We start from the raw sequence: 144,179 nt of genomic DNA, 5'->3' as shown, positions 1-144,179 counted from the left end.
CTGATAGAAGAGAGAAAGAAGAAGAAGATTCTAGAAGTCACCAGAGAGATCACTGAGCTGCTGACAGGAGAGGTGAGCGGTGCCGGGAATTCTGGGACATTCTCCAGTAACAGACAAGGGATGTGTCTGGATGGTGACTGTATCATTGTGTGTGTCAGGTTCCTATAAGGTGTCAGGGTGTCACTGTCTATTTCTCCATGGAGGAGTGGGAGTATTTAGAAGGACACAAGGATCTCTACAAGGACATCATGATGGACAATCAGCCGCCCCTCACATCACCGGGTAAGAGGAGACTTTATTGTAAAGGAGAGAGCAGTACGGAGGATCCACCTAGATCCCCCATCATCTGATAAACACATAGAAACAATGGATTCAGTCAGTGTGTGTGTTTCCTACAGATGGATCCAGTCATGGGAACCCACCAGAGAGATGTCTCCATCCTCTGTATTCCCGGGATTCCACACAGGAAGGTCACACCATCCCTCACCATCATCAGGTAGATTGACAGCTATTTGTGGCTGTGATTTATACACAAGTATTACAATAAATGTTTTTATTTTTTATTCAGAATGGAAACTTTAGAGATTATAATATCGTTGTCAAGGAGGAATTTAAAGAAGAGGATAGGGAGTATGCAGTGATGGTGGGGTTTTCAGAAGGACACAAGGATATGATGGAGCCACCTAATACCATGATCCCACCAGAGAGATGTCCCCATCCTCTGTATTCCCAGGATTCCACACAGGAAGATCACACCATCCCTCACTGTTTCAAGGTTGGTGGGATGGAGCATGTGGAACATGGATACATGGAGATGATGTGGAGTTTTTTTTAATGTGATGTCACAATATTAAAGCTTATATTTTACAGATGATATTTTCTCTCACTCTCTTGGTTTAGGGTGAAGATCTGATAGATATAAAAGTTGAGGTTAAATCAGAAGAAGAAGAGGCGTATGTGAGGGATAATCAGCAGTCTATGGAGGAGGATGGAATAACGGGGACATTTATAGAGGAGGACACTCCTACAGAGATCAGCACAGGTGGGTCATGAACACTAAATCCATTCCTCCACCCATACTGCTCACTGATTGGTCCAGGGTAGGGTGGGGACTATAACCCAATGATGGTGGTCTTCAGGATCAGTCCAGTCTTCATCTTGGTTGTTCTCCCCCTATCCTCACTCTCTGACCTCTGGTGGGGCTCAGCCCTGCTGTTCTTCATGACCAAAACATGGACTAAATAAGGAAGTGCAGTACTTCTTGTGTTGGGAAGATGGTGATGAGTGATAGAGGGGGTGGGAACCCTCGTCCTATAATCCCATCATCACTGTCCCTCCTATAAAAGACAGTTCTGGTTGTTTCCTCACTCTCTGACTAAGGTCCATGAATAAAGAAATGACCTGGTAGGAGATCAGAGGAGCCATTTCCTAGTTCCCTTGAGGGTGGAATTGTAAGCTCCTCAGAGACCAAGCTGCCTGATGTGGGCAGAGTCCTGGTTTGGGGGAACCAATCAGCTCCTGTTTAGTAATCCTCTTTGTCTTTGTATTTTAGTCCATGGCCGGGAGATGAGGAAAACCTCCGAGGATTGTCTCACTTTGTCTCCAGACTGGAAAGTAGAAGATGAGGACATCACACAGTATAGTCCAGGAGAAAACCCGGCTCCCTCCAATCTCTATCCGGCACCACACAGTGTAGATGGACCATCAGATTCCTCGTATCCTGAGGAACCTCAGACTGTGCGGGACCGGGCCGGCCTTCCAACAGGGAAGAGGTTCTCCTGTACTGAGTGCAGGAAGGGTTTCCATTCTAAATCCAATCTTAATGAACATAAAAGAACTCACACAGGTGCCAAGCCATATTCCTGTCCTGAGTGTGGGAATTGTTTTTCAAAGACATCCAATCTCTACCGACATCAGAGGTCTCACACAGGTGAGAAGCCATATTCCTGTTCTGAATGCGGGAAATGTTTTGTAAATAGATCACGTCTTTTCACGCATCTAAGGTCTCACACAGGGGAGAAGCCGTTTTCTTGTTCTGAGTGCAAGAAATGTTTTTCAGAGAAGGCACATCTTTATGATCATCTAAGACAGCACACGGGTGAGAAACCACATTCCTGTCCTGAGTGCGGGAAATGTTTTTCAAGAAAATCCACTCTTTCCATTCATCAGAGATCTCACACGGGGGAAAAGCCGTATTCCTGTCCTGAGTGTGGAAAATGTTTTGGAAATAAATCACATCTTGGTAAACATCAAAGTTCTCACATGGGGGAGAAGCCATTTTCCTGTCCCGAGTGTGGGAAATGTTTTTCAGATAAGTCGTCTCTTTACCGACACCAGAAATGGCACACGGGTGAGAAGCCATATTCCTGTTCTGAGTGCGGGAAGTTTTTTGCACAAAAATCAGATCTTGTCACACATCAGAGATCTCACACAGGGGAGAAACCGTATTCCTGTCCTGAGTGCTGGAAATGTTTTTCAGGGAAGTCTAATCTGTACAGACATCAGAGATCTCACACAGGGCGTGAAGCTACTTTCCTGTCCTGAGGGCGGGAAATGCTTTTCACAAAAGTCCAGTCTTTACAGACATCAGAGATTTCACACGGTGGAGAAGCCACTTTCCTGTCCTGAGTGAGGGAAATGTTCCTCACTGAAGTCCTGTCTTACTCTACATCAGAGATCCCACACAACCCTGGAGGTGTATTAGTGCCTTGAGTGTGGGAAATGTTTTCTAGATGAATATTGCTGAACATCCCAGCTCTCATGTGGGGAAGAAGCACACCCTGATATACACCTCAGATATACTCCATGGCTGATCTTCATCATGGAAGGAACAGTTCATAAGGAGATCAGAGGTCACCAAAGACATGAATGAAGTGTTGGACCTGGTTGGCCATTGATGGCAGGAGAAGAATAAAAATGAAGTCATCACCTTTCATTGACTGAGTACATTTTATGATGTAGGGTTTCAAAAACACTTAGAGGTCTATTTTTCTCTGCAGTCTTGTTAAAAGTTAATTTGTAATAAAAAATGTATTGACGGAAAAAATAATTGTGTCGGTGCGATGATGAAAAAAAAAATGCTTCTAGGAGTATATCATATACAGCAAGTATTCGAAGTGCATTGGTCAGAACTATATCATATATAGCTCAGTGTACAGAGTGCAGTGGGCAGGAGTATATCATATATAGCTCAGGGTACAGAGTGCAGTGGGCAGGAGTATATCATATACAGCAAGTATACAAAGTGCAGTGGTCAGAATTATATCATATAGCTCAGTGTACAGAGTTCAGTGAGCAGGAGTATATCATATACAGCAAGTATACAAAGTGCAGTGGTCAGGAGTATATCATATATAGCTCAGTGTACAGAGTGCAGTGGTCAGGAGTATATCATATATAGCTCAGTGTATAGAGTGCAGTGGTCAGAACTATATCATATATAGCTCAGGGTACAGAGTGCAGTGAGCAGGAATATATCATATACAGCAAGTATAAAAAGTGCAGTGGTCAGAACTATATCATATATAGCTCAGTGTACAGAGTTCAGTGGCCAGGAGAATATTATATATTGTGGCAGCACCCAAATATTGTAGAGTTCCCCTTAAGTTTTAACATTTCTAACAAAATCTGTTTGCAAACCAAGGTCATCAACTCGCTTCCCCCCTCCCTTATTTCCTGTGAAATAATGTGTTCCAGTCTGTAGCTGGCACCCTTATTTTCAGCTGAAGATAATGTAGCAAGGCCATGATCCTGCACTGCTTAGAAAGTCTTTTAAATGTATGGAAAGTGAAAGAGGAAATATATGCATTGTGACATAATTGCTGATATGTATACCCTGTAAGATGATAGGTCACCAGATGGTTAATAAAGCTTGTTTTCCTCAAGTTCGTGTCCGGAGTTTTACCTGCAATTCCCAAAGTTGCCATTACAATATAGCTCAGTGTACAGTGGTCAGAACTATATCATATATAGCTCAGTGTACAGAGTTCAGAAGTCAGGAGTTTATTATATATAGCTCAGTGTAAAGAGTGCAGTGGTCAGAAATATACCATATATATCTCCGTGTACAGAATTCAGTGGTCAGGAATATATTCTATATAGCTTAGTGTACAGAGTGCAGTGGTCAGGAGTATATCATATATAGCTCAGTGTACAGAGTTCAGTGGTCATACACCCAGGCATATAAAGTACAGTGTTCAAGAGGATGTCATATACAGTCCTGGGTATAGAGTGCAGTGGTCAGGAGCATGTCATATACAGTCCTGTGTATAGAGTGCAGTTGTCAGGAGCATGTCATATACAGCCCTGTGTATAGAGTGCAGTGCTCAGGACCATGTCATATACAGCCCTGTGTATAGAGTGCAGTGGTCAGGAGTATGTCATATACAGCCCTGTGTATAGAGTGCAGTGGTCAGGAGCATGTCATATACAGTCCTGTGTATAGAGTGCAGTGGTCAGGAGCATGTCATATAGAGCCCTGTGTATAGAGTGCAGTGGTCAGGAGCATGTCATATACAGTCCTGTGTATAGAGTGCAGTTGTCAGGAACATGTCATATACAGCCCTGTGTATAGAGTGCAGTGCTCAGGACCATGTCATATACAGCCCTGTGTATAGAGTGCAGTGGTCAGGTAAAGTAGAGTATTAGAACCATGACAGTCATAGTCACTAGCTATAGAGTAATAATAAGAACCCACAAGGAGAACTGTTCCATCGGCTCTTTCAGAACACAGAACAGGCTTTCTCCGGGTCTTCTACTGATATTTATTAGTGAGAAAAGTCTCTCCTGCACCGTTCTCTCCTTGACATATCGTAGAATGAAGCCGTATTGTTCTTTCAGTGTCATCCTCCCGTGTTCTGTCCATTTCCACACTGACACCAAGAGCTCCTCCACCATCCTGGAGTATTTGTTGTCTCGCCATGTTTCCAATGATGGAGATCCAGAGACTGACCGGAGTCTTCTTCTCGATGTCACCAGACCACCTCTTCCTCTACTATTGGGGTGCTGGGCCTTTCCATGACTACTCCGGGCCCCAACCTCTTCTATAGCATTGTGAAGATTTCTATCATATTTACTAAGAAGAGAAGGAAGCTGAAGAAAATGTCCATAATAGAGATGAGAGTTCCACATAGTATGAGCAGCATCACCATTCACTCTGTGACCAAGACCTAGTCTGGCAATGCACAAAATGATACCAATGAGTCTCTGACCAATCTCACGGTTTGGATGCACAATAGTCCTCTTACACCCGCCGGCATCCGATCCGATCCTGTACTTCAAAAACGGATTAATGGGGATCCGTTCCCCATCTGTCCAGCGGTTCAGATGACAATCGGGTGAAAACGGACAGCCGGTCTGTTTCCATCCAACCGTGCCATTGAAATCAGTGGGCTGTGTCTGTGCCCGTTCTCTGCAGCAGTGGAGCGGACACAGACCTGTCACCTGACTGCTCAGCGGAGAGATCCCCTGCTGAGCAGGTGGATCACATTGATGGATCCACCCCATCTGAAAGGGGCTTAAAACTCCTTGTTGTCAGGTCTGTTTATTTTATTATTTATTTATTTCAGATACTTATGTATCACCGTCAATTTACGCAGCGCTTTACATATATATTGTACATTCACATCAGTCCTTGACCCTCAAGGGGCGTACAATCTAAGGTCCCTAACTCCCATTTATACATACACATACTAGGGACAATTTAGACAGGATCCAATTAACCGACCAGCATGTCTGTGGAGAGTGGGAGGAAACCGGAGTACCCGGAGGAAACCCACGCAGGCACAGGGAGAACATGCAAACTCCAGGCAGGAGGTGCTGTGGTTGGGATTCAAACCAACAACCCGAGTACTGCCAGGCGGAAGTGCTAACCATTTAGCCACTGTGCTGCCCATGTATTGTTTCTGTTATCAATGGGCTAGCGTCATCCAGTGGCCAAATGTCATTAATGCCTTTTGTTTAATTATTATGGGAGGGTCAGAGAGTCCAGAGATTTCTGGGAAAGGTCATCCTCCATCTTAATTTCTTTTGAGCCAACAAGAATGACATGTCCTGTACCTAGGGTTGCCACCTCATCCCTTTAAACCTGAACACATAATAATTACACAGGTTCTGTGGCTGATTAAGGTGGTCATTAAACTCACCTAGAGCCTTACCTGCAGCAAATCAGCCTCAGAACCTGTGTCAGTAATATGTGTTTGGGTTTAAGGGGATGAGGTGGCACCCCTACCTGTACCTCTCCCTCTTGTGGAAGAATCGCTGGTAGAAACTCTACTAACCTATTCCTCCAAGCAGCCAACAATTACCTGCAGAAACCTTCACAACTTGAACCCTTCTCCTTTCCACTCTGCAAATGACTGCCTCTATGACAGACTCTCTCCCCTGTCCTGCCCTGACCTGGCCACAGCTGTCTACAACAGTTCACTTTCATCCACACTAGACTCACTTGCTCCTCTAAGAATACAAAGTATCAGGCCACGACAATTACATCCGTGGCAGACTGACAACACCAGAAATCTTAAACGACATAGTCGTGCGCTGGAGCTAATGTGGTGTAAAACCAAATCTCAACAAGCGTTCACCCGATATAAATCTGCTTTCTTAACATACAATTCCTCCCTCCATGCTGCCAAACAAGCCTACTTTGTCACTCTCATCAATAGCTTGTCATCCAGTCCTCGTCTCTTCTCTACTTTTAACTCTCTACTTTCTCCACCTCCACCCAGTACCTCACTCACTGCTCACGAGATTGCTAATCATTTCAAAAACAAGATTGACACAATTCGTAGGGGCATCTCCACTGCACAGACATCCATCCCACTTAGCATACCTTATACTAAATCTCCCTCAACACTTTCCTCTTTTGAGCTCGCTACTACCGAAGAGGTCACTAAGGTTTTCTCAGAAGCCCGTCTCACTACCTGCCCCCTGGATCCTTTCCCTTCACAACTACTACGGTCACCCTCTTCTTCCATCCTATGCTCCCTCACTCACATCTTCAATCTTTCCCTCTCTACTGGTGCCTTCCCCTCCCCTATAAAGCATGCGCACATCACTCCCATACTTAAAAAGCCCTCCCTGGACCCCACCAACCTGAACAACTTAAGACCCATCTCCCTGCTGCCATTTACCTCTAAACTCTTAGAACGCTTAGTCTACAATCACCTGAGCTCCCACCTCACTGACAACAACCTTCTTGGACCCTTTACAGTCTGGCTTTTGCTCACTACACTCCACTGAAACCACCCTACTAAAACTCACTAATGATCTACTAACTGCTAAAACCAATGGCCACTACTCCGTACTCATCCCAACCAATGACCACTACTCCGTACTCATCCCAGCCAATGGTCGCTACTCCGTACTCATCCCAACCAATGGCCACTACTCCGTACACATCCCAACCAATGGCCACTACTCCGTACTCATCCCAACCAATGGCCACTACTCCGTACTCATCCCAAACAATGGCCACTACTCCATACTCTTACTACTTGACATCTATGCGGCTTGACCATCCCCTTCTCCTCCTCAAAGAACTCCACTCTCTTGGCCTCCAAGACTCTGCTCTCTCCTGGTTCTCCTCCTACCTATCGCAGCGCTCCTTCAGCGTTACCTATAACTCAGTCTCCTCCTCTCCACTCCTTCTTTCTGTAGGGGTCCCTCAATGTTCTGTCCTTGGACCCCTTCTCTTCTCCATCTACACCTCCTCCCTTAGTCACTTGATAAACTCCCATGGCTTTAAGTACCATCTCTATGCTGATGACACACAAATCTATCTTTCTACCCCTCACCTCACCCCTTCAGTCTCCTCTCACATTACTAACCTACTAAGTGACATATCGGCATGGATGTCATTCCACTTCCTCAAACTCAATCTTTCCAAAACGGAGCTCATACTATTCCCTCCAGCCCATGCCCCCTCCCCTGACTTCATCAAGATCAATAATACAACCATCAGTCCCTCCCCTCATGCCAGGGTACGAGGTGTAATCCTAGACTCCCTTCTGTCCTTTCAGCTCCAAATCCAATCACTGTCCAAATCTTGTAGACTTCACCTCCACAACATCTCCAAGATACGCCCGTTCCTAACCTCGGAAACCACTAAGCAACTTATTCACTCCCTTGTTATCTCTCACCTTGACTATTGTAACTCCCTCTTCATTGGCTGACCTCATCGCAGGCTATCCCCTCTTCAGTCTATCATGAATGCTGCTGTCAGACTCATCCATCTTACTAACCGTTCTGTATCTGCCACCCCTCTCTGCCAATCCCTCCACTGGCCTCCACTCAGTGTCCTCCACCCCTCTCTGCCAATCCCTCCACTGGCCTCCATTCAGTGTCCTCCACCCCTCTCTGCCAATCCCTCCACTGGCCTCCATTCAGTGTCCTCCACGCCTCTCTGCCAATCCCTCCACTGGCCTCCACTCAGTGTCCTCCACCCCTCTGTGCCAATCCCTCCACTGGCCTCCACTCAGTGTCCTCCACCCCTCTCTGCCAATCCCTCCACTGGCCTCCACTCAGTGTCCTCCACCCCTCTCTGCCAATCCCTCCACTGGCTTCCCATTGCCCAACGAATAAAATTCAAAACATTAACAATAACATATAAAGCCATTTATAACTCTGCCCCAAATTACATCACCAATCTTGTCTCTGAATATCACCCAAACCGTACCCTTTGCTCCTCCCACGACCTCCTGCTTTCCAACTCCCTTGTCTCCTCCTCCCATGCTCATCTACAGGACTTCTCCAGAGCCTCCCCCATCCTCTCGAATTCTCTACCCCAATCTATCAGACTATCGCTTACTCTGCTCACTTTTAGGCGATCTCTGAAAACCTCTCTCTTCAGGGAAGCCTATCCTGGCTATTAATCTTCTACTCCTCCTACCAGTCCATCCCCCACAGTTATTACCTTTTGTACCACTAGCCCCTCCCTCTTAGATTGTAAGCTCCCAGGAGCAGGGCCCTCCTATCCCTCTTGTATTGAACTGTATCCTTGCTGTATTGTCTCCCTTTATTTACACTGCCCCTTGCATGTTTAATAAATCTTCAGAGTTCATCATAGTTTCAGTTTTTGACCACAGGGGTGAAGGTTACGCTGTCCGTGAGGATTCTAGATCTGGAATGCAGTAGCCGGTAATGGAACAATAAAGATCTACAGTCCATACACACACAGCACAAGGCCGGGGTCACACTACCAGATGCTTCTCGGGGCTGCAGTTCCTCTGAGCTCCACAAGGTGGGGATCTCACTTCTACCCAGACAGGAAGTCTCTATGAGAGACAGGAAGTGATGTCAGGTACAGACAGGAAGAGCCGAGGTGAGGTGGGAGGAAGAAGAGGGGAGACGTTGGTAGAAGTGGCAGCAGAGGAGGTAATAAGATGTTATTTCCTATTTACACCCAGTAACCCCCCGTCATGTCCGTCCTCTTCCTCCGTAGTCACGTCCGTCCTCTTCCTCCATAGTCACATCCGTCCTCTTCCTCCATAGTCACATCCGTCCTCTTCCTCCATAGTCACGTCCGTCCTCTTCCTCCATAACCACGTCCGTCCTCTTCCTCCGCGGTCACGTCCGTCCTCTTCCTCCGCGGTCACGTCCGTCCTCTTCCTCCGCGGTCACGTCCGTCCTCTTCCTCCGCGGTCACGTCCGTCCTCTTCCTCCGCGGTCACGTCCGTCCTCTTCCTCCGCGGTCACGTCCGTCCTCTTCCTCCGCAGTCACGTCCGTCCTCTTCCTCCATAGTCACATCCGTCCTCTTCCTCCATAGTCACATCCGTCCTCTTCCTCCATAGTCACGTCCGTCCTCTTCCTCCATAACCACGTCCGTCCTCTTCCTCCGCGGTCACGTCCGTCCTCTTCCTCCGCGGTCACGTCCGTCCTCTTCCTCCGCGGTCACGTCCGTCCTCTTCCTCCGCGGTCACGTCCGTCCTCTTCCTCCGCGGTCACGTCCGTCCTCTTCCTCCGCGGTCACGTCCGTCCTCTTCCTCCGCGGTCACGTCCGTCCTCTTCCTCCGCGGTCACGTCCGTCCTCTTCCCCCGAGGTCACGTCCGTCCTCTTCCCCCGAGGTCACGTCCGTCCTCTTCCCCCATAGTCACGTCCGTCCTCTTCCTCCATAGTCACGTCCGTCCTCTTCCTCCATAGTCACTGTGACGTCTTTTATCTCCAGCAGATGATGATACACACATATATAGTGTGGGAACCCAGATTAACCCCTTCAGGGGCACAACATTCCCCCACTTCCGGGGCCGGGACATTCTCCTCATTGTGGAGATGGGTCACCTTCTCACCTCACCAGTCTATATTAACATACAACTTTTATCAGTGTCGGGGGATGGGGGGATATTTCGGGGGATTGGAATATGTTTGTCTTTATTTTATAAGATTCAAATAGCAAGAAAGAAAGACACAGCTGATCATGTGATGAGGTAAAAGGCCAATCACAGCGGCCTTTTACCACGTGATCAGCCGTGTCCAATGACACAACAGATCACAGAGTAAATACAGTTACCGGTTATCAGCTGCACTTTACTTTTAGATCCATCATGGCAGCACCCGTTATTGGGCATCTACTTCCCTGCTGCCACCACGTCCCTCACCTTGTTGCATCACTGCCGCATCACCAGCCATCCCATTAAAGTGAATGGGACTGTCGGTGAGTCGACAGCGGGTCAGAGGGGGAGCCACTGCAGGACAGGGATGACAGTTGCTCTTTAAAAATGATGATGTGATTTAAGTCAAGTGTTTTCACTAGTGATTTCAATCAAATCCACCCTGTGCAGCACTTTACATATGGACCATTCCCATCAGTTCCTAACCCTCAAGGGGTGTACAATCTAAGGTCCCTACAGTGAGGAACAGAAGTATTTGAACCCCCTGCGATTTTGCAAGTTCTCCCACTTAGAAATCATGGAGGGGTCTGACATTCACATTGTTGGTGCATTCCCACCCTGAGAGACAGAATTAAAAAAAAAATGCAGGAAATCCCATTGTATGATTTGTAAAGAATGTATTTGTCTTGCACGGCTGAACAGAAGTATTTGAACCCCTGAGAAGATCAGTGTTAATATTTGGTACAGAAGCCTTTGTTTGCAATTACAGAGGTCAGACGTTTCCTGTAGTTCCTGACCAGGTTTGCACTGCAACAGGGATTTTGGCCGACTCCTCCACACAGATCTCCTCTAGATCTGTCAGGTTTCGGGGCTGTCGCTGAGCAACACAGAGTTTCAGCTCCCTCCAAAGATGTTCTATGTGATTTAGGTCTGGAGACTGGCTAGGCCACTCCACAACCTTGATATGCTTCTTACGGAGCCACTCCTTGGTTCTCCTGGCTGTGTGCTTCGGGTCGTTGTCATGTTGGAAGACCCAGCCACGACCCATCTTCAATGCTCTGAGGGAAGGAGGTTGTTGCTCAAAATCTCACAATAAATGGCCCCATTCATCCTCTCCTTAATACAGTGCAGTTGTCCTGTCCCCTTCGCAGAAAAGCACCCCCAAAGCATGATGTTACCACCCCCATGCTTCACAGTAGGGATGGTGTTCTTGGGATGCAATTCATCCTTCTTTTTCCTCCAAACACGACGAGTGAAGTTTAGACAAAAAAGTTCTACTTTGGTCTCATCTGACCACATGACTTTCTCCCATGCCTCCTCTGGATCATCCAGATTGTCCTTGGCAAACTTCAGACGGTCCTGGACATGTGATGACTTGAGCAGGGGAACCTTCCGTGCAATGCATGATTTGAAACCATGACGGCGTAGTGTTGTACTGACAGTGACCTTTGAAACTGTGGTCCCAGCTCTCTTCATGTCATTGACCAGCTCCTCCCTTGTAGTTCTGGGCTGATTCCTCACCTTTCTTATCATCAGTGATACCCCACGAGGTGACATCTTGCATGGAGCCCCAGTCCGAGGGAGACTGACAGTCGTCTTCAGCCTCTTCCATTTTCTAACAATTGCTCCAACAGTTGATCTATTTTCACCAAGCTGCTTGGCAATTGCCCCGTAGCCCTTTCCAGCCTTCTGGAGGTCCACAATTTTGTCTCCGGTGTCTTTTGACAGCTCATTGGTCTTGCCCATGGTAGTAGTTGGCGTCTGACGTACTGTGGGGTGGACAGGTGTCTTTAAAGAGCTCAGACAGGTGCTACTAAGTTAGATGAATGAGTGGAGTAGAGGTGGACTTTTTAAAGGCACAGTAACAGGTCTTTGAGAGCCAGAATTCTTGCTGTTTCTTCGGAGTTCTAATACTTATGTTCAGCAGTGCAAGACAAATACATTCTTTACAAATCATACAATGTGAGTTCCTGAATTTTTTTTTTAATTCTGTCTCTCAGAGTGGGAATGCACCTGCAATGTGAATGTCAGACCCCTCCATGATTTCTAAGTGGGAGAACTTGCAAAATCGCAGGGTGTTCAAATACTTCTGTTCCTCACTGTAATTCATTCATACATACACATACTAGGGCCAATTTAGACAGGAACCAATTATCCTCCCAGCATGTCTTTGGAGTGTGGGAGGAAACTGGAGTACCCGGAGGAAACCCACGCAGGCACAGGGAGAACATGCAAACTCCAGGCAGGTGGTGCCGTGGTTGGGATTCGAACCAGCAACCCAAGCACTGCCAGTGGAAAGTGCTAACAATTTTACCTCTTTTCTGCCATAATCCAAAACTGTAGTTTATTGATTTCAGGTGTTGATTGTTCCATAAGGTGGTGTAGTGAGAAAAAAAAAAATAGTTTTACTGTAGCCAAAGCTTATGGGCTATGAGGTACAGTGTTGTGAAAAAGTATTTGCCCCCTTCTTGGGGTTTTTTTTTGCATATTTGTCACACTTAAATGGTTCGGATCATCAAACAAATTTTATTATTACACAGACAACCCAAGTAAATACAAAATGCAGTTTTTAAATAATGATTTAATTTATTAAGAGGAAGAAAGCTGTGTGACCTGGCTGGTCCTATGCGAAAAACATAATAACTGGTTGCTCCACCCTTGGCGGCATCAACTGCAATCAAGGGTTTGTGAATACTGGCAATGAGTCTTTCACATTGCTGTGGAGGGATTTTGGCCCACTGTTTTAATTCGGCCACATTTGGAGGGTTTTCCAGCATGAACTGCCTTGTTTAAGGTCATGCCACAGCATCTCAATCGGATTTGGGTCCTGACTTTGACCGGGCCACTCCAAAACCTTCATTTTTCTGGTGTATTTCATTGTCCTCCTGCATAACCCAAATGCTCTTGAGCTTGAGGTCAGGAACGGATGGCCGGACATTCTCCTTCAAGATTTTCTGGTAGAGCGCAGAATTCATGGTTCCATCAATTATGGCAAGTCCTCCAGGTCCTGAAGATGCAAAGCAATCCCAGAACATCACACTTTCATGGTTCCATCAATTATGGCAAGTCATCCAGGTTCTGAAGCTGCAAAGCAACCCCAGAACATCACACTATCATGGTTCCACCAATTATGGCAAGTCCTCCAGGTCCTGAAGATGGAAAGCAATCCCAGAACATCACACTATCATGGTTCCATCAATTATGGCAAGTCCTCCTGGTCGTACATTCTCCTTCAGGATTTTATGGTAGAGCGCAGAATTCATGGTTCCATCAATTATGGCAAGTCCTCCAGGTCCTGAAGATGCAAAGGAACCCCAGAACATCACACTTTCATAGTTCCTTCAATTATGGCAAGTCCTCCAGGTTCTGAAGCTGCAAAGCAACCCCAGAACATCACACAATCATGGTTCCATCAGTTATGGCAAGTCCTCCAGGTCCTGAAGATGCAAAGCAACCCCAGAACATCACACTTTCATGGTTCCATCAGTTATGGCAAGTCATCCAGGTCCTGAAGATGCAAAGCAACCCCAGAACACCACACTTTCATGGTTCCATCAGTTATGGCAAGTCCTCCAGGTTCTGAAGCTGCAAAGCAACCCCAGAACACCACACTATCATGGTTCCATCAGTTATGGCAAGTCCTCCAGGTTCTGAAGCTGCAAAGCAACCCCAGAACACCACATTTTCATGGTTCCATCAATTATGGCAAGTCCTCCAGGTCCTGAAGCTGCAAAGCAACCCCAGAACCTCACACTATCATGGTTCCATCAATTATGGCAAGTCCTCCAGGTCCTGAAGATGCAAAGCAACCCCAGAACATCACACTATCATGGTTCCATCAATTATGGCAACTCCTCCTTGTCATACATTCTCCTTCAGGATTTTCTGGTAGAGCGCAGAATTCATGGTTCCATCAATTATGGCAAGTCCTCCAGGTCCTGAAGCTGCAAAGCAACCCCAGAACATCACACTTTCATGGTTCCATCAATTATGGCAAGTCCTCCAGGTCCTGAAGCTGCAAAGCAACCCCAGAACCTCACACTATCATGGTTCCATCAATTATGGCAAGTCCTCCAGGTCCTGAAGATGCAAAGCAACCCCAGAACATCACACTATCATGGTTCCATCAATTATGGCAAGTCCTCCTGGTCATACATTCTCCTTCAGGATTTTCTGGTGGAGCGCAGAATTCATGGTTCCATCAATTATGGCAAGTCCTCCAGGTCCTGAAGATGCAAAGCAACCCCAGAACATCACACTATCATGGTTCCATCAATTATGGCAAGTCCTCCAGGTCCTGAAGATGCAAAGCAACCCCAAAACACCACACTTTCATGGTTCCATCAATTATGGCAAGTCCTCTAGGTCCTGAAGCTGCAAAGCAACCCCAGAACATCACACTTTCATGGTTCCATCAATTATGGCAAGTCCTCCAGGTCCTGAAGCTGCAAAGCAACCCCAGCACATCATACTTTCATGGTTCCATCAATTATGGCAAGTCCTCCAGGTCCTGAAGCTGCAAAGCAACCCCAGAACATCACACTTTCATGGTTCCATCAATTATGGCAAGTCCTCCAGGTCCTTAAGCTGCAAAGCAACCCCAGAACATCACACTATCATGGTTCCATCAATTATGGAAAGTCCTCCAGGTTTTGAAGATGCAAAGCAACCCCAGAACATCACACTATCATGGTTCCATCAATTATGGCAAGTCCTCCTGGTCGTATATTCTCCTTCAGGATTTTCTGGTAGAGCGCAGAATTCATGGTTCTATCAAGTCCTCCAGGTCCTGAAGATGCAAAAAAACCCCAGACCATCACACTATCACCACCATGTGTGACTGTTGGTATGATGTTCTTTTTATGAAATGCTGTGTTAGTTTTACGCTAGATGTAATGGGATGCACGCCTTCCAAAAAGTTCAACTTTTGTCTCATCAGTCCACAAAATATTTGCTCAAAAGTCTTGTGGATAATCAAGATTTGTTTTGGAAAATGTGACACAAGCCTTTGTGTTCTTTTTGATCAGCAGTGGCTTTGGCCTTGGAACTCTTCCATGGATTCCATTTTTGACCAGTCTCTTTCTTCTTGTTGAAAACTGAACACTGACATTAACTGAAGCAAGTGAGGCCTGCAGTTCTATAGATGTTGTTCTGGGTACTTTTATGACCTCTTGGATGAATTGTCGTTGGGCTCTTGCAGTAATTTTGATAGGCCGGTCCCTCATGGGAAGGTTCACCACCATTCCAAGTTTTCTCCATATGTGGATAATGGCTCTCACCGTGGTTTGCTGGAGTCCCAAAGCCTTAGAAATGGCTTTGTAACCCTTTCCAGACTGGTACGTCAATTACTTTGTTTCTCATCTGTTCTTGAATTTCTTTAGATCATGGCATGATGTGTTGCTTTTTGAGTTCTTTTAGCATGCTTTGTTTTGTCAGCCAAGGTCTATTTAAGTAATTTCTTGATTCAACAGGACTGGCAGTAATCAGGCCTAGGGGTGGCAAGTGAAATGTATGCAAAAAAAAAATCAGGAAGGGGCAAATACTTTTTTACAACATTGTATAATGTAGCATATTGTTAATGAAGAATGAACAGATCAGCCTCTAATTGGGAGATCAGATGGTATTCCGAGTTAAGAGATGATAACCTCTCCTGAATGGGGTCTGCTTCATCCTCCTCAATCCAACATCATTTTTAAATTTTATTAGGGTGTGATCATGGTGCTTTACTGCGTGCATTAATAAATTATGATAATACAGGTCTTGTGTGAATATTTATAATATAATGAGATATCACCATACAGTTTTGAAGGAGTTGGAGATGATTGGTCACTTGTCCAGCCAGTCATCTTCCTCCTCTGTGTGCTGTCCTGTATTGGTCAGCAGATGTACCCTGCTTCTAGTTTGTACAGCCTTAACACTGTTATGTCTTGCGGCAACTGCTCTCCCCCAACTATCCCCCCATGCAGTAACTGCTCTCCCCCTATTATCTCCCCATGCAGCAACTGCTCTCCCCTTCTATCCCCCGTGCAGCAACTGCTCTCCCCCTATTATCTCCCCATGCAGCAACTGCTCTCCCCTACTATCCCCTCGTGCAGCAACTGCTCTCCCCCTTCTATCCCCGTGCAGCAACTGCCCTCCCCGTAGTATCCCCCCATGCAGCAACTGCTCTCCCCCAACTATCCCCCGTTGCAGCAACTGCTCTCCCCCTACTATCTTCCCATGCAGCAACCGCGCTCCCCTACTACCCCCCGTGCAGCACCTGCTCTCCCCCTATTATCTCCCCATACAGCAACTTCTCTCCCCTGCTCTCCCCCTTCTATCCCCGTGCAGCAAATGCCCTCCCCATAATATCCCCCCATGCAGCAACTGCTCTCCCCCTACTATCTCCCCATGCAGCAACTACTCACCATCTATCTTTCCGTGCAGCAACTGCTCGTCTCTTACTATATCCCTGTGCAGCAACTCTGCCTCTCATATTAGGTCTCTCTATCTTTGTAGTATTTTGATAGAGGTGAATGGACAGCCTAGCTTTTATTCCTACTCTGCTGATGGGGGGACGTGTGGTGCTTTTAGTGAACACTGTTTATCGCACAAGGTGATGGCGGGTTGCAAACAGATGGGACCTTTTCAACAACACGTGTATGTTGACACTCATTGATTCCAGTGATTAGCTTATTCCCTCTAGTGTTCTCCAGCATTCTTACACTGTATCTCCTGTTAATAAGGTGTACGGAATTCCTGTGCTCCTTGGCTTCATCTAGTGGCCCCCAATGTAGAATTTTTCTACTGCTCATAATTAAAGAACATTCATTTAGAAGAATGAGACAAGCGTAAATAAAACATACTGTGTTGTCCAATTTGCACAGAACAAATGAGCATGCAGATTTTCTGGATGGATAGTTATCCGAATAAAACCTTGAGTAACCAATATATGTGCCAATTCTCACTGGGGGCAGCCCGACTAATAACTGCTTATGTCCCCATTGTTAGATTGCACAATCAATACAGTCCAGATAATTATCCTCTATTCATCTACAGAGAAACCTGCATAGATCACATGATCAACGAGGATGGAGGAGGACTGGAGATACATGACTGAGAGGATATTAAACCTCACCCTGGAGATCATCTACCTTCTGACCGGAGAGGTGAGGAGGATTCTGGGAGGTCACATGACATCACTCTTATCTCTATTAATAAAACACAGACCTGACCGGAGAGGTGAGGAGGATTCTGGGAGGTCACATGACATCACTCATCTCTATTAATAAAACACAGACCTGACCGGAGAGGTGAGGAGGATTCTGGGAGGTCACATGACATCACTCATATCTCTATTAATAAAACACAGACCTGACCGGAGAGGTGAGGAGGATTCTGGGATTATAACATGATATTCCTATTGGTTCCTCAATACAGAGATTTCCTGTTCCGAAGTCAGGTGATCGTAGGACCATCACAGTGCCTCCATGTGACTCCCTAAAACCTGAGAGACACAACATGCAGAAGATTCTAGAAGTCACCAAGAAGATGATGGAGCTGCTGACAGGAGAGGTGAGCGGTGCCGGGAATTCTGGGACATTCTCCAGTAACAGACAAGGGATGTGTCTGGATGGTGACTGTATCATTGTGTGTGTCAGGTTCCTATAAGGTGTCAGGGTGTCACTGTCTATTTCTCCATGGAGGAGTGGGAGTATTTAGAAGGACACAAGGATCTCTACAAGGACGTCATGATGGACAATCAGCCGCCCCTCACATCACCGGGTAAGAGGAGACTTTATTGTAAAGGAGAGAGCAGTACGGAGGATCCACCTAGATCCCCCATCATCTGATAAACACATAGAAACAATGGATTCAGTCAGTGTGTGTGTTTCCTACAGATGGATCCAGTCATGGGAACCCACCAGAGAGATGTCCCCGTCCTCTGTATTCCCGGGATTCCACACAGGAAGGTCACACCATCCCTCACCATCATCAGGTAGGTGATTGACAATTATTGGTAGTTCTTATTTATAAACAGAATGTTTGTTACAATGAATGTTTTATTATATCTTTCAGAGCACAAGCCTCTGGGATAATATTGTTGTTAAAGAAGAGTATAAAGAGGAGGATGAGGAGTATGGAGTGATGGAGGAATTTTCAGAAATACACAAGGATATGGTGGAGCCACCTAATACCAGGAACCCACCAGAGAGATGTACCCGTCCTCTGTATTCCCGGGATTCCACACAGGAGGGTCACACCATCCCTCACTGTTACAAGGTTGGTGGGACAGATCATTGAAAACATGGACTTGTGGAGATAATGTGTGGAATTTTTATGTGATGTCACAATATTAAAGTTTATATTTTACAGATGATATTTTCTCTCATTCTCTTGGTTTAGGGTGAAGATCTGATAGATATAAAAGTTGTGGTTAAATCAGAAGAAGAAGAAGAGGCGTATGTGAGGGATGATCAGCAGTCTATGGAGGAGGATGGAATAACGGGGACATTTATAGAGGAGGACACTCCTACAGAGATCAGCACAGGTGGGTCATGAACACTAAATCCATTCCTCCACCCATACTGCTCACTGATTGGTCCAGAGTAGGGCGGGGACTGGGTGATATCAGCCTGTAATCCCCTGGTCACTTTCCTGAGCTGTGTTCCCCGTCCTGTATTCCTGGATTTCTCTCGGATAATCTCCCTTCTCTGTGCTGCAGACACAATTTATGTATCTAGACTGGATCTATGGAGATTCTGGGGTTCAGCCGGCAGCAAAATGTTGACTTTCGCCATAGACGTTACTATAACTAGGCATCTGGGCCTTGGGTTTTCATCTCCATGCCCAGGTCTAGTAAGATCCCTGACAGAGTAATTCTCCCAGTGTTACTCTGTGGTCTGCTGGCTGTGCCGGGTGGAGGGATATGTCTGTATAGTCTCAGACCCAAGTCACTGAGTGCAGTCTCAAGAGATGGGAGGCAGCGGTGTGGGACCTCTGCAACTTGTCTACAGGAAACATTTTAGGCTTCCACCAGGGGCGGACTGACAACTCATGGGTCCCCCGGGCAATAGGGGATCATGGGGCCCCTGTGTCCTTGCCCAAACTCAAAAAAGCCTATGAAAAAGGTACCAGGGGCATCTCATGGGGCCCCCTACTGACCCCGGGCCCTCGGGCAGTGCCCGAGTTTCCAAATGGTCAGTCCGCCCCTGGCTTCCACTGATTACTGAATACCAATATTATGAGTCCTGACGATTACACTGTATAGTTAATACTGCATATAATATATTCCTGACCCCCGCACTATATAGACTATCCTGTGCATTACATAGTCCTGATACTAAATAGTCCTAGCTGTTGTAACCTGGCCAGTATGCTGTACATTGCATAGTCCTAGCTTCTGCTCTCTACCTCCTATCTTCTGCTATATATAAATATAAAATGTATTTTCTTTTGTTACACCCATTTTTTACCAGCTCTAGATATCTGATGATGTGATTGGAGCACAGACTTTTACATGGGTGATAATATCCTCCAACTTTGGACCCTTAAACAGAAATTGATAATGAGGGAGGAGTCAATACCCCAATGATGGTGGTCTTCAGGATCAGTCCAGTCTTTGTCTTAGTTGTTCTCCCCCCATCCTCACTCTCTGACCTCTGGTGGGGCTCAGCCCTGCTGTTATTCCTGACTAAGGCTCCTTTCACACTGGTTCGCCTCAAAAACGCTTGAAAAATGACTAGTGTTTTTGGAGCATTTTTGATGCGTTTTTCAAGCGAAACACCATGGACATACTTTTGTAGCTCAAATTGGGCAGATTTGCACGTATTTTATCAAGTCATGCGGTATTTTAGTAGCGAAAATCATGCGTTCATGTTTCAGCTGTCAGCGGAGTTCCCCATTGACAGCTGAATGTAAAAGAATTGCCGGCAATTAAATAATAATAAAAAAATGGCATGGGGTCCCCCCCCTCCATCCATACTGTCACCCTTGGAGACAGTCTTTGACAAGTCCTTTATTAAAAGAAGGAAAATAAATGAATGTCCCTCGCAGAAGATCCAACGTCAATCACGATGCCCACGCCTGCCGCCGGACCAGAAAAAAGAAAAAAAAAAAAAAGAAGGCTCTGCTCCCGACACTGGCCCCCACCGTCTGACTGCTTTGCTGGCTTGACAGTTCTTAAATATGTAAAGGGCGGAGCCATCACGCATGTGAGCCTGCCCCTGTGTGACATCATTGACCCAGCATGCCCTGGTCGATGATGTCACATGGGGCGGGGTCACTTGAGTATTTACGAACTGTCAAGCCAATGAAGCAGGCAGACGGTTGGAGCCAGCGTTGGGAGAGGAGCCTTCTTCTTTTTTTTTTTTTCCGGTAGGCGGCGGGCATTGTGATTGACGTTGGATCTACTTCGGGGGACATTCTTTTATTTTCCTTCTTTTAATAAAGGACTTTTCAAAGACTGTCTACTGTCTTTTTTTACACTACAGGTTTTTTTGTGAATGGGTACCCCATACTCATTCACATGGGGGGCGGGAGTGTCAGGATCTGGGGGCTTCCAGATTCTGATAAGCCCCTGCCCGCAGACCCCCACAACTACTGGCCAGGGTTGTGGGGAAGAGGCCCTAGTCCCCATCAACATGGGGACAAGGTGCTTTGGGGGGAGCCCCCCTGCCTCAAAGCACCCCCTGATGTTTAGGGCATGTGGCCTGGTATGGTTCAGGAGGGGGGGGGATCGCTCGTCCCTCCCTTTTCTGACACGCCGGGCTGCATGTTCGGATAAGGGTCTGGTATAGATTTTGGGGGGACACCATGCCATTTTTTTTTTTTGGATGGGGGTTCCCCTCAAAATCCATACTAGACCCGAAGGGCTTGGTATGGATGGAGGGGGGGGACCCCACACCATTTATTTATTCATTTTTAATTGCAGGCAATTCTTTCTTTTACATTCAGCCATCAGTGGGGAACCCCTCTGACAGCTGAAACAGCCAGACCTTCCCACCTGTGCGGTGCATTTTTGGAGCGGTTTTAAGCATTTCTGGATCGTTTTTGAGGCGGTTACCATTCATTTCAATGGGATGAGGTGTTTTTGAGTCGTTTTGTTTTTTTTAACTCCCCAAACATGCCTCAAAGATGCTGCAAGCGGGAGTTTTCACACCGCATCGCAAGGTCAACACCTAATTGTTAAAACATACATAGATATACATTCACATACATAGGGAAGCAGTTTTTTGATCTTTTCACGTTTTTTTTTTTTACACAAAAATGCTTCAAAAACTCTTCAGTGTGAAAGCAGCCTAAATCATGGACTATATAGAGAAGTGATAATGAGGGAGGAGCCAATACCCCAATGATGGTGGTCTTCAGGATCAGTCCAGTCTTCATCTTGGTTGTTCTCCCCCCATCCTCACTCTCTGACCTCTGGTGGGGCTCAGCCCCGCTGTTCTTCATGACTAAATCATGGACTAAATAAGGAAGTGCAGTACTTCTTGTGTTGGGAAGATGGCGATGAGTGATAGAGGGGGTGGGGACCCTCGTCCTATAATCCCCTCATCACTGTCCCTCCTATAAAAGACAGTTCTGGTTGTTTCCTCACTCTCTGACTAAGGTCCATGAATAAAGAAATGACCTGGTAGGAGATCAGAGGAGACATTTCCTAGTTCCCTTGAGGGTGGAATTGTAAGCTCCTCAGAGACCAAGCTGCCTGATGTGGGCGGAGTCCTGGTTTGGGGGAACCAATCAGCTCCTGTCTAGTAATCCTCTTTGTCTTTGTATTTTAGTCCATGGCCGGGAGATGAGGAAAACCTCCGAGGATTGTCTCACTTTGTCTCCAGACTGGAAAGTAGAAGATGAGGACATCACACAGTATAGTCCAGGAGAAAACCCGGCTCCCTCCAGTGTCCATCCGGCACCACCCAGTGTAGATGGACCATCGGATTCCTCGTATCCTGAGGAACCTCAGACTGTGCGGGACCGGGCCGGCCTTCCAACAGGGAAGAGGTTCTCCTGTACTGAGTGCGGGAAAGGTTTCCATTCTAAATACAATCTTAATGATCATAAAAGATCTCACACGGGTGAGAAGCCGTATTCCTGTCCTGAGTGCGGAAAATTTTTTTCAAAGAGGTCCAATCTCTACAGACATCAGAGATCTCACATGGGAAAGAAGCCATATTCCTGTTCTGAGTGCGGGAAATGTTGTTTGCAGAAATCAGAAGTTGTTGGACATCAAATGTCTCACATGGGAAAGAAGCCGTATTCCTGTCTAGAGTGCGGGAAATGCTTTATACAAAAATCACAACTTGTCACACATCAGAGATCTCACACTGGAGAGAAGCCTTTTTCCTGTCCTGAGTGCGGGAAATGCTTTGTACAGAAATCACATCTTGTCACACATCAAAGATCTCATACTGGGGAAAAACCTTTTTCCTGTCCTGACTGCGGGAAAGGTTTTTCATTGAAATCCAGTCTTTGCAGACATCAGATATTGCATACGGGTAAGAAGCCATACTCCTGTCTTGAGTGTGGGAAATGTTTTTCACGGAAGTCTGGTCTTTACATGCATCAGACATTGCACACAGGTGAGAAACCACACTCCTGCCCTGAGTGCGGGAAATGTTTTTCAAAAAAGTCAAATCTCGATAGACATCAGAGATCTCACACAAGAAAGAAGCCGTGGTCTGGTCCTGATTGCGGGAAAGATTTTGTACAGAAATTACAACTTTTCACACAGAGTTCCCACACTGGGCAGAAGTCATTTTCCTGTCCCAAGTGTGGGAAATGTTTTTCAGATAAGTCCAATCTTTATCATCATCAGAAATTGCACAAAGGGGAGAAGCCGTATTCCTGAGTGTGGGAAATGTTTTTCAGAAAAGTCTAGTCTTTGCACACATTGGTGATCGCACACGGGGGAGAAGCCGTATTCCTGTTCTGAGTGCGGGAAATGGTTTTCAGAGAAGTCTAATCTTTACAGACATCACAGATCTCACACGGGAAAGAAGCCGTATTTCTGTTCTGAGTGCGGGAAATTGTTTTCTGAGAAGTCCTCTCTTCACAGACATCAGGGATTGCACACGGGAGAAGACGGATTTCTGTTCATAGTGCGGGAAATGCTTTGTAAAAAAAACTCAGAACTTATCACACATGAAAGATCTCACATGGAGAAGAACCTTTTTTTCTGTCCTGAGTGCAGAAAATGTCTTTCAGGGAATCCAGCCTTTCCAAACATCCAAGATGTCACATTGGGGAGAAGCAACTTTCCTATCCTGAGTGAGGGAAATGTTCTTCTCTGAAGTCCTGTCTTCCTGTACATCGGAGATCCCACACAACCCTGGAGGTGTATTAGTGCCTTGAGTGCGGGAAATGTCTTCTAGATGAATGTTGCTGGATATCCCAGGTCTCATGTGGGGAAGAAGCACACCCTGATATACACCTCAGATATACTCCATGGCTGATCTTCATCATGGAAGAAACAGTTCATAAGGAGATCAGAGGTCACCAAACACGTGGATGAAGTGTGGGACCGGGTTGGTCATTGATGGCAGGAGAAGAATAAAAATGGAGTCATCACCTTTCATTGGCTGAGTACATTTTGTGGTGGGAGATTTCACAAACACTTAAAAAAAAAAAATAGTTGAACAAATATGACACACTATAGCCCAGTCATAATGAATTTTGGCCATGTTTTGTCCTATAGAGCAGTGGTCTCCAAACTGTGGCCCAAGGACCGGTTGCAGCCCTTTGCTTGCTTTTTTCTGGCCCTTGGGGCACTATTTCATCCACTGATACCAACAATAAGGCATAATTCCCCCCCCCCCCACTGACACCAACTAAGAGGGCACAATTCCTTTCAATGACACCAATGATGGGGCACAATTCCTTTCAATGACACCAATGATGGGGCACAATTCCTCCCAGTGATGGGGCACAATTCCTTCCAATTGCACCAATGATGGGGCACAATTCCTTCCAATAACACCAATGATGGGGCACTATTCCTTCCAATAACACCAGTGATGGGGCACAATTCCTCCCAGTGATGGGGCTCAATTCTTCCCAATAATGGGGCACAATTCTTCCTAATGATGGGGCACAATTCTTCCCAATGATGGGGCACAATTCCTCCCAGTGATGGGGCACAATTATTCCAATGATGGGGCACAATTCCTCCCAGTGATGGGGCACAATTATTCTAATGGCACCAATGATGGGGCACAATTCCTTCCAATGGCACCAATGATGGGGCACAATTCTTCCCAGTGATGGGGCACAATTCTTCCCAATGATGAGGCACAATTCCTTCCAGTGGCACCAATGATGGGGTACAATTCCTCCCAATGATGGGGCACAATTCCTCCCAATGATGGGGCACAATTCTTCCCAATGATGGGGCACAATTCTTCCCAATGATGGGGCACAATTCCTCCCAGTGATGGGGCACAATTCTTCCTAATGATGGGGCACAATTCCTCCCAGTGATGGGGCACAATTCTTCCTAATGATGGGGCACAATTCTTCCAAATGATGGGGCACAATTCTTCCTAATGATGGGGCACAATTCCTCCCAATGATGGGGCACAATTCCTCCCAATGATGGGGCACAATTCCTCCCAATGATGGGGCACAATTCTTCCAAATGATGGGGCACAATTCCTCCCAATGATGGGGCACAATTCTTCCAAATGATGGGGCACAATTCCTCCCAATGATGGGGCACAATTCTTCCAAATGATGGGGCACAATTCCTCCCAATGATTGGGCACAATTCTTCCAAATGATGGGGCACAATTCCTCCCAATGATGGGGCACAATTCTTCCCAATGATGGGGCACAATTCCTCCCAGTGATGGGGCACAATTCCTCCCAGTGATGGGGCACAATTCTTCCTAATGATGGGGCACAATTCTTCCAAATGATGGGGCACAATTCTTCCTAATGATGGGGCACAATTCCTCCCAATGATGGGGCACAATTCTTCCTAATGATGGGGCACAATTCCTCCCAATGATGGGGCACAATTCTTCCCAATGATGGGGCACAATTCCTCCCAGTGATGGGGCACAATTCTTCCCAATGATGGGGCACAATTCCTCCCAGTGATGGGGCACAATTCCTCCCAGTGATGGGGCACAATTCTTCCTAATGATGGGGCACAATTCTTCCAAATGATCGGGCACAATTCTTCCTAATGATGGGGCACAATTCCTCCCAATGATGGGGCACAATTCTTCCTAATGATGGGGCACAATTCCTCCCAATGATGGGGCACAATTCTTCCAAATGATGGGGCACAATTCCTCCCAATGATGGGGCACAATTCTTCCAAATGATGGGGCACAATTCCTCCCAATGATGGGGCACAATTCTTCCCAATGATGGGGCACAATTCCTCCCAATGATGGGGCACAATTCTTCCCAATGATGGGGCACAATTCCTCCCAATGATGGGGCACAATTCTTCCCAATGATGGGGCACAATTCCTCCCAATGATGGGGCACAATTCTTCCCAATGATGGGGCACAATTCTTCCCAATGATGGGGCACAATTCTTCCCAATGATGGGGCACAATTCCTCCCAATGATGGGGCACAATTCTTCCAAATGATGGGGCACAATTCTTCCCAATGATGGGGTACATTTCTTCCTAATGATGGGGCACAATTCCTCCCAATGATGGGGCACAATTCTTCCCAATGATGGGGCACAATTCCTCCCAATGATGGGGCACAATTCTTCCCAATGATGAGGCACAATTCCTTCCAGTGGCACCAGTGATGGGGTACAATTCCTCCCAATGATGGGGCACAATTCCTCCCAATGATGGGGCACAATTCTTCCCAGTGATGGGGCACAATTCTTCCCAATGATGGGGCACAATTCCTCCCAGTGATGGGGCACAATTCTTCCTAATGATGGGGCACAATTCCTCCCAGTGATGGGGCACAATTCTTCCTAATGATGGGGCACAATTCTTCCCAATGATGGGGCACAATTCTTCCTAATGATGGGGCACAATTCCTCCCAATGATGGGGCACAATTCCTCCCAATGATGGGGCACAATTCTTCCAAATGATGGGGCACAATTCCTCCCAATGATGGGGCACAATTCTTCCAAATGATGGGGCACAATTCCTCCCAGTGATGGGGCACAATTATTCCAATGGCACCAATGATGGGGCACAATTCCTCCCAGTGATGGGGCACAATTATTCCAATGATGGGGCACAATTCCTTCCAATGGCATCAATAATGGGGCACAATTCCTTCCAATGGCACCAATGATGGGGCACAATTCTTCCCAGTGATGGGGCACAATTCTTCCCAATGATGAGGCACAATTCCTTCCAGTGGCACCAATGATGGGGTACAATTCCTCCCAATGATGGGGCACAATTCCTCCCAATGATGGGGCACAATTCTTCCCAGTGATGGGGCACAATTCTTCCCAATGATGGGGCACAATTCCTCCCAATGATGGGGCACAATTCTTCCTAATGATGGGGCACAATTCCTCCCAATGATGGGGCACAATTCCTCCCAATGATGGGGCACAATTCTTCCAAATGATGGGGCACAATTCCTCCCAATGATGGGGCACAATTCTTCCAAATGATGGGGCACAATTCCTCCCAGTGATGGGGCACAATTATTCCAATGGCACCAATGATGGGGCACAATTCCTCCCAGTGATGGGGCACAATTATTCCAATGGCACCAATGATGGGGCACAATTCCTTCCAATGGCACCAATAATGGGGCACATTTCCTTCCAATGGCACCAATGATGGGGCACAATTCTTCCCAATGATGAGGCACAATTCCTTCCAGTGGCACCAATGATGGGGTACAATTCCTCCCAATGATGGGGCACAATTCCTCCCAATGATGGGGCACAATTCTTCCCAGTGATGGGGCACAATTCTTCCCAGTGATGGGGCACAATTCTTCCCAATGATGGGGCACAATTCCTCCCAGTGATGGGGCACAATTCTTCCCAATGATGGGGCACAATTCCTCCCAGTGATGGGGCACAATTCCTCCCAGTGATGGGGCACAATTCTTCCTAATGATGGGGCACAATTCTTCCTAATGATGGGGCACAATTCTTCCAAATGATGGGGCACAATTCCTCCCAATGATGGGGCACAATTCTTCCAAATGATGGGGCACAATTCTTCCCAATGATGGGGCACAATTCTTCCCAATGATGGGGCACAATTCCTCCCAATGATGGGGCACAATTCTTCCCAATGATGGGGCACAATTCCTCCCAATGATGGGGCACAATTCCTCCTAATGATGGGGCATAATTCTTCCCAATGATTGGGCACAATTGCTCCCAATGATGGGGCACAATTCTTCCCAATGATGGGGCACAATTCTTCCTAATGATGGGGCACAATTCCTCCCAATGATGGGGCACAATTCTTCCAAATGATGGGGCACAATTCCTCCCAATGATGGGGCACAATTCTTCCAACTGATGGGGCACAATTCTTCCCAATGATGGGGCACAATTCTTCCTAATGATGGGGCACAATTCCTCCCAATGATGGGGCACAATTCTTCCAAATGATGGGGCACAATTCTTCCCAATGATGGGGTACATTTCTTCCTAATGATGGGGCACAATTCCTCCCAATGATGGGGCACAATTCTTCCCAATGATGGGGCACAATTCCTCCCAATGATGGGGCACAATTCTTCCCAATGATGAGGCACAATTCCTTCCAGTGGCACCAGTGATGGGGTACAATTCCTCCCAATGATGGGGCACAATTCCTCCCAATGATGGGGCACAATTCTTCCCAGTGATGGGGCACAATTCTTCCTAATGATGGGGCACAATTCCTCCCAGTGATGGGGCACAATTCTTCCTAATGATGGGGCACAATTCTTCCCAATGATGGGGCACAATTCTTCCTAATGATGGGGCACAATTCCTCCCAATGATGGGGCACAATTCCTCCCAATGATGGGGCACAATTCTTCCAAATGATGGGGCACAATTTCTCCCAATGATGGGGCACAATTCCTCCCAATGATGGGGCACAATTTTTCCAAATGATGGGGCACAATTCTTCCCAATGATGGGGCACAATTCCTCCCAATGATGGGGCACAATTCTTCCCAATGATGGGGCACAATTCTTCCCAATGATGGGGCACAATTCCTCCTAATGATGGGGCATAATTCTTCCCAATGATGGGGCACAATTCCTCCCAATGATAGGGCACAATTCTTCCCAATGATGGGGCACAATTCTTCCTAATGATGGGGCACAATTCCTCCCAATGATGGGGCACAATTCCTCCCAATGATGGGGCACAATTCTTCCAAATGATGGGGCACAATTCTTCCCAGTGATGGGGCACAATTCTTCCCAATGATGGGGCACAATTCTTCCCAATGATGGGGCACAATTCCTCCCAGTGATGGGGCACAATTCTTCCCAATGATGGGGCACAATTCTTCCTAATGATGGGGCACAATTCTTCCAAATGATGGGGCACAATTCTTCCTAATGATGGGGCACAATTCCTCCCAATGATGGGGCACAATTCTTTCTAATGATGGGGCACAATTCCTCCCAATGATGGGGCACAATTCTTCCAAATGATGGGGCACAATTCCTCCCAATGATGGGGCACAATTCTTCCAAATGATGGGGCACAATTCCTCCCAATGATGGGGCACAATTCTTCCAAATGATGGGGCACAATTCCTCCCAATGATGGGGCACAATTCTTCCCAATGATGGGGCACAATTCCTCCCAATGATGGGGCACAATTCTTCCCAATGATGGGGCACAATTCCTCCTAATGATGGGGCATAATTCTTCCCAATGATGGGGCACAATTGCTCCCAATGATGGGGCACAATTCTTCCCAATGATGGGGCACAATTCTTCCTAATGATGGGGCACAATTCCTCCCAATGATGGGGCACAATTCTTCCAAATGGTGGGGCACAATTCTTTCAAATGATGGGGCACAATTCTTCCCAATGATGGGGCACAATTCTTCCTAATGATGGGGCACAATTCCTCCCAATGATGGGGCACAATTCTTCCAAATGATGGGGCACAATTCTTCCCAATGATGGGGCACAATTCTTCCCAATGATGGGGCACAATTCCTCCCAATGATGGGGCACAATTCTTCCCAATGATGGGGCACAATTCCTCCCAGTGATGGGGCACAATTCCTCCCAGTGATGGGGCACAATTCTTCCCAATGATGGGGCACAATTCCTCCCAGTGATGGGGCACAATTCCTCCCAGTGATGGGGCACAATTCTTCCTAATGATGGGGCACAATTCTTCCAAATGATGGGGCACAATTCTTCCAAATGATGGGGCACAATTCTTCCTAATGATGGGGCACAATTCCTCCCAATGATGGGGCACAATTCTTCCCAATGATGGGGCACAATTCCTCCCAATGATGGGGCACAATTCTTCCAAATGATGGGGCACAATTCCTCCCAATGATGGAGCACAATTCTTCCCAATGATGGGGCACAATTCCTCCCAATGATGGGGCACAATTCTTCCAAATGATGGGGCACAATTCCTCCCAATGATGGGGCACAATTCTTCCAAATGATGGGGCACAATTCTTCCCAATGATGGGGCACAATTCTTCCTAATGATGGGGCACAATTCCTCCCAATGATGGGGCACAATTCTTCCAAATGATGGGGCATAATTCTTCCCAATGATGGGGCACATTTCTTCCCAATGATGGGGCACAATTCCTCCCAATGATGGGGCACAATTCTTCCCAATGATGGGGCACAATTCTTCCCAATGATGGGGCACAATTCCTCCCAATGATGGGGCACAATTCCTCCCAATGATGGGGCACAATTCCTCCCAATGATGGGGCACAATTCTTCCCAATGATGGGGCACAATTCCTCCCAGTGATGGGGCACAATTCCTCCCAGTGATGGGGCACAATTCCTCCCAGTGATGGGGCACAATTCTTCCCAATGATGGGGCACAATTCCTCCCAGTGATGGGGCACAATTCTTCCCAATGATGGGGCACAATTCCTCCCAGTGATGGGGCACAATTCTTCCCAATGATGGGGCACAATTCTTCCCAGTGATGGGGCACAATTCCTCCCAGTGATGGGGCACAATTCTTCCCAACTATGGGGCACAATTCCTCTTGATAACACCAACAATGGGGCACAGTTCCTCCCAGTGATGCAAACAATGGGTTGCAATTCTTCCCACTGACACCAAAAATGGGGCACTATCCCTCCCACTGATACCAAAGATGGGTCATTGTCTATTCTCACTGATGTCGGGACGGTTTCTACTCCCAATGGCCACAGTTCAGCCCCCCTAAAGTCTGAAGGACAGTAAACTGGCCCTTTATTTAGAAAGTTTGGAGACCCCTGCAGTAGAGCAATTTCTTATGATCATCAGTGCCATCTAGTGGGAAGAATGCAGTATTTACCTAAAATACCTCAATCAGGAAAATACCACATTATGGCCACTAGGTGGAACTGATGCTCGAATAAAATACATGTATTGGACACTTTCCAGGGATTATGCTTGATGACATTGCAAATGTCACCAGACCACTGTTTTTCCTTTTGTGGTGTTAAGTTTCTTTTACTAGTCAGGGCCCCAAACTCTTCTGTATGCTTGCAAAGATTTCTATCCTATTTGCTAAAAAGAAAAAAAAAACAGGATTTACTTTGGCCTCTCTCTGAGCAAGCTGAATTCTGACTCAATGTAGGTTTGGTCCAAAACCAGAGCTCATTTCAAGTGGTCAGGGTAGAGGTCCCTCACTTTGGGTAAAAATGGGAGAAGGATCTCCTTGTATGGAAGGGCCATGGAGGAGGACATCAAATAGTCATCAGAGGAAAAACTGCCCCCTATACAGATCATTGACACCAGTGCTGATGAGCCCAATGGCCCTGGGTTCAGTTCCAGCAGGGTTTGGCAAACTTTTGGTGAACTCCTTTAAAATCAATGGGAGCTGAATCTGTCAAATGTTCCTTTTCTGGGCTAATGGTCAAGGTTAGGGGGCATAAATAGCACAGTGGGAGTAGACTGCTCTAGTGAACTTCCGCCAGGAACTGTTTTTTTTTTTTTCAATGCTTAAAAATAAAACATTAAAAATGCCCAGTTCCTTTAACCCTTTCATCACCAGATCTGTACGTCGCTTGGACTTAACAACAGGGGGTTTTATATACAATCTGATGGCTGCAGCCACCGGGATTGTGTATAATACTGACAGGCGGACTACCACCTGAACGCTTCCACAGTCCCCGCCCACATGGAAGAAAAATATATTTTAAAAATATTCTTCCCAAATATACTGACCTATATTTGAAATACTATATTTTTGCCCGTATTATCTTTATCTATCTATCTATCATCTATCTATCTATCTATCTATCTATCTATTATCTATCTATCTATCTATCTATCTATCTATCTATCTATCTATCTATCATCTATCTATCTATCATCTATCTATCTATCTATCTATTATCTATCTATCTATCTATCTATCATCTATCTATCTGTCTATCTATCTATCTATCTATCTATCTATCTATCTATCTATCATCTATCTATTATCTATCTATCTATCTATTATCTATCTATCTATCTATCTATCTATTATCTATCTATCTATCTATCTATCTATCTATCTATCTATCTATCTTTTATCTTTATCTATCTGTCTATCTATCTATCTATTATCTATCTATCTGTCTATCTATCTATCTATCTATCTATCTATCTATCATCTATCTATCTTTTATCTTTATCTATCTGTCTATCTATCTATCTATCTATTATCTGTCTATCTATCTATCTATCTATCTATCTATCTATCTATCTATCTATCTATCATCTATCTATCTTTTATCTTTATCTATCTGTCTATGTATCTATCTATTATCCATCTATCTATCTATCTATTATCTATCTATCTATCTATCTATCTATCTATCTATCTATCTATTATCTATCTATTATCTATCTATCTATCTTTTATCTTTCTCTATCTATCTATCTATCTATCTATCTATCTATCTATCTATTATCTATCTATCTGTCTATCTATCTATTATCTATCTATCTATCTATCTATCTATCTATCCTTCCCATATCTATCTATCTATCTATCTGTCCATCCATTATCCATCCATTATCTATCTATCTATCTATCTATCTATCTTTTATCTTTATCTATCTGTCTATCTATCTATCTATTATCTATCTATCTGTCTATCTATCTATCTATCTATCTATCTATCTATCTATCTATCTATCTATCATCTATCTATCTTTTATCTTTATCTATCTGTCTATCTATCTATCTATCTATTATCTGTCTATCTATCTATCTATCTATCTATCTATCTATCTATCTATCATCTATCTATCTTTTATCTTTATCTATCTGTCTATGTATCTATCTATTATCCATCTATCTATCTATCTATTATCTATCTATCTATCTATCTATCTATCTATTATCTATCTATTATCTATCTATCTATCTTTTATCTTTCTCTATCTATCTATCTATCTATCTATCTATCTATCTATCTATTATCTATCTATCTGTCTATCTATCTATTATCTATCTATCTATCTATCTATCTATCTATCTATCTATCCTTCCCATATCTATCTATCTATCTATCTATCTGTCCATCCATTATCCATCCATTATCTATCTATCTATCTATCTATCTATCTATTATCTATCTGTCTATCTATCTATCTATCTATCTATCTATCTATTATCTATCTATCTATCCTTCCCATATCTATCTATCTATCTATCTATCTATCTATCTATTATCTATCTATCTATCTATCTATCTATCTATTATCTATCTATTATCTATCTATCTATCTTTTATCTTTCTCTATCTATCTATCTATCTATCTATCTATCTATCTATCTATCTGTCTATCTGTCTATCTATCTATTTTCTATCTATTATCTATCTATCTATCTTTTATCTTTCTCTATCTATCTATCTATCTATCTATCTATCTATCTATCTATCTATCTATCTATTATCTATCTATCTGTCTATCTATCTATTATCTATCTATCTATCTATCTATCTATCTATCTATCTATCTATCCTTCCCATATCTATCTATCTATCTATCTGTCCATCCATTATCCATCCATTATCTATCTATCTATCTATCTATCTATCTATCTATCTATCTATTATCTATCTGTCTATCTATCTATCTATCTATCTATCTATCTATCTATTATCTATCTATCTATCTATCTATCCTTCCCATATCTATCTATCTATCTATCTATCTATCTATCTATCTATCTATCTATTATCTATCTATCTATCTATCTATCTATCTATCTATCTATCTATCTATCATCTATCTATCTATCTATTATCTATCTATCTATCTATCATCTATCTATCTATCTATTATCTATCTATCTATCTATCTATCATCTATCTATCTGTCTATCTATCTATCTATCTATCTATCTATCTATCTATCTATCTATCTATCATCTATCTATTATCTATCTATCTATCTATTATCTATCTATCTATCTATCTATCTATTATCTATCTATCTATCTATCTATCTATCTATCTATCTATCTTTTATCTTTATCTATCTGTCTATCTATCTATCTATTATCTATCTATCTGTCTATCTATCTATCTATCTATCTATCTATCTATCTATCTATCTATCATCTATCTATCTTTTATCTTTATCTATCTGTCTATCTATCTATCTATCTATTATCTGTCTATCTATCTATCTATCTATCTATCTATCTATCTATCATCTATCTATCTTTTATCTTTATCTATCTGTCTATGTATCTATCTATTATCCATCTATCTATCTATCTATTATCTATCTATCTATCTATCTATCTATCTATCTATCTATCTATTATCTATCTATTATCTATCTATCTATCTTTTATCTTTCTCTATCTATCTATCTATCTATCTATCTATCTATCTATCTATCTATTATCTATCTATCTGTCTATCTATCTATTATCTATCTATCTATCTATCTATCTATCTATCTATCTATCCTTCCCATATCTATCTATCTATCTATCTGTCCATCCATTATCCATCCATTATCTATCTATCTATCTATCTATCTATCTATCTATCTTTTATCTTTATCTATCTGTCTATCTATCTATCTATCTATTATCTATCTATCTGTCTATCTATCTATCTATCTATCTATCTATCATCTATCTATCTTTTATCTTTATCTATCTGTCTATCTATCTATCTATCTATTATCTGTCTATCTATCTAACTATCTATCTATCTATCTATCATCTATCTATCTTTTATCTTTATCTATCTGTCTATGTATCTATCTATTATCCATCTATCTATCTATCTATTATCTATCTATCTATCTATCTATCTATCTATCTATCTATCTATCTATTATCTATCTATTATCTATCTATCTATCTTTTATCTTTCTCTATCTATCTATCTATCTATCTATCTATCTATCTATCTATTATCTATCTATCTGTCTATCTATCTATTATCTATCTATCTATCTATCTATCTATCTATCTATCTATCTATCCTTCCCATATCTATCTATCTATCTATCTGTCCATCCATTATCCATCCATTATCTATCTATCTATCTATCTATCTATCTATCTATCTATTATCTATCTGTCTATCTATCTATCTATCTATCTATCTATCTATTATCTATCTATCTATCTATCTATCCTTCCCATATCTATCTATCTATCTATCTATCTATCTATCTATCTATCTATCTATTATCTATCTATCTATCTATCTATCTATCTATCTATCTATTTTCTATCTATTATCTATCTATCTATCTTTTATCTTTCTCTATCTATCTATCTATCTATCTATCTATCTATCTATCTATCTATCTATCTATCTATCTATTATCTATCTATCTGTCTATCTATCTATTATCTATCTATCTATCTATCTATCTATCTATCTATCTATCTATCTATCTATCCTTCCCATATCTATCTATCTATCTATCTGTCCATCCATTATCCATCCATTATCTATCTATCTATCTATCTATCTATCTATCTATCTATCTATCTATCTATTATCTATCTGTCTATCTATCTATCTATCTATCTATCTATCTATCTATCTATTATCTATCTATCTATCTATCTATCCTTCCCATATCTATCTATCTATCTATCTATCTATCTATCTATCTATTATCTATCTATCTATCTATCTATCTATCTATCTATCTATCTATCTATCTATCTATTATCTATCTATTATCTATCTATCTATCTTTTATCTTTCTCTATCTATCTATCTATCTATCTATCTATCTATCTATCTATCTGTCTATCTGTCTATCTATCTATTTTCTATCTATCTATCTATCTATCCTTCCCATATCTATCTATCTATCTGTCCATCCATTATCCATCCATTATCTATCTATCTATCTATCTATCTATCTATCTATCTATTATCTATCTGTCTATCTATCTATCTATTATCTATCTATCTATCTATCTATCTATCTATCCTTCCCATATCTATCTATCTATCTATCTATCTATCTATCTATCTATCTATCTATCTATCTATCTATCCATTATCTATCTATCTATTATCTATCTATCTATCTATCTATCTATCTATCTATCTATCTATCTATCTATCTATTAATCTCTCTATCTATCTATCTATCTATCTATCTATCTATCTATCTATCTATCTATCTGTCCATCCATTATCTATCTATCTATCTATCTATCTATCTATCTATTATCTATCTATCTATCAATCTATCTATCTATCTATCTATCCCTCTGAGCTACCGACCATCATCCTCGGGGACTTCAACATCCCCATCAACGACAACACCCCGGATACTTACCAATTCCTCCACCTAACCTCCTCCTTCGCGCTCACACAGCACACTCAATCCTCCACCCACTTCGGAGGGAACACCCTGGACCTTGTCTTCTCCCACCTCTGTACCCTCAACCAGTTCTCGAACACCCCCTTCCCTCTCTCCGACCACCACCTCCTCACCTTCTCCATCTCCCCTTCCCCCAACTCCCCCCCTCAAAAACGCCAAACCATCACCAGCCGCAACCTCCGCAACCTGAACCCGGCCCCCCTCCACTCTGCCGCCGACTGCCTACACGACAGCATCCTCCCACTGTCATGTCCTGAGATAGCCACCACCTTGTACAATGACTCACTGTCAGCTGCCCTAGACTCTCTGGCACCCCTAACCACACGCATCATCAAACCCAGACCGCTTCAACCCTGGCAGACCGACAGCACTAAACGCCTCAAACGTCGCAGTCGCGCATTGGAGAGACTGTGGCGCAAAACCAGGTCCCCTCATACTTTCTCCCTCTACAAATCTGCATTTCTTATCTACACCTCCTCCCTCCACGCCGCCAAGCAGGCCTACTTTGTTAACCTAATAAACACCCTCTCCTCCTGCCCCCGCCGACTCTTCTCCACCTTCAACTCCCTGCTCTCCCCCCCCCCCTCCTCCACTCAGTACCTCTCTCACCGCCCACGAGATTGCCACCCATTTCCACAACAAGATTGACGCTATCCGTAAGGACATCGTCAACTTGCAATCTACCTCCCCACCTAGCCTCCTCGCCCCCGTCACCCCTTCATCTCCCCCCTCCTCTGCCCTCACAACCGCACTGCCCCCCTCCTCTCCCAATGCCCCGCCCACCATAACCCCCCCCGCACTGCACTCCCTCAGCCCTGTCACTACTGAGGAAGTCGCCAAAGTCCTCTCAAATGCCCGCCTCACTACCTGCCCCCTGGACCCTATCCCCTCTCAACTCCTCCGGTCACCCCCCTCTTCCCTCATCCGCTCCCTCACCCACATCTTCAATCTCTCCCTCTCTACTGGCGTATTCCCCTCCCCCCTAAAGCACGCGCATATCACCCCCATCCTCAAAAAGCCCTCCCTGGATCCCGCGGACCCCAACAACCTCAGACCCATCTCTCTGCTGCCACTCACCTCCAAGCTCCTTGAACGCATAGTCTACGATAGCCTAAGCGCCCACCTTACAGACAATAACCTCCTTGACCCTCTACAGTCCGGCTTCCGTCCCCTACACTCCACTGAAACTGCCCTCCTCAAAATCACTAACGACCTACTCAACGCCAAAGCCAAGGGCGACTACTCTGTCCTCCTTCTCCTGGACCTCTCTGCGGCCTTCGACACAGTTGACCACCCCCTCCTCCTTAATAAACTACTCTCCCTTGGCATCGGAGATACTGCTCTCTCTTGGTTCTCATCCTACCTATCCCGACGCTCCTTCAGTGTCACCTACAATGGTGCCACCTCCCCCTCCCTCCCCCTCTCTGTTGGGGTCCCCCAAGGCTCTGTCCTTGGACCCCTTCTCTTCTCCATCTACACCTCCTCCCTGGGCAAACTCATACAATCTCACGGCTTCAACTATCACCTCTATGCTGACGACACCCAAATCTACCTCTCCACCCCCCACTTCACCCCCACTATCTCCGCCCGCATCACTCACCTCCTAAATGACATCTCAGACTGGATGTCGCTACATTTCCTCAAGCTCAACCTCTCCAAAACCGAGCTCCTCATCTTTCCCCCTGCCAACACCCCCCCCCCCCCCATCCTATCCATCATCACCAACAACTCCACTATCACTCCCGCCCCGCAAGCCAAAGTCCTTGGCGTCATTCTTGACGCGAACCTCTCCCTCCAACCGCATGTCAAATCACTCACAAACACATGCAGGCTCCATCTTCGCAACATTGCCAAGATACGCTCCTTCCTCACCCCAGACACCACCAAACTTCTAGTACACTCCCTCATCATCTCACGCCTGGACTACTGCAACTCCCTCCTCACTGGCCTACCCCAGTGCAGGCTCTCCCCGCTCCAGACCATCCTGAACTCAGCTGCCAGACTCATCCACCTCACCACCCGCTCCACCTCTGCCACCCCCCTCTGCCTCTCCCTCCACTGGCTCCCGATTGCCCAACGCATCAAATTTAAACTGCTAACCCTGACCTACAAAGCCGTTCACAACACTGCCCCTGACTACCTCACCAACCTGATCACCAAGTACCACCCTACCCGTACCCTTCGCTCCTCACAGGACCTCCTTCTATCCTGCTCCCTGGTCTCCTCCTCCCATGCACGACTGCAGGACTTCTCCAGGTCCTCCCCCATCCTCTGGAACTCACTGCCCCAATCCATCAGACTGTCACCTTCCCTATTCACATTCAGGCGCTCCCTCAAAACCCATCTCTTCAGGGAAGCCTACCCCACCCTCACCTAACGGCCATCCTCCCTCATTCCTCCCACCACTTCATCCCCCTCAGCCACTTCCTACTGTACCTTTACCCCCTCCCTCCTAGATTGTAAGCTCGTAAGAGTAGGGCCCTCTTACCCCTCGTACGTTGTTTGTTGTTGTTGTACTGTGCCATGTATTGTCCCCCCTATTGTACAGCGCTGAGCAAACCCTTTGGCGCTATATAAACTCGTAGTAATAATAATAATATCTATCTATCTATCTATTATCTATCTATCTATCAATCTATCTATCTATCTATCATCTCTCTATTATCTATCTATCTATCTATCTATCTATCTATCTATCTATCTATCTATCTATCCTTCCCATATCTATCTATCTATCTATCTATCTATCTATCTATCTATCTATCCTTCCCATATCTATCTATCTATCTATCTATCTATCTATCTATCTATCTATCATCTCTCTATTATCTATCTATCTATCTATCTATCCTTCCCATATCTATCTATCTATCTATCTATCTATCTATCTATCCTTCCCATATCTATCTATCTATCTATCTATCTATCTATCTATCTATCTATCTATCTATCCTTCCCATATCTATCTATCTATCTATCTATCTATCTATCTATCTATGTATCTATCCTTCCCATATCTATCTATCTATCTATCTATCTATCTATCTATCTGTCCATCCATTATCCATCCATTATCTATCTATCTATCTATCTATCTATCTATCTATCTATCTATCTATCTATCTGTCCATCCATTATCTATCTATCTATCTATCTATCTATCTATCTATCTATCTATCTATCTGTCCATCCATTATCCATCCATCTATCTATCTATCTATCTATCTATCTGTCCATCCATTATCTATCTATCTATCTATCTATCTATCTATCTATCTATTTTATATGTTGAAATGCGTTTTTATTACAAAATATATGAAAAATATTTGTAAAAATACATTTTCAAATATACTGTTTGTCTTTAAAAATACATTTAACCCACATTTTTGGAATGTATTTACAAATATAAAATGACTTTCTTATATGTTAAAAAAAAAATCTGAAGAAAATATTAAAGTTTTAAAAAAATATATTTCATATATTTTGTAATAAAAAAAAAAATATATATATATATAATTTATTTATTTTTATTTTAAATATATTGAATACCGTCAAAATTGTAGTATTTCAAATAAATGTCAATATATTTGGGAAGAGTATTTTTAAAATATATTTCAAATATATTTTTCTTCCATGTGGGCAGTAGCGGTGCCCATCCCTTCTCCCCATGGTGCGTGCGCTTCCACTTTGTATCTGGGCTCCGCTTACCCATCTGCTGGACCCGGGGAGCACTATGGGGGATGCCGGAGGGTGGGGGAGAGCGGATCCATTCTCCTCCCCTTCTTTCTGTGACCCAGAAGGCGATGTGTATGTCACTTCCGGGTCATGGCTGTCACTTTTCCAGCCGGGAATACATGTATTGCAATGCGATTTGAATTGCAATACTGGAGCCCAGAGGAGACAATGGGGGTTTTATAGACCCTGCATGTCTCAATAAGTCCTCATGCACACGGGATGTTTTTACAGCGGCTGTTACAATCAAGCCCCTAGGCATGCAGACTGCTTCTACAAACATTTGTGAAAGAATGGGTCGCTCTCAGGAGCTCAGTGACACCAAGCGTGGTCCCGTGATAGGTTGTCACCTGTGCAATAAGTCCATCCGTGACATTTCCTGGCTACTAAATATTCCACGCTCAACTGTTAGTGGGATTATAACAAAGTGGAAGCAACTGGGAACAACAGCAACTCAGCCACCAAGTGGTAGGCCACGTCACATGACAGAGCGGGGTCAGCGCATGCTGAAGCGCACTGTGCGCAGAAGTCGCCAACTGTCTGCAGAGTCAATAGCTAAAGACCTCCAAACTTGGTATGGCCTTCAGATGAGCCCAACAACAGTGTGTAGAGAGCTTCATGGAATGGGTTTCCATGGCCGAGCAGCTGCATCCAAGCCTTACATCACCAAGTGCAATGCAAAGCGTCGGATGCCGTGGTGTAAAGCACGCCGCCACTGGACTCTAGAGCAGTGGAGACGTGTTCTCTGGAGTGACCAATCACACTTCTCTGGAAATCCCCTGGACATGTCTGGGTTTGATGGTTGCCAGGAGAACGGTACTTGCCTGACTGCATTGTGCGAAGTGTAAAGTTAGGTGGAGGGGGGATTATGGTGTGGGGCTGTTCATTTTGGACAATTTCATGCTCCCAACTTTGTGGGAAGTTTGGGGATGGCCCCTTCCTGTTCCAACATGACTGCACACCAGTGCACAAAGCAAGGTCCATAAAGACATGGAGGAGCCAGTTTGGGGTGGAGGAACTTGACTGGCCTGCACAGAGTCCTGACCTCAACCCCATAGAACACCTTTGGGATGAATTATAGTGGAGACTGTGAGCCAGGCCTCCTCCCCCGACATCAGTGCCTGACCTGACAAATGTGCTTCTGGAAGAATGGTCCAACCTTCCCATAGACACCCTCCTAAACCTTGTGGACGGCCTTCCCAGAAGAGCTGAAGCTGTTATAGCTGCAAAGGGCGGGGCCAACTCAATATTGAACCCTACAGACTAAGACTGGGAGGCCATTAAAGGTCATGTGTGTGGAAAAGCCAGCCGAACAATATGTTTTGGCAATATATGTGTGTATGTATATAAATCTACAATACAGTGCAAATGGTATAGGCAGGTGTGAAGAAATGCTGTAAAGTAAGAATGCTTTAAAAAAATATATATACAGTATATTAATTGTTTATTTTTATCAATTTACAAAATGCAAAGGGAGCAAACAGAAGAAAAATGTAAATCAAATCAAGATTTGGTGTGGCCACCCTTTGGCTTCAAACCAGCATCAATTCCTCTAGGTATACTTGCACACAGTTTTTTATGGAACTTGACAAAATAACATTGACTCCTATGGAAGACATCAGAGTTCAATGGGAGAGGCTTATGCAGGCCATAGATGGGTCGAAAATCAGCCGATTTTTCGGCCGAAAATAAAATCGGCCAATTTTCGGATCGTTAGTGGGCTAATTGTTCGGCCGTTTTTCTGTATTTTGGCAGATTTTTTTTATCGGTAAAGTTGGAAAACAAATCAGCCGATTTTGCCGATCGGCCGATTTTCGTGGCAATTATGGGCAAATCGGCCAATTTTTTACCGATAAAAAAATCTGCGCATGAGCAGTGACCTGCAAGAGGAAGACAAAAAGAAGAAGAAGAGGAGGAAAAAGAGGAGGAAGAAGAAGAGGAAGAAGAAGAAGAAGAGGGTGAAGAAGAAGAGGGTGAAGAAGAAGAGGGGGAAGATGAAGAAGAAGATGAATAAGAAGAGGAAGATGAAGAAGAGGGTGAAGAAGAAGAGGAAGATGAAGAAGAGGAAGATGAAGAGGAAGAAAAAGAAGAAGAGGGTGAAGAAGAGGGTGAAGAAGAAGAGGAAGATGAAGAGGGTGAAGAAGAAGAGGGTGAAGAAGAAGAGGAAGATGAAGAAGAGGAAGAAGAAGAAGAAGAGGATGAAGGAGAAGAAGATGAAGAAGAAGAGGAATTTCAGTCCGGCAAAAAGTGTCCCTGCAGAGAGCTCCGCTATTTCTTTGACATTTATAGCGGTTGCAACAATGTATCTATTTGTTTCCGAATGAAACCATCTGTATCCTAAATGGATACAAATACAATGTTGCAACCGCTATAAATGTCAAGGAACTGTCAAAGAAATAGCGGAGCTCTCTGCAGGGACACTTTTTGCCGGCTGTAGACGGGATGAAAATCGGCTGATTTTTTTTACTGTTGCTGGTAACGTCGGCCGCTTGAACATCCGATTTTTCATTTTTTTAAAGAAAAATTGGACGATTTTTGACCCATCTATGGCCTGCATAAGTAACTCCCTCTACTCAACTCCCTTACAGACAGCCACTGATTACACAGAGGAATGGACAAATATAACGTTATATAAACGTCAAAGACTGTTTAAATCTCGTTATTCCAATCTTAAAAGGGGGTTATACCCTCTTATATGATTGACATAATAATTAATTTACGTGTGTAGTATAGTGGTGGAACTACAAGTCCCAGTTCACTGAAGAACTCTATGGCATGCGCAAGCCCACAAATATATAGCTATGTTATTTTGGGCTCCTTTAAAATGGCCGCCGCGCAGACGAACTGCAGATGCGCGAACGGACGACAATGACGTCACGATAACCCAGTGCGCATGCGCCGCCGATATTATATAAGAAACGTCACTGAGAGCAGCCAGCTTCCTTTGATAACGTGCTAGCGCACGAAACATGTCAGGAAGTTGCTCTCAGTGACCTCACCACGTGGATGCTTCATCTGGCCGGGTGATAATTGGCAATAGAAAGTGTGTTACTATTGTATATTTTATTCACAATTCAAATAAAGCAGTGTTGCACTATGGAACTTTTTGTGCTTGGGCTCTTTTTTCTTTGAGCCCACCTTTTTAAGAGCCCTGAGGATGACATACTAACCAGTGACACCTTCTGGGAGAGTCCAGCTACACCTTACATTCCTGTGATTTGGAACTATGGATCTCTGATGACATCTTGACCGCCGGCTCCCCCTGGTGGATTTGGATCGCATCACTCAGTTATACTGGCTGCAATACCAATATTCCTGGTGGTGTTTATCAACGGATTCGATCACTAGATGTCCAACTTCAGACGACCTAATTCCATCTACTATATGCGCAATACTAAGCGTGATCTGGTTAGTGCATTCTACAGCTATACTTACCACCGAAGTCACCATACGATAATCTAATATATTGTCACGATTCATCACCAATTTGTAATATTGTGGAATACCTGTTTCTTCTTTCAAACGGAGACGCTATACAGATATTCATTAACCACTTCCTGTCCGGACACTTTTACCCCCTTCCTGTCCAGGGCAATTTTCAGCTTTCAGCGCTATCACACTTTGAATGACAATTGCGCGGTCATGCAATACTGTACCCATATGAATTTTTTACCATTTTTTTGAGACAGATAAAGCTTTATTTTGGTGGTATTTATTCACCGCTGGGATTTTTATTTTTTTTACTATGTAAATGAAAAAGTCCAAAAATTTTGAAAAAAAGTGTTTTTTTTAATAAAATTTTGCAAATAAATAATATTTCATCCTAAATCTTGGCCAAAATTTATTCCGTTATTTTTTTAGTAAAAAAAAAAATCCAAATTAGTTTATAACCAAACATTATAATTTTTAAACATTTTTTTTTTACATTTTTATTTTATTTTTTTTTATATTTTTTATTTTTACATACTGTCACCCTAGCAGTACAGTGTCACCATGGTGACACTGTACTACTTGTGGGGGGTGATGAAGATTTTTTTTTTTTTTTTTACACTGATTGCTTTTATACCCATATAGGATGTAAAAGCAATCATTTCTCTTTCTCTCTGTCTGCATTCTTGCAGTCATTGAGAAATACTGAGTGAGCTGTGATTGGTCACAGCTTGTCACATGGTACAAGGCTGTTGTGAATAGCCTTGTACCATGTGACCTCTGTGATCATTCACAGATTTCACACGTAGTAAGCAATGATGTCACAAGTGACATCTTGCTCACTACTTTGCATGTGATCACTGATTCGCCAATCAGTGATCACATGACCGGGACCTCGTACAGAGGTCCCGTCCGACGATCGGTGTTTCACTGTGTCCGGAGGACACAGCGGACACCAGATCGCGGTGGTGCGCGCTCCTAGGGAGCGCGCACAGCTAGAAAAGGCGGGTGCCGTTTAGGAACGGCAACCCGACCTTGGACTGCCACCGCCCTGCCGTTTATAAACAGCAGGCGGACGGCAAGAGGTTAAGGATACCAATAGATATTTTTAATTACAATTTTACAATGAACACAATTGCAGTAAAAAAAAGATTCAGGAAGTAGTAAAGGCAGAAATCTGATTGGTCAGGAAGATCCCTTGTGTGGAATGTGGAGGCGGAGTCATTATTATTGGTGTACAATACAATACACAACGTGTTCCATTCTTATAACAAAGTATTGTAGAAAAGATCCCAACATAGAAAATGGGGGAAAGGAGGAAATATTCCCGGGTATTAACCGCTTCCTGACCGTCCTATAGAAGAAATACTGCTACAGGGCGGCAGAGGTGCGCAAAATCACATATACATATATATACGTGACCTCGGATTTCTGGGTAGGGGACGCACACGTGCCCTACCTGTACCGCCATTCGCAGTCATCAATTACTGGGTCTTGGCCGGTGATTACTCATTGGCGTCTGGTGATTGAAAAGCATATCCGATGGGGAGGAGAACTGTTTGTAAACAAAACAGTTCTCCTCCCTGTCAGCTCATGCACACTGCTCTAGATGGCTGTGCACAGTACAGCCATCCAAAGCAACATGCTTACAGTGAAGCACACAGACACGGACCCATTGTAAAACAGCACACAGTTAACCCTTTGATCACCCCACGTTAACCCAGCAATGGGCAAACTACGGCCCGGCGGACCTTTTAATCCGGCCCGCGGAGCGCGGCAAACATTGGCTGTCAGGATGTGTGTAGGCGGGGCAGCGTGACGAACGTGAGGGGAGCTAGGCTCCTCTCACAGTCCGCCCTGAAGACCGGAACGGCGCAGGAACACTGCGAGAGGAACGCGCGGAGCAAAGGTAAGTGAATTGACACGGGGGACTTGGCTTACTACTTGGGGGGGAATAGTACTATGGGGGATGAAATACTATATGAGGGATGAATTACTATATGGGGGATGAATTACTATATGGGGGATGAATTACTATATGGGGGATGAATTACTATATGGGGGATGAATTACTATGGGGGATGAATTACTATAGGGGGGATAAATTACTATATGGGGGATGAATTACTATATGGGGGATGAATTACTATGGGGGATGAATTACTATATGGGGGATGAATTACTATGGGGGATGAATTACTATATGGGGGATGAATTACTATGGGGGATGAATTACTATGGGGGATGAATTACTATGGGGGATGAATTACTATATAGGGGATGAATTACTATAGGGGGGATGAATTACTATAGGGGGGATGAATTACTATATGGGGGATGAATTACTATGGGGGATGAATTACTATATGGGGGATGAATTACTATGGGGGATGAATTACTATATGGGGGATGAATTACTATGGGGGATGAATTACTATATGGGGGATGAATTACTATGGGGGATGAATTACTATATGGGGGATGAATTACTATATGGGGGATGAATTACTATGGGGGATGAATTACTATATGGGAGATGAATTACTATGGGGGATGAATTACTATATGGGGGATGAATTACTATGGGGGATGAATTACTATATGGGGGATGAATTACTATATGGGGGATGAATTACTATATGGGGGATGAATTACTATGGGGGATGAATTACTATGGGGGATGAATTACTATAGGGGGGATAAATTACTATATGGGGGATGAATTACTATGGGGGATGAATTACTATATGGGGGATGAATTACTATGGGGGATGAATTACTATATGGGGGATGAATTACTATGGGGGATGAATTACTATATGGGGGATGAATTACTATGGGGGATGAGTTACTATGGGGGATGAATTACTATATGGGGGATGAATTACTATGGGGGATGAATTACTATAGGGGGGATGAATTACTATATGGGGGATGAATTACTATGGGGGATGAATTACTATATGGGGGATGAATTACTATATGGGGGATGAATTACTATGGGGGATGAATTACTATGGGGGATGAATTACTATATGGGGGATGAATTACTATGGGGGATGAATTACTATATGGGGGATGAATTACTATGGGGGATGAATTACTATATGGGGGATGAATTACTATGGGGGATGAATTACTATGGGGGATGAATTACTATTTGGGGGATGAATTACTATATGGGGGATGAATTACTATGGGGGATGAATTTCTATATTGGGGATTAATTACTATGCTTACTATGGGGGAATATTACTATACTTACTATGGATGACACATACACATCATTCATCTACTCTTGGTCCGGCCCCCGGGTCCAATATATGAACCCATTGCGGCCCTCAAGTCAAAAAGTTTGCCCACCCCTGTGTTAACCCCTTCCTGCCCAGTGCCATTAGTACAGTGTCAGTGCTTTTTATTAGCACTGATCAGGGGTGGACTGACCATTTGGAAACTGTAAGGGGAGCATTCTTTCCGCTGACCACCAGTGTGAGGAACTTTCATCCCAATGACCACAAATGGAGGGAATGTTCATACGAGTGACCACAGACCACAGTATGTAAGGGTGATGGATATAGAAATTATTAACTGGGGATCCCTGAGACCCAGAAAGTTCCATCATGTTGAAAAGGTTGAGATAGCCCCATCTTTGACGATTGGTAACACTGGTTGAGAAGACCCCATCTATAAGCATCTACAGTCCATACACAGCACAAGGCCGGGGTCACACTACCAGACAGGGGCGGACTGATCATTTAGAAACTCGGGCACTGCCCGAGGGCCTGGGGTCAGTAGGGGGCCCCATGAGATGCCCCTGGTACCTTTTTCATAGACTTTTTTGAGTTTGGGCAAGGACACAGGGGCCCCATGATCCCCTATTGCCTGGGGGCCCATGAGTTGTCAGTCCGCCCCTGGCACCGATCACTGTATTGGTGTCACTGGGGATATCAGTGACACCAAGTCAGTTCCCCCCCAGTGTCAGAATGCCCGCTGCAGTCCCACTATAAGTCGCTGATCGTCGCCATTACTAGTAAAAATAGAAAAAAAAATCCCAGTATCTATACCGCCATTTGTAAATGCTATAACTTTCACGTAAACCAATACATTTACACAAATTGGGATTTTTTTTTAGCAAAGACATGGAGCAGAATACATTTTGGCCTAAATTTATGATGAAATAGATTTTTTACTGGATATGTTTTATAGCAAAAAGTCCAAAATATCGTTTTTTTCCTCAAAATGGTCAGTCTTTTTTTTTATAGCGCAAAAAATAAAAAATACACAGGTGATCAAATACCACCAAAATAAAGCTCCACTTGTGGGGAAAAAAAGGACATAAATTTCATTTGGGTACAACGTTGCATGACCGCGCAATTGTCAGTTAAAGTAACGCAAAAAATGGCCTGGTCGGGGGGGGGGGGGGAGGAAATCCTCAGGAGGGGGAGGGGTGAATTGACAATTACCACCATTTTATTCTCCAAGGCCCCTGCTTTCAAAAGATAGATGTTCCGGGAACTTAACCACCTCCCGTCCGGCCGTTGTATATAAACGGCCGGACGGTGGCAGTGCATAAACGGCCTCCCCGCACCCTGCTTGTGCGCGCTCCCTGGGAGCGTGCAGCACCGCGATCCGGTGCCCGCTGTGTCCTCCGGACATAGTGAAACACCGATCGTCGGACGGGACCTCTGTACGAGGTCCCGATCATGTGAGCACTGATTGGCCAATCAGTGATCACATGCAAAGTAGTAAGCAAGATGTCACTTGTGACATCATTGCTTACTACATGTGAAATCTGTGAATGATCACAGAGGTCACATGGTACAAGGCTATTCACAACAGGCTTGTATCATGTGACAAGCTGTGACCAATCACAGCTCAGTCAGTACTTCTCAATGACTGCAAGAATGCACACAGAGAGAAAGAGAAATGATTGCTTTTACATCCTATATGGGTGTAAAAGCAATGTGTAAAAAAAAAAAAAAAAATCTTCATCACCCCCCACACGTAGTACAGTGTCACCATGGTGATACTGTACTGCTAGGGTGACAGTATGTAAAAAAAATAAATAAATAAAAAATAATAATATAAAAATGTAAAAAAAATGTTTAAAAATTATAATTTTTGTTATAAACTAATTTGGATTTTTTTTTTATTTTACTAAAAAGATAACGGAATAAATTTTGGCAAAGATTTATGATGAAATATTATTTATTTGCAAAATTTTATTAAAAAAAACACTTTTTTTCAAAATTTTTGGACTTTTTCATTTACATAGCAAAAAAAAATAAAAATCCCAGTGGTGAATAAATACCACCAAAATAAAGCCTTATCTGTTTAAAAAAAATGGTAAAAAATTCATATGGGTACAGCGTTGCATGACCGCGCAATTGTCATTCAAAGTGTGATAGCGCTGAAAGCTGAAAATTGCCCTGGTCAGGAAGGGGGTGAAAGTGTCCGGTCTTGAAGTGGTTAACTAACCTACAGGCCCAAAATGGGCATTTTAACGTCTGTGAAAAAATCTCTGGCTGTGAAAATGTTAAGCTAAGCTAGATGGGATCACTCTGCTGGGGTCACATTATAGCTCCCCCTAGCTGCAGCCTGGTAATAACATTGCTAGGAGGTCTCTTCATTTAGCTGCTACAGACTTCCCATCCTTACATAAATGTCTCCTAACAGATAGGGGGTCTATCCATAAAAAAAAAACATTTGCATAGCCATACACCCGCTGAAAGTGCATGCACCTTCCTTGTGTGTGAATGAGGATTAAAACAAAAAAAACAAATGTTATTAGGCTACTGGCTGTGCTGGTTGAATGTTTTCCATTGATTTAAAAGGGAAAATGTTGCATTTGGCCACTAGATGGTGTACATTTCTATGATTCTTAGCGTCACCTAGTGCCCAAGTGCAGTATTTTTCATTTTAAATTAATGGTTGGTTTAATTCATTTATATTCTTTGATATCTACTATGCTCACAAGGTATGAGTGCAGTATTTCAGGGATTTTTATGAAACCATGTGAAGGAAACTACGGGGGGGGGGGGGTCTCTGTATAAAAAACAAATTGTTGGGCGGGTGTGACAAGCATTCGCCAATCTGACAGACAAGCTCTGCACTCTGTACAAAGTGCATCCCTAAACCCTGCACTCTGTACATAGCAGACTCCTGAACTCTACTCTCTGTACATAGCATACTCCTGAACTCTGCACTCTGTACACAATGTACTCCTCAACTCTGAATTCTGAGTGTAGCACACTCCTGAACCCTGCACTCTGTACATAGCAGACTCCTGAACTCTACTCTCTGTACACAATGTACTCCTCAACTCTGAATTCTGTGTGTAGCACACTCCTGAACCCTGCACTCTGTACATAGCACACTCCTGAACTCTGCACTCTGTACACAATGTAATCCTCAACTCTGAATTCTGAGTGTAGCACACTCCTGAACCCTGCACGTAGCATACTCCCGAACTCTGCACTCTGTACACAATGTAATCCTCAACTCTGAATTATGTGTGTAGCACACTCCTGAACCCTGCACTCTGTACATAGCATAGTCCTGAACTCTGCAGTCTGTACACAATGTACTCCTCGACTCTGAATTCTGTGTGTAGCACACTCCTGAACCCTGCACTCTGTACGTAGCATACTCCTGAACTCTGCACTCTGTAAACAATGTACTCCTCAACTCTGAATTCTGTGTGTAGCACACTCCTGAACCCTGCACTCTGTACGTAACATACTCCTGAACTCTTCACTGTAGATAGCGTACCCCTAAACCCTGCATTCTGTACACAGCGTACTCCTGAACTCTGCACACAATGTACTCCTCAACTCTGAATTCTGTGTTTAGCACACTCCTGAACCCTGCACTGTACATAGCATACTCCTGAACTCTGCACTCTGTACATAGCATACTCCTGAACTCTACTCTCTGTACATAGCATACTCCTGAACTCTGTACACAATGTATTTATCAACTCTGAATTCTGTGTGTAGCACACTCCTGAACCCTGCACTCTGTACATAGCATACTCCTGAACTCTACTCTCTGTACATAGCATACTCCTGAACTCTGTACACAATGTATTTATCAACTCTGAATTCTGTGTGTAGCACACTCCTGAACCCTGCACTCTGTACGTAGCATACTCCTGAACTCTTCACTGTAGATAGCGTACCCCTAAACCCTGCATTCTGTACACAGTGTACTCCTGAACTTTGCACTCTGTACATAGCTCACCCCTAAACCTTGCACTCTGTATGCAGCGTACTCCTGCACCCTGCACTCTGTATGCAGCGTACTCCTGAACCCTGCACTCTGTACGCAGCGTACTCCTGAACCCTGCACTCTGCACGCAGCATACCCCTAAGCCCTGCAGTCTGTATGCAGCATATTCCCAAACTCTGCACTCTGTACACAATGTACTCAACTCTGAATTCTGTGTGTAGCATACTCCTGAACCCTGCACTCTGTATGTAGCATATTCCTGAACTCTTCACTATAGATAGCGTACCCCTAAACCCTGCATTCTGTACACAGCGTACTCCTGAACTTTGCACTCTGTACATAGCTCCCCCCTAAACCTTGCACTCTGTATGCAGCATACTCCTGAACCCTGCACTCTGTATGCAGCGTACTCCTGCACCCTGCACTCTGTATGCAGCGTACTCCTGCACCCTGCACTCTGTATGCAGCATACTCCTGAACCCTGCACTCTGTATGCAGCGTACTCCTGAACCCTGCACTCTGTATGCAGCATATTCCTAAACTCTGCTCTGTACATAGTACACCCTTAAACCCTGCACTCTGTACACAGCGTACTCCTGAACTCTGCACTCTGTACACAGCGTACTCCTGAACCCTGCACCCCGTGCATAGCACACTCTGCACTCCTGAACTCTGCATACAGATACGGCTGGCCCTTTGAAGTCAACCATAATTCTTCCATGATGAAGATCAGCCATGGAGTATATCTGAGGTGTATATCAGGGTGTGCTTCTTCCCCACATGAGAGCTGGGATGTCCAGCAACATTCATCTAGAAGACATTTCCCGCACTCAAGGCACTAATACACCTCCAGGGTTGTGTGGGACCCCTGATGTACAGGAAGACAGGACTTCAGTGAGGAACATTTCCCTCACTCAGGACAGGAAAGTGACTTCTCCCCCTTGTGCAATCTCTGATGTGTGTAAAGATGGGACTTCTGTGAAAAACATTTCCCGCACTCAGGACAGGAATACGGCTTTTCCCCCGTGTGAGACCTCTTATGTCTATAAAGATGAGAGTTCTGTGAAAAACATTTCCCGCACTCTGGACAGGAATATGGCTTTTCACCTGTGTGAGATCTCTGGTGTGTGACAAGAAGTGATTTTTGAATAAAACATTTCCCACACTCAGAACAGGAATATGGCTTTTCCCCCGTGTGAGACATCTGATGCGTGACAAGTTCTGATTTTTGTACAAAACATTTCCCGCACTCAGGGCAGGAATATGGCTTCTCGCCTGCGTGCCATCTCTGATGTCTGTAATGGGAGGACTTGTCTGAAAAACATTTCCCACACTCAGAACAGGAATACGGTTTTTCCCCTGTGTGAGTCCTTTGATGTGTGACAAGGTTTGATTTTTGTACAAAACATTTCCCACACTCAGAACAGAAATACGGCTTCTCCCCCGTGTGCAGTCTCTGATGATTATAAAGATGGGACATCTCTGAAAAACATTTCCCACACTCAGGACAGAAATAAGGCTTTTCCCCTGTATGAGACATCTGATGTTTGACAAGTTCTGATCTTTTTAAAAAGCATTTTCCACACTCAGAACAGGAATATGGCTTTTCACCCGTGTGCAATCTCTGATGTTTGGAAAGATATGACTTGTCTGAAAAACATTTCCCGCACTCAGGACAGGAATATGGCTTCTCTCCTGTGTGAGACCTCTGATGTGTGACAAGTTGTGACTTTTGTACAAAACATTTTCCACACTCAGGACAGGAATACGGCTTTTCACCTGTGTGAGATCTCTGATGTCTGGAAAGATGTAATTTATCTGAAAAACATTTCCCGCACTCAGGGCAGAAATACGGTTTTTCCCCCGTGTGAGACCTCTGATGTGTGACAAGTTGTGATTTATGTAAAAAACATTTCCGGCACTCAGGACAGGAATACGGCTTTTCCCCCGTGTGAGATTTCCGGTGTCTGTAAAGACTGGACTGATCTGAATAACATTTCCCGCACTCAAGACAGGAATACGGTTTCTCTCCCGTGTGAGTTCTTTTATGCACATTCAGATTGCATTTAAAATTGAAACTCTTCCCACACTCAGTACAGGGAAACCTCTTCTCTGTTGGAAGGCCGGCCCGGTCCCGCACAGTCTGAGGTTCCTCAGGATACGAGGAATCCGATGGTCCATCTACACTGGGTGGTCCCGGATGGACATTGGAGGGAGCCGGGTTTTCTCCTGGACTATACTGTGTGATGTCCTCATCTTCTACTTTCCAGTCTGGAGACAAAGTGAGACAATCCTCGGAGGTTTTCCTCATCTCCCGGACATGGACTAAAATACAAAGACAAAGAGGATTACTAAACAGGAGCTGATTGGTTCCCCCAAACCAGGACTCCGCCCAGATCAGGCAGCTTGGTCTCTGAGGAGCTGACAATTCCACCCTCAAGGGAACTAGGAAATGGCTCCTCTGATCTCCTATGGGACTTTGCTCCATTCTTTGTACAGTCTGCTACACAGTTCTACTTAGGAAAGCCACACTGCTCAAAAAAATTAATGGATGACTTGTTAATCAGAGTATAGCATCAAGTCAATGAACCTTCTGGGATAATGATCTGGTCAGGTAAGTAGCAGAGGGGGTTGTTAATCAGTTCAGCTGCTTTGGTGTTCATAAAATTAACAACAGGTGCACTAGATGGGCAACAATGAGACGACCCCCAAAACAGGAATGGTTTTACAGGTGGAGGTCACTGCCATTTTTTCCCTACTCATCTTTTCTGACTGTTTTTCACTAGTTTTGCATTTGGCTATGGTCAGTGTCACTACTGGTAGCATGAGGAGATACCTGGACCCTACGGAGGTTGTACAGGCAGTCCAACTCCTCCAGGATGGCACATCAATACGTACCATTGCCAGGTTTGCTGTGTCTCCCAGCACAGTCTCAAGAGCATGGAGGAGATTCCAGGAGACAGGCAGTTCCTCTAGGAGAGCTGGACAGGGCCGTAGAAGGTCCTTAACCCATCAGCAGGACCGGTATCTGCTCCTTTGTGCAAGGAGGAACAGGATGAGCCCTGCCAGAGCCCTACAAAATGACCTCCAGCAGGCCACTGGTGTGAATGTCTCTGACCAAACAGTCAGAAACAGACTTCATGAGGGTGGCCTGAGGGCCCGACGTCCTCTAGTGGGCCCTGTGTTCACTGCCCAGCACCATAGAGTTTGATTGGCATTAGCCATTGAACACCAGAATTGGCAGGTCCACCACTGGCACCCTGTGCTTTTCACAGATGAGAGCAGGTTCACCCTGAGCACATGTGACAGACATGAAAGGGTCTGGAGAAGCCGTGGAGAATGTTCTGCTGCCTGTAACATGGTTCAGCATGACTGTTATGGTGGGGGGTCAGTGATGGTCTGGGGAGGCATATCCATGGAGGGACGCACAGACCTCTACAGGCTACACAATGGCACCCTGACTGCCATTAGGTATCGGGATGAAATCCTTGGACCCATTGTCAGACACTACACTGGTGCAGTGGGTCCTGGATTCCTTCTGGTGCAGTGGGTCCTGGGTTCCTCCTGGTGCACGACAATGCCCAGCCTCATGTGGTGAGAGTATGCAGGCAGTTCCTGGAGGATGAAGGAATTGATACCATTGAATGGCCCCCACACTCCCCTGACCTAAATCCAATAGAACACCTCTGGGATGTCATGTTTCGGTCCATCCGAAGCCACCAGGTTTCACCTCAGACTGTCCAGGAGCTCAGTGATGCCCTGGTCCAGATCTGGGAGGAAATCCCCCAGGACACCATCTGTCGTCTCATTAGGAGCCCCCCCTGACGTTATCAGGCATGCACACAAGCACGTGGGGGTCATACAAACTACTGAGGACCATTCTGAGTTGCTGCAATGCAATTTCAGCACAATGGACTCGCCTGCTGCATCATTTTTTCACTTTGATTTTCGGGGTGTCTTTGATTTCACTCCTCTGTAGGTCGATCATTTTCATTTCCATCAAACGATGGGGCGTCCTTACATTCCTCACACTTTACCCCGTCCATATCAGTATAGAGATCCAGCAGGAGATTTGTCCCCATTGAGATCTGATGGGTTTTCAAAGTCTTCCTTTCATTTTTTTGAGCCGTGTACTTAGAACTATTCACAATGGAGGATAGCCAGGGGCGGACTGACTATTTGGGAACTGGGGCACTGCCCGAGGGCCCAGGGTCAGTAGGGGGCCCCATGAGATGCCCCTGGTACCTTTCATAGGCTTTTTTGGGTGTGATTTGATTGCGGGCAAGGACACAGGGGCCCCATAATCCCCTATTGCCCGGGGGCCCCATTAGTTGTCAGTCCGCCCCTGAGGACAGCTTTCTCTATTTAGGGTATCCCGCTGTATCCCTTCCCTATCCCAGTAAAAACAACATCCCTAGACTGATTATTGGAGTAAAGAGCGGAGGTTATGTGCACCTGGCTATAGGAAATGCTGTGTGCTTGGCTGCAGGAGAAGATCTAGGGGAAAGCCTGGGTAAGGTACAGTGAGCAGTATGGGTGGAGGAATGGATTTAGTGTTCATGACCCACCTGTGCTGATCTCTGTAGGAGTGTCCTCCTCTATAAATGTCCCCGTTATTCCATCCTCCTCCATAGACTGCTGATCATCCCTCACATACGCCTCTTCTTCTTCTGATTTAACATCAACTTTTATATCTATCAGATCTTCACCCTAAACCAAGAGAAGGATCAACAATAACATCTGTACAATATATGAATTAATATTGTGACATCACATAAAAAAAATCCACACATCATCTCCACAAGTCTATGTAGTAGATGCTCCATCCCACCAACCTTGTCATGGTGAGGGATGGTGTGACCTTCCTGTGTGGAATCCCGGGAATACAGAGGACGGGGACATCTCTCTGGAGGGTTCCTGGTATTAGGTGGCTCCATCATATCCTTGTGTCCTTCTGAAAACTCCTCCATCACTCCATACTCCTCATCCTCCTCTTTATACTCTTCTTTAACATCAATATTATCATCCCCGAGGATTCCACTCTGAAAGATATAATAAAACATTCATTGTAACAAACATGCTGTGTATAAATCACAACTACCAATAATTGTCATCATCTACCTGATGATGGTGAGGGATGGTGTGACCTTCCTGTGTGGAATCCCGGGAATACAGAGGACGGGGACATCTCTCTGGTGGGTTCCTGTAGCTGGATGACTCCACCATGGTGTCCTGGTACAGATCTTTGTGTACTTTTAAAGACTCTGACTCCTCCATCCCCCCATCCTCATCCTCCTCCTCTTTTATCTCTTCTTTAACATCAGCTTTAGGATCTCTCAGGTTTCCACTCTGAATATATAATAAAATGCCATCAATGGTAACAATGCAGATAATGTACAGATCCTAATGATACTATCAGTGATTGTTCCTCATCTACCTGATGATGGTGAGGGATGGTGTGACCTCCCTGTGTGGAATCCCGGGAATACAAAGGATGGGGACATCTCTCTGGTGGGTTCCCATTACTGTATCCATCTACCTGATGGTGAGGGATGGTGTGACCTTCCTGTGTGGAATCCCGGGAATACAGAGGACGGGGACATCTCTCTGGTGGGTTCCCATGACTGGATCCATCTACCTGATGATGGTGAGGGATGGTGTGACCTTCCTGTGTGGAATCCCGGGAATACAGAGGACGGGGACATCTCTCTGGTGGGTTCCCATGACTGGATCCATCTGTAGGAAACACACACACTGACTGAATCCATTGTTTCTATGTGTTTATCAGATGATGGGGGATCTAGGTGGATCCTCCGTACTGCTCTCTCCTTTACAATAAAGTCTCCTCTTACCCGGTGATGTGAGGGGCGGCTGATTGTCCATCATGACGTCCTTGTAGAGATCCTTGTGTCCTTCTAAATACTCCCACTCCTCCATGGAGAAATAGACAGTGACACCCTGACACCTTATAGGAACCTGACACACAATGATACAGTCATTATCAGCAGGAGTTGTGAGGTCAGTGTGATGTCATAGGATTCTCTGACTCTGGTTGGAGGGACATTGGGAGGAGCTGTGAGGTCAGTGTGATGTCATAGGATTCTCTGACTCTGGATGGAGGGACATTGGGAGGAGGAGCTGTGGGGACGCTCTGTGAGGTTACTGTACACAGAATCATTTCTCCCGGGTGCGTCCCACCTCTCCTAAACTGAAAGATGAACGTTGTCTTTGGGCTTTGCCAGGACACATCCTATCCCTGTGATCTCCGTGTTCTCCGGAGACTTTACTGATCACATTTCAGGATGAATATCTGAGACTGGGATCATTATGGAGAAATACGTTTTCAGGACATTTCCTACAAATGACATTTTCCTAATTGAATCTTATAAAATAAAGACATTCATATTCCAATCCCCCCGAAATAACCCCCCCATCCCCCGACACTGATAAAAGTCATATAATCCATTAGTATAGACTGATGGGGTGAGAAGGTGACCCATCTCCACAATGAGGAGAATGTTCCGGCCCCGGAAGTGGGGGAATGTTGTGCCCCTGAAGGGGTTAATCTGGGTTCCCACACTATATATGTGTGTATCATCATCTGCTGGAGATAAAAGACGTCACAGTGACTATGGAGGAAGAGGACGGACGTGACTATGGAGGAAGAGGACGGACGTGACTATGGGGGAAGAAGACGGACGTGACCATGGGGGAAGAAGACGGACGTGACCATGGGGGAAGAGGACGGACGTGACCATGGGGGAAGAGGACGGACGTGACCATGGGGGAAGAGGACGGACGTGACCATGGGGGAAGAGGACGGACGTGACCATGGGGGAAGAGGACGGACGTGACCATGGGGGAAGAGGACGGACGTGACCATGGGGGAAGAGGACGGACGTGACCATGGAGGAAGAGGACGGCGTGACTATGGGGGAAGGGGACGGACGCGACTATGGGGGAAGAGGACGGACGCGACTATGGGGGAAGAGGACGGACATGACAGGGGGGTTACTGGGTGTAAATAGGAAATAACATCTTATTACCTCCTCTGCTGCCACTTCCACCAACGTCTCCTCTCTGTTTAGGAACATATGGAAGTCCTTTCTTTCTTTACCTGACATCACTTCCTGTGTCTTCCATAGATACTTCCTGTCTGAGTAGAAGTGAGATCAGCACCTTGTGGAGCTCAGAGGAACTGTGGTCCTGAGAAATGTCTGGTAGCAGGGGCGGACTGACAACTCATGGGGCCCCTGGGCAATAGGGGATCATGGGGCCCCTGTGTCCTTGCCCAAACTCAAAAAAGCCTATGAAAAATGTACCAGGGGCATCCCATGGGGCCCCCTACTGACCCCAGGCCCTCGGGCAGTGCCTGAGTTTCCAAATGGTCAGTCCGTCCCTGTCTGGTAGTGTGACCCCAGCCTTGTGCTGTGTGTGAATGGACTGTAGATCCTTATAGATGAGGTCTTCTCAACCAGTGTTGCCAGTCATCAAAGATGGGGCTATCTCAACCTTTTCAACATGGAGGAACTTTCTGGGTCTCAGAGATCCCCAGTTAATAATTTCTATATCCACAGCTCACAGTATTTAGGGGTGATGGTCACTCGTATGAACATTCCCTCCATTTGTGGTCATTGGGATGAAAGTTCCTCACACTGGTGGTCAGCGGAAAGAATGCTCCCCTTACAGATAGCTAAAGACCATTGTCTTCAGTGGTTTCTTATCTGAGAGTCAAAAATTGGCCATTGATCAAGGATCCTCTACCAACCTCTGGAAGAACTCTAGGAATCCATGGAACCCTGGCTGGGAAAGGTTGGGCTCACACCTTTACAGACCTTTTAACCATTTACTGTCCTCCTAACTGCTCTCTAGCAATTGACAGGATCAGATTTAATTTGGAAATTGGAAGTTCTGCTGCCTTCTGTCACTTGGTCAGATGGTTCAGGCTCAACCTGCAGCCCAAGGGCCCCATGGGACCCCATTTGTTGTGCAGTCCAAGGGCCACGTCAATGACTTTGTCTTTAGAGTTGGCGAGGAGATGCATTATTACACCGCACTTTTACACTAGGTTTAGGCAAAACCTGTAGCCCAAGGGTCGCATGGGACCCCACTTATTGTGCAGCCCCCCAGGCATCATCAGCATGTAGGCAGTGTTTCGCCTGCCTAGGGACTTTCTCAGACCATTGCAAGAAAGTCTTCATCAGATTCATTAAACTGTTATTATTGGTTGCCTTGTTGACCTTTCTCATCGGTCTTCTCCTGAATGTTTTCACAGATCTTTTATAATGGATCTTGGTGCTGGAAATATCCAATGTGATGATGGTACAGTTTGTTAGCAGGCTGTAGGGAGGACAAATGTGGCAGCACTGATATGTAAATGGAAGTTAAGATCTCTAGCAGTCTTATATACAGTAACATGTATCCAATTCCCCCAATCTCTGACCATCTGCTGTATTATGTCTGCAGTCTCAAATTATCTCCAGAAGCATGTCCACAGTCTCTGATTATCTGCCGTAGCATGTCCACAGTCTCTGATTATCTGCCGTAGCATGTCCACAGTCTCTGGTCATCTCCTGTAGCATGTCCACAGTCTCTGATTATCTCCTGTAGCATGTCCACAGTCTCTGATTATCTCTGGAAGCATGTCCAAAGTCTCTGATCATCTCCTGTAGCATGTCCACAGTCTCTGGTCCTCTCCTGTAGCATGTCCACAGTCTCTGGTCCTCTCCTGTAGCATGTCCACAGTCTCCGATTATCTCCTGTAGCATGTCCACAGTCTCTGGTCCTCTCCTGTAGCATGTCCAGTCTCTGATTATCTCTGGAAGCATGTCCACAGTCTCTGATTATCTCCTGTAGCATGTCCAAAGTCTCTGATTATCTCTGGAAGCATGTCCACAGTCTCTGATTATCTCTGGAAGCATGTCCACAGTCTCTGGTCCTCTCCTGTAGCATGTCCACAGTCTCTGATTATCTCTGGAAGCATGTCCACAGTCTCTGATTATCTCTGGAAGCATGTCCACAGTCTCTGATTATCTCCTGTAACATGTCCACAGTCCCTGATTATCTCCTGTAGCATGTCTGCAGTCTCTGATTATCTCTGGAAGCATGTCCACGGTCTCTGATTATCTCTGGAAGCATGTCCACAGTCTCTGATTATCTCCTGTAGCATGTCCACAGTCTCTGACCATCGCCTGCAGTATTGCTGCAGTCTCTGACCTTCTCCTGCAGTATTTCCACAGTCTCTCTCTTTCTCCTGTAGTATGCCTGCAAACTCTGATTATCTCCCGTTGTACATCTGCAGCCTCTGATTATCTCCTGTAGTATGTCTGCAGTCTCTGACCATCTTTTTCATAATGTCTGCAGTATCCGACCACCTACTTTACTGTCTGCAGTCTCTGATTATCTCCTGTAGTATGACTGTATTCTCTGACCATCTTTTTTATTATGGCTCCAGTCTCTGACAATGTACTGTATTTCTACAGTCTCTGACCATCGCCTATACTATATCTGCAGTGTATGACCATCTCCTGTACTATGTGTGCAATCTCTGACCTTCTCCTGTACTATTTGTACAGTCTCTGACCATCTCCTGCAGTACGCCTACAGTCTCTGACCATCTCCTGTAGTACGCCTGCAATCTCTGATTATCTCCTGCAGTACGTCTGCAGTCTCTGATTATCTCCCGTAGCATGTCTAGTCTCTGACCATCTCCCATAGTATGTTTCCAGTCTCTGATTATCTCCTGTAGTATGTCCGCAGCCTCTGACCATCTTTTTTAGAATGTCCACAGTCTCTGACCACCTACTCTAGTGTCTGCAGTCTCTGATAATCTACTGTAGTATGACTGTATTCTCTGACCATCTCCTTTAATATGTCTCCAGTCTCTGACCTTCTCCTTTAATATGTCTCCGGTCTGTGACCATCTCCCGTAGTATGTCACCAGTCTCTGACCATCTCCCAAAGTATGTCTCCAGTCTCTGACCATCTCCCAAAGTATGTCTCCAGTCTCTGACCATCTCCCAAAGTATGTCTCCAGCCTCTGACCATCTCCCAAAGTATGTCTCCAGTCTCTGACCATCTCCCATAGTATGTCTCCACTCTCTGACCATCTCCCGTAGTATGTCTCCAGTCTCTGACCATCTCCTGTAATACGTCTAGCACTAAATAATAAGCATACCCCTTTGGTGTGTCTGGGGATGCAGTTGAGGCCCCCACTTTCTCATCAGTTGACCATCACTGGGATACAGTCACAAACCAAACTGTATGTCCGTAAAATAAATGGAGTGTATGAGAGTCAGAATAAGCCCTTTGAAGGCCTCCTTCACAAATGCTGCAGTCCCTTTCTCCCCTCTTTAAAGGAGCCATGGTGGATCCTAGAAATCAAAGCACCCAAATGTTTGACAAATCCATTATTAAAAAAAAATAAATAAAAATCCCCAAAAAAGTCCCTCACCATAAATTTATCATCATCACAATGTCCACCATCTGTCGACTCACCAAAAATACAAAACAGCTGAGCTGATGCACACAATCAATTATTATTCTGCATAAGCTGAATAACGTTTAAGTTGTCATCAGCTCTATAAGGAAGATGTGAGATTAGTGGTGACATCACTGACCATATATGCCATGGGAGTATTTGGGGAATGATTGGCAATATTTCCCAAGTATGACCATTTATCCATATTTTGAAAAATGATGTAACATTCCCTGTCCATTTGCCTATGTGACCGGGAGTTCTCGGACATGTACAGTAAGTGAATCAGTAGGATGTAGGACAGTGTACAGGGGTCGGTAGGATGTGGGGCGGCGTACAGAGGTCGGTAGGATGTGGGGCGGCGTACAGGGGTCGGTAGGATGTGGGGCGGCGTACAGGGGTCGGTAGGATGTGGGGCGGCGTACAGGGGTCGGTAGGATGTGGGGCGGCGTACAGGGGTCGGTAGGATGTGGGGCGGCGTACAGGGGTCGGTAGGATGTGGGGCGGCGTACAGGGGTCGGTAGGATGTGGGGAGGCGTACAGGGGTCGGTAGTATGTAGGGCGGCGTACAGAGGTCGGTAGGATGTAGAGCAGTGTACAGAGGTCGGTAGGATGTAGGGCGGTGTACAGAGGTCAGTAATGTGTAGGGCGGTGTACAGAGGTCAGTAATGTGTAGGGCAGTGTACAGAGGTCGGTAGGATGTAGGGCAGTGTACAGAGGTCGGTAGTATGTAGGGCAGTGTACAGAGGTCGGTAGGATGTAGGGCGGTGTACAGAGGTCGGTAGGATGTAGAGCGGTGTACAGAGGTCGGTAGTATGTAGGGCGGTGTACAGAGGTCGGTAGGATGTAGGGCGGTGTACAGAGGTCGGTAGGATGTAGGGCGGTGTACAGAGGTCAGTAATGTGTAGGGCAGTGTACAGAGGTCGGTAGGATGTAGGGCAGTGTACAGAGGTCGGTAGGATGTAGGGCAGTGTACAGAGGTCGGTAGGTTATAGGGCAGTGTACAGAGGTCGGTAGGATGTAGGGCGGTGTACAGAGGTCGGTAGGATGTAGGGCGGTGTACAGAGGTCGGTAGGATGTAGGGCAGTGTACAGAGGTCGGTAGGATGTAGGGCAGTGTACAGAGGTCGGTAGGATGTAGGGCAGTGTACAGAGGTCGGTAGTATGTAGGGCAGTGTACAGAGGTCGGTAGTATGTAGGGCAGTGTACAGAGGTCGGTAGGATGTAGGGCAGTGTACAGAGGTCGGTAGGTTATAGGGCGGTGTACAGAGGTCGGTAGGATGTAGGGCGGTGTACAGAGGTCAGTAGGATGTAGAGCAGTGTACAGAGGTCGGTAGGATGTAGGGCAGTGTACAGAGGTCGGTAGGATGTAGAGCGGTGTACAGAGGTCGGTAGGATGTAGGGCAGTGTACAGAGGTCGGTAGGATGTAGGGCGGTGTACAGAGGTCGGTAGTATGTAGGGCAGTGTACAGAGGTCGGTAGGATGTAGGGCAGTGTACAGAGGTCGGTAGGATGTAGGGCAGTGTACAGAGGTCGGTAGGATGTAGGGCAGTGTACAGAGGTCGGTAGTATGTAGGGCAGTGTACAGAGGTCGGTAGTATGTAGGGCAGTGTACAGAGGTCGGTAGTATGTAGGGCAGTGTACAGAGGTCGGTAGGATGTAGGGCAGTGTACAGAGGTCGGTAGGTTATAGGGCAGTGTACAGAGGTCGGTAGGATGTAGGGCGGTGTACAGAGGTCGGTAGGATGTAGGGCGGTGTACAGAGGTCGGTAGGATGTAGGGCAGTGTACAGAGGTCGGTAGGATGTAGGGCAGTGTACAGAGGTCGGTAGGATGTAGGGCAGTGTACAGAGGTCGGTAGTATGTAGGGCAGTGTACAGAGGTCGGTAGTATGTAGGGCAGTGTACAGAGGTCGGTAGGATGTAGGGCAGTGTACAGAGGTCGGTAGGTTATAGGGCGGTGTACAGAGGTCGGTAGGATGTAGGGCGGTGTACAGAGGTCAGTAGGATGTAGAGCAGTGTACAGAGGTCGGTAGGATGTAGGGCAGTGTACAGAGGTCGGTAGGATGTAGGGCAGTGTACAGAGGTCGGTAGGATGTAGAGCGGTGTACAGAGGTCGGTAGGATGTAGGGCAGTGTACAGAGGTCGGTAGGATGTAGGGCAGTGTACAGAGGTCGGTAGTATGTAGGGCAGTGTACAGAGGTCGGTAGGATGTAGGGCAGTGTACAGAGGTCAGTAGGATGTAGGGCAGTGTACAGAGGTCGGTAGGATGTAGGGCAGTGTACAGAGGTCGGTAGTATGTAGGGCAGTGTACAGAGGTCGGTAGTATGTAGGGCAGTGTACAGAGGTCGGTAGTATGTAGGGCAGTGTACAGAGGTCGGTAGGATGTAGGGCAGTGTACAGAGGTCGGTAGGTTGTAGGGCAGTGTACAGAGGTCGGTAGGATGTAGGGCGGTGTACAGAGGTCAGTAGGATGTAGAGCAGTGTACAGAGGTCGGTAGGATGTAGGGCAGTGTACAGAGGTCGGTAGGATGTACGGCGGTGTACAGAGGTCAGTAGTATGTAGGGCAGTGTACAGAGGTCGGTAGGATGTAGGGCAGTGTACAGAGGTCGGTAGGATGTAGGGCAGTGTACAGAGGTCGGTAGGATGTAGGGCAGTGTACAGAGGTCGGTAGGATGTAGGGCAGTGTACATTTTAACCGAAACCGTACTTAAATCGAAGGTGATATTAGGAATGTCGGGGCTTTTAAACACAAAAGAGACTTTATGGCGACTCAAACATGTAATAACAACATGTAGTGGATAATCTAAAGGACCCCTCATGTCTCCCCTGTGCGGCCCTGAATGTAATACAGTGCACATCACACACCGCATTACATTCTTTCCCAGCCTCCATGGCCAGGAATCTCTTAATGGGGACCCGGAAGTGACATCATAACGTCACTTCTGAGTCAGGACAAGAAGGGGAGGTGAGCAGACGTGTCCTCTGTCCTCCCTCCCCTCTACCCAATGGCGGTGAGCCAGTCCTGGGCCCGCAGAGGCTTGCACTGTCTGGATTCATCCTTAAATAGGCATCTCCTGACATTTAGGGGCCTACTCATAAAAAAAATGCATACCAATTAATTCAGTAAAAGTGCATGTACATTCCTTCTGTATGAGGTAAAAAAACAAAGAAACCAGGCCTGACATAGTAAAATAAGGGGTTGATAGAAAATTTGTTGGTCGAGTATGATAAGCATTTGCCCAGCTGTGATCAATTTGGACCAGACTCTGTGATTTCCTATAATAGTCAGCTCCATCTAGTGGCCATAATGGGGCATTTGTTTCCTGAAATACCTCCATCAGCAAAAACAGAGCAATACTGCATTCTGGCCACAGATGGAGCCATTGGTCATAGGAAATCAGTGTACGAAATACAAAACATGACCGACATTTGTCATGGTTGGGTGAGTGCTGGTCACATTCATTTCATAATTTTTTTTAAAAAATACAACTTTACATGTTTGTGAAATCTTCCACCACAAAATGTACTCAGCCAATGAAAGGTGAGGACTCCATTTTTATTCTTCTCCTGCTATCAATGGCCAATCCGGTCCCACACTTCATCCACGTCTTTGGTGACCTCTGATCTCCTTATGAACTGTTTCTTCCATGATGAAGATCAGCCATGGAGTATATCTGAGGTGTATATCAGGGTGTGCTTATTCCCCACATGAGAGCTGGGATGTCCAGCAACATTCATCTAGAAGACATTTCCCGCATTCAAGGTACTAATACACCTCCAGGGTTGTGTGGGACCCCTGATGTACAGGGAGACAGGACTTCAGTGAGGAACAATTCCCTCACTCAGGACAGGAATACGGCTATTCCCCCCATGTTAGATCTCTGATGTATGACATGATCTGATTTCTGTACAAAACATTTCCCACACTCGGGACAGGAATACAACTTCTCCCCCGTGTGCAATTTCTGATGTACCACAAGTTGTGATTTTCTCATAAAACATTTCCCACAATCACAACAGGACTACAGCTTCTCACCTGTGTGCAATCTCTGATGACGATAAAGATTGGATTTATCTGAAAAACATTTTCCGCACTCTGGACAGGAATACGGCTTTGCACCTGTGTGCCATCTGTGATGTATGACAAGTTCTGATTTTCGCATAAAACATTTCCCGCACTCATAGCAGGAATACGGCTTCTCCCCCGTGTGAGATCTCTGATGATTGTAAAGATTGGACTTAACTGAAAAACATTTCCCGCACTCAGGACAGGAATACGGCTTCTCCCCCGTGTGAGATCTCTGATGTAAAACAAGTTCTGATTTACGTACAAAGCATTTCTCACACTCAGAACAGGAATACAGCTTTTCCCCTGTGTGAGACCTTTGATGGGTGACAAGCTTTGACTTTTCTATAAAACATTTCCCGCACTCAGGACACAAAAATGGTTTCTCCCCCGTGTGAGATCTCTGGTGCTTGCTAAGACTGGACTTGTGTGAAAAACATTTCCCGCACTCAGAACAGGAAAATGGTTTGTCCCCCGTGTGAGATCTCTGATGTAAGGAAAGATTGGACTTTTGTGAAAAACATTTCCCGCACTCAGGACAGGAATACGGCTTCTCCCCCGTGTGAGATCTTTTATGCACATTGAGCTCAGATTTATAATAGAAACCCTTCCCGCACTCAGTACAGGAGAAGCTCTTCCCTGTTGGAAGGCCGGCCCGGTCCCACACAGTCTGAGGTTCCTCAGGATACGAGGAATCCGATGGTCCATCTACACTGCGTGGTGCCGGATGGACATTGGAGGGAGCCGGGTTTTCTCCTGGACTATACTGTGTGATGTCCTCATCTTCTACTTTCCAGTCTGGAGACAAAGTGAGACAATCCTCGGAGGTTTTCCTCATCTCCCGGCCATGGACTAAAATACAAAGACAAAGAGGATTACTAGACAGGAGCTGATTGGTTCCCCCAAACCAGGACTCCGCCCACATCAGGCAGCTTGGTCTCTGAGGAGCTTACAATTCCACCCTCAAGGGAACTAGGAAATGGCTCCTCTGATCTCCTACCAGGTCATTTCTTTATTCATGGACCTTAGTCAGAGAGTGAGGAAACAACCAGAACTGTCTTTTATAGGAGGGACAGTGATGAGGGGATTATAGGACGAGGGTCCCCACCCCCTCTATCACTCATCGCCATCTTCCCAACACAAGAAGTACTGCACTTCCTTATTTACTCCATGATTTAGTCATGAAGAACAGCGGGGCTGAGCCCCACCAGAGGTCAGAGAGTGAGGATAGGGGGAGAAGATCCAAGATGAAGACTGGACTGATCCTGAAGACCACCATCATTGGGGTATTGACTCCTCCCTCATTATCACTTTGTGTTTAAGGGTCCAAAGTTGGAGGATGTTATCACATTATTATCACCATGTAAAAGTCTGTATTGCTGCCAAGTTTATCCCCAGACTGCTGACCCAGGAGCAGAAGGAACACCACGTCGAAGTCTGCCAAGCACTCCGTCAGCAAGCCGTGGATGACCCGCCCTTCATCCCGAGGATCATTACCGGTGACTAAACTTGGGTGTTCGGGTTTCATGCAGAATTTCACGTTTGCTCTTTGTTGTAACTTGCTGCCCATGATAGAATAGCAGGTGCGGTAATGCATGTGATCAGAATAGCACCAGTTGCACAGCTCCCGATATACCCAGGATGATGTCTTTAGGCACACTGACTTATGAAGGTCGGTGGTCCCTGTGCGCGTAGGCTTGTACTGCCATCTGTTGGCATGTTACAAAACTAGTCTGGAAACTTTTTGATATCGCCTCGTATAGGGTACAACAGTTAGAAATATATAGTATCAGAATTCTATAATGTGCAACAAATGATATAGTGTAATGGTCAGGACTCATAATATTGGTGTTCGATAATCAGAGGTAGCTGAAATGTTTTCTTAACCCCTCACCATCCAGAGGATCCCCCATTCCTGACCAGGCCATTTTTTTTGATACAGTGCTGTGTTACTTTAACTGACAATTGCTCAGTCATGCAACGCTGCACCCAAATAAATTCCAGTCTATATACCGCCATTTGTAAACGCTATAACTTTCACGTAAACCAATTAATTTACACGTATTGGGATTTTTTGTTTAGCAAAGACACAGAGCAGAATACATTCTGACCTAGAATTTATAATGAAATTTGATTTTTAAAATTTTTTTATTGGACATATTTAATAGAAAAAAGTAAAAAATATTTTTTTTTCTCAAAATTGTTGGTCCTTTTTTTTTATAGCGCAAAAAATAAAAAAAAGCACAGGCAATCAAATACAACCGAAAGAAAGCTCTACTCATGGGGAAAAGGACGTAAATTTAACTTGGGGGCAGCTTTGCATGACCGCGCAATTGTCAGTTAAAGTAACGCAGCGCCATAATGCAAAAAATGGCCTGGTCAGGAGGGGGGGGGGAATCCTCTGGAGGGCGAGGGGTTAATTGATCTGTACACAATATTGCTTACAGTCTAACTTTTCCAAGTTGTCAAACCAGTTGGTCTGTGATATACCGTATTTTTCGCTCCATAAGACGCACCTAGGTTTTAGAGGAGAAAAACAAGAAAAAAAAATATTCTGAGCCAATGGACTGCAGACATAGTACAGGAAGTGACCAAACACTGCGGACATAGTACAGGAGATGACCAGAGACTGCGGACACAGTACAGGGATGACCAGAGACTGCGGACACAGTACAGGAGATGACCAGACACTGCGGACACAGTACAGGAGATGACCAGAGACTGCGGACACAGTACAAGAGATGACCAGAGACTGCAGACACAGTACAGGAGATGACCAGAGACTGCGGACACAGTACAGGGATGACCAGAGACTGCGGACACAGTACAGGGATGACCAGAGACTGCGGACACAGTACAGGAGATGACCAGAGACTGCGGACACAGTACAGGAGATGACCAGAGACTGCGGACACAGTACAGGAGATGACCAGACACTGCGGACACAGTACAAGAGATGACCAGAGACTGCGGACACAGTACAAGAGATGACCAGAGACTGCGGACACAGTACAAGAGATGACCAGAGACTGCGGACACAGTACAAGAGATGACCAGAGACTGCAGACACAGTACAGGAGATGACCAGAGACTGCGGACACAGCACAGGAGATGACCAGACACTGCGGACACAGTACAGGAGATGACCAGAGACTGCGGACACAGTACAGGAGATGACCAGACACAGTACAGGAAGTGACCAGACACAGTACAGGAAGTGACCAGACACAGTACAGGAAGTGACCAGACACAGTACAGGAAGTGACCAGACACAGTACAGGAAGTGACCAGACACTGCGGACACAGTACAGGGATGACCAGACACTGCGGACACAGTACAGGAGATGACCAGAGACTGCGGACACAGTACAGGAGATGACCAGAGACTGCGGACACAGTACAGGAGATGACCAGAGACTGCGGACACAGTACAGGAGATGACCAGAGACTGCGGACACAGTACAGGAGATGACCAGAGACTGCGGACACAGTACAGGAGATGACCAGAGACTGCGGACACAGTACAGGAGATGACCAGAGACTGCGGACATAGTACAGGAGATGACCAGAGACTGCAGACATAGTACAGGAGATGACCAGAGACTGCAGACACAGTACAGGAGATGACCAGAGACTGCGGACACAGTACAAGAGATGACCAGAGACTGCGGACACAGTACAGGAGATGACCAGAGACTGCGGACACAGTACAGCGGATGACCAGAGACTGCAAACAGTATAGGGGATGACCAGAGACTGCAAACAGTATAGGGGATGACCAGAGACTGCAAACAGTATAGGGGATGACCAGAGACTGCAAACAGTATAGGGGATGACCAGAGACTGCAAACAGTATAGGGGATGACCAGAGACTGCAGACAGCACAGGGGATGACCAGAGACTGCAGACAGCACAGGGGATGACCAGAGACTGCAGACAGCACAGGGGATGACCAGAGACTGCAGACAGCACAGGGGATGACCAGAGACTGCAGACAGTACAGGGCATGACCAGACACTGCAGACCTTTAGGGAGGGAGGGGGAGCGGGTACCTGAATTTGACAGGTACCCGCTCCCACTTCCGCGGAGTTCTCCTTCCTATACTGTGGGCACCCGACTTTGACAGCCGGGTGCCCACTGCGCACGCGCGAGAAGCACCGTGCTTTGTGAATGGCCCGGCGTCTTTTGGGACCTGTCATGTGCTTCTCGCACATGCGCAGTAGGCACCCGGCTGTCTCAAATGCCGGGGCGGGAAGAAGCCAGCGCGGGAAGACTACAGCGCTGGACCGAGGAACAGGTGAGTTCCTGCCGCAGAGAACAGCTGAGCGGCTGGCCCGGCATTCTGACATGGTGGCGGCGGAAATATCGGACCGGCCGCTTTATATTCGCTCCATAAGACGCACTGACATTTTCCCCCCTTTTTTTGGGGGAAAAAAGTGCGTCTTATGGAGCGAAAAATACGGTAATTCTGATCCTGGGAAACCTTAACGTGGCTGTCAAGAAATGCACGCCCACAGCGACTAGCTAACCAGGGCAAGCAACTTTACTTGAGGTAAGAGAATGAGGGGGACTTATTCTGAGCACTAGGACTGGCAGGATTACACTATCACAGCCTGCACTACCATTGGCCACCACTACAATCTGGTGGACTCTAAGGGTTGGGGAGCAGTCTAGCAATTGGCCCACCCTTCTAGGATTCCTCCAGTTATCCTACAAGCTAGAACCCCGGTGTCCATCACTCTTCCACTGTCCACACACCCCCACAACAATTGGTAGCTTGCCACCACCCAACAGTTTGTCTACAGACTGGTCTGCTGGGCCACCACACACACACGCAGATCTCCATCTGGCAGAACTGCTAGTTTTGAATCTGCCAACACGCAGTACAACTGCATTCAGATTGACAATGAACTTAGACCGAGCACATAAACACTACAATACAACATTCTCTCCAGGGATATGAGTCCTAGTTTAGTACACAGAAGTCACTTATTAATTTTATAATTTAATATCCTGAAAGTGGGCGGTGCATAAAATATGTACAAAGAAAGTTACAAAGGATACAAAAAAAAGACACAAAGACACACAACTGGCTAATCACTATGAAAAGAAAGAGGGTTAAAACAGAAAAAAAATATTTTACCAAAATTTATCCTGTGACTGGAGCAAGTCAGAAGAAAGTCTGCGATTCACCAGTCAAATGGGACCGGCTCCGTTGGAATCACCCCATCTATATCTCATGCTCCTCAATTTATTGAAATATGGATATGGGCTGGACTTTAGCCTTTGGTCAATCAACCCTGGGGGGTGTTCCTGTACCAGTCCACAGGACATTCTGTGTGACCAGAGTTAAATGGTCCAGGAACGGTTCTGATGGCTGGGTTGGGGATAGGATTTCCGACACCAGCGCGTCAGTTTGATCACGACAGTACTAATCACCGCCTGGCTGCTGCAATCAGGTGCCCTATAACCGTTTTGTGAGTTTCTCTGAGATTCTACGTAGGCTACAAATACAGTTTTACATGTACATGTAGCCTGCAATGTGTCCAATCAGAAGGAATTGTTTTCATCTCTCCGCAAATAATATTTTAGCTTTTATGAGAGATGAAATGGATTCCTTTGATCTGTAGATATGAATCCAAGGTGGCAGGGCTTCTCACTGTCCTTGTAGACCAAATGACTAGGACTCTTCTTTTGGAGACTTAAGGAAGGTGGCAATGTCTACATGGATGGGAAAGTTTAATTGGCATCTAGGCGTCAAGTGTGGTCTAGAACAGGGCTTGAAAAAGCCACTCGCCCGCTCGCCAAATGCGAGGAGAAAATTTCTAGCGGCGAGCACAGATGATGGAGCGGTTGTGCTCCAAGCCTCATTGTGAAGCTGAGTTCTGGTTTCTTCGGCACCGCTGATGAGGGGACAGGTCCGCTCTCCTCTGCTGAGAGGAGACACCCTCTCCACCGCCACGGGGGACCCAAGGAGTAAGTACTGTATACATGTCATATCACTATAATGGAGTACAGGGGAGCTGGGATGTACATTACTGTATACAGTTTTAGATTTTGGACTCTTTATTCTCAAGAAAAATGTAATTTCATAAGCTTTAAGGGGGCGTGGTTGGGGGCAGGGCTGGGGGAGGGGTTGGGGGGCAGGACGGAGTGGGGTTGGAGGTGGACCTGGGCAAGGTTGGGTGGGGCAACTGGTGGAGAGTAAGGTTTGTGCCTGGCTAGTAGGTCTAGACTCAAAATTTTAAGCCCTGGTCTAGAAGCTTGCTCTGTTCTTTCAAATGCTAATTCAGGGGTGTCAAACTGGCGGCCCTCAAGCTGTTGCAAAACTACAAGTCCCATCATGCCTCTGGGAGTCATGCTTGTAACTGTCAATCTTGCAATGCCTCATGGGACTTGTAGTTTGGCAACAACTGGAGGGCTGAAAGTTTGACACCCGTGTGCTAATTGGAAAACATAGGTCTGAGACTGATTAAGGAATACTGTATCTCTAGTAACACAGAATGACACGACTTCTACAGATCACGTCACATCTCAGCTATTGATAAAATTATTCTACCCTTACATGTACGTTACATCTACATTTAATATTTAGGCCTATCCATAAATTAGACCAATCAGCATTAACCTCAGAAATTCTAGGTCATATTTTTATTCCACACTATGCTCGGACACATCGATAGTCAGCACCTTTCAAATGACTTCTCTCTCTCCAGGTTCTGAGGGACCATCTACCAATTTAATGCTCAGTGTGTACTGGGGTTTCGGGAGATTTGGCAGTCCAATGACTGAATTCTCCCGTTCCACTCTAACAGGATGTTTTTCTGTAGCGGCCTGGAATGGAAATGTGCGTATGGAACCACCTTGAATGTGGCCACCATCTTCCCCAGATAAGTTGAAGGAAACCTGAGACTCCTTAAATTTGCCACTTGGTTTCTCAGAGAAAAGTTCTTCCCCAAAGGCAAAAACATCTTTGCCTGTGAGGTTTCCAGGATCAGGCCCAGATACTCCAGGCTGTGTGCAGGCTCCAACTATGACTTCTCCAGATTGAGAATCCAGCCTAGATCATCCAGTGTCTGGATCGTGAGAGCTACATTTTGGCTCAAGGTGCCAACCATTCTTGGAGCAACAGATCATCCAAATATCCCAGGATGAAAACACTCTGAACTCTCAACAATCCCAGCATGGGGGCCAGCACATTCCTGAATACCGGAGGGGCTTTTGAGAAACTTGTTTGGACTCTTTAGGTACAAAAATGGCCACACATCGCCATTCAGCTTTAGGACCGTGTAGAGATTGGGGTAAAAGCGGAGCAATCTTTTGGTCACTGGAACTGACTCGATTACCCCTTACGCCAAATGTCGATCAAGGATCGGAACCAGTGAAACTCTTTTACGGATCTACAGGTACATTCGATCTCAAACTGAAAAGGAGGAAAACCCCAAAACTCCAGATTGAGAATCCAGCCTAGACCCTAAAGCATCTGGATCGTGAGAGATACATTTTGGCTCAATCAAAGCGCCAAATATTCTCTGAGCAACAGATCATCCAAATATCCCAGGATGAAAACACCCTGAACTCTCAACAATCCCAGCATCAGGACCAGAACGTTCCTGAATACTGGAGGGACTTTGGCCAAACCAAAAGGCAGGGCCACAAACGTAATACACAAAGCTCCATATGAAAAAAACTGGACTTAGAGAAACTTGTTTGGACACTTTAGGTACAAATTTGGCCACACATCCCCATTCAACTTTAGGACCATGTAGAGATTGAGGTAAAAGCTGAGGAATCTTTCGGTCACTGGAACTGACTCGATTACCCCTTGCACCAAAAGTCGATCAAGCAACTGAACCAGTGAAACTCTCTTTCATGGATCTACAGGTGCATTCGATCTCAAACTGTGAAGGGGGAAAACCCCAAAACTCCAGATTGAGAATTCAGCCTAGACCCTCTAGCGTCTGGATCATGAGAGATGCATTTTGGCTCAGAACGCCAACCATCTGAGCAACAGGTCATCCAAATATCTCAGGATGCAAACACCCTGAACTCTCAACAAACCCAGCATCAGGGTCAGTACTTTCCTAAATATCCAATGGGCTGTGGCCAGACCAAAAGGCAGGGCCACAAACTGAAAGCACTGGTCCTCTAAGAATCTATGATGTGCAGGAAAACCGGACACATGGAGATAAGCACCCCTGATGTCTACAGAAGACAGAAAATCCCAACCACTGAATGCACTAACTCCATTTGAACAAACTGGACTTTGAGAAATTTGCTTAGACACTTGAGGTGAAAAATCATCCACCCATCCACACTGTCATGGTGCACCCCCACCCCCCTGTGCCTTCTGTCCCCCTGCCTGTCCCTTCACCCCTCCCTCCCCCTTGCAGATTCCTCACACCCTATCACTGCCTACTTCAAAGGCTGTGCAGGATGGGAGGAAGTGGCCCCTGTGGTGCGGGTCACACCTCTCCTGGGAATGTCACTGGAGAGTCACGACCCCCCGCCAGGAGACCTCTGGCGCAGGCCACTGGGATGTCTCCGCACGTCCCCCCCAGTGTGTGCAGTGCGGGCACGAGACTTCCCGCGCTCTGTGCCCACCAGAGACAAAGGCCACGCGCATGAGAGCATGCAATGGCAATGCAACACTGGGCCAGGGCAACCGGGAAGTGTCCTGCTCTGGCTTTAAGAAGGCCGGAATGGGACCCAGCCCGTGAGTTCATCCCCCACTCAGGACAGGGTGCTGTGCGAGGTCTGAGCTGAGGCCAGACCCCACAGCCAATACCCTGCAAGCCTGTGGTCCCCTGCTCGAGAAGAGAATGGCTGTGTGGGGTCTGAGATGAGGCCAGACCCCCACAGCAAGACCCCACTGAGTGTCCGCTGATCGCTGTGTCCATGGGGAGCTGCCCCTACCTGCTGACCACTGTGTCCCTAGAAGGGTGAGCACCATGAGGGTCCCTGTCTGCTGATCGCTGTGTCCCTGGGAAGCTTCCCCCTGCCTGCTGACCGCTGTGTCCCTAGAAGGGTGAGCACCGTGAGGGTCCCTGTCCGCTGATCGCTGTCTCCCTAGAAGGGTGAGCAACGTGAGGGTCCCTGTCTGATCGCTTTGCCCCTGGGAAGCTGCCATCTGTCTGCTGATCACTGTGTCCCTGGGGAGCTGCCTGCTGCCGAGTGTCTGCAAGCCGCCTATCGTGAGTGTCCCTGGAAGCTGCCTGCTGCTGAGTGTCTGCAACCCGCCTATCGTGAGTGTCCCTGGAAGCCACCTGCCATGAGTGTCCCTACAAGCCGCATGTTGCGAAGTGCCCTGAACTGCCCCTATTATGTGCCCAGATTACCCTTGCCTGAACTGCCCCTATTGTGTGCTCAGATCAGTGCTACCTGAACTGCCCCTATTGTGTGCCCAGATTACCCTTGCCTGAACTGCCCCTATTATGTGCCCAGATTACCCTTGCCTGAACTGCCCCTATTATGTGCCCAGATTACCCTTGCCTGAACTGCCCCTATTATGTGCCCAGATTACCCTTGCCTGAACTGCCCCTATTGTGTGCTCAGATCAGTGCTGCCTGAACTGCCCCTATTGTGTGCCCAGATTACCCTTGCCTGAACTGCCCCTATTGTGTGCCCAGATCAGTGCTACCTGAACTGCCCCTATTGTGTGCCCAGATTACCCTTGCCTGAACTGCCCCTGTTGTGTGCCGGGACTAATACTTGCTCGGACTGCCTATTGCATATCTGGAGTATTGTAGCTACCTTGAATGCCCAGAGTGCTCGGGCTATCGCTACTCGAATCACCCTAGCGTGGGCCGGATTATAACTGTTTGGACTCCTCCCCCCTCTTCCCCCCCTTTTTTGGGTACCCGGACGCTACCTTCCTACCCTGATTAAGTGCCTTCCATAGTTCAATAAAGCTTTGTGTGTTTATCATCCTCCGTGTGCGTTCTGTCCTGCCTACGCTTCCGTCACACACACATTACCCCTTGCGCCAAAAGTTATTCAACCAGTGAAGCTCACTTTAACGGATCTACAGGTGCATTCAGTCTCAAACTGTAGAGGAGGAAAACCCCAAAACTCCAACCTGTACCCATGTGGGACTGGAAAGAACCCAACTGTCTGAAACTGTATCCTGCCAAGCTTCTGCAAAAGCCAGCGACTTCCTCCCAGCACCCACATGAGTAGGGTCACCCCTTCATAATGAAGAGGACATATATTCTGGTTTAACTAACTTAATTGGCCAAGGCTTCGTTTGACTCTGAGCTTTCTCTCTGGACCCAGCCACCTGGGAGTGCCCAAAGGGCTTCCTAAAAGAGGAGGAGTTGGCTGTCGGAACAGTTGACCCTCTGTAGGATGCACACTTACCTTGTTCCTGAGCAGCAAGAGGAGTTTTTTGTTTTTCACTTTTAACAATTTATTAGACAAGACATCTGAGCAGATTTCCTTACAATTGTTTGGGAGGTGCTCTTGGAGGTGCATCCACAGGCCAGAACCTTGGTGGTGGTGTGCGATCCTTGCGTGCCTGACGAGAGTGGTTTATGACCACCTTGCTGTGAATAGCGCAGCTAACACAGTTTAATAGACAAGAAATCTGAGCAGATTTCCTTACAATGGTTTGGGAGGTGCTCTTGGCGGTGCATCCACAGGCCGGAACCTTGGTGGTGGTGTGCGATCCTTGCATGCCTCAAGAGAGCAGTTTCTGACCACATTGCTGTGAATGGCGCAAACACAGTAGTGCAGTTTCATGTAAAGCTTGGGCAGAGAACACGAATCGAAGACACTAGTATCAGAGATATCCCTGACAGCTGCAGCCTCCACAATGTTTCTGATCACAGGACCTGATGGTGGCAGGTCTGCACCCTTCCCAGCTGCTTACTCCTTGCTTTCTGGAAGCCATTACAAAACATGTTGGGTAATTACAGGCTGTCAGGGATCCGGGTATGACCAGAGATGTGTGGACTGACACAGGGAAACAGCAGGCTTCAGAAATGATTAAATAATAATAATATTTATTATGAGCTGCACAAAATAAACAAACACAGTGCAAAACAAAACAAACCTTAAACTAATAGGTACAGGTGCAGTCAGGGCTGGAGAGGTGGAGTGGTCAGGCAGGCCGGGTCAGGAACAGTCAGGCAGAAAGGTACAACGGGAGCAGGCAGAAGAATGGTCAGGAATAGCCGGGGTCAGTGTAGGTTGAGTTCTATCAGAGTCAGAGTCAAGCAGGAGAGTCGAGCAGGCAGGAAACAGGATACAGGAAACAGGGCACATGGGAAACAAACACCAAGGCACTGACTGCAGGTCTGGCCATTCCTTAAATACACCTCCTGCAATCAGCCTCAGGTGATGGCTGATTGCAGGAGTAAGCTTCTGTTTGCTGAGAGCACCCGCTGGCCAGCCCTGGTACTGCAGCCCACAAGGCAGGTGAGTCCCACCACCATTGGCGAGTCCATTCCTGACACAGGCTGTACCAGGGGCGGACTGACAACTCATGGGGCCCTCGGGCAATAGGGCATCATGGGGCCCCTGTGTCCTTGCCCAAACTCAAAAAAGACTATGAAAAAGGTACCAGGGGCATCTCATGGGGCCCCCTACTGACCCTGGGCCCTCGGGCAGTGCCCCAGTTTCCAAATGGTCAGTCCGCCCCTGGGCTGTACCTAACTGCCTACCCTGCCAGCAAGGTTAATTTAGCACACAGTAGCCCAAGGAATCCCTTAAGCTGCCAGCGTCCTTCCCTCCCAGAGGCAGTACTCATATGTCTAGGCAAAAAAAAAACAGCACTTGCTCTGTGCCCGCTGCAGCTTGCCAGACTAGTCTCCTGTGTCCAGAGAGCACCCAGCAGCAAAACCGGTTTTATTACCTTTAGTAAGATGGTACCACCCTCCAGTGACATACTTCCTGCCTCAACTATGCATGTTTGCACCACCACGAGATCAACCAGCGTGCCCGCACTGAAATGAGGAAGCAAATCTAAGCAATACAACTGACGAGAAAAACATGAATCCTCTGGAGCACAAGATGCCCCCAAAGCTGGACTAACAGGTCATATGGCACAAGGCAAGGTATGGCATTATCACACAGATCACTCCACTGCCCCTTTCTCCCTTTCGCAGGATCCTGTCAAAACAAGGATCCAGTCTTGACCCATCAAGGCAAGTACTGTCACTTTAGACCTTCAGGGACTCAGCCCTGCCTTAAATTCAAGGTCCACTGCTTTGGACCTGCACAGCACCCTACAAGAACACCTTGGTCATTAACTAATTGTGCAAGGTTAGGTATACTCAGGGTCCAGTGCCAAGCGGTTGCATTATAGGAAAAAACCCTGCCGTAATCCGAAGCTCCCTCACAGCGGAGCCTGGGTACCATCCATCTAGGCTTCCTAGCCATAAGAATGGATCCGGCCAACCAACTGCTGCTGGAATCACTTGAGAATATGGAGAATATGGCAATAATATGCAGAGAGTTGTACTTCAGTAACCATCAACTTAACCACTTCCTGTCCGGACATTTTCACCCCCTTCCTGTGCAGGGCAATTTTCAGCTTTCAGCGCTATCACACTTTGAATGACAATTGCGCGGTCATGCAACACTGTACCCATATGAATTTTTTACCATTTTTTTGAGACAGATAAAGCTTTATTTTGGTGGTATTTATTCACCGCTGGGATTTTTATTTTTTTTGCTATGTAAATGAAAAAAGTCCAAAAATTTTGAAAAAAAGTGTTTTTCTTATAAAATTTTGCAAATAAATAATCTTTCATCATAAATCTTGGCCAAAATGTATTCCGTTATATTTTTAGTAAAAACAAACAAAATAAGCCAAATTAGTTTATAACCAAAAATTATAATTTTTAAACATTTTTTTTACATTTTTATTTTATATTTTTATATTATTATTTTTGGGTTGTTTTTTTTTTACATACTGTCACCCTAGCAGTACAGTGTCACCATGGTGACACTGTACTTCTTGTGGGGGGTGATGAAGATTTTTTTTTTTTTTTTTTACACTGACTGCTTTTACACCCATATAGGATGTAAAAGCAATCATTTCTCTTTCTCTCTGTCTGCATTCTTGCAGCCATTGAGAAGTACTGAGTGAGCTGTGATTGGTCACAGCTTGTCACATGGTACAAGGCTGTTGTGAATAGCCTTGTACCATGTGACCTCTGTGGTCATTCACAGATTTCACACGTAGTAAGCAATGATGTCACAAGTGACATCTTGCTTACTACTTTGCATGTGATCACTGATTGGCCAATCAGTGATCACATGATCGGGACCTCGCACAGAGGTCCCGTCCAACGATCGGTGTTTCACTGTGTCCAGAGGACACAGTGGGCACCGGATCTCTGTGCGAGGTCCCGTCCAACGATCGGTGTTTCACTGTGTCCGGAGGACACAGTGGGCACCGGATTGCAGTGCTGCGCGCTGCCAGGGAGCGCGCACAGCTAGAAAGGGCGGGTGCCGTTTATGAACAGCAACCCGCCCCTGGAGTGCCACCGCCTTGCCGTTTATAAACAGCAGGCGGACGACAAGTGGTTAAAGACTTGAGACTTTGTGAAAAACAAAGGAGATTCCTGAGAGGGAGGGGTTATATAGTGGAAGACATTCTGTTTGTTTGGTCTACCAATATCCATTCACATATAGGTGGTGCATATCCCAGGTAGCCATGAATATGGCCTGCTCTGTGTCCCATGATATATGAAAAGAAAGAAATCCCTCCACCTAGCACAGCCAGCAAACAATAGAACACATAACTGCCAGAGAACTGCTCTGCTGGAGATCTTGCAACACCCAGGCATGTTACAGAGGACCCAAAGCACATATGCCCCAGGTGCCTAGGTTATGCACCACCTAAGGTGAAAATCAAGTAAGTAACCCTGGGAGAATTGCTCTCTCAGAGATCTTGCTAGACTAGGGCATGGGGAAGAAAAGCCAAGACACACATCCCAGATGTGCAGATCAAGAAACGCTTATAGTGTAAATCAACATTTTTCTGCCAGCTGAACCCCAGAATCTCCATAGATCCAGTCTAGATACATTAATTGTGTCTGCAGCACAGAGAAGGAAGATTATCCGAGAGAAATCCAGGAATACAGGACGGGGAACACAGCTCAGGAAAGTGACCAGGGGATTACAAGCTGATATCACCCAGCCCCCGCCCTACTCTGGACCAATCAGTGAGCAGTATGGGTGGAGGAATGGATTTAGTGTTCATGACCCACCTGTGCTGATCTCTGTAGGAGTGTCCTCCTCTATAAATGTCCCCGTTATTCCATCCTCCTCCATAGACTGCTGATCATCCCTCACATACGCCTCTTCTTCTTCTTCTGATTTAACCTCAACTTTTATATCTATCAGATCTTCACCCTAAACCAAGAGAAGAATGGAAAATATAATCTTTGAAATCTAAATTTTGTTATTGTGATAATACAAAAAAAAAACCACACGTCATCTTCACAAGTTCATTTTCTAAATCCTCTGTCCCACCAACCTTGTAATGGTGAGGGATGGTGTGATCTTCCTGCGTGGAATCCCGGGAATACAGAGGACGGGGACATCTCTCTGGTGGGTTCCTGGTATTAGATGGCTCCATCATATCTTTGCATCCTTCTGAGAACTCCTCCATCACTCCATACTCCTCATCCTCCTCTTTATACTCTTCTTTAACATCAATTTTATCATCCCCGAGGATTCCACTCTGAAAGATATAATAAAACATTTAACGTAACAAACATGTATAAATCAGATCTTCACCCTAAACCAGCAGAATGGCAGAAATAACATCTGTAATATAGAAGGATTTATGATGTGAGATCACATAGAAAATATCATCTTGTAGAGTCCACACATCATCTCCACATGTCAGAGTGTTCCATCACTTTATGTTCCAGACCCTCAACTCCACCGACCTGATGATGGTGAGGGATGATGTGACCTTCCTGTGTGGAATCCTGGGAATACAGAGGACAGGGACATCTCTCTGGTGGGTTCCCATTACTGGATCCATCTACCTGATGATGGTGAGGGATGGTGTGACCTTCCTGTGTGGAATCCCGGGAATACAGAGGACGGGGACATCTCTCTGGTGGGTTCCCATGACTGGATCCATCTGTAGGAAACACACACACTGACTGAATCCATTGTTTCTATGTGTTTATCAGATGATGGGGGATCTAGGTGGATCCTCCGTACTGCTCTCTCCTTTACAATAAAGTCTCCTCTTACCCGGTGATGTGAGGGGCGGCTGATTGTCCATCATGACGTCCTTGTAGAGATCCTTGTGTCCTTCTAAATACTCCCACTCCTCCATGGAGAAATAGACAGTGACACCCTGACACCTTATAGGAACCTGACACACACAATGATACAGTCACCATCCAGACACATCCCTTGTCTGTTACTAAAGAATGTCCCAGAATTCCCGGCACTGCTCACCTCTCCTGTCAGGTAGCCATTGTATTAAAGCCCCACTTCAGACTGAGGTATAATTTGCCTTCACAGGCCCCCCCCCCCACTCCATAGGGTAAAAGCTGGTCACAGGCATTCTGATATCATTACATACAACCCCAAACCAACAGTCCTGCTTTACAAGTGAGGATACTAAAGGTCTGGTCAATGTGATGTCATAGGATGTGTTGACTCCAGATGGAGGGATTTTGGGAGGAGGAGCTGTGAGGTCGGTGTGATGTCATAAGATTCTCTGACTCCTACAAATGACATTTTCCCTCTTTCTTCCCATTTTGAATCTTATAAAATAAAGACATACATATTCCCATCCCCCTAAATAACCCCCCATTCACCGCCACTGATAAAAGTCATATAATCCGTTAGTATAGACTGATGAGGTGAGAAGGTGACCCATCTCCACAATGAGGAGAATGTTCTGGCCCCGGAAGTGGAGGAATGTTGTGCCCCTGAAGGGGTTAATCTGGGTTCCCACACTATATATGTGTGTATCATCATCTGCTGGAGATAAAAGACGTCACAGTGACTATGGAGGAAGAGGACGGACGTGACCATGGGGGAAGAGGACGGACGTGACCATGGGGGAAGAGGACGGACGTGACCATGGGGGAAGAGGACGGACGTGACCATGGGGGAAGAGGACGGACGTGACCATGGGGGAAGAGGACGGACGTGACCATGGAGGGAGAGGACGGACGTGACCATGGAGGGAGAGGACGGACGTGACCATGGAGAGGACGGACGTGACCATGGAGGGAGAGGACGGACGTGACCATGGAGGGAGAGGACGGACATGACGGGGGGTTACTGGGTGTAAATAGGAAATAACATCTTATTACCTCCTCTGCTGCCATTTCCACCAACGTCTCCTCTCTACTTCCTCCCGCCTAACCTGGAACTTTCTATTTATACCTGACATCACTTCCTGTCGGTACTTGGCATCACTTCCTGTCTGTACCTGCAATCACTTCCTGTCTGTACCTGATATCACTTCCTGTCTTCCATAGAGACTTCCTGTCTGGGTAGAAGTGAGATCCCCACCTTGTGGAGCTCAGAGGAACTGCAGCCCCGAGAAGCGTCTGGTAGTGTGACCCCGGCCTTGTGCTGTGTATGGACTGTAGATTCTTATAGATGGGGTCTTCTCAACCAGTGATGCCAATCGTCTGTAAATTTATGGACAGTTTGTAAAAAAATAGGCATTTTTCTCCAGTTCATAAATATCTTCTAGACAGGAGAGAAGTGCCTATCAAAAATATACTTGTCACCATGATCTGAACTCCACATGTGCCGTTCCAAAGCCAGTCGATGGGTGAACTACCGACCTCGGCCCCTGAATGGGCAGAGAGGCTTTTATTAAGGTGTCCCGCTGCCTGATCTAGGGCTGAGCAGGTCGGTTCTCCCTCCGGCTGACTCTAGAAATGCGCATGTGCACTTCTGAGTCGGATTGTTTTTACGAGTCTATTCCTGCCAGACAATTGCCACAGCCAAGAAAAGGAAAAAGGCTGGTGAAATGGGGGAACTCTGGAGGATAAAAGGGGGGATGCTGGGTCACTCTGATGGCAGATGAAAGGGGAATCTCTGGTGGAAGATGAAAGGGGCACTCTGAGGCCAATGAAACGGGGCTGTGCTGCCTTGTATTACACAAGGCATTCTTTAGCATTCAGCAGTGTCTGTCCCCTTAAGGCCTGAGACTTCCTGTCTGCTAACTTGGGAGGAAGTGACCTCATCTCTTCAGACTGAAGAAATTCTACAATGCAAGTACATGTGGGATGCTGTTCCCTCTTCATATATGGGCTTGATTAGACCCCCAAAGTCTGTAAGTACCCCTCCTATGTACTGAGGAATGTTATGTATATAGCTAGGTAGTTAGATATGTACTCATGTCTGTTTATTCTGTTTGTATTTCAGTTTTACCACATTCATCCGCACATTCATTCATTCTCATTATGTCACATGTTATCAGTAAAAGATCATCGGTTATCAATCATCGACTCTTTACTGTGTGGACATCAAAGGTTATACTGCCTGTAATCCTCTGTAACCCTTTCATAACTGCAGAGAAGGCAGGACAGTAAAAAGACTTACACGGTTACTTCAGAGCACATTGTGTGAAAAATCTACAGCAAGCCCCACAACACAGAAAAGACTCTTAACTGTTAATACAGCAGCACGTGTGTGTGAAATCCCCACAGCACAGCCAGTCTAAGGCATAGCAAAGTGAAACTAACTCCGCTTTATGAAAGATATCACTAAATTAACCCTTCCTAAAATCTCGTGCAAACAGGAAGAAAATATGCACAGTACGCTGGAAACTAGGTCACAATGCAGCACGCCGAGAACTTATAACAAATCAGATCTGTCGTCATCCAAAGCAGAAACCGCCAGATCTAAGCATTCAAGTTCCAGGCATTCAAACATCACAGACCTATCGTCAGTCAGTGCTGGGGCAGCCAGGAGTAAGCATACAAGTTCCAGACATTCTAGCGTCACAAACTTGTCTTCAGTCAGCGCTATCGCCGCCAGGGCACAAGCCAAGGCCGAGGCCGCATGCGCCATGGCCTCCTATGCCATACAGGAAGCAGAGCTTATGAAAGAGCAAGGCTACCTAGATGAAGAGCAGAAGAAGAGACAAGCCGAAGGGGAAGCTGAAATAAAAAAGAGACAAGCCGAAGGGGAAGCAGAAATGCTTAGGAGAAAGGCAGAAGTACAAGCCTCTTTACACATACTTAAGCAACAGAAAATAGCTGCAGCAGCCATAGCTGAAGCCGAAGTTCTCGCGAGAGCTGCAGATATTCAGTTTATAGAGAGCGATGTACTGGAAACCCTGATAACACCTCTCAGTACATTCCAACGCACCCGTGAGTACGTGCAATCACAAGCAACCCTGTACCCTGATAAACAGCCTAGTGATGCACCGAAACCATCAAGGACCCAGTTGGCAGCAGACAGCTTTGATGTTATGCATCACTACAAGACTGAACCTGAACCGCCACGTGATAAGTCAACCAATCACGGGCTCAGATACCAAACCGCCAACACGCTAAGAAACCAAGTAGATGGCGATATAACCTCTCCTCGTGCAAAACCAGATCTAGACTACAATAGAGGAGAGCAACCATCTGACCAAAATAGACTTAGTCAAATACCTCAACGAATCCATCAGTCACTATCAGCAAGTAGTCCCGCGTTTGTACCCAGAACAAATGCACCTGACACAGGAAGGGTTACAGACGTGTCGAAATACCTGATGCGCCGTGAGATGGTGAGCACTGGTCTCTTGAAGTTTGACGATCGTCCTGAAAACTACTGGGCCTGGAGGTCATCCTTCCTAAGCAGCACCCAAAACTTAGAGCTGACAGAGAGAAGCTCGACCTACTCGCCAAATACCTAGGACCAGAGTCCTCAGAGCAGGCCAAAAGAATCAGGTCAGTGCATGTCCATGATGCAACAGCAGGACTTGCGATGGTCTGGCAGAGAATGGAAGACTGCTATGGGTCACCTGAAGTAATAGAAGAAGCACTTTTAAAGAAAATTGAAACTTGCCCAAAAATGACAAACAAAGACAATCAGAAGCTGAGAGAGCTTGGAGACCTACTCCTAGAGATAGAAGCAGCAAAGACTAGTGGAACTCTGCCAGGTCTCTTATACTTAGACACAGCACGTGGAGTAGAGCCCATAATCGAGAAGCTCCCTTTCACCCTGCAAGAAAGGTGGGTCTCTCAAGCATCCAGATACAAGAAAGACTATCGAGTTGCATTTCCACCGTTTGTCTTCCTCGCTGAATTCGTTGTAGACCAAGCTAAGACACGCAATGACCCAAGCTTCGCCTTCCTGAACAAGAGAGTTGCAAGCTCCCCAAGGACAGAGAAGCAGCCGCCAGTACACTACAAAGAACGCAGAGCAACAGTGTCTGTGCGGAAGACAGAAGTCCCGCCTGAGGCTGCAGCCAATCAGGAAGACAACACAAGCAAGGAAGTTGAGGATCCAGACAAACAGTGCCCAATACACAACAAGCCTCGTCCACTAAGAAAATGTCACAGTTTCAGAAGTAAGACATTAGAGGAGAGCAAGGCTTGCCTTAAAGACAATCACATTTGTTTCAGATGCTGCGCCTCAGTGCAACATCTTGCAAAAGACTGTAAGAGAGAAATACGGTGCACAGAATGCAACAATGACCGACATCTGTCAGCACTGCACCCAGGACCACCACCATGGAGATCAGAAGTTCCAGCAACTCAAGAAGATCATGGTGGGGAGCAAAAAGAAAGTGCAACACCAGCGATAACTTCAAAGTGCACTGAGATCTGTACAGAACCAGGACTCTCTAGATCATGCTCCAAGATATGCTTAGTCAAAGTGTATCCCAACGGTCTCAGAGAAAAGGCAGTGAAGATGTATACAGTCCTAGACGAACAAAGCAACAGGTCTCTAGCAAAGACAGAGTTCTTCGACCTCTTCGGTGACAAAGGAAGTTCAACTCCATATACCTTGAAGACATGTTCTGGAGTTATAGAGACATCAGGGAGAAGAGCAAACAACTACACCATCGAGTCATTAGATGGAAAGACGCAGCTGACTCTTCCTACCCTCATAGAATGTGACATGATACCAGATGACAGGTCAGAGATTCCCACACCTGAAGTGGCACGTCACTACACTCATCTCATGCAAATAGCAGACAAGATCCCAACACTCAACCCAGAAGCTGCAATCGTCCTTCTACTAGGAAGAGACATACTGAGAGTGCACAAGGTCAGAGAACAATACAATGGGCCGCACAATGCACCATTTGCTCAACGTCTTGATCTTGGATGGGTTATCGTTGGAAATGTATGTCTGGACGGACTTCACAAACCCGCAAAGGTGAATGTCTACAGAACAAATCTGCTGCAGAACGGTTGCACATCATGTCTTTGCCCATGTAACAACAGCATGCAGATTAAAGAGAAACTATCTAACCCAACACATCCCCAGAACATCCAGAGGTTCCTGGAAGATTCAGATCAGCTAGGCCACAAAGTGTTTGAGAGAACTCAAGATGATGACAAACTAGCACCATCTGTTGAAGATAACCTCTTCCTTGAGATCATGGACAGAGAAGTCTTCAAAGACAAAGCAGGCAGTTGGGTAGCCCCACTACCATTCCGTACACCACGGCATCGTCTTCCCAACAACAGAGTGCAAGCAGAGAAACGCCTTGCGCTATTGCAGCGCACTCTTGAAAGAAAGCCAAACATGAACACTTCCAAGAATTCATGCGGAAAATCTTTGACAAAGATCAAGCTGAAAAAGCACCAGCACTGCATGAGAAACAAGAACGCTGGTACTTGCCAATATTCGGAGTGTACCATCCTCAAAAACCAGGTCAGATACTGGTAGTATTTGATTCCAGTGCAAGGCATGAAGGTATTTCCCTTAATGATGTACTTCTCAGCGGACCAGACCTGAACAACACACTTCTTGGAGTCCTTATCAGATTCCGAAGAGAACTTGTTGCAGTAACAGCAGATGTACAGCAGATGTTCTACTGTTTCCTTGTCCGTGAAGACCACAGAGACTACCTGAGGTTCCTATGGTATGAAGACAAAGACCTCAACAAAGGTATCATAGAGTATAGGATGAAAGTACATGTGTTTGGGAACAGTCCCTCACCAGCTGTCGCTATCTACAACTTGAGACGAGCAGCGCAGCAAGGTGACAGACACAACCCTGAAGCCAAACAATTTGTTATGAAAAACGTTTATGTAGATGATGGACTTGCTTCCTTCTCCAGTAGTGGAGAAGCCATTGACATTTTGAAAAGCACTAGAGACTTGCTAGCAGACTCTAACATAAGACTGCACAAAGTGGCTTCCAACAACAGCAAAGTCATGGAAGCATTCCCAGCAGAAGACCGTGCAAAAGACCTCAAAGACCTAGATCTAGGTACAGATTCACCACCCCTTCAAAGAAGCTTAGGGCTTAGTTGGGACTTGAAGACTGACAGCTTCACCTTCCGAGTATCCAGGGAAGAGAAGCCTTTCACAAAGCGAGGTGTCTTGTCTACGGTCAACAGTCTTTACGATCCCTTGGGGTTCGTAGCACCCATCACCATGCAAGGCAAAGCTCTTTTGAGGGAGATTACAACTGAGCTAGAACAAAGTGATTGGGACACACCTCTACCTGAAAAGAAAGAAATGCAGTGGAAGTTGTGGAAAGACTCTTTGCTGGAGCTTGAGCGATTTAGCATCCAAAGACCATACGTCTCTGTTTCTTTGTCTGTTACAAAACGAAGAGAGATACACGTGTTTTCAGATGCATCCACTGTGGCTATAGCAGCTGTAGCCTACCTTAGAGTTATAGACACTCAGGGACAAAGCCATGCAGGATTCATCTTGGGAAAGTCTAAACTGGCTCCAAGACCTGCTCACACGGTCCCACGCTTAGAACTTTGTGCTGCTGTCCTAGCTGTGGAGATAGCAGACTTACTCATTGCAGAACTGGACATCGAGATCCATGCAGTGAACTTCTACACAGACAGCAAGATTGTTTTAGGTTATATCCACAACGCTTCAAGAAGATTCTACACATACGTGTCAAACAGAGTAACACGTATCAGAAAGTGTACAAGTCCAGAACAGTGGCATCACATCAGTACAGACAAGAACCCTGCTGACCATGGGACTAGACTGGTACCAGCTGCTGTCCTCAAACAGACTAACTGGTTCACAGGTCCATCCTTCTTGACTGGACCAGAAACTGAAGAGACTGATCAGAAAGGAACTTTTCAGCTTGTAGAACCAGACCAAGACAAAGAGGTAAGACCTCTAGTTGCAGTTTACAAGACTCTAACCACCAGAGAAGGTCTTGGCTCATGTAGGTTTGAAAGGTTTTCCAGCTGGAAGTCACTCATCCGTGCCATAGGGAAACTCATCTGCTTGGCCAGATCCTTCAGCAAAACAGCCAGTGTTGACCAGGGTAACAATGACTATCTTGAGCAAGCCAATGTCACCATTATCAGATGTGTTCAGCAGGAAGCCTTCAAGGAAGAAATTCAAGGTCTTCTCAAGAAAGAAGAACTTTCTAAACACAGCCCACTCAAAAAGTTGAACCCTGTCCTTGATGAAGATGGAGTGATGAGACTTGGAGGTCGTCTACCCGCAGCTGATACGACTATTCTAGAAAAACATCCCATTGTCATACCCAAGAATCATCACGTTGCCGTTCTTCTGACAAGACACCATCATGAGCAAGTTGCACATCAAGGTCGCCACCTCACTGAAGGAGCAGTCCGCTCAGCTGGATTGTGGATCCTAGGAGGCAAAAGACTAGTCTCCAGTGTGATTAACAAATGTGTAACTTGCAAGAAAATCAGAGGAAAACTTGAAGTCCAGAAGATGTCAGACTTACCTTCAGACAGGCTGGCTTCAGATCCTCCATTCACAAATGTAGGCCTAGACGTTTTTGGTCCTTGGAACATTTCTTCTCGCAAGACCAGAGGAGGCAGTGCAGAGAGCAAACGCTGGGCTGTTCTTTTCTCGTGTATGAGTACCAGAGCAGTTCACATTGAAGTAATTGAGTCTCTATCTACCTCAAGCTTCATCAATGCCTTGAGAAGATTTTTCTCCATTCGAGGACCAGCAAAACAGATTCGTTCTGATTGTGGCACAAACTTTATTGGAGCCTGCAAGGAATTGAAGATCGTTGCAACAGACTCAGAGACAAGTAACTATCTTCAAAACCAAAGATGCACTTGGATCTTCAATCCTCCTCATGCCTCACATATGGGAGGAGCTTGGGAGAGGATGATTGGAGTAGCTCGCCGCATTCTAGATGCAATGCTTCTAAAGATTGGATCTACTCGTCTCACACACGAAGTCTTAACCACGCTGATGGCTGAAGTCATGGCTATCGTGAACGCCAGACCTTTGGTCCCAGTGTCTACTGACCCAGAGATGCCAACCGTCTTGACACCAGCAACATTGCTGACCCAGAAGATGGAGATGGTGACAGCTCCCAACGGGGACTTTGATCTTAAAGACTTGTACACCAAGCAATGGAAACAAGTTCAAAGCCTTGCCGATATCTTCTGGAAGAGATGGAGGCAGGAGTACCTGACGACCCTCCAACCACGTAACAAATGGCAAGCCGACAAGCCCAACTTACAAGTTGGAGATGTTGTTCTACTAAAAGACTCTCAGGCCCACAGGAACGAGTGGCCAATTGGACTCATTGTGGGGACTGATGCTAGTAGTGATAGCAGAGTCAGGAAAGTAGAGGTCAGAGTAGTAAAACAGGGCACCCCTAAGGTGTACCTTAGACCCATCACGGAAGTCATTTTACTCCAGGAGTTTAATAGTGGCATATCATTATTATGCCAGGTGGGGAGTGTGCTGCCTTGTATTACACAAGGCATTCTTTAGCATTCAGCAGTGTCTGTCCCCTTAAGGCCTGAGACTTCCTGTCTGCTAACTTGGGAGGAAGTGACCTCATCTCTTCAGACTGAAGAAATTCTACTATGCAAGTACATGTGGGATGCTGTTCTCTCTTCATATATGGGCTTGATTAGACCCCCAAAGTCTGTAAGTACCCCTCCTATGTACTGAGGAATGTTATGTATATAGCTAGCTATGTAGTTAGATATGTACTCATGTCTGTTTATTCTGTTTGTATTTCAGTTTTACCACATTCATCCGCACATTCATTCATTCTCATTATGTCACATGTTATCAGTAAAAGATCATCGGTTATCAATCATCGACTCTTTACTGTGTGGACATCAAAGGTTATACTGCCTGTAATCCTCTGTAACCCTTTCATAACTGCAGAGAAGGCAGGACAGGGGCACTTTTGTGGCAGACAAAAGGGGCCACTCTAGTTGATGAAAAGGTGCACTCTGGCTGATAAAAGGGGGTACTCTGGCTGATAAAAGTGGGTACTCTGGCTAATGAAAGGGGCCACTCTGGCTGATGAAAGGGGGTACTCTGGCTGATGAAAGGGGGCACCCTGGCAGATAAAAGGGAGCACTCTGTGGGTACTGTGGTGGCAGATGAAAAGGGGGCAGGTTGGTGGCTGATGAAATTGGGCACAATGACAGAAAAAAGGGGTTATTCTGGCTGTTGAACTGGGATACTTTGGCAGACAAAAGGGGGCACTCTGGCATATGAAAGGGTGCATTCTGGCTGATGAAAGGGGTACTCTAGAAAATAGGGGACAGGTTGGCGGCTGATGAAATGGGGCACTTTGGTAGACAAAAGGGGGCATATGAAATGGTGCATTCTGGCTAATGAAAGAGGGCACTCTGGCTGATGAATGGGGGCCCCTTGGATAATAAATGGGGACACTGGCTGAAAAAAGAGGGCACTCGGGGGGGAGGGGGGATAAAAAGGGGTACTCTGGAGAAACTCTGGTGGCAGATGAAAGGAGGAACTCTGGTGGTATTCTGGCAGCAGATAAAAGGGGGCACTCTGATGAAATGGGGTGTTCTGAAAGATAAAAGCAGGCACTCTGACTGATGAAAGGAGGCATCCTGGCTGATGAAGAGGGGTACTCTAGAAAATAGAAAAGGAAACTCTGGGGGTACAAAGGCAGTAGAAGAAAGTGGACATGCTGGGGGCAGGTGAAAGGGGAACTCTGCCTAAAGTCTATTCCCACCAGAAGGTTGCCACAGCCAAGCAAGGTAAAGGAGAGCACTCTGGCTGATGAAAGGGGCACACTGGACGATAAAAGGGGTCATTCTAGGGGCAATCTGGTGGCAGATGAAATTCTGGATGATGAAAGAGGGCATACTGTCAGATAAAAGGGGGACATACTGGGGATAATCTGGACGGCGTTTGAAAGGGAGGACTCTGGTGGCAGATGTAAGGGGCACTCTGGCTGAAGAACTGGACCCTGGGGCACTCTGGCAGACGAAAGAGGTCACTCTGGTGTTTCTGGGGGAACTCTCTCGGCAGATGAAAGGCGTCACTCTGGCTGACTAAAGGGGGCACTCAAGCAGAGGAAAGATGACATTCTGGTTGATGAAAGGGGACACACTGGGGTTATTTTGGAGGGTGCTGGAAAGGGAGGACTCTAGTGGCAGATGAAATGGGGTTCTCTCAGGGCAGATGAAAGGGGACACTCTGGAAGATGTGGGGGGGGTAACCTGGTAGATGAAAAGAGGCACTTTGAAGGTACTCTGGCAGCAGATGAAAGGGGGGATGTTGGTGACCGGTGAAAGGGGCCACCCTGGCAGCAGATGAAAAGCAGCACTCTCACTGATGAAATGGGGCAATCTGGCAGATAAAAGGGGCTCTCTGGCTGATGAACTGAGGAACTCTGGCAGATGATATGGGACACTCTGGCTGATGAACTGGGGTGCTCTGGCTGATGAAGTGGGGTGCTCTGGCTGATGAAGTGGGGTGCTCTGGCTGATGAACTGGGGCACTCTGCCAGATGAAAGGGGGCACTCTGGCAGAAGATGAGAGGTGGCACTTTGGCTGATGAATGAGGGCCCCCTGGTTGATAAATGGGGACACTGGCTGATAAAAGGGGGCACTCTGGGGGATATAAGGGGGTACTCTGTGACAATCTAGAGCTGGGGTGGGCAACTGTGGCCCTCCAGCTGTTGTAGAACTACAAGTCCCATGAGGCATTGCAAAACTGACAGTTACAAGCATGACTCCCAAAGGCAGAGGCTTGATGGGACTTGTAGTTCACCAACAGCTGGAGGGCCATAGTTGCCCACCCCTGATCTAGAGGGTAAGAGGGGGCTTTCTGAGGCCACTCTTGTGGCAGATGAAAGGTGGAATTCTGGAAGCAGATGAAAGGGGGCACTCTGGGGGTGTTCTGGCGGCAGAAGGGGGCACTCAGGCTGATGAAAGGAGGCACTCTGGCAGATAAAAGGGGATTCTCTGGCAGAGGAAAGTAGGCATATTAGGTGTATTTTGGAGGGAGGTTGAAAGGGGGTATTCTGGCAGCAGATGAAAGGGTGCCCTCAAGGTAGATGAAAGGGGGACTCTGGCAGATGAAAGGGGGCACTCTGGCAGACGAAAGGGGGTACTCTGAGGGCAGATAAAAGGAGGCCTCAAGGCAGATGAGAGGGGCTCTCTGGCAGACAAAAGAGGGCACTCTAATGGCAGATGAGGGGGCATTCTGGCTGAATATATTCCTACCAGACATTTGCAATGGCCAAGCAAAGGGAAGGGACTGAAGGTACATTTAAGGAGACGCTCTGGCTGATTAAAGGGGGCACTCTGGCTGATGAACTGGGGCTCTCTATCAGATGAAAGGGGGCACTCTGGCAGAAGATGAGAGGTGGCACTTTGGCTGATGAATGAGGGCCCCCTGGTTGATAAATGGAGACACTGGCTGATAAAAGGGGGATCTCTGGGGGATATAAGGGGGTACTCTTTGACAATCTAGAGGGGGCTTTCTGAGGCCACTCTTGTGGCAGATGAAAGGTGGAATTCTGGAAGCAGATGAAAGGGGGCACTCTGGGGGTGTTCTAGCGGCAGAAAGGGGCACTCAGGCTGATAAAAGGAGGCACTCTGGCAGATAAAAGGGGATTCTCTGGCAGAGGAAAGGGGGCATATTAGGTGTATTTTGGAGGGAGGTTGAAAGGGGGTATTCTGGCAGCAGATGAAAGGGGGCCCTCAAGGTAGATGAAAGGGGGACTCTGGCAGATGAAAGGACGTACTCTGAGGGCAGATGAAAGGAGGCCTCAAGGCAGATGAGAGGGGCTCTCTGGCAGACAAAAAAGGGCACTCTGATGGCAGATGAGGGGGCATTCTGGCTGAATATATTCCCACCAGACATTTGCAACGACCAAGCAAAGGGAAGGGACTGAAGGTACATTTAAGGAGACGCTCTGGCTGATGAAAGGGGGCAATCTGGTGGCATAAGAGTGAGTGGAGGACTGTGTCCATTGTGTTGGGTCAAAAGACGAGGTTAAGCTGAAAGGCTGAGATGTAGTCAGTATGTTAACATTAATGGGGACGTTAAAATCACCAAGAATGATAGCGGGTATATCAGAGAAGAGAAAGTAGAGTAGCCAGGCACAGAAGTTTTCAAGGAAACGTGACACTGGACCAGGAGGCCGATAGATCACTGCAATCCTCAGGGAAATTAGAGAAAACAGAGGAATACAGTGAAGAGAATAGAGAGGGAGGGGTAGGGAAGGACAAAAAAGGTGCTCAATGAGGATAGAAGCAAACCAACTCCACCACCTTTCCGACCACTGGGTTTGGGTGAGTTCAGTGGAGGCCTCCATGGTAGAGGCAGAGTCAAATGCTTGAAGCCAGGTTTCAGTAATTGCATGTAGGTTAAGGGACTGAGAGACAAAAAAAGTCAGACAGAGGTGAGCTTATTACAGACAGACCCGGCATTCTAGAAAACACATGAGCAGGGGGGTGGTATTAGGAAGCAGGGACATCAAGAATAAACTGGGTGGATTTTGGCTATTTCCAGAGGAATGAGGGTACCGGGTATGTGGTTGGTAGTGAAATACTGGAGGACCAGGGTTAGGGGAGATATCCCCAAAGATCAGAAGGAGGGTAAGGAAAGTAAGATGGGAGCGGGATGTGTATAAGTGCACATGCCTCCCTGTCCTGGTGTAAGGAATAGTAGAGGGGGCATATTAACCTCCTTAGCGGTATTCCCGAGTGTAGCCGTGCGGCGTTGCTCATGGAGTCCCTGCAGCACTTACCTTGTCCTTTGCTCCCACGATGCGTCCCCTGCAGCGTCCCTGGCCATCTCCTCTGGCATCCGGCTTCCGTGTTCTGGTCCCTGTGACGTCGGGACGTACGGGCACCGGAACCGGCGGCAAATTTGAAATTTTTTTAAAAATGTCATTTTTTTTAAAATGACTATTACATAGTAAAACATTGCTGTTTTAATGCATTTCACATACATTTTGTCCCGAGTGCTTTGTCCTGTCCCCTGCCTGCATTTTGACTGTTCTTTCTGCCTGGAAACTTAGAAAAGTCCATGGCGTCCAAAAAGCGTCCCTTTACGTCAAAAGCGGTTTTAGACCGGCTAGAGAACAGCGATAGTAAATCAGAACCACTTGCAGAACTGAGTGATAATGATTCGTGGGGGAAATTCCTCATCAGACACTGAAAACGATTTTGCGACTTTGCTCAGCGATGTGCGAATTTGCCTCTGTATTTCACATTTCAGTATTTTTGGTTTGATTATATTATTGAATTAAATTTATTATTATATTATTATTTTTTATGATTATTTATTAAATTATAATTTATGATTTTGTGTTTCAAATTTTATCATATCCGGAATGTTTACTAGACTCTTGTTCAGACAGATTTCAGTGAGTTATTCCTAAATATTACAGCCTACAATAAAAAACTACATATTTCCATGCAAACAAATGGTACCGCTTACAGCACCAAAAATCGGAAAGAATCATACCGCTAGGGAGGTTAAAGGGTAGAGGGAGTGGGAATCAGACTTGTAAGAGATGCTTTAGAAAATGTTGGCTTGCTTGAGGTCAGCCCAGAATGGAGCAGAAGTCTCTGTTGCATCTTCTTACTGCTGTAGTTAAGCTACAAAAAAGATGCCCTGATTGTGATTTGCCCCTTGTCTGTGACCCCCTCCCCCATAAGCTGAGCTAAATTTAAAGAGAGATGGGGAAGGGAAGGATCCATCAACTAGGAGCTGATAAGAGACATATGAATTGAGGGGAATCTGTCAAAACCAGATCAGCCAAAGGCCGAAGTCATAAAGGATAATTAATTCTGGAATTACTGAGGTTGTTGGTTCAAATCCCAACCACGGCACCACCTGCCTGCAGTTTGCTTGTTCTCCCTGTGCCTGCGTGGGTTTCCTCCGGGTACTCTGGTTTCCTCCCACACTCCAAAGACATGCTGGTAGGTTAAGTGGCTCCTGTCTAAATTGTCCCTAGTATGTGTATGTATGAATGTGAGTTAGGGACCTTAGATTGTACGCCCCTTGAGGGTTAGGGACTGATGTGAATGTACAATATATATGTAAAGCGCTGTGTAAATTGATGGCGCTATATAAGTACCTGAAATAAATAAATGATCACAAAAGGCAAAAGGAAAATCAATCACCACAAATATAGACAAGGTTTAACAGATGCTTTAGATCAGTGGTTCTCAACCTTTCTAACGCCGCGACCCCTTAATACAGTTCCTCATGTTGTGGTGACCCCCAACCATAAAATTATTTTCGTTGCTACTTCATAACTGTAATTTTGCAGTAGGAGGAATAGTGCCCCATCATTGGTGTCAGTGGGAGGAATAGTGCCCCATCATTGGTGTCAGTGGGAGGAATAGTGTCCCATCATTGGTATCAGTGGGAGGAATAGTGTCCCATCATTGGTATCAGTGGGAGGAATAGTGCCCCATCATTGGTGTCAGTGGGAGGAATAGTGCCCCATCATTGGTATCAGTGGGGGGCAATAGTGTCCCATCATTGGTATCAGTGGGAGGAATAGTGCCCCATCATTGGTGTCAGTGGGAGGAATAGTGCCCCATCATTGGTGTCAGTGGGAGGAATAGTGCCCCATCATTGGTATCAGTGGGAGGAATAGTGCCCCATCATTGGTGTCAGTGGGAGGAATAGTGCCCCATCATTGGTATAAGTGGGAGGAGGAATAGTGCCCCATCCTTGGTGTCAGTGGGGGGAGGAATACTGCCCCATCCTTGGTGTCAGTGGGGGGAGGAATAGTGCCCCATCCTTGGTGTCAGTGGGGGGAGGAATAGTGCCCCATCCTTGGTGTCAGTGGGGGGAGGAATAGTGCCCCATCCTTGGTGTCAGTGGGGGGAGGAATCGTGCCCCATCCTTGGTGTCAGTGGGGGGAGGAATCGTGCCCCATCCTTGGTGTCAGTGGGGGGAGGAATCGTGCCCCATCCTTGGTGTCAGTGGGGGGAGGAATCGTGCCCCATCGTTGGTGTCATTTGGGGGAGGAATCGTGCCTCATCGTTGGTGTCAGTGGGGGGAATAGTGTCCCATCGTTGGTGTCAGTGGGAGGAATAGTGCCCCATCGTTGGTGTCAGTGGGGGGAATAGTGTCCCATCGTTGGTGTCAGTGGGAGGAATAGTGCCCCATCGTTGGTGTCAGTGGGAGGAATAGTGTCCCATCGTTGGTGTCAGTGGGAGGAATAGTGTCCCATCGTTGGTGTCAGTGGGAGGAATAGTGCCCCATCGTTGGTGTCAGTGGGAGGAATAGTGCCCCATCATTGGTATTAGTGACACCAATGATGGGGCACTATTCCCACTGACACCAATGATACTTACCTTGCAGACCCCTGCTCCAGCCTGGGCTCGCTCGCTCCCTCCCTCTCCCATGGTACCAACACTTACCTGTCAGGTGTCTTCCTTCTCCGGCCGCTCTCCTCCTCTTCACTCGCTCGATCTTCGCGGTGCCGCTCGGCTCCTCCTCTCCAAGTTCCACCTCTTTGCCGGTGATTGGCCGCCTGTGTGCCTCTCCTGAGCTACAGTGCCGGCGGCCAATCACAGGCGAGGATTGATCTCGAGGTGTGTCCAGATGACAGGGGCGGCATGTCATCCCGCCCACACCTGGAGACGGCGGTGGCGGTGGCGGCGGCGGCGGCGAGGAGCGGTGTCTCGGTTCCTAAGACCATCGGAAATATGTGTTTTCCGATGGTCTTAGGCGACCCCTGTGGAAGCGTCGTTCGACCCCCAAAGGGGTCGCGACCCCCAGGTTGAGAACCGCTGCTTTAGATCATTTACCATAATGATTGCAAAGGGTCAGCACAGAGCACTGAAATGGTGAACATGGATTTTTAAGTAGCAGCATTTACGGGTGAAAGAGCAGAGAAGATATGATGAGAGCATGACTGACATTGCTAGAGGGTCTATTCATTTTGCTGCCACATACTGGGATGTATGACATCATTTGCCTAGGCATGGAAATCAGGAAGTAACTGAAGAAATGTAAACAAAACAGTTTAAAACATGTAAATATGATAGACTTGGCAATTGCCATTTTATTCCCCAGGGCCTCTGCTGTCAGAAAAAAATGTTTGGGGTTTTTAACTAATCTTCAGACCCAAAAGGTGCTTGTTAACATGCATGAAAAAAATATGCAAAAACATCTCTGGCAGGGAAAGGGTTAATGTGAGCTAGATGGAATCACTCCCCTATGGTCATGCTCTACATTAAAGCTCCTCCTAGTTGTAGCCTGGTAATACCATTGCTGGGAGGTCTCATCATTTAGCCGCTACACATTTCTCATCTTTATACACTGCTCAAAAAAAAATGAAAGGAACACTTTTTAATCAGAGTCTAGTATTAAGTCAATGACACTCCTGTGATATTGATCTGGTCAAGTAAGTCACAGAGGGGGTTGTTAATCAGTTTCAGCTGCTTTGGTGTTAATGAAATTAACAACAGGTGCACTAGATGGGCAACAATGAAACGACCCCCAAAACAGGAATGGTTTTACAGGAGGATGCCACTGACATTTTTTCCCTACTCATCTTTTCTGACTGTTTTTCGCTAGTTTTGCATTTGGCTAGGGTCAGTGTCACTACTAGTAGTATGAGGCCATACCTGGACCCTACAGAGGTTGCACAGACAGTCCAACTCCTCCAGGATGGCACATCAATACGTGCCATTGCCAGGTTTGCAGTCTCCCAGCACGGTCTCAAGAGCATGGAGGAGATTCCAGGAGACAGGCAGTTACTCTAGGAGAGCTGGACAGGGCCATAGAAGGTCCTTAACCCATCAGCAGGACCGGTATCTGCTCCTTTGTGCAAGGAGGAACAGGATGAGCCCTGCCAGAGCCCTACAAAATGACCTCCAGCAGGCCACTGGTGTGAATGTCTCTGACCAAACAATCAGAAACAGACTTCATGAGGGTGGCCTGAGGGCCCGATGTCCTCTAGTGGGCCCTGTGCTCACTGCCCGGCACCATAGAGCTCGATTGGCATTTGCCATTGAACCCCAGAATTGGCAGGTCTACCACTGGCACCCTGTGCTTTTCACAGATGAGAGCAGGTTCCCCCTGAGCACATGTGACAGACATGAAAGGGTCTGGAGAAGCCGTGGAGAACATTCTGCCTGTAACATGGTTCAGCATGACTGTTTTGGTGGGGGGTCAGTGATGGTCTGGGGAGACATATCCATGGAGGGACGCACAGACCTCTACAGGCTACACAATGGCACCCTGACTGCCATTAGGCATCGGGATGAAATGCTTGGACCCATTGTCAGACCCTACGCTGGTGCAGTGGGTCCTGGGTTCTTCCTGGTGCACGACAATGCCCGGCCTCATGTGGGGAGAGTATGCAGGCAGTTCCTGGAGGATGAAGGAATTGATACCATTGAATGGCCCCCACGCTCGCCTGACCTAAATCCTATAGAACCCCTCTGGGATGTTATGTTTCGGTCCATCTGACACCACCAGGTTGCACCTCAGACTGTCCAGGAGCCCAGTGATGCCCTGGCCCAGATCTGGGAGGAAATCCCCCAGGACACCATCCGCCGTCTCATTAGGAGCCTCCCCCAACATTGTCAGGCATGCATACAAGCACGTGGGGGCCATACAAACTACTGAGGACCATTCTGAGTCTCTGCAATGACATTTCAGCACAATGGACTCGCCTGCTGCATCATTTCTTCACTTTGATTTTCGGGGTGTCTTTGAATTCAGTCCTCTGTAGGTCGATCATTTCCATCAAACGATGGGGTGTCCTTACATTCCTAACACATTACCCGTCCATGTCAGTATAGAGATCCAGCAGATTTCTCCCCATTGAGATCTGATGGGTTTTCAAAGTCTTCCTTTCATTTTTTGAGCCATGTATAAATGTCTCCTGATATTTAAGGGTCTGTTTATAAAAAATTACATAGCAATTCTGGTGAAAGTGCGTGTACATCCCTTCTGTGCAAATGGAGGTAAAAAAACAAAGAAACCAGGCCTGACATCGCAAACTAAAGGGTTGATAAAAATATAAAATTTGTTGGTCAAGTGTGATAAGCATTTGCCCATTTGTTATAGATTTGGTCTATTTAATTAATGTAGTGATTTCCTATGATAGTCAGCTCCATCTAGTGGCCATAATGGGGCATTTTTCTTGAAATGCCTCCATCAGGAAAAACTGATCAATACTGCATTATGGCCACAGATGGAGCCATTGGTCATAGGAAGTAATTTCATGAAATAAAAAACAATCCACATTTGTTATGGATGAGTGAATGTTGGTCCCATTTGTTTAACTATTTTTTTTAAAATAAACTCTTTAAGTGTTTGTGAAATCTTCCACCACAAAATGTACTCAGCCAATGAAATGTATTGTCTCCATTTTTATTCTCCTCCTGCTGTCAATGGCCAACCCGGTCCCACACTTCATCCACATCTTTGGTGACCTCTGATCTCCTTATGAACGGTTTCTTCCATGATGAAGATCAGCCATGGATTATATCTGAGGTGTATATCAGGGTGTGCTTCTTCCCCACGAGAGCTGGAATGTCCAGCAACATTCATCTAGAAGACATTTCCCGCACTAAAGGCACTATTACACCTCCAGGGTTGTGTGGGATCCCCTGATGTACAAGAAGACAGGACTTCAGTGAGGAAAATTTCCCTCACTCAGGACAGGAAAGTGGCTTCTCCCCCATGTGAGATTTCTGATGTCTGGAAAGACAGAACTTATCTGAAAAACATTTCCCGCACTCAAGACAGGAATACGGCTTCTCCCCCGTATGTGATCTCTGATGTGTGACAAGATCTGATTTTTGCACAAAACATTTCCCACACTCAGTACAGGAATGCGGCTTTTCGCCTGTGTGCAATCTCTGATGCCTGTAAAGACTGAACTTCTGTGAAAAACATTTCCCACAAAAAGGACAGGAATACGGCTTCTCCCCCGTGTGAGACCTTTGATGTATGACAAGATCTGATTTTTGTATACAACATTTCCCGCACTCGGGACAGGGAAATGGCTTCTCACCTGTGTGTAATTTCTGATGTTTGTAAAAATAAGACTTTCCTGAAAAACATTTTCCACACTCAGGACAGGAATATGGCTTTTCCCCCATGTGAGACCTCTGATGTCTGAAAAGATTGGCCTTCTGTGAGAAACCTTTTCCACACTCAGGACAGGAAAATGGTTTCTCCCCTGTATGAGACATTTGATGAGTGACAAGCTTTGATTTATCTACAAAATATTTCCCACACTCGGGACAGAAAAATGGAGTCTCCCCCGTGTGAAATCTCTGATGTCTGTAAAGATGGGACTTCTGTGAAAAACATTTCCCGCACTCAGAACAGGAATAAGGCTTCTCACTTCTCATTTCGGTTGGAAAGATGACCCGGTCCCACACAGTCTGAAGTTCCTCAGAATACGAGGAATCCAATGGTCCATCTACACTGGGTGGTGCCGGATGGACATTGGAGGGAGCCGGGTTTTCTCCTGGACTATACTGTGTGATGTCCTCATCTTCTACTTTCCAGTCTGGAGACAAAGTGAGACAATCCTCGGAGGTTTTCCTCATCTCCCGGCCATGGACTAAAATACAAAGACAAAGAGGATTACTAGACAGGAGCTGATTGGTTCCCCCAAACCAGGACTCCGCCCACATCAGGCAGCTTGGTCTCTGAGGAGCTTACAATTCCACCCTCAAGGGAACTAGGAAATGGCTCCTCTGATCTCCTACCAGGTCATTTCTTTATTCATGGACCTTAGTCAGAGAGTGAGGAAACAACCAGAACTGTCTTTTATAGGAGGGACAGTGATGAGGGGATTATAGGACGAGGGTCCCCACCCCCTCTATCACTCATCGCCATCTTCCCAACACAAGAAGTACTGCACTTCCTTATTTAGTCCATGATTTAGTCATGAAGAACAGCGGGGCTGAGCCCCACCAGAGGTCAGAGAGTGAGGATGGGGGGAGAACAACCAAGATGAAGACTGAACTGATCCTGAAGACCACCATCATTGAGGTATTGACTACTCCCTCATTATCACGTTCTCTTCTCCATCTACACCTCCTCCCTTGGCCAACTCATACACTCTCATGGCTTCAACTACCACCTCTATGCCGACGACACACAAATCTATCTCTCAACCCCCCACCTCACCCCCTCAGTCTCCGCCCGAATCACAAACCTACTGTACGACATAGACTGGATGTCGCTCCACTTCCTTAAACTGAACCTCTCCAAAACCGAGCTCCTAGTTTTCCCCCCAGCCCGGACACCACCCCTCATTGACTTTTCCATCACATCCAACAACGCCACCATCAAACCCGCCCCGCAGGCCAGAGTACTTGGTGTCATTCTGGACTCCAATCTATCCTTCCAGCCCCAAGTCCAATCTTTAACAAACTCATGCAGACTCCACCACCGCAACATCGCCAAAATCCGCACGTTCCTAACCCCAGAAACTACTAAGCAGCTCATCCACTCCCTCATCATATCACGACTCGACTACTGCAACTCCCTCCTCACTGGCCTGCCTCGCCACAGGCTATTCCCGCTTCAGTCGATCCTGAATACGGCTGCCAGACTCATTCACCTTTCCAACCGCTCCGTTTCCACCACCCCCCTCTGCCAATCCCTCCACTGGCTTCCGATTGCCCAACGGATCAAATTCAAAATCCTAACACTGACGTACAAAGCCGTCCACCATACTGCCCCGAACTACATCACTGACCTAATATCCAAGTACCGCCCAGCACGCACACTCCGCTCCTCACAAGACCTCCTTCTCTCTAGTTCCCTGGTCTCCTCCTCCCATGCCCACCTCCAGGACTTCTCCAGGGTGTCACCCATCCTCTGGAACTCCCTGCCCCAACCCATCAGATTATCACCTACTCTCCTCTCCTTTAGGTGCACCCTGAAAACACACCTCTTCAAGGAAGCCTACCCCACCCCCTGCTAACTTGCCGACCTCCTCCACTCTTCCTACCACCCCATCCCCCACAGCTATCTCCTCCTGTGCCACCATCCCCTCCCTCCTAGATTGTAAGCTCCAAGGAGCAGGGCCCTCAATCCCCTCATGTTTTGCATTGTATTGGTATTGTTCTGTCACATGTTCTGTCCCCCTTTGTAATGTACAGCGCAGAGCGAACTGTTGGTGCTTTATAAATACTGTATAATAATAATAATCACTGAAGGATGTTATCACATTATTATCGACATGTAAAAGTCTGTGCTCCAATCACATCATCAGATATAAAATGTCCCCTTGCGACACAGTGGGTGTAAAAAAAAATAATCCATATTATGTTTATATATAGCAGTGGGTGGAGGGTAGAATAGCAGAAGTCAGGACTATGGAATGTACAACATATTGTATAGGTTACAATAATTAGGACTATATGGTATCAGGAGTATGTAAAGTACAATAGAGAGTATATAATACAAGGGTCAGGACTATGTAACTTACAAAAAAGACCTCAAGATCTTCAAGGTCTGAAGAAGGAGCCTATTGAGCATGCTCCGAAATGCATTACCGCCCCTTTCACCTGCTACATCTGACTCTGCTCTCCAAGCTTCATTTTTGATGCACAGGTACATCCTGGACTCTACTTCCTGATCCTATAGGCATAGCTTGCTGCTGGACGGCTGGATGTCTCGCCGGGATCCAATTACCACACAATGAGCCTTTTTAACCGTTTATCTTGTAAGTGCAAATTTTCCATTGTCTACTAATAAATTGTTAATACTGCACTTAGAGGCGCCTTCCTCTCTTTTTCTTGTCACAGTACAGGGAATGACCAGAGACTGCGGACACAGTACAGGAGATGACCAGAGACTGCGGACACAGTACAGGAGATGACCAGAGACTGCGGACACAGTACAGGAGATGACCAGAGACTGCGGACATAGTACAGGGGATGACCAGAGACTGCGGACACAGTACAGGGGATGACCAGAGACTGCGGACACAGTACAGGAGATGACCAGAGACTGCGGACACAGTACAGGAGATGACCAGAGACTGCGGACACAGTACAGGGGATGACCAGAGACTGCGGACACAGTACAGGGGATGACCAGAGACTGCGGACACAGTACAGGGGATGACCAGAGACTGCGGACACAGTACAGGAGATGACCAGAGACTGCGGACACAGTACAGGAGATGACCAGAGACTTCGGACAGTACAGGGAATGACCAGAGACTGCGGACACAGTACAGGGGATGACCAGAGACTGCGGACACAGTACAGGAGATGACCAGAGACTGCAGACACAGTACAGGAGATGACCAGAGACTGCAGACACAGTACAGGAGATGACCAGAGACTGCGGACACAGTACAGGAGATGAGACTGCGGACACAGTACAGGAGATGAGACTGCGGACACAGTACAGGAGATGACCACAGACTGCGGACACAGTACAGGAGATGACCACAGACTGCGGACACAGTACAGGAGATGACCACAGACTGCGGACACAGTACAGGAGATGACCACAGACTGCAGACAGTACAGGGGATGACCAGAGACTGCAGACAGTACAGGGGATGACCAAAGACTGCGGACAGTGCAGGGGATGACCAGAGAAAGTAAAGGAGATTACCAGAGACTGCGGACCTTTGGGGAAGGGAGGGGGAGCGGGTACCCGAATTTACCCGCTCCAATTTCCGCGGAGTTGTCCTTCCTTCTTCCCGCGGTGGCTTCTATGACAGCCAGATGCCCACTGCGAATGTGCGAGAAGCGCTGCGCTTTGTGAATGGCCCGGAGCCTTCTGGGACCTGTCATGTGTCCCAGAAGTCACCAGACCATTCACAAAGTGCAGCGCTTCTCGCCCATGCGCAGTTGGCACCCGGCTGTCACAGAAGCCGGCGCGGGAAGATTGCAGCTCTGGAGCGAGGAACAGGTAAGGTCCTGCAGGAGAGAAGAGCTGATTGGCCGGCCCGGTATTCTGACATGGTGGCGGCAGAAATACCGGACCGGCCGCTTTACATTCGCTCCATAAGACGCACTGACATTTTCCCCCCTTTTTTGGGGGGAAAAAAGTGCATCTTATGGTGCGAAAAATACGGTAGTTAGTCTGGCTGAAAAAAACACAAAAGTCCATCCAGTTCAACCATTAAAAAAAAGTTATAATCCGACACCCACAGTTGATTATTATACAAGACACTATAGTGAAGACTACATAGTATCAGAAGTATGCAGTGCACATGTATCGACCTGCCCCCCCGGTTGGATAAATGTAGTTTTTGACTCTGCTGTACTCAGTGGAGCAGCAATCTATTTTCTATGTCTGGTCAGATCTCCCAAAGTCTGGTAGTTGATTGCTCCAGCCTGACTCTGGAAGAACATTCCAGAAATAGGGTAGGAAGGTCATCCATTGGGTTATGAATATTTATCTCACTGCATCCAATCCCTGGGAGGGGGATCCCAGAAGGTGGCTGGGGAGAAGATAAATGTTTGAGAGGGCTTTTCAGAGCTCTCTCAGTCCTGGGACCTCTGTCCTGGGAGGCAGCCTGTGTTACTCAAGAGCTGTTGTTGTCAGGCCTCAGCCTGTGCTTGGCTTATGACCTGACAGAACCTTGATGTTTTCTGGAGGACACTACCATGGTACCTGGGCTGGCAGCCTCTGAACAGGTAAGGGAGACCTTTTTATTTCAAACAGCCCCTCTGTTGGTGAGCACTACATACCATAGAGTATAAAGTGCGGGGCTTAAGACTACTTAATGTGCAATATAAATCATACAGTGTAATGGTCAGGACTCGTAATATTGGTTTTCAGTAATCATCAGTAGTCTAAATGTTTACTTAACTGAGACAAGTTGCAGAGGTCCCACACCGCTGCCTCCCATCTCCTGAGACTGCACTCAGTGACTTGGGTCTGAGACACTACAGACATATCCCTCCACCCGGCACAGCCAGCAGACTACAGAGCAAGGAACCCTGGGAGAAATGTTCTGTCAGAGATCTTATTAGAACTGGGCATGGAGAAGAAGACTCAAGACACATGCCCCAAGTGCCTAGGCTGAGCAACGAGCGTGAAGAAAATCAACATTTCTCTATTAGCTGAACCCCAGAATCTCCATAAATCCAGTCTAGATACATAAATTGTGTCTGCAGCACAGAGAAGGAAGATTATCCCAGAGAAATCCAGGAATACAGGACGGGGAACACAGCTCAGGAAAGTGACCAGGGGATTACAGGCTGATATCACCCAGTCCCCGCCCTACTCTGGACCAATCAGTGAGCAGTATGGGTGGAGGAATGGATTTAGTGTTCATGACCCACCTGTGCTGATCTCTGTAGGAGTGTCCTCCTCTATAAATGTCCCCGTTATTCCATCCTCCTCCATAGACTGCTGATCATCCCTCACATACGCCTCTTCTTCTTCTGATTTAATCTCGACTTTAGAATCAATCAAATTATCTTCCTGTGTAGAATTCCAGGAATATAGAGGAAGGGGACATCTCTCTAATGCTTTTCTGTAGCTGAATGACTCCATCATGGTGTCCTGGTACAGATCTTTGTGTCCTTTTAGAAACTCCGACTCCTCCATCACCCCATCCTCATCATCCTCCTCTTTTATCTCTTTTTTAACATCAACACTCTGAATATATAATAAAAATGACATCAATGGTAACAATGCAGATAATGTACAGATCCTAATGATACTATCAGTGATTGTTCCTCATCTACCTGATGATGGTGAGGGATGGTGTGATCTTCCTGTGTGGAATACGAGGAATTCAGAGGACGGGGACAACTCTCTGGTGGGTTCCCATAACTAGATCCTTCTACCTGATGATGGTGAGGGATGGTGTGACCTTCCTGTGTGGAATCCCGGGAATACAGAGGACGGGGACATCTCTCTGGTGGGTTCCCATGACTGGATCCATCTGTAGGAAACACACACACTGACTGAATCCATTGTTTCTATGTGTTTATCAGATGATGGGGGATCTAGGTGGATCCTCCGTACTGCTCTCTCCTTTACAATAAAGTCTCCTCTTACCCGGTGATGTGAGGGGCGGCTGATTGTCCATCATGATGGCCTTATAGAGATCCTTGTGTCCTTCTAAATACTCCCACTCCTCCATGGAGAAATAGACAGTGACACCCTGACACCTTATAGGAACCTGACACACACAATGATACAGTCACCATCCAGACACATCCCTTGTCTGTTACTGGAGAATGTCCCAGAATTCCCGGCACCGCTCACCTCTCCTGTCAGCAGCTCCATCATCTTCTTGGTGACTTCTAGAATCTTCTGCATGTTGTGTCTCTCAGGTTTTAGGGAGTCACATGGAGGCACTGTGATGGCCATATGATCACCTGACTTCGAAACAGGAAGTCTCTGTATTAGAAAATCAATAGAATTATCATGTTAGAATCCCAGAATCCTATCTTCCCTGGTCAGATCTGTATTTTATTAATAGAGATAAGAGTGATGTCATGTGACCTCCCAGAATCCTCCTCACCTCTCTGGTCAGGTCTGTGTTTTATCAATAGATATAAGAGTGATGTCATGTGACTTCCCAGAATCCTCCTCACCTCTCTGGTCAGGTCTGTGTTTTATCAATAGATATAAGAGTGATGTCATGTGATCTCCCAAAATCCTCACCTCTCTGGTCTGGTCTGTGTTTTATTAATAGAGATGAGAGTGATGTCATGTGACCTCCCAGAATCCTCCTCACCTGTCCGGTCAGCAGGTAGATGATCTCCAGGGTGAGGTTTAGTATCCTCTCAGTCATGTGACTCCAGTCCTCCTCCATCTTCCTTGTGGTCATGTAGGTTTTCTATAGACAGACAATTATCTGGACTGTATTGGTTGTACAATATTAGAATAGGGATTTCAGGCAATAATGGGCGGGCTGTACCCAGTAGGATCTGGCATGCAATACACAATAAGATTGAAGTCACACTACAATGCATATGAGGCCCAAAAACTGACCAACTCACAAGTTTTTATTGCTGTTTGTTGGCATCTATAGAGGCTTACCCTCAGTGGTGGGAATGAGGATCAAAGAACGTCAAAATCCTGCATAATAGGACTAGAGATTAAGGGAGAATAATAAAGTTAGTCTAATATCGTAGTCTCAGCTTTTCTGGATGGTATCTGCCCCTGTAGTATCCTGTGAATACATACTGTATATAATATGATGAATAATAATGTCTATAAAAGACGTCACAGTGACTATGGAGGAAGATGGACATGACTATGGAGGAAGAGGACGGACATGACGGGGGGTCACTGGGTGTAAATAGAAAATAACATCTTATTACCTCCTCTTCTAGCAACATCTCCTCTCTACTCCCGACTCACCTCCCACCCGAAGTTTCCTATTTATACATGGCATCACTTCCTGTCTGTACCTGAAATCACTTCCTATCTGTACCTGAAATCACTTCCTATCTGTACCTGACATCACTTCCTGTCTGGATAGAGACTTCCTGTCTGGGTAGAAGTGAGATCAGCACCTTGTGGAGCTCAGAGGAACTGCAGCCCCGAGAAGCGTCTGGTAGTGTGACCCCGGCCTTGTGCTGTGTGTGTATGGACCATGGGCGGACTGACCATTTGGAAACTCGGGCACTGCCCGAGGGCCCAGGGTCAGTAGGGGACCCCATGAGATGCCCCTGGTACCTTTTTCATAGGCTTTTATGAGTTTGGGCAAGGACACAGGGGCCCCATGATCCCCTATTGCCTGGGGGGCCCCATGAGTTGTCAGTCTGCCCCTGGTATGGGCTATAGATCCTTATAGAGGGGTCACCTCCACTCCCACCAAGAACACACCGATTAGCTGCACACCAGGAGGTCACACCGATTAGCCGCACGTCAGGAGGACACACCGATTACCGCACGTCAGGAGGACACACCGATTAGACGTCTTGAAGACTCTGCAGCCGGCGTTACATGTGAATGTTGGACAAATTGTTACGGATGATCTTCTGCTGTTCATATTAAGCTATTTGTGAAGAGTCCTGTGTGAGTCCTCCATGATTTGTTTGATGTTCTCCTTTTATGTTGCCTTTGGACGATTTAGGCTGGTTTTAGGCTGGTTTCAGGCTAATACATCCTTAGTCAACCTGGAGGAACCTTGAAATGAGTTTCCAGGTCTCGGGGAACCCCTACTAACAATTACTATATCTACAGCTCATAGTTTATAGACATGTTGGTCACTGGGATTAGCGTCCCTTACTGGGATGAATGTTCCTTACATTGGTGGTTACTGGGATGAATGTTCCTTACATTGGTGGCCATTGGGATGAATGTCCATTACATTGGTGGTTACTGGGATGAATTTTACTTGCAGTGGTGGTCAGTGGGAAGAATGTCCCCCTTACAGATAGCTAAGACTTGTCACCGGTTTCTTATCTGAGAGACAGAAATTGCCCATTGCTGAAGGAACCCCTAGCATCCTCTGAAGGAACTCTAGAATTGCACGGTTGACAACGGTTGAGCTCACAGGTAACAGGTTAACAGACTTTTTTAACCATTTACAGTCCTCCTAACACTTCTAGCAGGATCAGACTTAATGTGCAAATTGGAAGTGCCACTGCCTTCTGTCACATGGTTGGATGGTTCAGGCTCAACCTGCAGCCCAAGGACCACATGGGACCCCACTTGTGCAGTCCAAGGGCCACATGGGACCTTGTTAATTTGCAGCTCAAGGACCACATGGAAGCCTGTTTATTATGCAGTCCAAGGGCCACATGAGACCTCACTTATTGTGCAGCCCCAAGGCACCAGCAGCATGTAGGCAGTGTTTTGGTTGTCTAGGGACTTTTTCAGACCAGTGAAGGAAAGTCTTCATTGGATTCATCAGTTTTTTTTTATTTGCCTGTTTGCCTTACCATCCTTTCTCATCAGTCTTCTCCTGAATGTTTTCACAGATCTTTTATAATTGATCTTGCTGCTGGAAATATCCAATGTGATGACAGCACTGATATGTAAATGGCAGTAATATGTCTCCAATTCTTGCAGTCTCTGACCAACCCCTGTAGTATGCCCGCAGTCTTTGACCATTTCCTTTAGAATGTCTAGTATTAAACAATAAGCACAATCCTTTGATGTGTCTGTAGATGCAGTTGAGCTGGCCAAAATCTCATCAGATGACCATCACTGGGATGCAATATCAAACCACATGTACAACCACACAAAAGATGGAATCTATGAGAGTCAGAACAAGCCCTTTGTGGTTAACGTGGACCTGTCACCATGAAGACCTCTTTCACTAATGCTTCAAGGGACCACTGTACCGACCACTGATATAAGAAGGTCCCTCTCCTAATTTGTCACCAATGTAAGGGACCACTACACTGACCACTGATATAAGGGGGCCCTTCTTCCATTGGTCCCCAATGTAAGGGACCACTACACTGACCACTGATATAAGGAGGCCCTTCTTCCATTGGTCCCCAATGTAACAGACCACTACACTGACCACTGATACTAGGGGGTCCTTCTTCCATTGGTCAACTATGTAAGGAACCACTACACTGACCACTGATATAAGGGGGTCCTTCTTCCATTGGTCACCAATGTAAGGGACGACTACAGTGACCATTGATATAAGGGGTCCTTCTTCCATTGGTCACCAATGTAGAAGACCACTACACTGACCACTGATATAAAAGGGTCCTTCTCCTAATTGGTCACTGTAAGAGACCACTACACTGACTGGGCTCTTTGCACTCACGGCCCTACCAGCATTAATCCAGTGGAAAGAGGGGAGATCGGCAGATAGGAGTGAAGGGGATCGCTCCTTGAAACAACCAGCAAGGCACCCAGAGAAAAAAAGAAAATGGCAGAAGAGGCGGTGAATTACCAGGCCATGAAACCAGCTCCCTCACCCAAGATGGCACCCGAGCTGGAAGGCAGGAGAGGGCGCTTCTCCTACAGCCTTTCCACAATCTCAAGGTGAGGTGAGCAGCAATATGACTCCACAATCTCAATTCCCTAAAGACATGCTTATATATGATAGCTTCCAGTCCTCTTCCCTGGAGAAACAACTTGTAGAGATAACGAAGACATCATTAAGCCAGGCTAGATCAGGAATCTGATGAGATAGCAATGTCTGTCCCTGCATATTCACCTGTTGCTGGAGCCATAGCCAGATGTTGGGCATTACTGCAACAGGAACTCAGCAAAGCCTGTGTAGCCATCACCTCAGATTTAAAAAGAGACCTCCAATGTATTGGAGACCATATAGCAATAAACTAAAATGAACAGGACTATATCTAGAGTGAACCAGGACTCAAAACAGATCAATGAATGGCAAGGAAAGGACAAGCCATTGCCAAGATAGAAGACCTACAAAACAGGTCTCGGTGGTACAACTTCCACATTTTCGAATCCATGGGTAACCGGAATTCATTAAAGATCTGGACACAGTGGTACACTCTTAATGCCAGATTTCTCAGATGCTCCCATGGAGATAGATAGGGCACACAGGAGACTCACAGTGCCTTGACCTTATGGGCTGCCAGGAGATGCCATTGTAAAAACCCATTACTATCGAGTCAAGGAACAACTAATGACAACGGTGTGGGACAAGATGGATCTCTGTGTAATGGGCCACCATGTTCAATTATCTGAGGAGGTAGCCCCATCTACTATTAAAATTACAAAAACCTGAAACCGCTGATTTTCATCTCATGGAACACAATATAAAATACTGCTGGACATTTCCCTTCCATGAGAAGTCCCCAGGGGTTCCATGAGAAGTCCCCAGGGGCTCCAAAGCAAGTTTACATTATGGCGGATGTATACCGCCAAATGTATTTTCAATGCTGTGTATAAGGAGCGCTGACGGTCAGTATTGTCGGCACGCATGAATACCCGGAGAGCCCTCTATAGTTCCAGCTCCTATAAAGTCAGGGGGCAGAGCAGGAAGGAGTACAGGGAGTGGGAGCCAAAGGAGGAGGTGGCTTGTATATGACAGCGCTGACCGAGCAGGAACACGTCCTCAGTTGGAAGGTAAACTCCGACCTGACCTATTGTACAGCCAGCAGCTGTCTGCCTTCCCCCTGCACTGTGCAATGTGCTGTGCCCTGATGGCCTCCACATTGTACTGTACTCTGATGACTTCCACATTGTACTCTGCCCTGATGACCTCCACATTGTACTGTGCCCTGATGGCCTCCACATTGTACTGTGCCCTGATGGCCTCCACATTGTACTGTGCCCTGATGACCTCCACATTGTACTGTGCCCTGGTGACCTCCACATTGTACTGTGCCCTGGTGACCTCCACATTGTACTGTACTCTGATGACCTCCACATTGTACAGTGCCCTGGTGACCTCCATATTGTACTCTGCCCTGATGACCTCCACATTGTACAGTGCCCTGGTGACCTCCACATTGTACTGTGCCCTGATGACCTCCACACTGAAATGTGCCCTGGTGACCTCCACATTGTACTGTTCCCTGATGACCTCCACATTTTACTGTGCCCTGGTGACCTCCACATTGTACTGTGACCTGATGACCTCCACATTGTACTCTGCCCTGATGACCTCCACATTGTACTGTGCCCTGATGACCTCCACATTGTACTGTGCCCTGATGACCTCCACATTGTACTGTACTCTGATGACTTCCACATTGTACTCTGCCCTGATGACCTCCACATTGTACTGTACTCTGATGACCTCCACATTGTACTGTGCCCTGGTGACCTCCACATTGTACTGTGCCCTGATGACCTCCACATTGTACTGTGCCTCCACATTTTACTGTGCCCTGGTGACCTCCACATTGTACTGTGACCTGATGACCTCCACATTGTACTGTGACCTGATGACCTCCACATTGTACTGTGCCCTGATGACCTCCACATTGTACTGTACTCTGATGACCTCCACATTGTACTGTGCCCTGATGACCTCCACATTGTACTGTGCATTGGTGACCTCCACATTGTACTGTGCCCTGATGACCTCCACATTGTACTGTGCCCTGGTGACCTCCACATTGCACTGTGCCCTGATGACCTCCACATTGCACTGTGCCCTGATGACCTCCACATTGTACAGTGCCCTGGTGACCTCCATATTGTACTGTGCCCTGATGACCTCCACATTATATTCTGCCCTGATGACCTCCACATTGAACTGTGCCCTGGTGACCTCCACATTGAACTGTGCCCTGGTGACCTCCACATTGTACAGTGCCCTGGTGACCTCCACATTGAACTCTGCCCTGGTGACCTCCACATTGTACTGTGCCCTGATGACCTCCACATTGCACTGTGCCCTGGTGACCTCCACATTGAAATGTGCCCTGGTGACCTCCACATTGTACTGTGCCCTGGTGACCTCCAAATTGTACTGTGCCCTGGTGACCTCCACATTGTATTGTGACCTGGTGACCTCCACATTGTATTGTGCTCTAATGAGCTCCACATTGTACTGTGCCCTGGTGACCTCCACATTGCGCTGTGCCCTGGTGACCTCCACATTAAAATGTGCCCTGGTGACCTCCACATTGTACTGTGCCCTGGTGACCTCCACATTGTTCTGTGCCCTGGTGACCTCCACTTTGTACTGTGCCCTGGTAACCTCCACATTGTACTGTGCCCTGGTGACCTCCACTTTGTACTGTGCCCTGATGACCTCCACATTGTTCTGTGCCCTGGTGACCTCCACTTTGTACAGTGCCCTGGTGACCTCCACATTGTACTGTGCCCTGGTGACCTCCACATTGTACTGTGCCCTGGTGACCTCCACATTGTAATGTACTCTGATGACCTCCACATTGTACTGTGCCCTGGTGACCTCCACATTGTACTGTGCCCTGGTGACCTCCACATTGTACTGTGCCCTGATGACCTCCACATTGTACTCTGCCCTGATGACCTCCACATTGAACTCTGCCCTGGTGACCTCCACTTTGTACTGTGCCCTGGTAACCTCCACATTGTACTGTGCCCTGGTGACCTCCACTTTGTACTGTGCCCTGATGACCTCCACATTGTTCTGTGCCCTGGTGACCTCCACTTTGTACTGTGCCCTGGTGACCTCCACATTGTACTGTGCCCTGGTGACCTCCACATTGTAATGTACTCTGATGACCTCCACATTGTACAGTGCCCTGGTGACCTCCACATTGTACTGTGCCCTGATGACCTCCACATTGTACTCTGCCCTGATGACCTCCACATTGAACTCTGCCCTGGTGACCTCCAGATTGTACAGTGCCCTGGTGACCTCCACATTGTACTGTGCCCTGGTGACCTCCACATTGAAATGTGCCCTGGTGACCTCCACATTGTACTGTGCCCTGGTGACCTCCACATTGTACTGTGACCTGGTGACCTCCACATTGTACTGTGCCCTGGTGACCTCCACATTGTACTGTGCCCTGGTGACCTCCACATTGTACTGTGCATCGGTGACCTCCACATTGTACTGTGCCCTGATGACCTCCACATTGTACTGTGCTCTGGTGACCTCCACATTGTACTGTGCCCTGGTGACCTCCACATTGTACTGTGACCTGGTGACCTCCACATTGTACTGTGCCCTGGTGACCTCCACATTATATTCTGCCCTGATGACCTCCACATTGAACTGTGCCCTGGTGACCTCCACATTGAACTGTGCCCTGGTGACCTCCACATTGTACAGTGCCCTGGTGACCTCCACATTGAACTCTGCCCTGGTGACCTCCACATTGTACTGTTCCCTGATGACCTCCACATTGCACTGTGCCCTGGTGACCTCCACATTGAAATGTGCCCTGGTGACCTCCACATTGTACTGTGCCCTGGTGACCTCCAAATTGTACTGTGCCCTGGTGACCTCCACATTGTATTGTGACCTGGTGACCTCCACATTGTATTGTGCTCTAATGAGCTCCACATTGTACTGTGCCCTGGTGACCTCCACATTGCGCTGTGCCCTGGTGACCTCCACATTAAAATGTGCCCTGGTGACCTCCACATTGTACTGTGCCCTGGTGACCTCCACATTGTTCTGTGCCCTGGTGACCTCCACTTTGTACTGTGCCCTGGTAACCTCCACATTGTACTGTGCCCTGGTGACCTCCACTTTGTACTGTGCCCTGATGACCTCCACATTGTACTGTGCCCTGGTGACCTCCACTTTGTACTGTGCCCTGGTAACCTCCACATTGTACTGTGCCCTGGTGACCTCCACATTGTACTGTGCCCTGGTGACCTCCACATTGTAATGTACTCTGATGACCTCCACATTGTACAGTGCCCTGGTGACCTCCACATTGTACTGTGCCCTGATGACCTCCACATTGTACTCTGCCCTGATGACCTCCACATTGAACTCTGCCCTGGTGACCTCCACTTTGTACTGTGCCCTGGTAACCTCCACATTGTACTGTGCCCTGGTGACCTCCACTTTGTACTGTGCCCTGATGACCTCCACATTGTTCTGTGCCCTGGTGACCTCCACTTTGTACTGTGCCCTGGTGACCTCCACATTGTAATGTACTCTGGTGACCTCCACATTGTACTGTGCCCTGATGACCTCCACATTGTACTGTGCCCTGATGACCTCCACATTGTAATGTACTCTGATGACCTCCACATTGTACTGTGCCCTGATGACCTCCACATTGTACTGTGCTTATGCACAGAGAAAAAAAGTAGCATTTTTTTGTATTTCTGCATTTCTGTGACCCACTAATAGTGCAAAATTCAACTGCAAATTCTTAGAAAGGATTTTCGAAAGAAAATTATTTTGAAATTTGACCCGTGTTTGGCCAGCTTAACTCTTCAATAAGACAGAAGTTGAAACCAATGAAATTTCTATGTAATTTTTGGCAAACTTTATGCAGGCCATACACGGATCGAATTCTGAACAACTTTTCTTTAGAAAATCAGAAATTTTGTGCGTTTTGTAATTCAATGGTGCCACCATAGATTTCAAAATTCGACCTACCAAGCTTGATTTCACCTCGTGGCTACAGAAAAGAATTTTCGTGGCCACAAATTTTCTTTTCTTTTCAGGTCACAGCTCTTGCTCCTTCAATTACATTTCTTGTTCCATTGTCCCATCATGGGTTAGAAATTCATTTGTTTTACAATAAATTTCAAACCTGCCTCAAAAATCGGCCGTTGCTGTAGCCCACTAATGGCGTGAAATTCGAATGAAAATTCTTAGAAAAGATTTTGGAATTTGACCCGTGTATGGCTGGCTTTAGTAAAAAGGCTCAGGAAGCAAGTTACTGTATTTTTCACTCCATAAGACGCACCTAGGTTTTAGAGGAGTAAAAAAAATATTCTGAATCAATGGACTGCAGACATTGTACAGGAGATGACCAGAGACTGCGGACACAGTACAGGAGATGACCAGAGACTGCGGACACAGTACAGGAGATGACCAGAGACTGCGGACACAGTACAGGGGATGATCAGAGACTGCGGACACAGTACAGGGGATGACCAGAGACTGCGGACACAGTACAGGAGATGACCAGAGACTGCGGACATAGTACAGGAGATGACCAGAGACTGCGGACACAGTACAGGGGATGACCAGAGACTGCGGACACAGTACAGGAGATGACCAGAGACTGCGGACAGTACAGGAGATGACCAGAGACTGCGGACATAGTACAGGAGATGACCAGAGACTGCGGACACAGTACAGGGGATGACCAGAGACTGCGGACACAGTACAGGAGATGACCAGAGACTGCGGACAGTACAGGAGATGACCAGAGACTGCGGACATAGTACAGGAGATGACCAGAGACTGCGGACGTACTACAGGAGATGACCAGAGACTGCGGACGTAGTACAGGAGATGACCAGGGATTGCGGACGTAGTACAGGAGATGACCAGGGACTGCGGACACAGTACAGGAGATGACCAGAGACTGCGGACATAGTACAGGAGATGATCAGAGACTGCGGACACAGTACAGGAGATGACCAGAGACTGCGGACACAGTACAGGAGATGACCAGAGACTGCGGACACAGTACAGGGGATGACCAGAGACTGCGGACACAGTACAGGGGATGACCAGAGACTGCGGACACAGTACAGGAGATGACCAGAGACTGCGGACAGTACAGGAGATGACCAGAGACTGCGGACATAGTACAGGAGATGACCAGAGACTGCGGACGTACTACAGGAGATGACCAGAGACTGCGGACGTAGTACAGGAGATGACCAGGGATTGCGGACGTAGTACAGGAGATGACCAGGGACTGCGGACGTAGTACAGGAGATGACCAGGGACTGCGGACACAGTACAGATGACCAGAGACTGCGGACACAGTACAGGAGATGACCAGAGACTGCGGACCTAGTACAGGAGATGACCAGCGACTGCGGACACAGTACAGGAGATGACCAGAGACTGCGGACACAGTACAGGAGATGACCAGAGACTGCGGACACAGTACAGAAGATGACCAGAGACCGCGGACACAGTGCAGGGGATGACCAGAGACCGCGGACACAGTGCAGGAGATGACCAGAGACCGCGGACACAGTACAGGAAATGACCAGAGACCGCGGACACAGTATAGGAGATGACAAGAGACCGCGGACCTAGTATAGGAGATGACCAGAGACCGCGGACACAGTACAGGAGATGACCAGAGACTGCGGACATACTACAGGAGATGACCAGAGACTGCGGACACAGTACAGGAGATGACCAGAGACTGCGGACACAGTACAGGAGATGACCAGAGACTGCAGACAGTACAGGGGATGACCAGAGACTGCAGACATACTACAGGAGATGACCAGAGACCGCGGACACAGTACAGGAGATGACCAGAGACCGCGGACACAGTGCAGGAGATGACCAGAGACCGCGGACACAGTGCAGGAGATGACCAGAGACCTCGGACACAGTACATGAGATGACCAGAGACCGCGGACACAGTACAGGAGATGACCAGAGACCGCGGACACAGTACAGGAGATGACCAGAGACCGCGGACACAGTACAGGAGATGACCAGAGACCGCGGACACAGTACAGGAGATGACCAGAGACCGCGGACACAGTACAGGAGATGACCAGAGACTGCGGACACAGTACAGGAGATGACCAGAGACTGCGGACACAGTACAGGAGATGACCAGAGACTGCAGACAGTACAGGGGATGACCAGAGACTGCAGACATACTACAGGAGATGACCAGAGACTGCGGACACAGTACAGGAGATGACCAGAGACTGCGGACACAGTACAGGAGATGACCAGAGACCGCGGACACAGTACAGGAGATGACCAGAGACCGCGGACACAGTACAGGAGATGACCAGAGACCGCGGACCTAGTATAGGAGATGACCAGAGACCGCGGACACAGTGCAGCAGATGACCAGAGACCGCGGACACAGTACAGGAGATGACCAGAGACCGCGGACACAGTACAGGAGATGACCAGAGACCGCGGACACAGTACATGAGATGACCAGAGACCGCGGACCTAGTACAGGAGATGACCAGAGACCGCGGACACAGTACAGGAGATGACCAGAGACTGCGGACACAGTACAGGAGATGACCAGAGACTGTGGACACAGTACAGGAGATGACCAGAGACTGCAGACAGTACAGGTGATGACCAGAGACTGCAGACATACTACAGGAGATGACCAGAGACTGCGGACACAGTACAGGAGATGACCAGAGACTGCGGACACAGTACAGAAGATGACCAGAGACTGCAGACATACTACAGGAGATGACCAGAGACCGCGGACACAGTACAGGAGATGACCAGAGACCGCGGACACAGTACAGGAGATGACCAGAGACCGCGGACATAGTACAGGAGATGACCAGAGACTGCGGACACAGTACAGGGGATGACCAGGGACCGCGGACACAGCACAGGAGATGACCAGAGACTGCGGACACAGTACAGGGGATGACCAGAGACTGCGGACACAGTACAGGAGATGACCAGAGACTGCGGACAGTACAGGGATGACCAGAGACTGTGGACACAGTACAGGGGATGACCAGAGACTGCGGACACAGTACAGGAGATGACCAGAGACTGCAGAACGTTGGGGATCAGGTACCCGAATATGACAACTTCTGCTGCGATTGCCTCTCTCCCCGAAGTCTTCTGGGACACGTGACAGGTCCCGAGGCACCCTTTATAATTATGGACAGTCTTGAGGCACCCTTTAATATTATGGACAGTCCCGAGGAACCATTTAATATTATGGACAATCTTGAAGCACCCCATTCTAAATTGGGGTGCCTTTAGACTGTCCATAATTTTAAAAGGACATCCCATTCTAAACTGAAAAACTGCCCCTTCACAGTTGTTCGCAGACAGACTCCTGCAGTTGTGATACCTTACTCTGCGGCAGAGAACGCCATATATCCCTCAGGAAGTTCTCCAGTACACCCATAGACCTTTTCATGGTGTCTTCGGTGAACTCATCATTTCTTTTTGGTTTTTATATTCTGCCTTGTCAAGGTAGTCCTGGCTCCTTATATTTCATGCTGTGTCTGGTTAATGCTTGCGGTTTTCACATGTCACATGGATCTGCACATCCAAGTTTTATCACTGTACACTATTCTGATTGTATCTTCATGCCTTCACCATCCTGTAAGCATGGCTCCCACTTTTATTTTCTTTGACGATAAAAGTTGTTTGGATTAAAAAAAAAAAGTGAAAAACTATTCTAATAGTTGTCTATAACGCAGCAACATCCACACATGTAGGACACCCAACATTAGAGGGGATTTATTCTTCCAAAGCAAATATACTTTTGCACACTGGTACTGGCTAGTATGCCCATGTTTCTCTTCTCCCTCAGTTTTTCTCCACAACGCAGCTAATGTGACCCCAGCATTGATGGAGAGGGACGGGGGAGGGTCAAACTAGCTGAGCAGGCAGCTGACACCCTCCTTATCAATGGATGATGTCATTGGTTGTCAGGAATCTGGCGGCTACCCATTAGTAAAAAAATATAAAAAAGAAAAAGAAAGCGCCAAACAATAATATCAATCCTATATCTACCCATTAGTGCTGCCTATCAGTGCCCATCATTGTTGCATATTAGTGCTAGCTCATCAGTGCTGCCTATCAGTGCCCATCATTGTTGCATATTAGTGCCGCCTATCTGTGCCCATCATTGTTGCATATCAGTGCCCATCACTGCCAAATATCAGTGCCAGCTCCTCAGTGCCGCCTATCAGTGACCATCTTTGTTGCATATCAGTGTCAGCCTATCAGTGCCCATCAGTGCTGCCTATCAGTGCAGGGGAGGGTCAAACTAGGATGCTGCCCAGGCAACTGACATCATCCCTATCAACGGACGATGTCATTGGTTGTAAGGACGCCGGCGGCTAGAAGGTCGTAACAATGCACAATGAAAACTTGTGGCTTTGTGTAACTAAAAGGCACACTTGTTCCACTCACTGGCTGCTATACAAGTTTTGGGCAATTTTTAGAAACTTTGACAAGGGACCCCTGAAGAGTCCTCAAGGCATCCCTGAAGAGTCCTCAAGGCACCCCTGAAGAGTCCTCAAGGCACCCCTGAAGAGTCGAGAAAGGTTGAGAAAGGCTCCTCTAGAACAATTGCTGAGGATAAATAGAATACAAAAACACACCACCTCTAGGATTTACAGAGTCCTTACTGAAACGGAGGGCTCGGCCCCCCAAATATTTTTTGGAAAAGTGGAAAACAGAGCTTGGAACAAAATCGAATGAGCAACAAAAGAGTAGGTTATGGCAGTAACAAGAAACACACAGCTACATTTAAAAAAAAATATTTTTTTTACTATTTTGGGCCGGTTCTCCTTGGATAATAATAATAAAAAAAGAAATCAGGAGATATCCATTCCCATTTACCAAAATGTATTCACCTATCTTTTTAGTAAAAAACTAAATAAATAACCCAAATTAGTTTATAACCAAAAATTATAATTTAAAAAAAAATTTTCCATTTTTATTTTGGGCCAGGTTTCCTTTGATAATAATAAAAAAAGAAAATCGGGAGATATCCATTCCCATTTACCAAAATGTATTCATCTATCTTTTTAGTAAAAAAAATAAATAACCCAAAATTAGTTTATAACCAAAAATTATAATTTTTGTAAAAATATTTTTTCCATTTTTATTTCGGGCCAGGTTTCCTTTGATAATAATAAAAAAAGAAAATCGGGAGATATCCATTCCCATTTACCAAAATGTATTCATCTATCTTTTTAGTAAAAAAAATAAATAACCCAAATTAGTTTATAACCAAAAATTATAATTTTTTTTAAAAAACATTTTTGTTACATTTTTATTTTGGCCCAGGTTTCCTTTGATGATAAAAAAAAAAAAATCAGGAGATATCTATTCCAATTTACCACCAAATGAAAGCCCAATTTGTTTAACCTCTTCACTCCTGGTGTCTGGGCCTAGATGCTGAGTGGCCGCATCAGGGGCGGAGTGACAACTCATGGGGCTCCCGGGCAATAGGGGATCATGGGGCCCCTGTGTCCTTGCCCAAACTCAAAAAAGCCTATGAAAAAGGTACCAGGGGCATCTCATGGGGCCCCCTACTGACCCCGGGCCCTCGGGCAGTGCCCGAGTTTTCAAATGGTCAGTCCACCCCTGGGCCGCACATTTGCGTTCAGGTAAGAAAAAAACATGTGCTGAGAGCGCACACCCAGCACACATGTCCAGTACTCACAGAAAGGTCCCGATCTCCTCTTTCGATCGGGACCTTTCCCGATCATGTGACCGCCGTGACGATGTGTCACAGTGGTCTCATGATCGCTAAACCCCGCCTCCCGGCTTCTGAAACTCTTAAAGGGCCAGGAGGCGCCGGCATGAAGGGGTTAAGAAAACCCCGCGGTATAATCCACCTGGATGTACAAAGTAGCTGCGATGATATGTACGATTTTACGAACACAGATCAAAGTTGCAAAATTTTACTTAGGCATTATGCTCTGTTTTGCCCTTAGATGTGAAGGGGTCAAATAACCGTCTCCTGACATTTAGGGGTCTGTTCATAAAAAAAACTGACAAGTCATCTGGTGAAAGTGCATGTACATCCCTTCTGTGTGAATGGAGGGAAAAAAACAAAGAAACCAGGCCTGACATAGTGAAATAAGGAGTCAATAAGCAGAACGTTTGTTGGTCGAGTGTGTTGAGCATTTGCCCGGCTGTAAAAAAAAACAAATTCAGGCCATAATTTAATTAACCTCGTGATTTCCTATAATATTCAGCTCCATCTAGTGGCCGTAATGGGGCATTTGTTTCCTGAAATACCTCCATCAGCAAAAACAGAGCAATACCACATTCTGGCCACAGATGGAGCCATCGGTCATAGGAAATCAGTGTATGAAATATAACAACAATCGACATTTGTCATGGTTGGGTGAGTGTTGGTCACATTCGTTTAATTAATTTTTTATAAAAATACAACTTTACGTGTTTGTGAAATCTTCCACCACAAAATGTACTCAGCCAATGAAAGGTGAGGACTCCATTTTTATTCTCCTGCTATCAATGGCCAACCCGGTCCCACACTTCATCCACGTCTTTGGTGACCTCTGACCTCCTTATGAACTGTTTCTTCCATGATGAAGATCAGCCATGGAGTATATCTGAGGTGTATATCAGGGTGTGCTTCTTCCCCACATGAGAGCTGGGATGTCCAGCAACATTCATCTAGAAGACATTTCCCGCACTCAAGGCACTAATACACCTCCAGGGTTGTGTGGGATCCCGATGTACAGGAAGACAGGACTTCAGTGAGGAACATTTCCCTCACTCAGGACAGGAAAGTGGCTTCTCCCCCATGTGAGATCTCTGATGTCCGTAAAGATGAAACTTCTTTGAAAAACATTTTACGCACTCAGGACAGGAAAGAGATTTCTCCCCCGTGTGAGCCCTCTGATGTCTGGAAAGATTGAACTTCTGTGAAAAACATTTCCTGCACTCAGGACAGGAATACGGCTTCTCCCCTGTGTGAGATGTGATGTCTGTAAAGATGAAACTTCTGTGAAAAACATTTTCCACACTCAGGACAGGAAAGAGACTTCTCCCCCTTGTGAGCCCTCTGTTGTCTCTAAAGATTGGACATCAATGAAAAACATTTCCCGCACTCAGGACAGGAGACCTCTGATGTGTGAAAAGAACTGATTTTTGCACAAAACATTTCACTCAGATCAGGGATAAGGTTTCTGACCTGTGTACAATCCCTGATCTTTGTAAAGATTGGACTTCCTTGAAAAACATTTCCTGAATTCAGGACGGGGATACAGATTCTATCCCGTGTTGAGATCTCTGATGTCTGACAAGTTCTATTTTTTGTACAAAACATTTCCCGCACTCATGACAAGAATACGGCTTCTCACCCGTGTGCAATCTCTGATGAATATAAAGATTCGACTTATGCGAAAAACACTTTCCGCACTCAGGACAGGAGTGCGGCTTTTTACCCGTGTGAGTTTTCAGATGCATGTTAAGGTTGTACTTCTCTGCAAAACATCTCCCGCACTCAGGACAGGGATACGGCTTCTCCCCCGTGTGAGATTTCTGATGTCTGAAGAGATGACAGTTGTTTGAAAAACATTTCCCGCACTCAGGACAGGAATACGGCTGCTCACCTTTGTGCAATCTTTGATGAATGTAAAGATTGGACTTCTGTGAAAAACATTTCCCGCACTCGGGACAGGAATACGGCTTCTCACCCGTGTGAGATCTCTGATGAATATAAAAGTTGGACTTCTGTGAAAAACATTTCCCACACTCAGCACAGGAATACGGCTTCTCACCTTTGTGCAATCTCTGATGAATATAAAGATTGGACTTCTGTGAAAAATATTTCCCGCACTCAGGACAGAAAAATGGCTTCTCCCCCGTGTGAACTCTCTGATGATTGGTAAATTCAGTCTTGTCTGAAAAACATTTCCCACACTCAGTACAGGAATATGGCTTTTCCCCCGTGTGCAATCTCAGATGTTTGTAAAGACTGGATTTCCATGAAAAACATTTCCCGCAATAAGGACAGGAATTCAGCTTCTCCCCCGTGTGAGATCTCTGATGTGTGACAAGCTTTGATTTATTTACAAAACATTTCCCGCACTCAGGGCAGGAATACGGCTTTTCGTCTGTGTGAGATTTTTTGTGCTTATTAAGCCCGGATTTAGAATTGAAACTTTTTCCGCACTCAGTACAGGAGAACCTCTTCTCTGTTGGAAGGCCGGCCCGGTCCCACACAGTCTGAGGTTCCTCAGGATACGAGGAATCCGATGGTCCATCTACACTGGGTGGTGCCGGATGGACATTGGAGGGAGTCGGGTTTTCTCCTGGACTATACTGTGTGATGTCCTCATCTTCTACTTTCCAGTCTGGAGACAAAGTGAGACAATCCTCGGAGGTTTTCCTCATCTCCCGGCCATGGACTAAAATACAAAGACAAAGAGGATTACTAGACAGGAGCTGATTGGTCCCCCAAACTAGGACTCCGCCCACATCAGGCAGCTTGGTCTCTGAGGAGCTTACAATTCCACCCTCAAGGGAACTAGGAAATGGCTCCTCTGATCTCCTACCAGGTCATTTCTTTATTCATGGACCTTAGTCAGAGAGTGAGGAAACAACCAGAACTGTCTTTTATAGGAGGGACGGTGATGAGGGGATTATAGGACGAGGGTCCCCACCCCCTCTATCACTCATCGCCATCTTCCCAACACAAGAAGTACTGCACTTCCTTATTTAGTCCATGATTTAGTCATGAAGAACAGCGGGGCTGAGCCCCACCAGAGGTCAGAGAGTGAGGATGGGGGGAGAACCAAGATGAAGACTGGACTGATCCTGAAGACCAACATCATTGGGTATTGACTCCTCCCTCATTATCACTTTCTGTTTAAGGGTCCAAAGTTGGAGGATGTTATCACATTATTATCACTATGTAAAAGTCTGTGCTCCAATCACATCATCCAATATAAAATGTCCAGCTGGTAGGAAATGGGTGGAACAAAATGTATGTAATGTACGCACTCCTATGGGAAAACGCGTTTCGGTTTACAAATTTTTCGCATTACGAAAAGTCCCGCAGAACGAATTATATTCGTAAACTGAGGTACGCCTGTAGTTCGCTTGATATATGCTCTTGATGGACGGTGTTAACTTTATTCCTAAATGCTTTAATTTTTTATCCTGCCATTTAAAAGGAAATTTTTCTTGTAATACTTGTCTTTCTACTTTCGATATATTGATATCTAGAAACTCAGATTTTGCAAGATTAATTTTAAAATGTGATAGTTCTCCATAATGTTTTAAAGTTTGCATTAAATTCGGCAAAGTTATTCTGGGATTTACCACATAAACTAACATATTTCTGCCATTTTATGTTCTACTTGTGCTATCTGAATCCTTTTATATCTAAACGTTTCCGTATCGTTGCTAAAAGGGGCTCCCTAACACACACAAGAGAGGTGAGAGTGGGCATCCCTGCCTCGTTCCATTGTACATCTCAAAAGACTCCGACAATGTACCATTACTCTTTACTGCTGCTGATGGGTGACCATATAAACATTTTATCCACTGAAGCATTTTTGGCCCTAATCCTATCACCTCTAAAGTGCTCATCATAAATCCACAATCTACCCTGTCGAATGCTTTTTTTCGGCATCTATCAACAGGAATAGAATTGGGGACCTCCCCCTATTACTCTTTTGTAAGAGCAATAAAGATCTCAATCTATTATCTCCACCTTCTCTTCCTGGTATAAACCCAACTTGATCTAGGTGTATCAGCTCTGGCATTAGAGCTTTCAACCTACTAGCAATATACAAAAAAAAAAAATAAATATATATATATATCAGGGGTCAGAAGTATATAATGTACAATATATATAGTGCAGAGGTCAGGAGTATGTAAAGTACAATATATATATATATATATATATATATATAGTGCAGAGGTCAGGAGTATATAATGTACAATATATATATATATAGTGCAGAGATCAGGAGTATGTAATGTACAACGTATTGAAAAAAACTGTAATTAGAACTACAGTATATAGTATCAGGAGTAGGTAATGTATTATTATTATTATTATACAGGGTTTATATAGCGCCAACAGTTTGCTCAGCGCTGTACATTATAATGGGAGACAGTACACGAGACAGTACAGTAACAATACAATAAAATACACGAGGGGTTCGAGGGCCCTGCTCCTTGGAGCTTACAATCTAGGAGGGAGGGGAGAGTGGTACAGGAGGAAATAGCTGTGGGGGATGGAGTGGTAGGAGGAGTGGAGGAGTTCAGTAATTAGCTGAGGGCGGGGTAGGCTTCCCTGAAGAGATGGGTTTTCAGAGTGCACCTAAAGGTGAGGAGAGTAGGTGATAGGCTGATGGATTGGGGCAGGGAGTTCCAGAGGATGGGGGAAGCCCTGGAGACGGGCATGGGAGGAGGAGACCAGGGAACTAGAGTAGGAGGTCTTGTGAGGAGCAGAGAGTATGTTTTGGGTGGTATTTGTATACCAGATCGGTGATGTAGTTTGGGGCAGTATTATGAACAGCTTTATATGTACATGTATCATCCTACCCTAGGTTGGATAAATTAAGTTTTGGGCTCTTCTGGAGCAGCAATCTATTTTCTATTTCTGGATGGATCTCACCAAGTCTGGTGGTTGATTGCTCCTGCCTGCCTCTGGAAGAAGCTTCCAGAAATAGAGTAGGAAGGCCAGCCACTGGGTTATCTTACCTCAGCCAATCCCTGGGAGGGGAATCCTAGAAGGTGGCTGGGGAAAAGATAATTGTCTGAGAGGGCTGTTTAGAGCCCTCTCAGTCCTGGGAGGCAACCTGTGTTACTCAACAGCTGTTGCTATGGGGCCTCAGCATGTACTTAGCTGAGGGTCTGATGGAACCTAGACATTTAGTGGGGGGCATTACTCTGGTACCTGGGCTGGCAGCCCCTGCACAGGTAAGGGAGACCCACTTATTTCCAACGGCCCCTCTAGGGGTGAGCGCTACATACCATAGAGTATGTAGTGCAGGGCCTAAGATTACATAATGTACAATATAAATTATACATTGCAATGGTCAGGACTCAGAATATGGTTTTTCAGTAATCATCAGTAATCTAAATGTTTACTTAACTGAGACAAGTTGCAGAGGTCCCACACCGCTGCCTCCTATCTCCTGAGACTGCACTCAGTGACTTGGGTCTGAGACTATACAGACATATCCCTCCACCCGGCACAGCCAGCAGACCACAGAGTAACCCTGGGAGGTTTGTCCTGTTAGAGATCTTACTAGAACTGGGCATGGAGAAGAAGACTCAAGAAGACCCAAGGCCCCAGGTGCCTAGGTACAGCAATGAACATGAACAAAATCAACATTATTCTGCCAGCTGAACCCCAGAATCTCCATAAATCCAGTCTAGATACATAAATTGTGTCTGCAGCACAGAGAAGGAAGATTATCCGAGAGAAATCCAGGAATACAGGACGGGGAACACAGCTCAGGAAAGTGACCAGGGGATTACAGGCTGATATCACCCAGTCCCCGCCCTGCTCTGGACCAATCAGTGAGCAGTATGGGTGGAGGAATGGATTTAGTGTTCATGACCCACCTGTGCTGATCTCTGTAGGAGTGTCCTCCTCTATAAATGTCCCCGTTATTCCATCCTCCTCCATAGACTGCTGATCATCCCTCACATACGCCTCTTCTTCTGCCTTAACATCAACTTTAGGATCTCTCAAGTTTCCACTCTGAATATATAATAAAAATGCCATCAATGGTAACAATGCAGATAATGTACAGATCCTAATGATACTATCAGTGATTGTTCCTCATCTACCTGATGATGGTGAGGGATGGTGTGACCTTCCTGTGTGGAATCCTGGGAATACAGAGGACGGGGACATCTCTCTGGTGGGTTCCTGGCATTAGGCGGCTCCATCATATCCTTGTGTCCTTCTGAAAACTCCTCCATCACTCCATACTCCTCATCCTCCTCTTTAAATTCCTTCTTGACAGCAATATTATAATCTTCGAAGTTTCCATTCTGAATATATAATAACACATTCACTGTAATGCTTGTGTATAAATTACAACCAGAAATAACTGTCAATCATCTACCTGATGATGGTGAGGGATGGTGTGATCTTCCTGTGTGGAATCCCGGGAATACAGAGGACGGGGACATCTCTCTGGTGGGTTCCCATGACTGGATCCATCTGTAGGAAACACACACACTGACTGAATCCATTGTTTCTATGTGTTTATCAGATGATGGGGGATCTAGGTGGATCCTCCGTACTGCTCTCTCCTTTACAATAAAGTCTCCTCTTACCCGGTGATGTGAGGGGCGGCTGATTGTCCATCATGACGTCCTTGTAGAGATCCTTGTGTCCTTCTAAATACTCCCACTCCTCCATGGAGAAATAGACAGTGACACCCTGACACCTTATAGGAACCTGACACACACAATGATACAGTCACCATCCAGACACATCCCTTGTCTGTTACTGGAGAATGTCCCAGAATTCCCGGCACCGCTCACCTCTCCTGTCAGCAGCTCCATCATCTTCTTGGTGACTTCTAGAATCTTCTGCATGTTGTGTCTCTCAGGGTTTAGGGAGTCACATGGAGGCACTGTGATGGTCATATGATCACCTGACTTCAGAGGAGGAAATCTCTGTATTGAGGAACCAATAGGAATATCATGTTAGAATCCCAGAATCCTTCTCTCCTCTCCGGTCAGGTCTGTGTGATGTCATGTGACCTCCCAGAATCCTCACCTCTCCGGTCAGGTCTGTGTTTTATTAACCACTTGCCCACCCGAGGATTTCCCCCCCTTCATGACTAGGCCATTTTTTGAGTTACGGCACTGCATTATTTTAACTGACAATTGCGCGGTCGTGCAATGCTGCAGCCAAATGAAACTTACGTCCTTTTTTTTCCAACGAATTGAGCTTTCTTTCGGTGGTATTTGATCGCCTGTAAGTTTTTATTTTTTGTGTTATAAGCAAAAAAATACCGACAATTTTGAGAAAAAAAGCAATATTTTTGACTTTTTGCAATTAAACGTGACCAGTATAAAATAAAAAAAAAATCAAATTTCATCATAAATTTAGGCCAAAATGTATTCTGCTCCATGTCTTTGCTAAACAAATTCCAATACGTGTAAATTAATTGGATAACGTGAAAGTTATAGCGTTCACAAATGGCTGGGATTTTTTTTCTATTTCTAATGGCAGTGATCAGCGACTTATAGCGGGACTGCGACGAAAATTCTGACACTGGGGAGGAACTAACTGTCACTGACATCCCCAGTGACACCAATACAGTGATCAGTGCTAATAAAAAGCACTGACACTGTACTAATGGCACTGGGCAGGAAGGGGTTAACATCTGGGGTGATCAAAGGGTTAACTGTGTGCTGGGAGTGTACTATGGGGCTGTGTGTTTGTTCTTCACTTTAAGCACACTGCTTTGTATGGCTGTGCTGTGGAGAGCCATACAAAGCAGTGTGCAGAAGCTGAGAGGGGAGAGAACTGTTTTGTTTACTAACCGTTCCCCCATCAGAGATCCTCAGCAATCCCCGGGCGCCGGCGAGTAATCACTGGCCGGGACCCGGTGATTGACAGCCGAGGCCATGAATAGTGATTTTGCATTTCCTACCCAGAAATGCAAAATCACACATATATATATATATATACACATACATATATATATATATATATACACATGATTTTGAACACATGTGCCGCCCTGAAGCAGTACTTCTGCTATAGGGCGGATGGGAAGCGGTCAATAGGAATAAGAGATGTCATGTGACTTCCCAGAATCCTCCTCACCTCTCTGGTCAGGTCTGTGTTTTATTAATAGAGATCAGAGTGATGTCATGTGACCTCCCAGAATCCTCCTCACCTCTCCGGTCAGGTCAGGTCTGTGTTTTATTAATAGAGATAAGAGTGATGTCATGTGACCTCCTAGAATAATCCTCACCTCTCCGGTCAGGTCTGTGTTTTATTAATAGAGATAAGAGTGATGTCATGTGACCTCCTAGAATCCTCCTCACCTCTCCGGTCAGGTCTGTGTTTTATTAATAGAGATGAGTGATGTCATGTGACCTCCCAGAATCCTCCTCACCTCTCCGGTCAGGTCTGTGTTTTATTAATAGAGATAAGAGTGATGTCATGTGACCTCCTAGAATAATCCTCACCTCTCCGGTCAGCAGGTAGATGATCTCCAGGGTGAGGTTTAGTATCCTCTCAGTCATGTGACTCCGGTCCTTCTCCATCCTCATTGATGTGGTCATGTGATCCATGTAGGTTTTCTGCAGACAGACAATTATCTGGACTGTATTGGTTGTACAATATTAGAATAGGGATTTAAGACAATAATAGGCAGACTGCCCCCTGTAGGAACTGGCACATGTGGAGGGCGCTAATCCCCTCCAGTGTTTGTATTTTTAAAAGCTGTTGCTTGCAGAGGTACCAAAGCTAAAATACACGCTAACAGTGACGCCACACTACAATGCGTATGAGATGCCAAAAAAATGTTGACCAACTCACTGTCAGCAGCTGTGGTAGTGAGCTCTTTGATCTACAACTTGGGGTTCCCCAGGGCGCGGAGTCTAAGCCCCAACCTGCTTGTTCACCAGGGCCCCTGATGGTGGGGATGTACTTGCAGCAGGCTGGGACCAGGTCGCGGCCCCCAGGTACACCCAGCTGAGGTAGAGGAGATCGCTAGCGGGAGCAGAGTTTAAAGGGAGAAGACAAAGGGAGTCCAGTAGGCAAGCCGAGGTCAGGACAGGCGGAAAACTAGCAATGTCAGGAACGAAGCTGGGGTCGGTACACGGATAGACTATACAGGAGCGATGTCAGGAACGAAGCCGGGGTCAGTACACGGATAGACTATACAGGAGCGATGTCAGGAACGAAGCCGGGGTCAGAACACGGATAGACTATACAGGAGCGATGTCAGGAACGAAGCCGGGGTCGGTACACGGATAGACTATACAGGAGCCATGTCAGGAACGAAGCTGGGGTCAGTAGATTGACTATGTAGGAGCGATGTCAGGAACGAAGCCGGGGTCGGTACACGGATAGACTATGTAGGAGCGATGTCAGGAACGAAGCTGGGGTCAGCACATGGATAGACTATACAGGAGCCATGTCAGGAACGAAGCTGGGGTCAGTAGATTGACTATGTAGGAGCGATGTCAGGAACGAAGCCGGGGTCGGTGCACGGATAGACTATACAGGAGCGATGTCAGGAACGAAGCCGGGGTCAGCACATGGATAGACTATACAGGAGCCATGTCGGGAACGAAGCCGGGGTCAGAACACGGATAGACTATACAGGAGCGATGTCAGGAACGACGCCGGGGTCAGTACACGGATAGACTATACAGGAGCGATGTCAGGAACGAAGCCGGGGTCGGTACACGGATAGACTATACAGGAGCGATGTCAGGAACAAGCCGGGGTTGGTACACGGATAGACTATACAGGAGCGATGTCAGGAACGAAGCCGGGGTCGGTGCACGGATAGACTATACAGGAGCGATGTCAGGAACGAAGCCGGGGTCGGTGCACGGATAGACTATACAGGAGCGATGTCAGGAACGAAGCCGGGGTCGGTGCACGGATAGACTATACAGGAGCGATGTCAGGAACGAAGCTGGGGTCAGTAGATAGACTATACAGGAGCGATGTCAGGAACGAAGCCGGGGTCAGTACACGGATAGACTATACAGGAGCGATGTCAGGAACGAAGCCGGGGTCGGCACACAGATAGACTATACAGGAGCGATGTCAGGAACGAAGCCGGGGTCAGTACACGGATAGACTATACAGGAGCGATGTCAGGAACGAAGCCGGGGTCGGTACACGGATAGACTATACAGGAGCCATGTCAGGAACGAAGCTGGGGTCAGTAGATTGACTATGTAGGAGCGATGTCAGGAACGAAGCCGGGGTCGGTGCACGGATAGACTATACAGGAGCGATGTCAGGAACGAAGCCGGGGTCAGCACATGGATAGACTATACAGGAGCCATGTCGGGAACGAAGCCGGGGTCAGAACACGGATAGACTATACAGGAGCGATGTCAGGAACGACGCCGGGGTCAGTACACGGATAGACTATACAGGAGCGATGTCAGGAACGAAGCCGGGGTCAGTACACGGATAGACTATACAGGAGCGATGTCAGGAACGAAGCCGGGGTCAGAACACGGATAGACTATACAGGAGCGATGTCAGGAACAAGCCGGGGTTGGTACACGGATAGACTATACAGGAGCGATGTCAGGAACGAAGCCGGGGTCGGTGCACGGATAGACTATACAGGAGCGATGTCAGGAACGAAGCCGGGGTCGGTGCACGGATAGACTATACAGGAGCGATGTCAGGAACGAAGCTGGGGTCAGTAGATAGACTATACAGGAGCGATGTCAGGAACGAAGCCGGGGTCAGTACACGGATAGACTATACAGGAGCGATGTCAGGAACGAAGCCGGGGTCGGCACACAGATAGACTATACAGGAGCGATGTCAGGAACGAAGCCGGGGTCAGTACACGGATAGACTATACAGGAGCGATGTCAGGAACGAAGCCGGGGTCAGAACACGGATAGACTATACAGGAGCGATGTCAGGAACGAAGCCGGGGTCGGTGCACGGATAGACTATACAGGAGCGATGTCAGGAACGAAGCCGGGGTCGGTGCACGGATAGACTATACAGGAGCGATGTCAGGAACGAAGCCGGGGTCGGTACACGGATAGACTATACAGGAGCGATGTCAGGAACGAAGCCGGGGTCGGTGCACGGATAGACTATACAGGAGCGATGTCAGGAACGACGCCGGGGTCGGTACACGGATAGACTATACAGGAGCGATGTCAGGAACGAAGCCGGGGTCAGCACATGGATAGACTATACAGGAGTGATGTCGGGAACGAAGCTGGGGTCAGTAGATAGACTATACAGGAGCGATGTCGGGAACGAAGCCGGGGTCGGTACATGGATAGACTATACAGGAGCGATGTCAGGAACGAAGCTGGGGTCAGTAGATAGACTATACAGGAGCGATGTCAGGAACGAAGCCGGGGTCGGTACACGGATAGACTATACAGGAGCGATGTCAGGAACGAAGCCGGGGTCAGCACATGGATAGACTATACAGGAGCCATGTCGGGAACGAAGCCGGGGTCAGAACACGGATAGACTATACAGGAGCGATGTCAGGAACGACGCCGGGGTCAGTACACGGATAGACTATACAGGAGCGATGTCAGGAACGAAGCCGGGGTCGGTACACGGATAGACTATACAGGAGCGATGTCAGGAACGAAGCCGGGGTCGGTACACGAATAGACTATACAGGAGCGATGTCAGGAACGAAGCCGGGGTCGGTACACGGATAGACTATACAGGAGCGATGTCAGGAACGAAGCCGGGGTCAGTACACGAATAGACTATACAGGAGCGATGTCAGGAACGAAGCCGGGGTCGGCACACAGATAGACTATACAGGAGCGATGTCAGGAACGAAGCCGGGGTCAGTACACGGATAGACTATACAGGAGCGATGTCAGGAACGAAGCCGGGGTCAGAACACGGATAGACTATACAGGAGCGATGTCAGGAACAAGCCGGGGTTGGTACACGGATAGACTATACAGGAGCGATGTCAGGAACGAAGCCGGGGTCGGTGCACGGATAGACTATACAGGAGCGATGTCAGGAACGAAGCCGGGGTCGGTGCACGGATAGACTATACAGGAGCGATGTCAGGAACGAAGCTGGGGTCAGTAGATAGACTATACAGGAGCGATGTCAGGAACGAAGCCGGGGTCAGTACACGGATAGACTATACAGGAGCGATGTCAGGAACGAAGCCGGGGTCGGCACACAGATAGACTATACAGGAGCGATGTCAGGAACGAAGCCGGGGTCAGTACACGGATAGACTATACAGGAGCGATGTCAGGAACGAAGCCGGGGTCAGAACACGGATAGACTATACAGGAGCGATGTCAGGAACGAAGCCGGGGTCGGTGCACGGATAGACTATACAGGAGCGATGTCAGGAACGAAGCCGGGGTCGGTGCACGGATAGACTATACAGGAGCGATGTCAGGAACGAAGCCGGGGTCGGTACACGGATAGACTATACAGGAGCGATGTCAGGAACGAAGCCGGGGTCGGTGCACGGATAGACTATACAGGAGCGATGTCAGGAACGACGCCGGGGTCGGTACACGGATAGACTATACAGGAGCGATGTCAGGAACGAAGCCGGGGTCAGCACATGGATAGACTATACAGGAGTGATGTCGGGAACGAAGCTGGGGTCAGTAGATAGACTATACAGGAGCGATGTCGGGAACGAAGCCGGGGTCGGTACATGGATAGACTATACAGGAGCGATGTCAGGAACGAAGCTGGGGTCAGTAGATAGACTATACAGGAGCGATGTCAGGAACGAAGCCGGGGTCGGTACACGGATAGACTATACAGGAGCCATGTCAGGAACGAAGCCGGGGTCAGTACACGGATAGACTATACAGGAGCGATGTCAGGAACAAGCCGGGGTCGGTGCACGGATAGACTATACAGGAGCGATGTCAGGAACGAAGCCGGGGTCGGTGCACGGATAGACTATACAGGAGCGATGTCAGGAACGAAGCCGGGGTCGGTACACGGATAGACTATACAGGAGCGATGTCAGGAACGAAGCCGGGGTCGGTGCACGGATAGACTATACAGGAGCGATGTCAGGAACGACGCCGGGGTCGGTACACGGATAGACTATACAGGAGCGATGTCAGGAACGAAGCCGGGGTCAGCACATGGATAGACTATACAGGAGTGATGTCGGGAACGAAGCTGGGGTCAGTAGATAGACTATACAGGAGCGATGTCGGGAACGAAGCCGGGGTCGGTACATGGATAGACTATACAGGAGCGATGTCAGGAACGAAGCTGGGGTCAGTAGATAGACTATACAGGAGCGATGTCAGGAACGAAGCCGGGGTCGGTACACGGATAGACTATACAGGAGCCATGTCAGGAACGAAGCCGGGGTCAGTACACGGATAGACTATACAGGAGCGATGTCAGGAACAAGCCGGGGTTGGTACACGGATAGACTATACAGGAGCGATGTCAGGAACGAAGCCGGGGTCGGTGCACGGATAGACTATACAGGAGCGATGTCAGGAACGAAGCCGGGGTCAGTACACAGATAGACTATACAGGAGCGATGTCGGGAACGAAGCCGGGGTCGGTACACGGATAGACTATACAGGAGCGATGTCAGGAACGAAGCCGGGGTCGGCACACGGATAGACTATACAGGAGGAATGTCAGGAACGAAGCCGGGGTCGGTACACGGATAGACTATACAGGAGCGATGTCAGGAACGAAGCCGGGGTCGGTGCACGGATAGACTATACAGGAGCGATGTCAGGAACGAAGCCGGGGTCGGTACACGGATAGACTATACAGGAGCGATGTCAGGAACGAAGCCGGGGTCGGTGCACGGATAGACTATACAGGAGCGATGTCAGGAACGAAGCCGGGGTCGGTACACGGATAGACTATACAGGAGCGATGTCAGGAACGAAGCCGGGGTCGGTACACGGATAGACTATACAGGAGCGATGTCAGGGACGAAGCCGGGGTCGGCACATGGATAGACTATAAAGGATTCTCAGTGGGAACACACGAGAGCTCCAACAACAAAGGTTGCTCAGGCAAAGTGGGACAGACTGAGCATGTCTGAAATAGACAAGCCAGCTAGGAGGTGCCCCAGGAAGTGATGAAAGGGAAGGACATAAAACTCAGGGAATAGCAGATGACGCCCAGAGAGGCTGCAGACTAACTTACTACACTCACATGTTTGTATTGCTGTTTGTTGGCATCTATAGTGGCTTCCCCTCAGTGGTGGGAATGAGGATCAAAGAACGTCCAAATCTTTTATATTATGACAATGGTTTAACCCCTTCACACCTAAGGGTGAAACAAATCTTAATGCCTAAGCACAATTTTGCAACGTTGACATGTGTTAGTAAAACGGCACCTATCATCACAACTACTTTGTACATCCAGGTGGAATATACCGCGGTTTTTTTTCAGAACAAATTGGGCTTTCATTTGGTGGTAAATGGTGACGAATAGCTCCTGATTTTTTTTTTTTTATTATTATTTTCAAAGGAAAGTTGGCCCAAAATAGTAAAGAAAAATCTTTTTTTTTTTTATTTAGCTGTGTGTTTCTTGTTACTACCATAACCTACCACCAGAGAACAACCCAAAATAAATTCTCCAGCTCTTGACGATCACAGCGATACTATATATGTGTATGTTATTTGTTGTTTGTACTCATAGTACAGCCCAGAAACAATAGTGCGCATTTTGTTTTTGTCTTTTTTTACCTAAAACACACTGACACCAATTTTTTTTGTTAAATCCTGACCTTTGACCTTGACTTTTGACCCTGACCCAAACACTAACCCTGGCACTGAACTAGATCAAACCTTGATCTAGGTTTTTTTTATTTTTAATATTTAATTTTTTTATAACAAACATTTTTTTTCCCTCTATGCCAGTAATTAGAGAGATACAATGTATTCCTCTCTCCTCCATTCAAAGAAAGAAAAAAAAAAACAAGGGGGCCGGGCTGTACAGTGACTGATCACTGTGATAGCCAATCAGAGGCTATCACAGTGATCATGTGACCTGGAATCAGGAGTCCCGGATCGTTAGAACAGGACCCGGGGCTCTGAGTGACACCGCGGTATTTGTGCTGGGAGTGCGCAGTGCGGTGCGCTCCCAGCACAAAGACAGGTACGCAAATACGTGGCCCCCACGGAAAAAAGGCCAGTTCTGTGAGGTCGCATATTTGTCCCCAAGGGGTTAAAGAAGAATAATAAACAGTAGTACCAATGCAGAAGTCTCTGCCTCTCTGGATGGAATCTGCCCCCGTAGTGTCCTATGACCACATATATAAAACAGTGAATAAAGTTGTCACAGTGACTATGGAGGAAGAATACGGACATGACTATGGAGGAAAAGGATGGACATGACGGGGGTGGTTACTGGGTGTAAATAGAAAATTACCTCCTCTGCTGCCACTTCCAGCAATCTTTCCTCCCGTCTTTGTGACACATGGAACTTCCTGTCTGTACCTGACATCACTTCCTGTCTGTACCTGACATCACTTCCTGCCTGTCTTCCATAGAGACTTCCTGTCTGGGTAGAAGTGAGATCACCACCTTGTGGAGCTCAGAGGAACTGCAGCCCCGAGAAGCGTCTGGTAGTGTGACCCCGGCCTTGTGCTGTGTGTATGGACTGTACAGGCGTACCGCGGTTTACAAATTTAATTCGTTCTGCGGGGCTTTTCGTAATTCATAAACCAAAATGCCGTTTCCCATAGGAATGCATTGAAAATCAATTAATCAGTTCCGGAGGTCAGAAAAAAGTAAACGCTGCTAAAATACAGTATGAGTTATTTTATCAAGTCATGCGGTATTTTAGTAGTGACAACCAGTGTTAATGTTTCAGCTGTGAGCGGGGTTCCCCACTGACCGCTGAATGTAAAAGAATTGCCGGGAATTAAAAAAAATTATTTAAAAAAACAACAGGGGGTCCCTTCTCCATCCATACCAAGCCCTTCGGGGCTGGTATGGATTTTGAGGGGAACTCCCATGCCAAAATTAAAAAAAAAATGGAGAGGGGGGTCTTCCCAAAATCCATACCAGACTCTTATCTGAGCATGCAGCCTAGCAGGTTAGTAAAGGGGGAGGGGAGGCAAGTGCCCCCCCTCCTGAACCATACCAGGCCACATGCCCTCAACATGGGGGGTGCTTTGGGGCGGGGGGCTTAAAAGAAACAAAGCTTCCTTTAACTCCAGGGAAAGTGACAGCTAATTCTGTGAGCTATAGTGAAGAAAAAAAAGCTGGCAATTGCATTTAAAAATCAGCACTGACATACACTTCATATTGCAAAAAAAATTCATAAAAACTTGGGGGTCCCCCCCATAATCCATACCACACCCTTATCCGAGCATGCAGCACAACAGGTCAGGAAAAGGGGGGAACAAGCGAGTGTCTCCCCTCCTGAACCATACCAGACCACATGCTCTCAACTTGGGGGGGGTGCTTTGGGGCAGGGGGGCTCCCCCCCATGCACCTTGTCCCCATGTTGATGGGGTCAAGGGCCTCTTCCAACCAACCCTGGCTGGTGGTTGTGGGGGTCTGCGGGCAGGGGGCTTATCGGAATCTGGAAGCCCCCTTTCACAAGGGGGCCCCCAGATCCCGGCCTCCCCCCTGTGAATGAGTATGTGGTACATGGTCCACAAAAAACAAAATGTGTAGTGTGAAAAAAGACAGGACACGGTCTTTGACAAGTCCTTTATTAAAAGAAAAAACTAAAAGAATGTCCCACACAGTAGATCCAACGTCAATCACGATGCCCTCCACCGCTGCCACCCGAAAAAAGAATTAAAAGAAAAAGGCTCTGCTTCCGACGATGGCCCCCGCCGTCTGCCTGCTCCGATGGTTTGACAGTTCTTAAATAGGTAAGGGGCGGGGACATCACGCATGTGACCCCACCCCATATGATATCAATGATGTCATATGGGACGTGGTCACTCAGGTGATGTCCCTGGGTGGCCCTGCCCCTTACATATTTAAGAACTGATAAACTATTGGAGCAGACCCCGGGGGGGGACCCCATTAAATTTTTTTAATTTATTATGGTGCTGGTTTTTAAATGTAATTACGTCTTTGTTTTAATTCTTCACTATAGCTCACGGAATCAGCTGTCACTTCCCCCCAACTAAAAGAAAGAAAGTTTCCTTTTAGTTTATTTCCCGAGTTAAAAGAAACAATGTTTCCTTTTAGTTTATTTCCCCCATCTTAAAAAAAAACAATGATTCCTTTTAGTTTCTAAAAAGAAACAAAGTTTCCTTTAGCTCCAGGGAAAGTGACAGCTAATCCTGTGAGCTGTTGTGGGCTTTTGAATCATGTCAAAAATATGACTTTTATCAAGACATAATATTATATGGCAAACAGATCAGCATAACCGGATGTTAAGAGTTAATTTTGTCTTGGTTGAACCACCAAGAATTCTAGTTAAAGAACTGGAGAGAATGGGTGAAGGGATTGTTTTTCTTTCCTCCTAGAGACAATACTATTTTGAAGTTCTACAGGTGATCAAACACCATTATTCAGACTTCAATAAGCAGGTAAACATATACAAGGTCTGGACATGACAATAGAGGAACCAAACTGATTGTCTGAGAGCTTACCCAAACCTTGTAGAGTGTGATGAACCAACAGACCTCTGAAACTATTACCATATACTATTGTTCACCAAGGGTGAAGGCATTAACAGATGTTTACCATGAGTCCAATACAAGGGCCAAGCAAATAGAGAATTTTTTTTTCCCTACACAGAGGAAATGTTGATTCTGAAACAAAGGGGTGAAATTCAGGACATTTAAGTTTAAAAGTTCACTGTATATCATGACAAAAATGTACTACAAAAACAGATTATAAATAAGATGTCAGAGACTTTAAACACCACTAAATACTCAGCAATGGGAACTATATATCACTAACTTGAGTATTGAGATGATGGGAAGTAAGATGTATTATAAACTAGCATTAGTTACATGTCTTATCAGGAAACAAACAGGATGATATTTCAAGTAGGAATAACTGAATATACACCTATATTCCATGGTCCCTATTTAGAATATCATAGGTATGATCACTGCTATATCTGGAAAGAGCCGTATATTTTATTCCTGAAATTACCTGAAGATTCCACCCAAGGTATGAGTCATCTCAAATACTCACATTGTTCTGTGATACATGACCGCCACCTGGTGGGCAGGTGAGAAATAGCTTATGTACACACATTTCTCAACTAGCCAATCAGGAAGCCTGGTGGGAAGGTATCTTAGAACAATGGACTAGTGGATATAAAAGCCCATGTGCTTTAAGAAAAAGAAACCCTCATAAAGACCTCATGGAAAGACCTGACATCTGAAGAAGATCTGCTGAATAACTACTCTTCCATCTTTTCAAACTTCCTAAAACTTTAAACCTCTAAACTTATAACTTCCTACATTCTCCCCTATTGAATCTATCACTTGCCTATATATCAGTCTAAAGGCGTTCCACTGCCAGCTAAATCCACGGGAGAGTTGCCTAGTCTGAATTCCGGGTGTGGTGAGATGTTTATTTGATTTTGTATTAATTACTTTCTCTGTTGTGTAGAATCATAAAATTACCTTAGTGTATTACAACAATATTGGGTAGTTAGATATCTGTAGTCAGATACTGTGTTACTGTTAAAAAAAATTGTTTATTGCCATATTATAAATTTTTCCATATTTCATAATTTATTGAATATTAATAACCAGAGTATCACATATCAAGGGCTTACTTCTTGCAATCCTATGGCCACGGCGTGCGAGAATATAACCTTTGAGATATTCGAAATTATTAATTATTAATAAATTTAATAAATAATCATATCATTTAAAAATTGTAATTGATGTAATTAGTTAGAAACTTGATTAGTGTGTCTTACATTGGTAGGATATATTTTTGATTGTGTGTACCAATATTCATTTATCACCAGTCTTTTGCGTATTGTGTTAATATATATATAATTTTTGTACATAAATAAATTTTTATATTTATCTATTATAAGGCAAATTTTGTGTGTATGGTACGAAATCATATTGGCTAAAAGAATTCAAGGTATAATAATAAGTGGTGATCAAATTATCAAAGTGTCCAAATTATTGGTTTACTAAATATTTGCCGTATTTTAACGGCTGGAGGCACTGTAATATTTCATCTAAGGGAAAGGGACACGCCCTTTATAAATAATATATATCCTTACATAAACCACCACAACAGAGCTATAGTGAAGAAAAAAAAAGCCGGCAATTGCATTAAAAAATTGGCACCGACATACACTTCTTGTGAAATAAATTTGTAAAGAATTCATAAACTGAGGCATTATTTTCAATGGATCTTCATTCGTAAACCAAAAATTAAATTAACCGAGGCGTTCGTAAACTGAGGTGCATCTGTATATCCTCATAGACTGGTCATCTCCACTCCCACCAAGAACACACAGATTAGCCGCACGCCAGGAGGACACACCGATTAGCCGCACGCCAGGAGGACACACCGTTTAGCCGCACGCCAGGAGGACACACCGATTAGCCGCACGCCAGGAGGACACACCGTTTAGCCGCACGCCAGGAGGACACGCCGATTAGCCGCACGCCAGGAGGACACACCGTTTAGCCGCACGCCAGGAGGACACACCGATTAGCCGCACGCCAGGAGGACACACCGTTTAGCTGCACGCCAGGAGGACACGCCGATTAGCCGCACGCCAGGAGGACACACCGATTAGCCGCACGCCAGGAGGACACACACCGATTAGCCGCACGCCAGGAGGACACACCGATTAGCCGCACGCCAGGAGGACACACGATTAGCCGCACGCCAGGAGGACACACCGATTAGCCGCACGCCAGGAGGACAAACCGATTAGCCGCACGCCAGGACACACCGATTAGCCGCACGCCAGGAGCACAAACCGATTAGCCGCACGCCAGGAGGACACGCCGATTAGCCGCACGCCAGGAGCACAAACCGATTAGCCGCACACCAGGAGGACACGCCGATTAGCCGCACGCCAGGAGGACACGCCGATTAGCCGCACGCCAGGAGGACACGCCGATTAGCCGCACGCCAGGAGGACACGACGATTAGCCGCACACCAGGAGGACACGCCCATTAGCCGCACGCCAGGAGGACACGCCGATTAGCCGCACGCCAGGAGGACACGCCGATTAGCCGCACTCCAGGAGGACACGCTGATTAGCCGCACTCCAGGGGGACACGCACCGATTAGCCGCACACCAGGAGGACACACCGATTCGATTTCTTGAAGACTCTACAGCCGGAGTTATATGTGAATGTTGGACAGATTGTTACTGATGATCTTCTGCTATTTATATTGATGTTGCCTTTGGAGGATTTAGGCTGGTTTCAGGCTAGCACAGCCTTTGTCAACCTTTTCAACCTGGAGGAACTCTTGAAATCACTTTTCAGGTCTCAGGGAACCCCTACTAATAATGACTACATCCATAGTTCACAGTACATAAACATGATGGTCACTGAATGTCCTATACATTGGTGGTCACTAGGAAGAATTTCCCTCTTACAGATAGCTAAGAAGACCATTGTTGTCAGCGTTTTTTCCTGAGAGGCAGAAATTGCCCATTGATGAAGGAACCTTTAGCAACCTCTGGAGGAACCTTAGGAATCTATGGAGCCCTGGTCGAGAAAGGCTGGATTTGCAGCTTTACAGACTTGGTAACCATATACAGTCCTCCTAACTGATCTTAAGCAATTGACAGTTCTGATGACAGCAATGATCTGATAATCCGTTGATTCTGCTTTCTTGGCAAGTAGACTGCCATTGACTGCCTGTAAGTGGCTCTCCGCCCAGTGAAAACTTTCTGTTGCAAGATGTTGAACAGGAAAAGACTTTTGTTGCCTCCTTGACAGGCAATGAAAGCTATTGCTATCTTATGGTCAAACATCAACTTCACTCTTCACCCTTGAAGAAGATCCTGGAAAGGCTTCCAATGCAGAAAATCTGCCTTCCGTTCAAGACAGTTGTAGTGTCTGTATTCCACTGGGCTCCAATGGCTTTGCACCGGTCTCCTCAGACCAAAGAGAGACTGGTATCTGACATTATTATTATTATTACTACGAGTTTATATAGCGCCAAAGGGTTTGCTCAGCGCTGTACAATAGGGGGGACAATACATGGCACAGTACAACAACAACAAACAGCGTACGAGGGGTAAGAGGGCCCTACTCTTACGAGCTTACAATCTAGGAGGGAGGGGGTAAAGGTACAGTAGGAAGTGGCTGAGGGGGATGAAGTGGTGGGAGGAATGAGGGAGGATGGCCGTTAGGTGAGGGTGGGGTAGGCTTCCCTGAAGAGATGGGTTTTGAGGGAGCGCCTGAATGTGAATAGGGAAGGCGACAGTCTGATGGATTGGGGCAGTGAGTTCCAGAGGATGGGGGAGGACCTGGAGAAGTCCTGCAGTTGTGCATGGGAGGAGGAGACCAGGGAGCAGGATAGAAGGAGGTCCTGTGAGGAGCGAAGGGTACGGGTAGGGTGGTACTTGGTGATCAGGTTGGTGAGGTAGTCAGGGGCAGTGTTGTGAACGGCTTTGTAGGTCAGGGTTAGGAGTTTAAATTTGATGCGTTGGGCAATCGGGAGCCAGTGGAGGGAGAGGCAGAGGGGGGTGGCAGAGGTGGAGCGGGTGGTGAGGTGGATGAATCTGGCAGCTGAGTTCAGGATGGTCTGGAGTGGGGAGAGCCTGCACTTGGGTAGGCCAGTGAGGAGGGAGTTGCAGTAGTCAAGGCGTGAGATGATGAGGGAGTGTACTAGAAGTTTGTTGGTGTCTGGGGTGAGGAAGGAGCGTATCTTGGCAATGTTGCGAAGATGGAGCCTACATGTGTTTGTGAGTGATTTGACATGCGGTTGGAGGGAGAGGTTCGCGTCAAGAATGACGCCAAGGACTTTGGCTTGCGGGGCGGGAGTGATAGTGGAGTTGTTGGTGATGATGGATAGGATGGGGGGGGGGGGTGTTGGCAGGGGGAAAGATGAGGAGCTCGGTTTTGGAGAGGTTGAGCTTGAGGAAATGTAGCGACATCCAGTCTGAGATGTCATTTAGGAGGTGAGTGATGCGGGCGGAGATAGTGGGGGTGAGGTGAGGGGTGGAGAGGTAGATTTGCGTGTCGTCAGCATAGAGGTGATAGTTGAAGCCGTGAGATTGTATGAGTTTGCCCAGGGAGGAGGTGTAGATGGAGAAGAGAAGGGGTCCAAGGACAGAGCCTTGGGGGACCCCAACAGAGAGGGGGAGGGAGGGGGAGGTGGCACCATTGTAGGTGACACTGAAGGAGCGTCGGGATTAGAATTCTCCCATCTCCTGGGCACACTGGTGGTGTCCAAAATTCCAGTTCTTGTTGAATTTGTGCAGATACAAAGACCATCTGAGCCATAGACAGCCCATCCCATTGACCGAGGAAGGCAACCTGAAATGCCCTCATGTGCCACCTGGCCCCAGGCTTAATTGGAATGGCTGCTGTAAAGATCCCAATGGGGATAATACAATCCCTCTCTGACATAAATGCTGTCTCCTTGACTCTTCATACGCAAGTTTTCATTTTGGAAATTTTGCAGTTTAGAAAAACTGCTTGACTTACAGTATTTGGGTAACAAATACTAATCCAAGATCCTTCATTGATTGAGAAGGGGTTATCTGCCTTCCCTGTTTGTTCTCTAGCTGAGCAAACTTGGAAAGGACTTCTAGGACAAGGCTGAAATACTTTGCCAGCTCCTGGCTTGAACGTGTGACAATCAAAATGTCAACTAAGTAGTGGTAGAGTCTTATCCCAAAAAGACAAATTACCGCCACCACTGCCAACATAATCTTTGAATATATTCTTGGTGCTGTGCCAATTCTAAAAATGGCAGACACCAGAACTGGAAGTGACACCCGGCCACCGCAGATCTCAGAGGTCTCCAGTGCTCAGCACTGATCAGTACATGGATGTATGCATCGGCCAGGTCAACTGACACTAACCTGTCTTTCTGCTGACCTATCGCCATGACTGTCTGCAAGGACTTCATCTTGAACATCTTGGTGTGCCCATTCGATTTCTTCAAACCCAGACAGGCTGAAAAGCTCCTGGTGCCCTGAGTACTAGAAAACACGGGGAGAAAACCCCCAGATTCTGTTCTTCTGGCAGCATTGGCACTGATTTTTTTGGTCAACGTTGGTATTCTCTATTGTACTCTCACCTAACTGTCCACTGGTCTTTAATGTTTGTTGCCCAAACCCTCCAGAAGGAGGCTATCCTGGCCCCACCAGAAGAGACTGGTTGGGTGCACTTTTAAAAGACTTTCCAGCCTGCTCTGGATTTGATTCCATGTAGCTGCCTCTAATGTGATATGTTAAATTTTCAGCCTGGCCTATAAGATTTGGCCTCCTGAACCCTTCTGAAGTTCGAATAACTTGAGCGAAAAGGCGGCTGCTTGCTCGTATTAGACTGTGCCACAGTCAGGACTTTTCACCTGTCTTAAGTCCAGCGTTTTGACGAATAACAACCTCCCATTATAGGGAATGCTACAGAAGGCTTGTGTGGAAGCTCCATCCACCCTCCAGTGGTTTAACCACAAAACTTTCTTGGCTGTGACTGAATGCGCCAAACACTTCTACTAATTCTATTAAAGCTTCCGCAAAAAGTCAGCTGCCAGGTTCTTCTCCTCCAGAATTGTGCCAAACTTGTAGGTTCCATTTTTGAATTAAAAGCCAATTTTTAGTGCTTTGAACATTGAAGTTGACGCTGTTGCTTGGCGACAGGCAAAACCTGCCACAGTATAGATTCTCTATAAGTCTGAGGGTCAGATCACCACAATTTCTGCATTCCGGATGGGTTTCTGTATATGCATTTCTTATGCTTTCCATCATGTTCTAGATGTGTTCCATACAGGAAAAATACAACATGTTCTTTTGTTGA

General features: G+C 46.4%; 8 protein-coding genes across 9 annotated transcripts in view; 3 read left to right on the top strand and 5 right to left on the bottom strand.

The window, feature by feature from the left end:
- Positions 1–3,884, top strand: part of LOC149451809 (uncharacterized) — a 187,251-nt gene extending 183,367 nt beyond the window's left edge. The window contains exon 10 of the mRNA XM_089690168.1: positions 1,773–3,884. Coding sequence (XP_089546294.1) covers positions 1,773–2,544 — 772 coding nt within the window. The 3' untranslated portion in view covers positions 2,545–3,884. The remainder of the gene's footprint in view (positions 1–1,772) is intronic.
- Positions 3,885–9,308: 5,424 nt separating this feature from the next.
- LOC149451808 (uncharacterized) lies at positions 9,309–18,956 on the top strand. The gene is made up of 7 exons (XM_089690154.1): positions 9,309–9,372; positions 17,366–17,475; positions 17,747–17,881; positions 17,968–18,091; positions 18,208–18,305; positions 18,386–18,589; positions 18,713–18,956. The coding sequence occupies exons 2-7, from the start codon at positions 17,398–17,400 to the stop codon at positions 18,866–18,868; spliced, it is 795 nt and encodes a 264-aa protein (XP_089546280.1). The 5' UTR covers positions 9,309–9,372; positions 17,366–17,397; the 3' UTR covers positions 18,869–18,956.
- Positions 18,957–22,093: 3,137 nt separating this feature from the next.
- On the top strand, positions 22,094–23,882 carry LOC149451807 (uncharacterized). The gene has a single exon (XM_089690152.1). The coding sequence runs from the start codon at positions 22,104–22,106 to the stop codon at positions 23,154–23,156; it is 1,053 nt and encodes a 350-aa protein (XP_089546278.1). The 5' UTR covers positions 22,094–22,103; the 3' UTR covers positions 23,157–23,882.
- Positions 23,883–48,654: 24,772 nt separating this feature from the next.
- LOC149451804 (uncharacterized) lies at positions 48,655–105,721 on the bottom strand. Its single transcript, XM_089690165.1, is given in 6 exon segments — positions 48,655–52,587; positions 65,069–65,875; positions 99,261–100,172; positions 104,878–105,196; positions 105,286–105,485; positions 105,602–105,721. Coding segments are annotated over 6 exon segments (3,306 nt in total). The 5' UTR covers positions 105,687–105,721; the 3' UTR covers positions 48,655–51,604.
- On the bottom strand, positions 55,224–63,989 carry LOC149451806 (uncharacterized). The gene is made up of 5 exons (XM_089690128.1): positions 63,867–63,989; positions 56,132–56,467; positions 55,816–56,043; positions 55,530–55,736; positions 55,224–55,404 (listed from the first exon to the last, which is right to left on the bottom strand). Exons 1-5 carry the CDS (start codon positions 63,987–63,989, stop codon positions 55,252–55,254), a joined length of 1,047 nt encoding a protein of 348 aa, XP_089546254.1. The 3' UTR covers positions 55,224–55,251.
- LOC149451805 (uncharacterized) lies at positions 79,406–81,584 on the bottom strand. The gene is made up of 3 exons (XM_089690159.1): positions 81,538–81,584; positions 79,725–79,931; positions 79,406–79,600 (listed from the first exon to the last, which is right to left on the bottom strand). Exons 1-3 carry the CDS (start codon positions 81,550–81,552, stop codon positions 79,445–79,447), a joined length of 378 nt encoding a protein of 125 aa, XP_089546285.1. The 5' UTR covers positions 81,553–81,584; the 3' UTR covers positions 79,406–79,444.
- Positions 105,722–120,925: 15,204 nt separating the features above from the next.
- Positions 120,926–126,801, bottom strand: LOC149451803 (uncharacterized). Of its 2 annotated transcripts, XM_089690146.1 has the most exons (4): positions 126,659–126,801; positions 126,378–126,584; positions 126,150–126,288; positions 120,926–122,971 (listed from the first exon to the last, which is right to left on the bottom strand). In XM_089690146.1, exons 2-4 carry the CDS (start codon positions 126,510–126,512, stop codon positions 121,812–121,814), a joined length of 1,434 nt encoding a protein of 477 aa, XP_089546272.1. In that variant the 5' UTR covers positions 126,513–126,584; positions 126,659–126,801; the 3' UTR covers positions 120,926–121,811. The 2 variants fall into 2 exon arrangements, with proteins under 2 accessions (XP_089546272.1, XP_089546273.1); XM_089690147.1 differs by lacking the exon at positions 126,659–126,801 and having other exon boundaries at positions 126,378–126,620.
- LOC149451802 (gastrula zinc finger protein XlCGF53.1-like) lies at positions 126,562–135,729 on the bottom strand. The gene is made up of 4 exons (XM_089690135.1): positions 135,658–135,729; positions 128,748–128,861; positions 127,022–127,217; positions 126,562–126,584 (listed from the first exon to the last, which is right to left on the bottom strand). Exons 2-4 carry the CDS (start codon positions 128,850–128,852, stop codon positions 126,562–126,564), a joined length of 324 nt encoding a protein of 107 aa, XP_089546261.1. The 5' UTR covers positions 128,853–128,861; positions 135,658–135,729.
- Between the last annotated feature and the right edge of the window lie 8,450 nt (positions 135,730–144,179).

Source organism: Staurois parvus, unplaced genomic scaffold, assembly GCF_062004578.1.
Source record: "Staurois parvus isolate SC_StPar_1 unplaced genomic scaffold, SC_StPar_1.0 ptg000519l, whole genome shotgun sequence".
Lineage (NCBI taxonomy): Eukaryota > Metazoa > Chordata > Amphibia > Anura > Ranidae > Staurois > Staurois parvus.
This window is presented reverse-complemented; position numbering and strand designations above follow the sequence as displayed.

What these genes read in the sequence shown, in the direction of transcription:
- LOC149451808 (XM_089690154.1), top strand. Translation starts at nt 17,398, where the DNA reads ATGGAGGAGGACTGGAGATACATGACTGAGAGGATATTAAACCTCACC. An exon ending in CCATCCCTCACCATCATCAG is followed by an intron (nt 18,306 to 18,385) that starts GTAGGTGATTGA and finishes TATATCTTTCAG; the next exon opens with AGCACAAGCCTCTGGGATAA. An exon ending in CCATCCCTCACTGTTACAAG is followed by an intron (nt 18,590 to 18,712) that starts GTTGGTGGGACA and finishes CTCTTGGTTTAG; the next exon opens with GGTGAAGATCTGATAGATAT.
- LOC149451807 (XM_089690152.1), top strand. Translation starts at nt 22,104, where the DNA reads ATGAGGAAAACCTCCGAGGATTGTCTCACTTTGTCTCCAGACTGGAAA.
- LOC149451806 (XM_089690128.1), bottom strand. Translation starts at nt 63,989, where the DNA reads ATGAGGGGTCCTTTAGATTATCCACTACATGTTGTTATTACATGTTTG. An exon ending in CCATCCCTCACCATCATCAG is followed by an intron (nt 56,044 to 56,131) that starts GTAGATGAGGAA and finishes TTATATATTCAG; the next exon opens with AGTGGAAACCTGAGAGATCC. An exon ending in CCATCCCTCACCATGACAAG is followed by an intron (nt 55,405 to 55,529) that starts GTTGGTGGGATG and finishes CTCTTGGTTTAG; the next exon opens with GGTGAAGATCTGATAGATAT.
- LOC149451805 (XM_089690159.1), bottom strand. An exon ending in CCATCCCTCACCATTACAAG is followed by an intron (nt 79,601 to 79,724) that starts GTTGGTGGGACA and finishes CTCTTGGTTTAG; the next exon opens with GGTGAAGATCTGATAGATAT.
- LOC149451803 (XM_089690146.1), bottom strand. Translation starts at nt 126,512, where the DNA reads ATGGAGGAGTTTTCAGAAGGACACAAGGATATGATGGAGCCGCCTAAT. An exon ending in CCATCCCTCACCATCATCAG is followed by an intron (nt 126,289 to 126,377) that starts GTAGATGAGGAA and finishes TTATATATTCAG; the next exon opens with AGTGGAAACTTGAGAGATCC. An exon ending in TCCTACAGAGATCAGCACAG is followed by an intron (nt 122,972 to 126,149) that starts GTGGGTCATGAA and finishes TTTGTATTTTAG; the next exon opens with TCCATGGCCGGGAGATGAGG.
- LOC149451802 (XM_089690135.1), bottom strand. Translation starts at nt 128,852, where the DNA reads ATGGATCACATGACCACATCAATGAGGATGGAGAAGGACCGGAGTCAC. An exon ending in TCTACCTGCTGACCGGAGAG is followed by an intron (nt 127,218 to 128,747) that starts GTGAGGATTATT and finishes TCCTCAATACAG; the next exon opens with AGATTTCCTCCTCTGAAGTC. An exon ending in ACAAGGGATGTGTCTGGATG is followed by an intron (nt 126,585 to 127,021) that starts GTGACTGTATCA and finishes TTATATATTCAG; the next exon opens with AATGGAAACTTCGAAGATTA.